Source organism: Oreochromis niloticus, linkage group LG17, assembly GCF_001858045.2.
Source record: "Oreochromis niloticus isolate F11D_XX linkage group LG17, O_niloticus_UMD_NMBU, whole genome shotgun sequence".
In the NCBI taxonomy this organism is placed as follows: Eukaryota; Metazoa; Chordata; class Actinopteri; order Cichliformes; family Cichlidae; genus Oreochromis; species Oreochromis niloticus.
The window spans coordinates 24,158,628-24,261,831 of record NC_031981.2 but is presented as its reverse complement, the minus strand read 5'-3'; the positions used below and the strand labels follow the sequence as shown (position 1 = coordinate 24,261,831).

The window sequence follows — 103,204 nt, the reverse complement described above, 5'->3', positions numbered from 1 at the left end:
TTAGGGTTCCCCTACCTGCTGAATTCCACTGTAGCCCTTGACTGTACTCATTTTACTGTTTAGGTGTGGATGCAAAGTTACCCTATACAATGTAGGCAACAGAAAATTGTTATTTTTTAAAATTCCCTTTCACTGCTTGTGTGCTACATAACAGACTCAAGCTGAGTACAGTCCTTAGAGTTAGAATTTAGATTCGAATAACATTTGTAGTATCATGTTCTATCCAATATTGTTTTATTATTATATTAATATAGCACAGTTACATTTTTACAAAAATGTTTAGTAGAATTGTCCTTTAAGAAGCTACTTTTTACTTTTTTTACTGTGAGTACATTTCAGAGCCTGCACTTTTCACTTTTTTTGAGCAAAGAAGTTGCTTCAGTATCTCAACTTTTTACTGGAATATATTTTTTAAACAGCTATCAGTACTTCTACTTAAAAAAAAGTCTGGGGCGGTCGTTCAAGAGTTGGCAGTTTGTCTTATAATCGGAAGGTTGCCGGTTCGAGCCCCGACTCGGAGAGTCTCGGTCATTGTGTCCTTGGGCAAGACACTTTACCCGCTGCCTACTGGTGGTGGTCAGAGGGCCCGCGCCAGCAGTTTTGCCTCTGTCAGTGCGCCCCAGGGCAGCTGTGGCTACAATGTAGCTTGCCATCACCAGTGTGTGAATGGGTGAATGACTGAACGTAGTGTAAAGTGTTTTGGGGTCCATAGGGACTAAGTAAAGCACTATACAAATACAGGCCATTTACCATTTTACCATTTTTGTTGCCACCTCTGTCATGTACAGAGTGAATTGACTACTGGCTACTTTGTTGTGCTTTCTTTAAGTAGTATTCAGGAATAATTCTCCAGACTTCTTGAAGGTTATTGAAAAGCTGATCTTTGGAGGCTTACCACCTTTTGTTCTGTGTACAGAGCTGTGGAAGGCCAGTCCACTAGTAATACTGTTCCCCTGTGTGATGTGTTTTACTGCATTAGCAGTGGGCTTGGGATCAGTGATTGGTAGATCAAAATCTCCCATTTTGGATTCATAATTCCATCAATTTTGACCAAATGCAGCCACAAATGATGACAAACCCACCTTGTTTTATACACTGCTCAAAAACATTCAAAGAACCCTTTGAAAAGACATCAGATATCAACAAGGAAAAATGAAAATAATATATACATATGCAGATATGAAAAATAAAAGAAATCAGAAAAGATGAGGAGGTAAAAAAAGATGTAGGTGAGGTCCACCTATGAAGCCATTCCTGATTCCTACTGCACCTGTTGTTAATATCATAAACATGTTGAAGCATGGGATCATGTAGCTTGTAGCGGTAGCAAGGACAGTGGCATCCGGGTGTATGGACCCCACATAGGCAGCATATAGCTAAAGACAGCAACAAGACTTACTAGCACTTTAAAAATGCTAGAGAAAGAAACCTTCAGCAGTTGTTATATCCATAGAGCTTATATCTAACGAGGAATTACCGTGTACATTTTTTATGGAATTACATGTATAATGTAATGTAATGAAGTGTATGGTACTTTTTCAAAACACATTTTCTCTAAATAACTGAAGCTTGTTTACTTGCTAATGCTAGCAGTGATTCCATATGAAGTGCAGGTTGTAACTGTTCTCAGAGAAGTAAAAGCTCCAACCGGGTGTTGGCTCTCTATGCAGTAGAGTATCATTTCCTGTTCTTGTTACAATGCACAGTGGTGGTTTTGTGTAGCTTATCTGTGTCGCCAATTTAATTAAAAACAGTGGCAGGATGTGATCTGTGCCTCTGCAGCAGGGCAGGGTTAGTTTTGGCCAGTAGATAAAATGTCCCAACGACTACAGAATTTAAACTCTCACTTGCACTGGAGTGTCACATGACCTAGAAATTTGAGAGATGTCCTGAACAACTTGCCTTTTTTTCATATTTACAGTTAGGCTAGCCTCTCCGAGTTTGCACCTTCTGATATCATCACCTTCTCCAGCACCTGGATAAGATGAGGATATCATCCAGATACACAAAACACCTTTCAGATCTTTCCATTAGCCTCTGGTAACATTACATGTACATTTTTCAGGTCAAATGGCATAACCATAAACTGGTAGAGACCCAAGGGGCAGATGAATGCAGTAACATCTTGTACTACGAAGTACATTTTCACCTGCCAATAGCCAGATATTCAGGTCCAGCAAAGAAAATACAGCAGTAGCAGCAGCCAGGTTATCCAGAATTTCTTGGATTGTGGGAATAGGGTAAGACTCTTACTGTGCTGTCATTCACTTTCCTGAAATCCAGCTTAGATGGGTTTATAATAATTGGTGCTGTTATCAATACAGGCCTACACTAAGCAACTGTGGCATTCTTTTTCACTGATAGAAGTTCAGGAGACAATCTAGCAGTTCACACTTTTTTTTTTTCTTTTTTTTTTTTTAAATCAGGCAGTTAAAGATTTGGGTTGCACAGCTGTGGATGTCTCTATGTCACGTAGTCTGCACACAGAGAAGTGAAGTACAGTTCATAATTCAAAGCATATGTTAGACACATGGAAACCAGAAATATTTGTGATTAGCCATTGATGGGGAGATGCCGTGGTTTAGACAAAGCACTCCCTGATTTTTTCTCTTCAGGGTCCTTCTGCATGGTAACAGTCTTTGACCTCCAGTCAGGGATCTTGTCCTGTGTGAGAAAACTCCCCCTACCTTACAGTTGTTACCAGGGATGTTTTATTTTCATGCTGATGTCAGCTTTAACCAACACAATAAAGTTTGTCTTTCTTGTTGACTAGAACATCGTGTTATACCCCCACACAAGGCCAAGGGAGCCTCCTATCTGAAACTGTGTTGTGCAAGCGTGTAGCAACTCTCCTGCCTCAGACGCTGCTGTCAAGCTCTGACCCGGACCGTCAAAACTGCCCAGGGGATCATTGGAACCAAACTCCCAATTCTCTACACAGTCTATGCTAGCCGTTTACAGAAGCGAGCTAGCTGCATCATCAAGAACCCAACCCATCCAGGTCACAGACTTTTTGTACTTCTCCCATCAGGGAAGAGATATTCCCTTTTTCGGTTACTGTTTGAGTACTTTTATGTAAAATTATAATCTGTTGTTATTGTTGTTGTTGACTGAATTAAATTTCAATTCAAATTCAAAATTCAAGATATAGGACAATCAGAACCTGCACAAACAGACTGAAGAACAGCTTTTTCCCCAGAGCTGTAGCCTTTGTCACCCCTCCCCCAACACACAATAGCTAACTCTCCCTCTCTCTCGTTACTCATTTATTTACTGGACATTAATGTTTGCACTAAATTACCACACTGTAAATACTGTTATATTATATTATACTGTTTGCGCTCAAACTACCATATTGTAAATATTATATATTTATTTTATTTTTTTTTATTTATTGTGCTAAGTGCCTTCTTTTTACTTTATATTTTATACTTATACTACGTTTACTATGGTTATTATGTTACTATGCTGCTTCTTGTTTTATTGCTGCCTGCCTCTCTGTGAGCTACCAAACACATTTCGTTGTATAACTACAATGACAATAAAGTTCTTATCTAAATGGAGCGATTCTTAAATATAACACTTTTCTACTCTGGGCACTCAAAGCACTTTATACAACTTGTCTCATTCGCCCATTCATACAAGAACTTTTTTCCTATGCTATTCTTATGCAAGTACTTTCTAGCGATCTCACACATATAGACGACCAACTTGGGTTTAGTATCTTGTCCAAGCATATTTGCCATACACACTGGAGCAGATGGGGACCAAACCGCCAACCTTCCAATTAGTAGGTGACCTGCTCTACCTCCTGAGCCACAGCCAATTACTCTAAACCAGGGGTGTCAAACATACGGCCCGCAGAACACATCCTGCCTGCAAGATTATTTCACATATCAATTACTATCTGGCCCATCAGTATGCGAGTATGGAGTAATTTGATCCATTTCTCCCCCAAAAATACCTGATATACTGCTTCGTCTGACCACAGTACACGTTTCCACTGTATGATGGTCCATCCCAGATGCCTCCAAGCCCAGAGAAGTCGACGGCGCTTCTGCACACTGTTATCATAGGGCTTCCTTTTGGCACGGGACAGTTTTAACTGGCATTTATGGATGCAACTACGCACATGAGAAAAGTTTGCTAAAGTAGACTTGAGCCCATGTGGTGATATCACTTATAGATGAATGACAATTCTTGACGCAGTGCTGCCTGAGGGATCGGAGATAACAGTTGGGCGCAAGCCTAAGCTGAACTTGTTCTTTACACACTGAAATTCCTCCAGATTCCTTGAATCTTTTAATTACGTTATGCACTGTTTAAGGTGAAATATCCAAATCTCTTCCTGAATATTGCTTTTACACATTTCAATAATTTTCCTCACGCATTTGTTGGCAAACTGGCGATCCTCGGCCCATCTTTGCTCCTAAAGGACTAGATGTTTCTTGAATGCTGCTTTTGTACCAAATCATAGTTACAATCACCTGTTACAAATCACATCATTATTTAACCAATTTACCTGATTACTAGAGCTAAATTGCTCCTATCCCAACCTTTTTTTGGAATGTGTTGCAGGTCTGAATGACAGGAAAGGATGTACAGTTACAAATGAAATGAAGTTGACCAGGCAAAACTTTTTTTTTTAATTTGTGTTTACCATACTGTTCCAACTTTTTCTGATATGTATTTGTATTTAGAGTTTTTTCTTTGCTGCATAATTCCATGCATCTTGCTTCACATCCATCTTCACTATGTATCTACTATGTAGAAAGCAGTAAAAATAAAGGTCAGCTGTTTAAGGTTTGTATAGTGGAATAGTTTGAACTATTGTAATGCAGTTTTCCTTTGCATAAATCTTCCTTTAGTCTTAATCAGAATAATGTGCACACTGCTCTACAATTCCTATCAGCCATTTCTTATATCAAAAGTATATTTATTTTTCCTTCAGCCTCCTCTCATTTATTTGAATTGCCACGCGGTTTTCAGAGAGAAATGCGTGAAGCCTGCTCTAACTGTTTTTGAGCCACTAATGTTGTGCTCTTGGCATAATGGTTGTTTTTACTGAAGTGAACTGGCTGAATCTTTGTATTTGAATTTAAGTGTATTATTAATGGTGACGTTGCAGTAACTTCCCCAAATGAGACGGTCTCATAGAATATAAAATAAAATACAACTTATTTTCTTATATTTTACTGCATTGATCCAGTGTAACCCAGTAACCTCCTGCCTGTTTAAGTAAAAAAAAAAAAAATTAGAAACACCAAGTTACCTTGGATCAGACTAAATTCTGGTTGGCAGTGCAATCAGAAGTCATATCATCAATAAACACTCATTAAAAAGCTCTGATCAGCCATGGCTAACAACAATGTCATCAAACAAAGTGTTTAACATGAACAAACAACTCTACGCACACAAGACTTGTGAAAGACACTGATATAAACCGCACTGATGACAGATAACAAAGGCCTAGAGGTTTAGATTAAAAAGTGATTTAATCTTTCTTTTAGACACAAACAATGTAAGGCTCAGAACCGATTTCACACTTTAATCAAAATATACAGATTTCATCAGATAGAAAACTGACAATCGCCCTTTAGACACTGAACTGTGGTATAAAACGTGTATGTACAGCTGAATGCCCCTCCCTCCTGTTACTGACTGACTGGTCCCATTCCCACCTCACCTGACCAGGTTTTGTGATGCATTCCAGTCACCTGTGGGATCTGTCCCAACGGAAAGGCTGCGGTTTCAGATTAAAGGGAACTGTGTCCTAATGTGTCTCCCAGCCTCCATGTAGTGATGAACAGCATGCAGCACGTCTATCAGTTTGACAGATGAAGGTCCCTGACACTGTGGTAACAGCAGCCAGGTTCAGGTCAGACTTGCACCTCACATAATCAGAAAGGTTTGTGTGAACTGCAATGAGCTGGTTTATCACAACCCTGAACTGCACATCACAGTCTGATAGTGGAAGAAAACGGACAGTTTAAGTTGATCAATCACCAATACAAACACCCTCTGTTCAGTGAACATGTGTCTTCATTATTTGAGTTGGTTTTTTAGGAGCTCAGACTTCTCTTGCTAATAATACGCACATGAGTATTTTAATGAGTAAGAATTAAAGCCATTTGAAAAGTTAAATGAAAGAAGATGGTAAAAAGTTTTTTTTTTTTAAGTACATGAGGGTTTGGTTGTTATCGCTGACATGTCTCAGAGTCATGTGCCTATCTGTTACATATAGCTGTGAATTTTAGAAACTGTCTCAAATTCCTCGCACAGCCATACAAACTCTGAAATCACAATGTGCAGGGACCTCGTAAGATTTACCTTTAGCCCCTTTTCCATTAGATCGACTTGCCAGGGTTTTCTATTAGGTGATAGTTCCTAATACCAGGTACTAAAATAGTACCTACTTGGCAGGGATTCCAAGGGATCCGAGCATGTACTAAATGTTATGTCAGACTGCATGCCACTGACTGGTGGGTCAGTGCCGTCATTTCATTTGATGAGTCATGAGACCGTCTCGTTCACAAAAATTTAAACGGCCACTTTTGAAACCCAGCAACGAGTGAAATAGCTACAAAAAAACCAATGTCGTGGTTCCGAGTCTGACAAAAGGCCACAGACTAAGCAGCAGGTATATCGTTGCCTCGACTGCCACCTTTGTTGCAGCGTTCGTGTCGCATACTAATTACGTCACAGGGCCTTGAGAGGGGTTGCTATAACAACAATGACGCATGTTAGGTGGTACTGGATTGTAATGGACAACCAGTCGATCCGAGTCGGGTTGTGGCGAGTCGGTAGGTAGGTACAAATGGAGAAGGGGTTTTTGTCATGTCCAAATTCAGGTGCAACATGGCTACAGTTTATTTGTTTGACTCTGAAATGACCCGCCCACCCGCACCTTTGGTCTGGGTATGTAGGGAGGGAGTAAACTGGGACACAATCACCATTTTCTCCTCACCTAGTGACAAAGTGAACACACAAACCCTCCAAGCTCTACTGAAGGCACCACAATGAACCTGTTTAAATGAACCATGGTCAGTGAAGAATCTTTGTCTTTTTGAAGTTCAGTTGAACATCTGAGCAGCTGGAATGAGAAAATAACAATATTCATATTAAGACAAACAGATCAAACCAGCATTTTGTGGTTTCGGAGGACTGTGGGCTTCCTCCCTACCAAACTGTCACATCAGTACACAGAGAAATTAATGCCTGATTACAACTCAGTGCTGCGTCCAAGGCACTCCAAACATCTGGTTTTGCAATTAAGAAATGAATAAAAACATTCCGCATTCTCACAGGAAAATAAGAAAGCTGAAACCAGCTTGCAGTCTTTCTGTAGTCCATAAAACCAGAAACCTGAGGCAGACATATTTGTTTGCATCCTGAAGGCCATTTTTGGTTTCAGCTGTAGTGGATCACAAACTTATAAATAAAACCATCCAGAGAGGCGACACACAAGACAACCTGACCAGATTCACCAACTAGACAAAACATTTGTCTGCACGCCGTGAAAGGCCGAGCTCACAGAGGCACCCAAAAAAACTAAAACAAAAACAGTTATATCAGGAATGATTAAAATATTGCTACAACATTTGATTAACACATGATTGCAAACACAGAAATAAAGAAGTCAAAAAGAAAAACAATGCATTTAGGACTAAAGACCCAACAAACCTGCTAAAAGACAATCAGTTCATGTTTCACACTACAGTAACACAGTGGTACAAAACACTAGAGACAGAAAACGCAGATATATCTGTAATACAGCTCATTAACAGTAAACCTTTTCAACTGTAAACCTCCTCTTTCTCTTAAACATGACATAGTCACGGTCATTCACACTCCAGGAATAAGGCACAGGGATCATGTGAAGGTCTAGCCAGGCTTCTCTTTACGGGGCCAGACTTGGACCTGCAGGCCTGAGCGGACATCTGACCTCTGATCGTTTACAAGCAGAGCTGGAACTTTTAAAGGGAGAGCTAAAAAAGGAACAGGGCCACCTGTAAAACTTGGGCTAATTTAAGATCAAAGTAAAAGTCTGAATCTGAAAAACGTAACATCTTTGGATAAGAAGGCTGACTTTAATCCCTCAGTGTGGGAACAAAGCCCAAAAGCAAGGTAAAAGGTAACAACTTTGCTGTCTGAATTCTGACTAACCGAAGAACTCCGGCTTTATCCCAGAAAGCCTGAACAGGTCAGAACTATAACTTTATTCTCTAGTTTATAAAATTTGAGAGAATAAAGTCAGATTTCTCCTTGAGAGACCTTAATTCTGTCAGAAGGCAAAGAACCGAAATACTTATTTAAAAAAAAAAAAAAAAAAAAAAAAAAAGCATAATGATGATAATAATAATAATAATAATAATAATAATAATAATAATAATAATAATTATAATAATAATTATAATAATTTAACATTAATCCAGACTTTACTGTGTTTTCTACAGACATGTGGTGGAATGATTGGAGTGTGGTAGATACTGTCGTGCTGACTCTGAGGATTCAGATGGTGGCTCAGATTGAGGATTTGGAGAAGGAGACTCGCAGGTGGTGGTTCTCTCCCAAATCATGGTTGTGGAATTCTATGAGGGACTCGATGGCCTCCTCCACAGAGCCCACCTGGATTAGAGCCATTTTATGGTCCTTCCTGTATGGGAAATGAACAAGAGCGTCCATTCAGACTGTTATAAGGCAAAGCAACAACAGGACATTCAGGGGAAGGATGAATAGTACCGCACACACTGAACAAGCTGCTTGGACACTCCAAGAGGAGCCTAAAAGACTGAAGGAGATTTTGGTCTTTGACTGCAAGGGGAGCACAAAGTCCACTACCAAACCCATTTACTGACTGGCCAGCAATTACAGGCCATTTAGGAAATAAATAGGAGCAAACATCAGCCGCCACAATGTGGTTTCACAACATGTTCCTGAAAACAAGGACTTATGCTAATATGCTAATCAAACAGATTAACATGACGAGACAGACAGAAGGGGATGCAGGGCTTTTTTAAATGGATGACACAAATCAATAGCCATAAGTTTAAGAAGCTGAGACAGTAAACGAGCGACTTACTGGAAGAATTTGAAGGCTTTGACCACGGCTCCTGAGCTGGCAAACAGCATCTTCAGATCATCTTCCACCACAGAAGGGCTACAAACACAAGCAAAGTAGATTTGAGGAATGCAGTTTTTTTTCCCCATTTTGGGGTCAGTGCACCCCTCAGTTCGGAGTAAGCTGAAGGACTTACGGAATGTTGGAAAGGTGTAAGGTGGCAGAAGGCGGGAAGATGTTGGAATAATTCTTGGAGCCGGGCTTCTTGAAGCGGTGCAAGGGGGAGTTGCTGTAGTCTTTGGTCAGGCCCTGGTCCTCGTGCCCTTCGCGAGGAAGCTGAACGCTCGTGTGTTTGGACAGAGTGATGCGCACAGGCTTCCCGTGCAGCCGCTGGCCATTCAGGTGGCTCATGGCTGTGCAAACACAAACACAGCCTTTTACAGCCTGAGTCGAGTTCTTCTGGTCTCCTTTTAGAGACACTGTTCCAATGCAGATTTTTAGCAAGCTCTTATAGAATATGAACGCTCCTCATCTCTTCCTTTTTGTTTTAGTCTGGAGTCAAGATGAACTGTGACTTTATAATGAAGCACATTTGCTTAACCTAATGCTCACGACACAACATTTCAGATGTTGAATAAACTTTACGTTTCAATTCAGGAATGTGTTTTGTTGCCAAGATGAGGTTGAGAGTCGTGAGCACAGACGTGATTTACAATCATCACCTTGTATCAGTACCAATTTATCAGACTGTCAGCAATAGCCAGTTCTTCTTTAATGTGTTAAAATTGGGCAGGTAAAAAGACCTTAGTGAATCAGGAGAGGGCCTAATTAATGGCTTAGAGTAATGTCTACAAAATACCAACAACCCACAAGGTGCTCCCAGTCAATGGTGCACCAGCAGAGGTATGAGGGGTATTAGTCTTGTAGACTCCAGACTAAGAACGTTTTTTATGGTAGATGAAGGACCACTGTGACAATCCGGGCTCATCACAGTGATTTCAACTCAGAAGATGCAGAAACAACATATTTTTAGACATTTCTGCAACACTCATGCAGCAGCACTTTAACTCTTTTAATACTTGGACTTTGAACACCTGAGAATCACACATGTGCAGAGTGTTACCTAGCTGAGCCTGTGTGCTGTCAGACATCTGAACCAGAGCGTTTTCTTTCTTGTTGAACAGAATCTTCACTCTCATGACATCTCCATAGACACCTTAAATAAAGAGGAACAGGTTATTTGGCACACAGGAAATAGGAAAGCAACCCTCCCCGCCACCAAGCCCTACAGGAAGATGTGTATTATATTGGACTGACTGGAGCCTGCCAGGTGACTGACCCTCTGTCTCAATGCTCAAATATGGCTTTTGCAAAATGTGTTTGAAGGGCTGCATACAAACCCCAGAAGTGAGGGGAGCAGCAGCAGCAAACATGACTAAAGGAACTTACAAATGTGTGAACTCAGCAGAAATTCCTGAATGGTTAAATACAGGAAAATTCAAGTGAGGAAATTAAGGGTCAGAGGGAAAAAACCCAAAACAAAACCAAAACAAACACAAACAAAAATGTGTAGGAGCTATGAATTATGGGACAAAAACTAAATAAATAAAATAATAAAACAAAAGCACTGATTGAGCACTGAGGACATGCAAAATGAAACCCCAGCATGCAAAATTAAAAAACAGACAATCAAATGACAAGACACAATAAATGCAGCTCCTCAGAGTGTTAGGCCCAAACTAAAAATTACATTTTTAAAGAATTAAAGCAAATATTTCCTTTCAAACTTTCTGACTCCAACTGGATGATAACTGTGTGCTCAGAGCACATGGACAAGTGCTGCCTTTCAAACTTTAAGAGCTGGACCCTGAACTTGAGAACCACAAGACACATTAGCAAAGTGTTTCCTGTTGTGTTGGAAATTCCCATTACTGCTAAAATGTCCTAGTCCTAGAAAACAGAAGAGTACCCTCAGCTGATGGCTGTCTCTTGGGCGATTTTCTTATGAAACTGTAAAAAATGTTGCAAATCTCAAAAATATGACAAGTTCTTTGCAGAGTGTTCTGGCTAAATACAAGAATTACTTATCTGCAGAGAGTAAAACTACAGCCTGTCCACACACCAGTTCACATAAAGCGCTTAAAAATGCAACATTAGTAATGTTCCAACTCTTATTACCGCAGACTTCTTTTCAGCGTTCAGTTCTGTCTTTCATTGGCTGCATATCTATTTCACTGCTTTTTTTTAAGCATTTCAGACCACAACTTAGTCACAAATCCCCAGGACTGAGCTGCCACACTGGACACTCATTTTTTGAACAGACTAGTATGTATATAGCTTGTATAGCTCCTTTCACACAAAGAAATAAAGTGCTTTGAGAGCTCAGATTGAGTTGGACCACTTGGTAAGTTATTGCTAGAAGTTGTAGACTACTGCCAGGTAAAGTCAGTTACAAAGAGGGTGCTGTACCAAAATAAAGTGTCTCATGATCTTCCACATTTGGTGGTCTATTTGCATCGATCCTGGTCTTCAGTTTACCCCAAAACATTTAAATGGGATTAAAGTTAAGGCTTTGTGTAGGCCAGTCAATAACTTTACTTTGGCTCTTCACCGAGAGTGACGCATGTTTTAGGTTGTTGTCATGTTGAAAGACAAATTAACAAAACAGATTCAGATTCTTTCAAAATCTTCAAATATCCTTCTTTATCGATGAGATTTTCAGTTCCAGACGTACTGAAGCGTCTCCACATCATAATACTCCCCCCACTGTTTCATCGTGGGGACAGTGTCCTTTAGGTTGTATACGTTCTTTTTCCAAACATAAGCAGTGTGTAGTCTCATCTCATCTGACCAAAGGATGCACTTCCTGAAAATTAGAAGAGGCTTTAAAAGCCTCTACTGCTATTCAGTTTCTACTTGGTAAGAAATGAAGGGTTCTGTACAAACATGACCTTGTTTTTGCAAGAAAACCACTGAGGAAAAGCTGCAAATATTGTGAAAATTTCAATTCAACACACAAAATCTGACAAGACCAGTACACACTATTTTTCATTAAACCAAAAATAATGAAAAAGAGGGAAAACAAACAAACAGAAACCAGAATTTAAAAAAAAAAATTAAATAAATCAGAACAACCATGTGGTACTGATAATTCAAAATAAGAAGCTAGTAATAACATACCGAAGAGAATAAAGAGGCAGTGGGGCGTAACTCTCTTTAAAGACAGCAGAGAAGGCAGCGGAGGGACAGGACAGGTAAAGGTGGGAGGGCAGGACAGGTGCAGGGTCCGAGGTGTTTCCATGGCAACAAATTAAAGGGGAAAAAAGACAGGTGCAGGGTCAATCAGAAGGTTAATTACCTTTGGAGGAGGGATCACATACAGATAATGTCAATATGAGAACAACATTTTTACATGAGTGCACAGGTGTGTGTGTGTGTGTGGGGTAGGGGAGGGGTCATGACAGACTTTAATATGAAAAAATTTCCCGAATCGAAGGCAAAACCCATCTGTGAGCAAAATATCAGTGTCAGAGGAAAAGAACAAACATGAAGTCAACCTGTTTAATGATGAGAATTCAGAAAGATTTCCCATCATCTACCAGACTGAGGTGCACCGCTCTGTTACTGGGGATTTCTGCTGCAATGGCAAATCTACAAATCTACAACATTGCTATGCTGTAAGCGCAGGGAGTATCTGACCTGCAGCTACCTGCAATGTCACTAAAGGTCAGGTCAGCACAGTGACTGGCCTATTCAGTACCATGGATTCATCCTTGCAGTACTTTGATGCACGTGACTGCTGCTACACATACTTAAGAATGTGACGACTGCTTTTAAATGGATATTAAAGACAGAGTGTCTGTATAGACAATGTTTAACCCCTTCCATTAGATTGGGAACATCCCTAACAGTGACACTCTGTTGGGGATGTTGGACTGTTAAGAACTTGCTTGACAATAGTCACATGTTTTCTATTTGGGCATATGAACCAGAGGGTGTGAGCTCCACATGCCCAAGATCCTAATCTGATCAAAGATGGACTGGAGTGGGAGGCAAACCCACCGTCAGCATCCTGATGAGCCAACACTGCAGACTGGTGCATGTACAGCACTAGGCAGGTAGGTTTAATGTTGTGGCTCAGCAATCCATCAGCTTCACACTGATCACAGTGGGAGTGCAGAGGCCTGTATGCTGCTCACAGCTGTGGACTATGTGGTCCACTTCCACTCACTGATTCAAACATGAAGAACTTTAAAACCCCAACAAGGTCCAGGTGGAACAGAGCACTGAAAACACATTACATCTCAATCCATGTCCAAAATACTGGATGTTCAGACCAACTGAAGCTTTAGAAAACAAAACCCTCTGAAAAACATGCAGGCTAGTCCAAAGCTGTAGCAAAACTGGTTACATCAGTGCAGGTTAGATACAATCAGATGCATGAATTAACAGCCTGTAGGGAGACAATCACTAACCTCAGGGTTGAGATTGCTGACCAGCAAGACAGAGTGCCCAGCAGGGATTGGAGGGAATCCCAATCTGGTGGCCCCAGGGAGGGACAGAGAGGCCAGGGCTCCGGGCAGAGCGGGGACCGCAAGGCCTGGATAGGGGGAGGACACTGGGAGGGTTGAGACAAGTAAACAAAAATCTGAAAACTGCCAGAGATGCATCACACAACACACATTCATAGACTAAGGCTTCAACACTTCTGGTATGTGGAGAACAAATGATAATTGCAGATGAACTGATATGGAAAATATTTGCATCCCTTAATTAAATCATGAGACTAAACTTCCTCAGGTGCAGAGGAAGGAGGGAATGCAACAGGTTTCCCATGCACACTGATCCTAAACCTAACCATTATTTCCACACTGACAGGGAGGATTCTATGCGTTCCCTAAGGATAAGCAACTGAAAACCATCTAAAGGCTTCATCACAATAACTCAGCTGCTGGGTCTGTCTGCAGTTGCAAAGGTCATTCTCGAAAAATAAGGTGATCACTTTTCAAAGTGTGTGTCATCTAACAGACATCCTTCTCTCTTAGCACTGACACTCACCAGCAGGCTGCAGGGTGAAGGCTGGTGGGAAAGCGTGGGTGGCTCCAGCGTATGGAGCAGCAGAGATGATGCCTGGAGCTGCAGACAAGGAACACCAGTTGGATTTCAACTCCGCGAGGTAGCGAGACTCCACCACAAATCAATCATACAATTTTTAACCAGGATATGTCCTTCAATGCACATATTAAACAAATATTTATGACTGCTTTTTTCCATTTGTGCAGTATCTCTAAAATTAGAAACATCCTGTCTCAGAGTGATGCTCTGAAATTAATGATGCATAATAATGCATAGTAACACATTTATTACGTCTCATTGTTATCAGGATATCCTAAAAACTCCCTGAAAAGCCTTCAGTTGATCCAAAATGCTGCAGCAAGAGAACTGACAGGGACTGTATTGGCCGCGCTTCATTGGCTCCCTGTTAAATCCAGAATTTAAAATCCTGCTCCTCACATACAAGGTCTTGAACAATCAGGCCCCATCTTATCTTAAAGACCTTATACTATGGTATCACTCCAGCGCTCAGCCTGCAGGTTTACTTGTGGTTCCTAGAGTATTTAAAAAGTAGAATGGGAGGCAGAGCCTTCAGTTTCCAATTTGGAGACAGACACCCTCTCTACTTTTAGGTTAGGCTTAACGCACTATATAAATAAAACTGAACTGAATTGATTTACTGGACTTTAAATCAATTTAGGTTATTACAGACAACTAGAATGATAATTTCAGCTCAGTAGTTTTATTCCTGCCATCTAGAGTAGCATTGCATGACTCACAGTTTGGTAATTGATCTTGTTTTGAGTTTCTGCTCATTTCACTGACTGAAACGAGCTTCGCACTGAGAGCATTCTGATGCCCTTTTGACTCACATGTCATGTCTGCAGTGTCTCTGTGTGTGTCAGAGAACAGGGGACACCCTCTCAAAACAACTTCCATACTAAATCAGTCCCTTTCTCAGTTCCACTGGTGTACTACTTTGTTCTCTTCTGCATCACAGTTTTTGAGCACAGCTGTAGTGATGTTACATCAGTATGGTGGGATCTTACTAAAGGCTGTAGCCATGGCCGTATGTTCCATGGTGGGCTGGCCGTCTCCAGTGGGAAGGTCTGGTCTGGTGAAGTCTCGGCTCTTCTCGTTGTTGTATTTGACGTTGAGACTGGTGAGTTTGGAGAAGCTGATCCTCAGAGTACAGCAGCCATTATAGATGTTCTGACCGTCCAGAGACTGAAACAGCGCAGCAGTAACACTCGTCACTGACCCATTTAGTAGAAGCGAGAAAAGCACTGGGAACCATCATGCTCACCAGTTTGGCCGCCTGGGCTGAGGCGCCGTCCGAATACTGCAGCAGAGCCTGGAACTGATTGTTCTTTGTGAAGATGATGATCCTTAGCACGGTGCCAAACTTTGAGAAGATCTGAGGACCAAACAGCAGCTTAGTTTAGTCACTAAATAAACCAAATCCAACAGGCACAACACAACGTCACGCTCAGCTCTTCCCCACAGATCAGCTGATCACCATACAGTCTACACACCAAACTGCCAAATCTCATTTATGTTGTTTTAGCCTGCCAAGAGTTGCTGCACATCTGCAAGCCTCTTGCTAACCAACCTGTACTGCAGGTCATCATTTATGCTGCATCTGGTTTAATCAGGTTCACGTGTGTTGCTGCTCTGTTTTGTGCTGAGTGTTGCTCGGATTATCTTCTCTTTTCCTGCTAAAGTAATTTGTTACTTAACTACTTCTTAGCAGAACTGACAGCATGTCATTAGTGCTAACACCTGATGCTGGAGTAAAACGGGTAGAGTGAAGCACAGAAAAGGTGCGTGTTTAACTGCTCTTTTATTATGGATGAACTTTAGAACGGTCGGTTCACAACAGTTATTCTCCATCTGTCATGGCTTTGACCAAAGCAGTGATCTACATGCATGCACGCACACTGCTGTGGTGCACTACGGATACCTGGCACAGGGCGTCCAGGGTAACGGGATAGATGAGGTTCTCCACCACCACCCTCAGTACTGTGCTCGGAGCCACCGCCGCCGTGTCCACGTGAGATGAACTCAGAGCCCGAAGAGCTGCCTGAGCCCTCTGAGAGAGAAGGGGGGGGCGGGTGTCAACAAGGTGTTAACAGAGGGAAGGAGCTGTTAAGGCGCTAACAGTAGTGTGTGTTACCTCCTGGTTTGGGGAGTTGTCAGTCTTGAGCTCCTTGTGGTTGGAAAACTGTACATAGACTGGATGGTGCCTGATGATCGGCACCATGGTGGAGTAATAACCCACCAGGTTCTGAGCTGCTTCCTCTGAGTTCATCTCTAAAAAGGCCTAAGAAGAGACAAGAGACACAGAACAGGTAAGAAGCAGCTGCTCATGATGCAGTTCCTCGGCGCACAGATCTGTCGACCCGAGAGTCTTAGTTTTGATCAGTGTCTCTTCGTACATGTAAAAATCACATCTCAATTTGAGACGTGACAGAGCTAAGTTATGGTATCTGGATCCTGTGAACTATGGATGGAAAAGAAAAACACTCTCACAGGACGTGTGTACAGTGTGTGTACCTGGTTCTTGGCTTTGAGCATCAGCAGGTTGGTGACGTCTCCAAAAGGCACGCCGAGGCTGATCACCTCCGCCTCTGTGATGTCGCTGGGAAGCTTGCGGATGTGGATGACCCTGGATGGCACGCTGGGGCCTCTTATGTCACCTTTGAACTTTTTGCTGTCGTTGCCATTGGCTACAGAGGAGAGGAAACAGTTTTTTATTGAATGAATCAAAGCAGAGGCAGGAGTCCTGGTGCTGAACACTCCCATCAGTTTGTGGTGTTTCAAACTGCTGATTCTTTCTCTGTCTTTATCATCCGCCTGTAAACCAGCAGGAAACCATTTCTGTCCAATATTTTTTACGTTTTTTTATTTTTTATTTTTAAATAGTATTTGTATGAGATTAATGGATATTTTGATCTGTTCTTTCAGAGTGCAGACAGTTTGTCTGAAAATCTGAATAATTATTTTCCTGATAGTTTTAAATACACATTTTCACTCCTGGACTCTAGAGGAGCTTTGTGTCATTCATAGTTAGGAATCTTAAGTCATCTTACACTATGAACCCCTTACTTCATCCCATGTCTGGAAAAAAAGTATAACTCAAAACTCAATAAGCTAATATTTTCCTTTAAAAGTGGTGCATTGACACAAACACCTTCGCGTGTGCAGAGTGGGTTCTGACCTGTGGTGCTCATGATATAAGGGTTGCTGGAGACGCTGGAGAAAAGTTCGTCAGATCCTCTCTGAAACAACAGAAGCACTTCAGTTTGACCTCTTCTCCTCAGTCAGCGTGCACCTCATTTATACATGACAGGAAAGAATTAGGATACCAAACAAGAAGTGATGCCTTTGCATTTTTGACAGGGACAGACGAGAGAAGAAGATTTCATGAAAAGCAGTGAATGAATCCGTCCCAAACATGTGAAAAGCTCTCGCCTGCATGAGATCCAGTTTTTGCTCTTCATTAGCCAAACTTTAGAACAGTTCTGTGATTAAACTGCAGTTCCACACAAGTGAGGTTGAATGGCTTTAATTATAAAGACATCTCACAATCAAACCAAAAAAATTAGAGGATTCAAACACACAGTATGTTTACAACTGTTGGGATTATCATACATCTCAAGTTAAACCAAGTGCTGCCTCTCTTAGATGTAATCCAAGCCTTCCTGGACAACAGCTGGTTAGCACGAGAGCACACAAACCGCAGCTGCTGCATTTAATTTATGCGCTTCCTCTTCCGTTTACTGGCTCTGCAAAACAGCCATGCACCGACTTTTGGGATAAACCTAGTATTCATATCATTATCAGTGCATTCATGTGCAAAAACCTAAATCTTCTGAGAGTCCCGGTACCAGGGCTTTATTTACAAATATCTCCTTGTTGATGATGACGATGATGATGAGGAGAAATACTTACAACAGTTGCAATAAAAATAATAAAATAAATGAAAATATACATAAAAATATTAAAAATATATAAAATAATAGTCGTTGTATTTAGCAGATGGCTACAGCGTATTATAGAAGGTAATGACATATTTGTTTTCCTCTTTGTAAAACTGCCTAAACACAAAACAACTTACACAGGAAGTAAAACTATTTGCTAACATGTGACCCAAGCTGGCTCAGTGAAGTCCACATCCAGGTTTGTTAAAACCTGCTTTCCTCTGCACAACCCTGAGCTATACCTGACATCATCCAGCCTGGGGCAGGTTCTGGGCTGCACTTCCACTGACTTCCTGTTTTAGGTTTAAACAATGTGATCAGACAGCTACTTCTTTATCCTTTGCTCCAACTCTACACCGTGACATTAAGCTCTGCTGACAGGCTCAGAGTCTGATCCAAAAGTCGTTTAGTCCCCCTGCTGTGTAACTGATTGATCGATTAACAGTTTGATTGTTTTTTTTCCAGGTCCCAGTGGGTACAACATTTACAGCAAAAGGCAAAGGGAAGAAAACTACACAACTTGTAGAAAATAAGCAGAGTTTGAGGGGTACACAGTAATGCTGCTGCCACTAGATGTCAATAAAGAAACAGTCTATAGTGACCGTGCCTTAGTCTTAGAAAGCAAAACAAGATGAATGGTAAACACACCTTTCTGCTGTAGGTCTTATTCACCCAGTCACACACAATCATACAGCACCATTAACTATGCCTAAGCACTTTCTAACACACAATAAAAGACATGCTAAGCTCAATCGTCGCCCTTTCTAACACACAATGCTGTCACGCTATTATCACTTGCTGCCTGGATGACTGTAACTCCCTATACTTTGGTATTGAACAGTCATCTTTTCACCACTTGAAGTTACTCCAGAATGCAGTAGCTCGGCCCTTAACAGGTGTTCAAATGCATGAACACATCACCCCGGTCCTGTCGTCCCTTCACTTGCTTCCTGTACGTTTTAGTATTGATTTTAAGGTTTTATTGCCTACTTTTAAAGCTTGGCACCTGGGTATCTGTTTGAGCTGCTTCACATTCACACCGCTGTAAGAGCTCTCAGGTCATCTAACCAGGTGCTCTTATGCAAACCTAAAACCAGATTAAAACAGAGGTGATGGAGCTTTTACAGCAATAGCACCAGACCTATAGAAACAACCTTCCTCTCCCTATCCACACAGTTCAGACAGTACACACATTTAAATCATCATCGTTGGCATTTGGCAGCAGTTCGACATCCCCATACACGATTGTATTTTATTTTCTGATTTTATTTTCATTTTTTGTTTTTATTTCTATTCTTTTTTTTTAAAAAATTTTTTTATTTCATCTTATCTATTTCATTTTATTTCAGGGGCAGCACAGTGGCACGGTGGTTAGCACTGTTGCCTCACAGCAAGAAGGTCCTATATACTTTTTAACGTACAGCACTTTGGTCAACTTTGTTGTTTAAAACATGTTATATAAATACAGTCACCTTGACTTGAACTTTGAGCCAGAAAAACCAACACTGAAAGCTGGTTACAACAACAACAACCACCACCACCGCCGCACTCACGGTGACAGATTTAACTGCTCACTGCCTGCAATTTAAAATTGACCACAGGGCTGGCTACAACCGTGACGTCACACTGCTCAGTTCTGAAACCTCCGAATTTCAATCTTTATTTGCTCGGATGAGTTCTTCACACTCTGGGCTCTCTCCTTACTTCAGCTACAGTTCCCACTGCTCTGTATAGTCAGCACCCTGCAGCCTCTAAATGTATCTAATCCACTAATCCACCATCAACGCTCAATATTCCATCTGTGACCTGTTCAGCCTGCAATAATTATTCTTTTATCCAACTACAGTCTGCTAGCCACTGTGCTATGATAACAGATGGCTAATGTCGCCATCATGTAATTGCTAACAGTAAACAGCTAATGTTACCATATGTGTCAGCCAGGTTAACATTTATGAAGACCGTTTAATACTCCAGTGTTACTGAAACAGGACCTTTACTGACCTCTGAACTTTCTCCTGAAGTCCTGTTCATTGTTATGAACGTTAACTACTCCAGCTGTTAGTGAGGACGAGCTGTGTCTGTCTCTGAAGTTGTGTTTCAACTGGAAGAGGTAAAGACAGCACGGCTGGTATAGATGTTGTTCCAAATCAGGACCTTAATTCAATATTAAATGTAAAGTAGTTTTTACGCAACACTTTAAATTCTTTAAAGAACCTTTAATTTGCACAAAGTGCATGTAGTTACAATAAACACATTAGCAGTTACAAGTTACCTTTATCACAAAACATCTGAAGCACTCCAACTCCTGGTTTCACAGATTTAGAGCTTTTCAGTTGCCTAAAGTTCTGTAAACTGTATTTTTGTGACTGCTTGTAACAGGCAGGTTTTTATTCAGCTGCCTTGAACACAGAAACCTGGAAAATAAGTTTTTCAGTGTTGTAAGAAATGCAGATGGGGTGTGGAACATGACCTGTGGGGATTTAACATGTACTTATTAAATGGACTGGTTCTTATATAGCGCTTTTCTAGCACTTTTCACAACTTGCCTCATTCACATCCATTTATACAAGCACTTTCTATCATTCACACACATTGACACCTAGCATGAGCAGTGTCGTAAGCAGATTTACTGCCCCCCAAAATAAGTTTCTGATATTGCCAGAATCTTTCCTCATACATGAGCCCAAGCAGGAGGTCACAAATTCTTCACAAATTTGTTGACAACTTCGTGATCAGATGAATAATAAAAAGCTGCAGAAACCTGAGCCCTGCTCTGTCTCCTGTGCCACCCCATCCAGCCCCTCTATCACCATCTCCATCTGTTGTCTGACAGATGCCGACTGCCAGCCTGACCCATAACTGAGGAGCAAAACAAAAGAGCTATAGCTGTGCACATCCACACAGACATCTGGTTTTGACAGACCGTTACAGTCAAACCACAACTCTGTTTATCCACATGTAATTACAGAGGACCTGCTGCTTCCTCTGGAGCCATACTGCAAATGGAATAAACTCAGGGAAAGCTCATCACTAATGTACAGAGCAGAGTTTGGATGATCATTATGTGCCCACCTGTAATCCATTTAGACTGAGGGGGAGTCGTTTTTGTCTTAGTTATGTGCCTGCCAGTGATTAACGCAATGACTGACTCACCCCAAAAACACTTCTAGAAGAGGAGGATGAAGTACAAGAGAAGAAAGAAGGTGACAAAGACAACGCAGACAAAAAAGACAAAGGGGATGATGACAACGCATTAAGACAACGTTAAAGCCATAGGTCTTCCTCTCATCCATCACTCAAATTCCGCTAATGCACATTACTCTACATTGAGTCATTAGGAAAAGTACATTTTTCTCCATGATGGAATGTGGTTAGAATGGCCCAAGAGTTGATGACAAAGTCATAGAAGATGACAAAAGTCATAGAAGCACTAGAAACTGCCTGTAACCAGGTAGGACAAATAGCTGACTCTCCCTCCAAGGCGTTCGTAAGGAAGTCGCTTGGCTTTAAAGGGTGTTCTTCTTCACAGTCGCCGAGTGCTCAAACATCCCAGAACACAGATAATCAGCCAAACGTCAGGAAGTATCCCACATCATACAGCATTCCAAAACAAGGATCCCAATGTAGTATTCCCCTCTGATTGTAGTGGACGTTCAACACAAACACAGCCAGTGTTGGCTTTGTGGTAACTGGCTTTACAAAACCTAAAACCCCAGCTGAGCCCCTTTTCCATTAGTACCTACTCGGATCGACTCGCTGTGGTTTTCAGGGTTTTTCATTAGGTCATAGTACCTGGTCCATGGTACTAAAATAGTACCTGCATTTTTCTCAGGGATGAAGAAAAATGCAGAACCCCATGTGATGAAAAGTCACAGCAGCAGGTACATTATCGCCTCCACATCCACCTTTGTTGTAGAATTCGTGTCGCAGACTAATGACATCACAGGAAACTCAGACATGCTGCTATAACAATGACCATGCACATTAGGTGGTACAAGACTGTAATGGGAAACCAGTCGATCCAAGTAGGCACTAATGGAAAAAGGGCTTTGGAGATAGAAGGTATCATCACAGTGGTTCTCAGCTTTCTTCATTAAGAAAGCTGAACCCATCTGCCATGTTTTCTCCTTCAGGCTCTGAGTGTTCATATAAAACGGGGTATTTCACATACCATGCAATTCTGCACAAAAAGAATGCAGCCATTAGAGCTCTGACTAGATGCATTTAAACATTACAGCTTGATGCCCCACAGCCTAATAAAGGAGACATGGTAATTGTCTGAAACAGATCACAATTAAAGAAATGTGATTGATTGACGATAAATACCACGATTAGGTTGCTTCGCTGCAATTCCAGCAGTATGAAGGTTTTTGCTAGATTCTGCTAGAATACGTGCAATACCAGCTCAGTATGGTTTTAAATGACTTGCCTGAAGCCAGAGAAAGAAACAGGAGAGCTGTAATCATCAAAGAACCTCCTTCCTTCTCAGATCTCCTCCTGCTCTTAGATCGCAGCTATTTGTTACCTTCATGTGATTTTGGCTTAGATTCTAGCTTGTATCGACAAACACACTGAACGTGACTGCCAAACAGTGACCTGAGGAATGTGAGTATTGGCTGCTGAGATGTGACACACATTCACAACGGTGATCATTACTTTTTCAGTAACAGAAACCTTAGTAAAGCACAACTAGAATCGCATAAACTCAAGCTACGACTTTATTTGGGTGGGATCGTGCAAACAGTGGTCCAAAGAAAAATCTGAATATATATAAAAAGTAATAGGACTGCAACGATTCATCAAGTAATTCTAATATAAAAAAAATTACAAATAAAAATTCAGCAAAATTCTTTGCTCTGTTGTCACCATGGAAACATGAACGCGAGCATTTCACCCATATTTGCGATTAAAAACAGACCTGCAATACAAACGTATTTAAGAACACCGTGTGAAAATAAAGTCTGATAACATTAAGCCTAAAGTTTTAAACACGCACACAGAAGAGCAAAGAGGCGGAGCCGTTACCGAGACAGGAGCTCAAGATGAGTGAAAGAAAATGCGTCCAAAAACAGCAGCGCTGTTCCTGTAACCACCATTAAAACCTTTACTGGGAAAAAGCTGGATCAACAAACTCCAAAAAACACTGTTTGTTTTACACAGAGTCAAATCGGCAGTATGCCTCCAGAAGTTGTACTAAAATATGCAGATCAACTGACGGCAGCCATTCTTTTATGATGTCAGAAACTCTTCCAAGAACACAGAGTAAAGGTTAATTTTTATGCCTTAAGATATATATGAAATCTACACCATTTTATTTGACTGTACTTGACATCATTTATATATGTTTTGCATTTTATGAAAATAGTTTCTTTAAAAATTTTAATTTTAATATGACATGTAAATACAATCAAGGCTTTTTTTAGTTGTTTTGTTAAATAGAGATGTTGGTTGCAGACTTTAAAACATTCCAGTTTCTAAAATGGAAACAAATTAACAGTTTTATTCTGAAAGACCTGTGGTATTTCTCTTCTGAATATTTATTATTGCTGATTAATAAGACAGAAGTATTTCTTACCCGGTTAATTGATGGAATAATCAGTAGATTACAGAATTATTAAAATAATAGATAGCTTCAGCCCTAAAACATAAAAAAATAAAATGTGTAAAATAGAAAATGAGCGCAATGTTTAATTAGCACCTTGATTAGTTTTGATTAGTACCTTAAATGGCCTGAATAAGAATAAGGATGCGTTTATGTATAAAGTAGTGTTGACGAGGGGAACTAGTGCCGATGCTGTCAGGGGGGCCTTTTCCATTAGTACCTATTCGGATCGGGTCGGCACGGGTCGACTTGATTTTTAGGGTGTTCCATTAGGTGGTAGTATCTGTATGAATCAATGAATTAAGCAAGTTGTATAAAGCCTTTCAGTGCTCAAGAGTAGAAAAGCGCTATATAAGAACCAGTCCATTTAATAAGTACATTTCCAGGTTTGCATGTTCAAGGCAGCTGAATAAAAACCTGCCTGTTATTATGCACAATAAGGATGAGTACTTCACATCTACTGCTTAAAAATAAATGTCTCTGATGCCGCTATAATATCATGTTCTATTATTCATTGTGCTCCTTTACAAATGAAAAGCAGCAGTCATGTACCTGAGGACTTGTTGTAATCTGACACACGGCTTCAATGCCAGAAAAGTCAGAGAGATCAAGCAGCATTCCAGTTTAATGACTGAATACAGACCTGCTGAACAGCAGGCAGTCACCGTTTAAGACATTTGTGCTTACAGTGTACTAGCCAATCCCTAAAGCCGAGGGAGGCACTTCCCTTTAGACCAACTTATTTTAAACCTAGACAATGTTAAGGTTTTAAGAAGCTAAAGGAAGATTCTTGTTAAAGAAATCTGTGAATTATGTTATAGTAAGTTATTGACACTGCTGGGTTATGAAGAATATGGGGAGTATTTTATTAACACCAATATTAATAGTGAAAATTATTACATAGAAAGAACTCTAGCATAGAAAAAGTGCTTGTATGGCTGACTGAGCCATGTTATGCAAGTGCTTTGAGTGCTCAAGTAGAAAAGCACTATATAAGAACCACTTACAATCACGTGCGGCCTATTGATACTACTCTCCAAACATTGGTAAGGACAAAATAATGGTTGTAGCCACTTTTCACACACTGGTAAGCTCATCTTAACACGAAAGCCAGCAGGTATGAGTTTGATATAGGCGTCTGCCAGCTAGCTACTAGAAAATCTGTCATTTGTGCAAACATTGGTAAGGACGACTGAAGGAAGAGCTTCAAACTGTTACTCCATTTTTAAATGATTCATCTAAGAAAACCACTCTTTTAGTTTGGTGTTTGCACTGAAGCTTCAAGGCTATGTTGATGATGCTGTTCCCTTCAAACAACGTCCAGTAATTTACAGATCAGCATTCGTGTTGCCTCATTTACACTTTCACACCATTTTAGTCAGTGAATTCGGCTGCATTTCAAATGTAGTACAGCAGGTCCGTCACAGCACTACTTCTGCTGCAGCACCACACTCCTACAGATTTTAACTGTGGACTTTTTGAGTCCTTGCACTGTGTCTGACCTCATCGGCTGAGAAGCAGAGCATAGAACGTGGACACAAAATCACCTGTGAGAAGCACCTCTGCCATCAAATTAAGAATGAAAAACATTCTGCTGTTTGTGTATTAGTGATTTGGTACTTTGACTATTTTAATATGGGTTCCTAGTTCTTAAATCCCTAATGCTGGAGGACGGCTCTGAGGAGATCTTTTAGCAGTTAGGAAATACAGGGAAATATTGGACATTTCAACATGACGCTTTATCATTGTCCATTTTTCCCATCAGACTGTACATAGGTTAAATCTGGGAGTGTAAAGTTCAAGAAGTTCCAACACATTTCTCACACATAACTGGACCACATGAGCTTTGCCCAGCTGTGAGAGTGTTCTGAGCACAGCTGGTTTAGTCAGTGCTTTTTAGCAACCAACAGCATCTCTGAGTGGACTCAGAGTAGACTTGATTAGGAGTTACAAAAACACTCCGCAGCCCATCTAGAAACTGAAAAGCACTCACTGCAGGAGAGTACTTTCAAAGAAGTGAAAGTTCTGATGTGATGGACTTTTCAACAGTCCACAGGAATGACAGCAAACATCCACAGGATCTTTGCTGAGGGGCTGATTTGTGCAACAGCAGTAGCATGGTGCTTAAGAGTGTATGCATGCATGTGCATGTTGCTGTTGAATAAACTGATTATCCACAGACCAGTTTTGGACTGTACCCGAGGTCAAATTACTGCTGGGCTTTGGGCATTCAACAGACAGACAAGGGAGCCACCTCCACAACGATTAAAGGAGAAAGCTCTGCACTGTTCCAGATGGCAGCATCTCCATCTATTCAGACACTCAGTGATGACACAGCAGCAAACAAAGCAAGAAACCAGACAGAGAGGAAGAGGAGGAGGAAGCAGAGGTGCCTACCTTGGTGCCAACTGTTATATCGTGGTGGACACTGCTGTGAAGAAAAGACAGCGTGTTAGAGGCAGCCAGGGAAAACTCAAACACAGAAAGAGTCTGACTGAGGTATCAAAAAAGAAAAAGAAGGGTGATGATGTTGAAGACTGTGCGGGAGCAGGTGGACAGAAGCCGAGAGAGGCCGAGCAGGCTGCAGCGATCGGCAAGGGACCGATAGCTCGGTGGGTTGGTTTGCCCTGCAGATGGGAAATCTCTATTCAGCACCTGCTTGCCTCAGTGAGCACCTCACCTTTTCCATAAAAACCTCACGGCAACCTCAAGTGTTTTTCACACAAGATCCAAACGGTGGTAAGAGAATGAGGCAGAGGCCATGTCTGAAGCAGACCTTTTCCACAAGCAGCACATGGATATTGGCTCCACGCAGCCTCCGACTGCTATAATAGTTTGGTGACGGTGGAGGTGCTGCCTATTGAGACGCAGCTTTTTGAAGCCAGTCAGAGCCACTTGCACCTCACTGAACTCTCAGGTCAGGGAACCCTGCACCCTCTTTTCCATCACCAACCTGTTTCCTTATGTCAGAGGTCACAGGAGCTGCCACTCAACCCAAAAGCTTGAGAAGTTCTGCTGTTTTTGAAACCAATTTTTGCAGTTGGTCGTTAGAACACCTGAAGCACTTAAGACCCGAAACTTGTGTTTATTGCTTATTCACTATCATCATTTCTCGTTCAGACCAAGTCATTGCAACAAAGTCACGCAGCTCCAGCAACCAACCAGTAAAGGCGGCTGCGAACACGGAGCAGCTGAAGCGTATTGCCAGTCACATGGGATATGGTCACTCAGTACAGGACATACAGGATGCTAATGTGCTCCACAGCTGCTTTATCAACTATGGATATGACTGAAATCCTAGACCAAGTTCAATTAAAACTAAATCAATAAAAAGCTGAGTGATGCTAAAGGATTCACAGTGAACAGATAAAGACATTTTTTCAGTGCCAAAGCAAACCATCAGCTCTTATCAGCAAATAATCAGATAACTAGGCTTTGATAAGCCGGGGATGTGTAGAGAACTGACAGAGAGCACACGCACACACACGCACACACACACACGCACACACACACACGATGCTCCTTCAGTAACAGGAGTGCTGGTATCTTTCTGCCCAACAAGACTAAGCTTTGACTTCAATTCTAGTTCCTGTCTGTCGGGAACATGGTGGCATCCCGACGTCTCTGTTACACAGTCTGCAGAGTCACAGTTATCAGAACAGCTGCTCGTAACAAAAAAAAAAACAAACTAAAAACGCACAGACATTTATCCCAAATCCGTGTGGAGACATCAGCATTGCACTACAATGCATCTGAATACACGGATATTGCCGTGAAAGTCAAGCAATGCCAACAAACTATTAGAGGGCTCTGGAAGGTCTTTAAAAAAATAAAATGTATTTTCTTTGCAAAGAAAATACATTTTATTTTTTATTCATATTTTATTACTATTTTTATTCATTGTTTTTACCTTTTATTTTTTCTCCATATTAATGTTTTGTCTGTTAGCCTCGTCTAACTTTTGCTGACTGGAATTTAAAAAAAAAAAAAGAAGAAGAAAAACAAACAAACAAACAAAAAAAAACAAGTAAACACCCAGGTGCCAACTCACATCCATAAAGGTGTGGTTTTCATAATAGGTGACTAACAATTATTCATTCGATTAATCGAATAAGAAATACTTTTGTCTTATTACTGAGCAATAATAAATATTCAAGAAAAACCCCACAGATCTTTCAAATGACCTGCTCATATGTTTTCATTTTAGAAACTCCAGTGTTTTAATGTCTAGCTGCAACCAACATCTATATTTAACAAAACAAAAAACCCTTGACTGTATTTACATGTCATATTCAAACATTTTTTTTAAAGAAATTGTTTTCATAAATGCAAAAATATATAAATGATGTCAAGTACAGTCAAATAAACTAAGCTTTATATATGCAATCTACACTAAGGCATAAAAATTAACCTTTACTTTGTGTTCTTGGAAGAGTTTCTGACATTAATAGGAGGCAAGTTTTTGGGCTGCTGAAAACGTCCGTTATGATGGTTTAGATGTGGATTAAAATAATAATATAAATAATAATAATAATAATAATAATAATATTTGATGTCCAACCTAACAACCCACAGGTCAGTGGCTCAGTTTTACTAGCCAATGTACATTTTTATTGGCTTGTGAAAAAGAATTTCTATATTTTAAAATATTAATGTATTAATATTAATGTAACTGAATTAATAAAATATTTTACACTATTTCACTTTTAATTTGAAAAATTTTACAAAATGTTACAAAATGTTACGAAGGCCTTGAAATAAATATGGTCTAGTACGCGGTCCCCAACCCCCGGGCCTCGGACCGGTACCGGTCTGTGAGTCGTTTGGTACCGGGCCGCGAGAGTTGAGGCTCAGGTGTGAAATGTATGGTTTTCAGGGTTTTTATCGGTTTTCAGCGTTATTCTGTTATCATTTTTATTGTCAACTCGGTTTTCCTGGGTCTTTTCACGTGTGTTATGAATAAATCTTTTTTTCGGTACCGGTACTAGTTTTATTTTGTTGTATTTATCCGCGACACCTTAAAGGCCGGTCCGTGAAAATATTGTCGGGCATAAACCTGTCCGTGGCGCAAAAAAGGTTGGGGACCGCTGGTCTAGTACACCCCATGTCCCCCTTTAGACTCACCCCTGTTTGCTGCTGGTATGGCTATATGTAAAACAGGACGGCTGGCAACAGCCTTCAGCAGGCTGTATCATTTAAACATGCATCAGACTGAATTAATAGTTCATCTGCATATTTTAATACAGCTTCTGAAGGCATACTGCAGATTTATCTCTGTGTAAAACAGTCTACATTGTAGTTTGTTGATCGGGTGCTTTGATGAAGTGCTCCTGCGAGCTTTTTCCCAGTAAAGGTTTTAATGGTGGTTACAGGAGCGCTGCTGTTTTGGACACTACAAATAAGTTTTTTTTACTCATCGTGAGCGCCCGTCTCGGTAACGGCTCCGGCTCTTGTGTGTGTCTGTTTCTGTTTAAAACTGGAGGCTTAATGTTGTCAGACTTTATTTTCACACGCTGCTGTTAAATACGTTTGTATTGCAGGTCTGTTTTTAATCGCAGATGGGGGTGAAACGCTCGCGTTCTTGTTTCCATGGTGACCACGGCACGCTACAGAGCCGTGCATTAATCGAAGCAAAGAATTTTTTTTAGAATTCTTCGAATTACTCGATAAATTATATTCCAATTCAAGAAATTATTTAGTGTAAAAATAAACATTTTTTTTTTTTAAAAACACTACTATAAAGCACACAGTGCACTGAACAGCAGTTTGACTTTCTCACACACAGGTACTATATCTACATCCTTTCTGCTGCCGCTTTGACTTATCAACATGGACTGCAGGCTATACTCCAAACAAGACTTGTTGGTGTTGTTCACCACCCTCCCCACAAACACACACACACACACACACACACACACTTCCATCCAGTATGCTCAAGTTCTTCACTTTCCCCTTACAGTATATGTTTGCCTGTAGACAGAGGTGAGTTTACGTAATTGTGGAACTGAATCATCGGGTGCAAGTCAAAGGAAACCTGTCCTTTTAACCCCACAGCTTTTTGGAGGAAATGTACAAACAATGGGTCAATCTCAAAAATAAAGGTTTGCTGAACAGACCTACCCAAAGACGCCTCGATATGAAAATGAATAAATGACACAAAGAGCTTGGAAAAAAACAAACCAAAAAAAAAAAAAAACGAGTTTTACACACTAAGGTATGGCCCAGAGCAAGTGAAAACCGGCTGGTCAGGCTGAGGCCCACACCACTGTGTTCACTGAAGAGCAGCTAAAAGAGGAGCCCTCAGGGCAGGGATGAGTCCTGACGAAGCACAAATATTCCATCAGGACCGTGAATGCTCCACAGCCCCCTGACTGAAGCTGAAATGACACGCATTATATTATGAGTCGACACAGCTACCAGTGTGATCAACGCTAATAACGCTGCTAATTTTCCCCGTCAGTCCACACAGTTTAACAGCAGCAGGCTTACAGGCCTCACATTCCCTCCCTCCACCAACAAAGCTGCTTTCTCCTATTCACCATCACTGCAACTGAACTCTATGTCAAAAACAGCCACTTTTAGGCCCTTTCCCTAATCCAGCAGACTATAGCAGGACACCATCTACACTTGAGCACACACTCAAAACAAAGTCACCCCCAGAAAACAACACACGCACACTCCTGATGGCGACTTCTATGAGTGTGTTACCGCTTTTAAAAATGCACTCCAGATGAAACATGACAATTAGGAGTTTCACTGCAGTCCTCTCTCTCTCTCTCTCTCTCACACACACACACACACACACACACACACACACACTTACTTTACAGTACAGTTTCCGCATTTAAAGGATCAGAGGGCCAGCTCCATATTTCGGGACACACGACACAAGTGAAGCTACTTTATTAATTTATGCTTTTATTCGTTTTTTAAATTTTAACTGTTTCACGTGAACGACTGCCTGGCAAAATAAACCAGAATGGGCGTGAGCCTCTAACCTCTGTGCTCTGGTTACTTCTCACCGCTTATGTATCCTATACATATCACCAACAACCTTCCAAAACGTCCCCGAGCAGAGCCTCAGCGGGTAACCGGCTCGCGCGTCAGTGCGGCCGTGATGTGGGACTTTGGAGAAGAGAGGTAGGTGCCGCCAGAGCACGGCCCACCGTGAGCTAACAGCACAGCTAACTGTGCTAGCCTCGCTTCCTGCTCCCAGCACAAAACCCACTTCGACGACTACTCCGCGACAGCAGGAGCGCTCCGTGCACACTACAGCACCTCCGACACACCCCGGTGCTCCCGGGTTTCCATGAAAGAGCAGAAATGACATTTAAGCGGAGTGTCACCGTGAGACTGTGGAATAACTCACCCGTCCATTGCACAACACGGAACTACAGAGCAACAGGTCCCAACAGCAGCCAGCAGGGACCCCGAGCACCGCCGCTTTAAACGGACAAGATGGCGTCCGTCGTGAGGACTCGCTAATTGGACAGCTCGCAAAACTGGTGGGCGTTCATGGGCAAAAACGTACGTTGATTGGCTGGTTGGACCCAAAATACAACAACAAAGAAGAGCTATTCCAGCAAAGATTTGTTATGAGTAAGATACACGCATTCACGGGAAAAAGCGGATACACATTTTACTCTGTGAAAGTGGGCGTTGTCCCGACAAAACAAACTGATTATATGTCTGAAAGGGCACCTCAACACTTTTATATTTGATTTTGAATCTGCAACATCAATGACAAAACATTTAAAAAAAATTGAGTGTACTGACCAGAAAACGGGGGGGGGGATTTAGAAGATTTAGCTTGTATGTGACAGTGAATTTTATTGTGTGGTGTAAATCACAGTTTATTCTGTGCATTCGACAATAAAACCTCTTATCTTTAAACCTGGGGAAAAGGGGGATGCTTTGTATAGTAGTAACCCTGTTTTTTCCGTGCAAGCAAGGCTAGCAGTGCTTGTCCTGTGAAATCTGAAAATACATCAATTACAAAGTACCAGAGTCCAAGATCAATGCGATTAAAAGAAAAAATAACAATGAAACACAGGGAGCACAAAGTCATGGAAATATATATTTTATTTTGATCCAGTTTGTCTTTTTAAATGGTGTGGAATAATGTGTTTCACTGTCCCCAAGACATGTTAACAAAGCCCAGAAGTGCAGGAACTTGGTGGAATCCAGCTTTAATCAACCTACAGTATTTCTGGGCTTCACACAGGAGCCCGTTGGACTGGTGTCATATAACAGGTTGATAAATAATTCCTCCATGTGCTGCTTTCCAGGAAACTACTTGTGTGCTTGAAAATGATACAGCTGAACACACAAATAATTCAACAGATTCTCATACATAGATCATGTGTCACCTGGCTGGCTCAGACTTTTCTCTTGTAGCCCATGCTTTTTGCTGGTCAAGGTAAACCTAAAGAGGTTGACATAAATTAAAAAAAAAAAAATTCTATAACTCATCTACACAAGACATTTTAAAGCGGGTGTAGGAGCCGTGGCACGTTGCCTTTCATTAACTGTAATCGCCACATTTCAACTATTTTTTTCAAAATAGAGTTACGACCTTAACCTCGAAATGTTCAATAATATTTTTTCCTTATGTGGCCCTAATACTCTTTCGTAGCAGAGGAATGTAAGACAGAAAAAAATACGTGTGTGAATGAAGGCGCAGAGGTAGTGAAGGTGAGTACCTCGCGCTGGCCATTTAAAGAAACAGCGCACAAGAGAGGTGAAAAAGAGACTGCAGGCAGGTGGAGTGGGTGGAGACGAGTGTCAGTGTTGATTTGTGACAGAGGGATAGCAGCAAGAAAGAAAAGGAAGGTTTACAAGATGGTAGTGAGACCTGCAATGATGTATCGTTTGGACATGGTGGCACTGACTCAAATACAGGAGGAAGAGCTGAAGACTTTCAGATCTTCATTACCAGTGAGCAGGATGGACAGAGTTAGAATTAGAAGAAGAAGAAGCGGCACGCCATTGGCCAGAGTGGCTACGGCGGAACTTGCTATTGGCTGATTCTGTTGCCCCGCCAGTCGAGTCGGGAAACAGCGCCATAATTAAACTGTAGCCGACCTGTGTTTTCTGCGGATTGTTTGCGGCCCGATTTACTAAGATAGTAACAGACAAGAAATTCGTTTCAGGAAGGTTGGAACTTTATTAATCTTTCAGAGACCTTCCCAAAGAGTCGAGTTTTGTTACGTTTAGGCAGGTAGCAAGGGCGTTAATATGTCCCGATCGCTAGGCTAACGCAAATACCCCAGCAGTCGGTAACAGCAGGCTCCATTTAGCGGTCACAGTCTCTTCTTTCAGCTACAACAGCGATGAACTACCCGCGAAGCCTCCAGGGTCTGCAGTGTGAAATGTTCCAGGAGACTGCGAGAGCACGGTGAGTTAATGTTAGCACACAGCTAGTCGTCATTAAGCTGCTCCGTTACAGGGCCCGTTCCTTTGACAGCAAGTAATAGTTTAATAACCCACCCCCCATCTCCCAAAAACTACAAGAGAAATGAAAGCTGTCGGTTCAGCAGTGGTCTGATCTGTTATCGGACGGATTATATCACAGGCTGTGAGCCTCGCGTGTTCCCCTTTATGACAGCAGCGAAGGAGGTGATCAGATTCTGAGCTGGAAGAAGGTTTTAACTTTCGTGTTGACTTCACTTGACTTGGCTTGATAACGACAACAAATAATATTCCTTCCAGGCCAAAACACTGCTGAAAACCCACGCTTACTATAGTCAGTCTGTAGTTTCCTCTGGACCTATTTTCCCCAAGCCTCAATCAGCATGGATGCCACTCTCCCATTCCCATTTGGGCAACTCTAGGAGTATGAATATTAAATAGAAAGCACTTAGGTAGAAAAATGGTGATTGAGGCAAGTTGTATAAGGCCCTTTGAGGGCTACTCAGAGTAGAAAAGCCCTATATAATTTACCATCAGATATCTCTTACCATCGGATATATAAACTGAACTGGTCTGTGAGTTTCTGTGAGCTATAGCTAGCCTAGATTTAACAGTGAATTGAATAAGCTCTTTAAAAACTTTATGTCAACATCAGTGAAGAAGACCAGAATATACTTTTACACTTGGACTCTGAATACAAAAAATAAAATTTCTTGTCAAGCTCGTATTTTAGTCATTCTTTAATGATTACATTTTTGTGACTTGATTAAAATGTGAATCATTTTATTATGAAATATAACAAGCTGTTTTTGGAGTGTCCCCATCTTTTCTCTTGTGCTGTACAGGAACTCAGTGAACCCTCGGACACCGCTGAGTTTCCCTAAATCCAGATCAGCTCTGTGGGACAGCAGCCCTGTGGGCGAGAAGCTCCGCCTTCACCTCAGCTCACACAGGTAACTGCTTCCTTGCTGACCAATAGAATTGGCTGTGCACTGTTGTAGTGAGAGCACACTGTAGCTGAGATCTTGACTCACTGCTTGTGGTCTGCTAACGTGTGCTAAAGTCTGCTGAAGGAAAAGACTGCATACTAAGTTATTAAGATGGTTATTAAGAATGGATACTTTTCACATTTGATATCAAAGAAGATAAGATGCTTTTTTTAAACCACGTAGAGCAATAAAAACATGACAGACTTCTACACTTTATATTTTAGTCACTGAATCAATAACAAATTTAACCTACTATAATCTTGTCATTTTTAGTCCAGTAAAACTAGACTAAAAGAATTTAGATGCCTAAGTACTGACTGAAAGTACAGGAGTAGTTGCTGTCAGAATGAACACCACCTGCTCTTGCTCTTTGTGGTTTGTGGACCTTAAAGCTTTGCTGAGTGACAACAGATGAGGTATGTGTCTCTGCAGGAAGCCTCGGTTGGTGCTATTAGAGAAAACTCTTCGTCTGGCGCATCGTCATGCCCGTCGCAGTAACAAGCCCCGCCTCCACTGTTTCTTATTGGGAACGGTTTCTGTCGATTCAGGTCAGAGGTTAACTTCAGCTCATCCTGAATGCTGATTCAGCTCTTTTATAAATGTGTCTGTGGCATGGAGCACCTCAGTCCAGCTGTCCGTCCTCTGTGTGTTGCTGTGGTTCAGATGAGGAGGGCATCACAATCACTCTAGATCGCTTCGACCCGGGTCGGGATCAGGCCGGAGCTTCGGGTCAGGTTCCCTCTGCTCCTCTGCCTGGAGACGTCCTGGTTCCCTGTTTATTCTCCTCTCAGACCGAGACTGTTGTCCAATCAGAGGCCGAGCTCCATCACTGCTTCAAGGTGAGTTTGTTACCCTTCAGCCCTTCCACTTCCTCTAGTGGCCACTTGAAACTGCCTAAAGATTACACAGACAAAACATTTCCCAGTGTAGCCTTTTCTAATCTGATATAATCTCAGCCTTCAGTGATAGATGCTGGCTCTCTTACAGCCACCGCACAGATGTTTTCCTGAGTTGCTGTTTAAGAGTTCACAAAGTGTTTCACATTTAAGTTGAAAAGAAGGGAGTTTTATCCGAAAAGGCAAACATGTTTCAAATGTCTCAGCTTTTATAGAGCTGCCTGCGTACTCCTCAGTGAGATTGTAGATGTTTTAGTACAGTTTTGGAGGGGTGATGCATTTAAATAAGGAATACAGGTTGTGTCGGGACAAACTAAGCAACTATGAACAGATTCATCCTGTCGAGTGTGTGAATAGCCTCGGACACTGTTTACTGATGCGTTACGGAGTCTATGATGCCACTGGGCTGATCTGGTTCTGTGTCGACCCACCAAGATGATTTAGGTGATTTTTCAGTGGAACACTTGCCGTGATTCAGACTGCACCAAACACAATCAGGGCAGGTTCTCTCACACTTCAGCTGTACTTTCCCTACCACCAACAGTCTGTCTCAACCTCTCCCTGAACTCTGCACCGTAATCCTGCCTTCACTCTTCTTTCCAAATGATTTCCAAAGTCATTCTACAGTCTACAGTCCTTCACTTGACGCTGCCTAGATATTTTCTCCTGTGACACCACCGTGCAGTCTCATGTCTTGTTCAGATACAGATTCTGCATAAGATGTAGTCCATCTGTGTGCACCTGCCTCTGCTCTTCCGCCCACATCAGCCCGGGTTCCTCTCTCATCTTGAAGTACATGTTCACTACACTTCCTTTTTTGGGGGTGAGCCAAAATTCACTCCTATCTCTTCTCTGCATTTCTCTCCTTATGCTGTGCACTCCTACCCAACACCTCATCACCGCTGTTCCTTCAACTACATGTCCACTAGAGTGTGCTCCTTCACAGCTTCCCCCTCTTTTTTCTTTGCTGTTGGCCAACAGCACCAGAGGCAGTTGTTGTTAACCAGACCTGACCAATCTAATGTGGAAATCTTACTGATGAGCCACACGTGTGATTTGGGAAACATTTTATCCACTAGGAGTACACTGGCCTTTGGCCCCTGTGGCTGTGTTGCAGCAAGTGCAGCACATGATCAACTCTTCTTACTACAATGATCTTAGCATATGCATGCTTAGACTGACACAGATGTGGTTTTAGGTGGAGCACAGCAGCTGCTGGTGTTCACTTCAGCTGTTCTTGTGATTTGGCTGAATCACAAGAACAGTTGCCTTAAGACACTTTATATTGTAAGGTAAAGACTCTACAATAATACAAAACTGTGTTTATTGTGTGTTGGTGTTTTAGGTGTTGCAGCAGTTTGTGAGCAGCCGACAGACTCTAGATCTGTCTCAGCTACTAAAGGTCAAAGGGCATGTGGCCTGCTGTGAGCAGATTGATGCTGCAACGTTTACCCTCAGCTGGTCAATCATCAGTCCGTCTGTCAGCGTGGAAGTGGAGCCGGTCAGAAGTGTCCCCATCATCCCGACTGCTCTGTTCAGGAGTCTGACCAACGTAAGCAGACCGCTGGGGCATGAAAGCAGCCGACAGAGAGGGTGAGAGAGCGAGAGTTCATCGCCACACGTCGCGGCCTCTAATCACGTTTGCTGACGTCTTAGTTCTCCTTTCAGGTTTCTGACCATGGACCAGACCAGGAAGTTGCTTCTGCTGCTTGAGTCTGATCCGAAAGCCTCCAGCCTGCCGCTGGTCGGACTGTAAGCTTCACCTTTCATCAAACAACCCTGGGGGGAAAAAAAAGTCCAAATTATCACCTGGTAGTTCTTTTGGGACGTGATTAGCAGTTTTACTTTTTAAAATTGTTCACATTTTAAGAAAATCTGATTTTAATTTTAGAATAATTAATGAGAGGCACTTGTATTTTTTGTGAAATGTTCTACTCCAAGTAGGAGTACCGAGAAAAAATGACATGAAAGATTTTTTTAGATGACTTCTAACAGTCCAGATGTGAGCCCAGATGTTGTTGCTTCTCTTAAGTGGGGGTATTTCTTTCTGCTTCCTGTCTCGCCACAGCTGGCTGAGTGGAGTCACACACATCTACAACCCTCAGGTGTGGGCCTGGTGTCTGAGATTCATGTTCAGCTCCACCCTCCAGGACAGGTGAGGTGACGGTGGAAGAAAGGAGTGGATTGGACCTGTGCGCATGTCTGATCGGCTGTGCTGTGTTTCAGAGTGCTGTCCGACGGTGGCTCCTTCCTCCTCGTTGTGTTCGGTTGCGCTCGCAGAGCTCCTCAGTTCTTCCGCTGTCGAGGCTCAGGACCACAGCTGGACTGCCAGCTGCTGACGGCTTCACACACAGCCACTCTCTACCAGGTAACACAGCACCTGTTTTAAACTATTGCTCCTCCTCCTCAGTCATTCACTCATGATCAACTGTGCTGTGTATGCTCAGCAGGCACTGCAGGTGGATGGAAAGACTCTGCAGGTGGAGCTGACTTCAGAGGATCACAGCAGAAAGTTGGAGGTCTTCAGAGAAGCTCAGATCTCCTTCAGCAGGCAGGCCAATGAACTAGTTAGAACTTGTCGGACAATTAGCAATGGTGACTAAAAAGTGTGTTAATGCTTGTGTGCTGATTGTTTGTGCCCTCAGAGCGCCTCCACCCGCCGCTGCCCTTTCTGTAACTGATCAGGACTCTGGAGTTGAGGATGATGATCTTTCTCCATGGCCGTCCCCGAGCCCTCATACCCCAGCTCACCAGGTCAGTCACAGAATGGGCTCGGGCCAATGCTGCCGTTAACACACTGCAGGGTGGTTTCTGGTGTGACAGATGTTTTGCTCAGATGTGGAACATGTTACGTGTGTGAGATGTGAGGTCTGACCGTTCTGCGGCGGTGCAGATTTAACATTAGGTTTCCCAGCCCTTAGGATATTTCAGGCTCAGGTGTTGGGAATATTTTACTTTTGTGCGTCACGACTCGCAAATCCAATGTTTCATGTTCATCTCCTTTTTCCCAGCCTTGTGTAAAGAAATCCACAACATATGATTTAAATGTGGATGTGTACTTTTTATACTTTTTTGGTCCCCACTCCTGCATGCTGACAAAAAAAACATTCGTCATCTTCTTTCGGTGACCTGAAAACACTTTTTGTTCTTCTCTCTCTCGCTGGCTTTCTCTCTGTGTCTGTCTTTCTCTGTCTGTGTGTTTGTGTGTGTGTGTGTGTGTGTGTGTGTGTGTGTTGGGTTGGGGTTAGTAAATGGTTAGTGCATATTGATGTTGCTGATGATGTAGTAGCAACTTTGTGTTGGGTGTGGTGTTTTGTTTTTTTTTGTTGTTTTTTTGTGTGTGTGTGGTTTTCGTTTTTTAATGTGGTGTTAAAAGTCAAAAGTGTGTGTGTGTGTCTGTCTCTCTCTCTCTCTCCGTCTCTCTGTGTCTCTCTCTCTGCAGTAATCTGTTGTTCCTTTCAGGCTCGGCGGGTGGAGCCATCTGTTCCTGAGCTCTCTCTGCTGATTGACTCCAGCTTCACCTGCACTCAGCCCAATCCTGCCTCTGCCTGCAAGCCTCTAGCTCATCCACGTGGAACCTCCTCTTCAGCTCCTAGAACTCCTCCTTATCTTCAAAGCACCCCCAACCCCAACTCCAACCCACAGCAGCCCTGCACCTGCTGCTCTAACCATCCCTACAACTGTACCGCCATTATTGCCTCCCCAGGTCTCCCTCCTGCTGCTTCACCCGTGTCCCATCATAATGATCCTTCTCCTTCTAGTCTCATCCCTGCTCCTCCTCCTCCTCCTAGCAACCATCCAACTCTTTCTGTACCTCCTGCCTCCACCAATCAGTCTGTTCCTCCATCATTCACTTGCCCTGCCCCCTCTCCATCCCATCAACATGTTTCGCCTCCACGCTCCTCCAGCCACCCACCTCCTCTCAACCCTGATGCCTCTACTCCCCTGTCCACCTACCACCACTCTCCTCCCTGCACACTTGTCCGCCCTCCTACTCCTTCCTTCCCCTGCAGACCCCCAGCCTCCTTCCCACATTCCCATGCAGCAGCAGACCCTGTGTCCTCGCCCTGGCTTTCCCAACCCTCCTGTATGAATCAGTGCTGTTATCAGGCTGGTAGAGTTGTACCACCAGACACCTACCAGCTCCTCCTCCATCAGGAGCACCAGCTGCGCCTGCTGCAGGCTCAGGTAACAGCTGTACTCTTTCCACACAACACAACCAGAATACATACGTCATGAACAAGAACAAGGACTTGTCATTGGCGCACAAGGAACCAGGAAGAGGCCTGAAACTGGAGCTGTGGCTGTATTTAAAGGCTTCTGTGGATAGTAGTGCTGGCTATTTTCAACAAGTACTGTTTAACGTGGTTGCATCCTTGCTGCAGTTAATATTTTCTGATAATCGGGCAGGTCCAGATGCTCCTGGAGGCTCAGAAGAAGCTTCAGTCCTCTAACCAGTCCCCAGGTGACATACACACGCCCACGAGTGTGGCCAGCATCGCCGTAGAGACAGGTGAGTGTTTACTGAGCACTCAAATCACCAGGAAGAGGTTTACAGCTCACAGCATCACCATTTTTCCCCATCACTCTTTTTCCAGGTGCTAGTCTGTTCTGGGGGAGTCCTGCACAGCCCACCTCACATCAGGAAGAGCAAGTGCACCCTCCCTCCTCTACTGGGCCCCCGTCTACACCCAAGCCTCCACCTTCATCTTCCTCTTCTAGCCCCTCAAACTCTTCATCATCACTCATCAGGCCTGCGGGTAGTGCTGACAGTGACAGAGGTCATTCAGCTCCCTGCACCCCACCTGGTGTGCACAGGTGAGAACAGGTGCCATTTAAAGAAACTAATTATTTTTAGCTCAAATTTCTCTGTACCTCAGAAGTACTGACATAACCTCGTGTAACTGAGATAAATCCACTCAGTTAATGGGTCTTAACTTCTGCTTTCATTGTTTTCTTTTTGTAAATTGATGGTTTGATTTGCAGTGACACTGAATAAGCCTGTGGTGCTGCTGAAGTTTAGCAAAAAGTTAAACCGCTGTTGTGGAGCTATCTCACCAACGCCTTTGCTCTTTTCAACATCAGCAGTCCAGTTCTGGGAGAAAGTCTCAGCATGTACAAGCCTACAGAGGAACAGGACACCTTCTACCACAACCTCATGGTGAGACAAAATAGTATCTGCAAACCTATTTGATGCCTGGTCTAATAAAACGTAACAGTTTGACTCTGCAGTCAGAATGATAGGAATGGACCCTTCCTTTCCAGAAAGCGCTGCATGAATCTCTTGGCACTGCCCACTGCTGGGGAAGTGTTGCCAGTCATTGATGTAGGACAGCGTTTTGGAGGATCTATTGTACAGAATTGCTTGATTTTTTTTTTTTTTTTTTTTTTTTTTCCCCCTCCTCCTCTTGATGAAAACATAATATGTCAAACATTAACAGAAAAAAAAAACACAAGGATCAGTCAAAGGAGCAATGACATCACTGTTCAGTAAAAGTAACCTAAAACAGGAAGACTGTGTATCGTTACATTTTAATTCCAAATTGAACTACTTATTTTTTCCTTTCCTTTTTTCCTTTCCATCGGTCAGCATGAATTAACACAGGGTTCATTTGTTCTCTGGGTACAAAGGACCGAACTGTGCGTGTCATATAAAGATTTACTTTTGCTCTATGTGTCTCAGACTCAACTCACCAGTCGTCTTCAGGAGTCACCTAGCAAACAGGAAGTGGAGGACGAATCCAGGAGGACGAGGAGTCTGTCAGCAGTTTCTGATTGTTCTCAGTCCTTCCAGTCCATGTCGTCCTCTTCATCCAGCAAGAAGCAGCAGCAGCAGAGTCCAGTAGAAGACCCGGTGGTCAGTGCTACACTGCGGCAGCTGCAGCAGCTCGGAGTCCACGTGGACGAAGAAGTTCTGACAGAGTCTGGCAAAAACCATCGGGAAGCTGTGGAAACTGCCAGGTACTGAAACGCCTCATACATGGATATCTGTGTGCCCCACGCTTAAACATGAAAGTAATACTCATCTAGAGCTGCAGGCTCCTACTGCAACCTGCTCAACTGTACTACAGACTGCCGCTTGAACTTAGGTACAGGTTCATGAATCCAGATTTCAGTGAAGTTTTCTCTGGTCCCCTCCCCAATCAGACCAGGAGTGACATGTTTAGCCGCACGTTCTCCTGAAATTGCTAACTCTCTGAGTGGTGTACGGAAAAAATGTCTGCAGGAAAAACCTGATCTTGTTCGTAGAGATGGCATTCATCCCACTTTGGATGAAGCTGCTCTCATTTCTAGAAATCTGGCCAAATTTATTAAACCCCCCTAAAATGTGACTATTGTTGGGACCAGGAAGCAGAGTTGCAGTCTTATACGCCTCTCTGCTGCTTCTTTCCTCCTGATTATTAAAAACAAATATATCACAAAGAACAATATGACGTCGTCAACTACAAAAAAGAGTAAAATGGTGAAATGTGGATTATTAAACATTAAGTCTCTCTTTTCCATGTTAGTAAATGACTATTGTGGGTGAGGGGTTTTTTTTTGTTTTTTTTTTTTAAATTAAATGTCCATGTAAATGTTGAAAATATCAACCTCAGCATGGCATTTATTCTATTATTAGACTCAGTTAGCTTCTCTCGAAATTTAAGTGATCCCACCACTTGAATCACGTGCTGCATCTTGTTCTGATGTATGGCTGAACATTTAACAGTATTCCTTGAAAGCACTGTTTTATTTTTCTTCTAAAGATTTTCTAGTCAAATTGAATTTTACAGTAATGCATTACAAAGCAGTGGGGAATAAAGTAAGTTGCACTAGATATCTTTCTGAAAGCCCTGTGTCATTTTAGGGATATGATTACTTTTTTACTGTTATGTTCTTAAACGCCATGTGCAGAACAGCTACCTAAACTCTACTCCCACAGAGGTTGATTGGCTTTTTTACAGTGTTACATTCATCACTGCATACAACTCTGGACACAATGTGTACTCTGAAATTGAAGGCAACAAATCAGAGATGCCTGACTCCCCTGTGTAACTCTCAAATGCACAGCCTAAATCGGATAAGACACAAGCTATCGAGGAATTTGTATCTCACTAAGGTAGATGAAGGGTCTGCTTTATCTTAACTATGTTGCTACACTTTATCCTGTCAGTGTTGGAATGTAATGCATCTGTGCAACAAGTTCATAGCCGATGTTATGACTGTTTTTCTCTGTGTGTACTGTCAGCACTCTGGCGAGCATCAACCCGGCAGCAGTACTTTCTAGACTGAGTGTGTCTGAGCCGACAGCCAGCACTCTGTGTCCAGGAGGCAGCGTGGATCTGAGCCTGGAGGCCAACGCCATTGCCCTGCACTACTTGAGTGACTCTCAGCTCAGCAGGCTGTCCTTGGGAGGCCACATTCCTCATTCTAGTCTCACTCCCTCCTCCACCAGTGATTCTCTGCCATCACCTAGTAACATGTCTCTGGCCACCAGAAAGTACATGAGAAAGTATGGGTTGATCGAGGAAGAGGATGGTGAAGATGAGGTGGAGCAAAAGGAGGTGGGAGTTCAGGAGACATCAGATCGTGAGCCCTTGACAGAAGCTGTGAATGCCAGGTTCCTCCCACAGAGTCAGCTGATCCAGGATCTGCGCCCCAAAATGCAGCTATTAGCCAACCACACTGAACCACACACCAGTGACAGAAAGAACCATTCCAACAGGCAGCCATCTTTTGTCAGGGCAAACCTCCGTCAGACAGAGGGCTCACTGGGAAACATCCTGGACCTGAGCCGCCTGAGACAGCTGCCCAAACTCTTCTGATGCCCACATCACCAGTAAAGCAACCCCATATTGAACTGTAATATGCACTAAGCTTTTATAAATAGTTAACGCCTGGTGTGTCCTAGGTACTCTCAGCTGGTCTGATAGACGTCCTGGTTTTCATGGACACTGGCTGTCACTGGAAATTTGCCGTCTTTAGTCCTGGCAATTCTCTGGGATGCAGAAAAATGCTGGAGGCTAAACTATTTAAGACAGCTGCCAAAACCCTTATGACACCGTGTATACCAGACTAAACAAACCTCTCAAACTTTATATTGAATTTGCTTTGCTCAAGGAGCTTAGGACTGTTGCTAATACGATTTGTTTTTTGTTTTTTACTGGAAACCTGGTTTCTTTTTAAAAACCATTAAAGTTTGAATGGTGTGCTCGGTGTGTTAATGAACTAATAGTCTACTAAGTTGATCAGATTTGTGTGTTTGATGGACTTTTTGTGTCATATTTTCCTGTTCTGTAAAATGTCTCATGAACAATTTGTTTTAGTATTTATGAATCCACAAATAAAGTTTTCCCAGGAAATTCTATTAAAACTGCAGCTGATGGTGTTGCTTATTTCAGACGTCATCTGGAAATGTACTCTGTTAGTAGTTAGTATTGCCAGTATTAGTAGTATTGCCACACCCACCAGAGTTTCCAAACCAGAACTCTGTTGTTTTTTTAAACTAACCACCACCTAGTAAACATTAGCTATGGCATTACTCCACATAAATAGTAGTCAGCATGTTCATTACTTGATATGGAGTTTTCTAACTCCTAGCTTCATCTTTTACAAAGTTCCTAATTACTGTAATGCATTTAGTTCAACCTGCTGCCTTTAGTTACAGTCTTGTGACTTAGTGCTGCCCCTTGAAGCTTTGCAGTCTCTCTGATCGTGTCCTGGCGACTGTTGGCTGTCATCTCCCGGCTTGCTGCCAACCCCTCTTCTGTCTCACCTCTGCGGTATCCTGTGCAGCAGGTTCATTTGGTTTCTCCAGACTAATCAGGATCCCCTTTTTAAGTCCTCTGCTGCCTTGCTTGCACCGCTGTACATTACCAGCCCGCTGTTGTACACATGTTGTTTGGCAGGAGGCGGTCTTTGGAATTGGATTTCCCTCCCCCACAACGTTGCCAGAGCTTCTGTGGGCTAATCATGTTCAAAATGTGTCCTCCAGTCACCACGGAGTATCCCCTCCTTTTTCCATGCAGTGTGGAGCATCAGTTCTTTGGTTTGAAATTCCTGGAAGCATACAAACCATTGACTGAGGCTACACTACTCTGGCCTGAGAGCTCTGTGGCATTGTATTTTGAGTTTCACTTCATCTTGGGGCACCAACTCCTTTTAATAAAGTTGTCTATATTGTGCTGGATGTTGTTTCCTTCCAAACCTTCTTGTATGCCCTCCAGGTTAGTTAGCTTAATTTGTAGGCTTCATTGTTTTTAACTTTAATTCTGAGCATTTTGTGGCTTATGGAAAACTGTAAATAATGACTGAAAGGCAACAATGAATATATTTATTACTGCTTATCGTAGTAGTGGTAGTAAATTTAAAGGCTTGTGTATAGATTCCTAAGGCAGCCAGGCTGCTGATTTCTTTGCCAAGTTCAAACAAATCCAGGTATGCAAATATTGATAAATAACAGATTTTTCCATGAAATGTTTGTATGCATGATTTATGCAGACATTTGTGCCTATGCACTGTTCGTAAATGACACCCACTACAGGAAATGAGGGCCAATGTTTTTACAAGTAATCCTTGAAGCTCAGAGGACATCTCTAACATGGCCTTTTCATAGTACACAGCCCTGACCTTGAACACTGACTGTCCAACCACCTGCTGTTGAAATCTGTTTTCACATACAGACAGTCAGAAGTAATCTGGTTTGGGGCCATGGTTTAACTCACCAGGGTGAGCAGTTGGCCCATTTGCTGTCGAAGTGGCCCGGGTTTAAATCTGCCCTGTGTTGCCTCTTGTTGTGTTGTCCCCCTGCTCTCTCTCACACAGCTTTCCTGTATAGGTAAAGACTAAAAGAGTCCCGAAGTATTTGGAGAGAAGGGTGTTTAAAGATGGTTTATCAGACAGAGGATGAACTGAGGTACTTCACCAAGTCAGACCTGTTTTAATTCAAATGTAACATTTTCCGAGAATTGTTTCTTAAAATCTTTCATAAAATCTAATATTTAACCTCCTAAGACCCGAACTCTTCCACGGCATGCATATTTAATTTCTCTTTGATATTTGGGCATATTGGGGCCCGATAAATGTAAAAACAAAGAATTAACAGATTTTTTTTTTTTTTTACCTTATTTTTGTTTTTATGAAAAATCAGAGACACATATGAGGATATTCCTCTAAAATTTTGATAGAACAGTAGCAGTATAATGTCCTCGTAAATGGATATCAGGCCCTTGAAGAGCAAAATTGAGTATTTTGGTCTAAATAACCCAAAATGTGATGTCCACATGTGTGGACGGCAGGTCCTAGGAGGTTAAATATATGATTTGTGATCATAAGAAGACATTTTGTTCCAGTAGTGGTAAAGAATTTGTTTTTCTGAGGATGTTTTGTTGTGGGTTGACTGGTCCAGTCGTCAGTGTGTGGGCGAATGAGTCTTTCTGTTGATGGCTGAACTAACAGTGGATCAATGTCTCAAAGGTTGATTTGTTGTTTGTGTGCTCTGCAGGACACTGACCTGAGTTCAGCTCAAACTGCACATATCTGCCTGTGTGAACGCTCACAGCTCTACCTGCTCAAGTAAGACCCAATGCTTGACTTTATTCTTTTTCTGCTATAACAGTAAAATGTGCATATGGTAGACTAGACTAGAATATTGTGTTTGTGATGCCATACAGCAAACATGCTTTAGTGAAGGAAATGTCTTATTTTAAAAATGTTGATGATCTGGTGCTTGATGGGGAAAATATTTCTGGTTGTTTTGAACTTTACATGCTTGTGACTTGAATCTGATTACGTTTATGTTAGCTTTGTATTCAGCATTGATGTTTAAAGAGTATATTGTATTTTTGTTGATCCTGGCTGCTGTTTTTAGCAAAGTTAATGCTCGACATGTGTAAGAATATGTTCCCGGTGTTCTGTGTTATATGAAGTTCACTGGCCTTGGGATTATTTTAGTTCGCTCTTAGATTGCTTTTTGTCTCTGTGGTAGCTCTGTGCTAGCAGTGTTTGGAAAGTTTGGCTAAAAGAGCTGATGGTAGATAGAAGATCCAGCTTTGTATAAATGAGCAGTTGAAGATGACAGAGATGGAAGGAGCTGTATTCTATTTGTGTTGTTGTTATTCCAATAGTGTATGTTCATTCTATAAAAGACATACAAAATAATAGATCAATGGATAAGTTGGTATACACATCCATATATGTACATACAGTACATCAAAAAACTATATTCCAATCACAGAGTCCAAAACTACACTTCAGTTCAATTTTGTTTATATAGCACCAAATCACAACAATAGTTGTCTCAAGGCGCTTTCTCTTGTAAGGTGAAGACCCTACAAGAATACAGAAAAAAAAGAGAAAATCCAACAATTAAATGATCCCATATTAACAACCACTTGGTGACACTGGGAAGGAAAAACTCCCTTTTAACAGGAAGAAATCTCTGCCAGGACCAGGCTCAGAGAGGGGCGACAGGACAAAGGCATGCTGTGGAAAAGAGCCAGAGATGAATAATAATTAATGACTAAAAGCAGAGTTGTGTATAAACACATAGTGAGTGAAGAAGAAACACTCCCCCAGCAACCTAGGCATATTGCAGCCTAACTATGGGAGGATTCGGGGTCACCTGATTGAGCCCTAGCTATATGCTTTATCAAAAAAGGAACATTTTAACCCAATCTTAAAAGTAGAGAGGCTGTCTGTTTCCTGAATCCAAACTGGGAGCTGGTTTTAGAGAAGAGAGGGCTAAAAGCTGAAGGCTCTTCCTCCCATTCTACTTTTAAATCCCATAGGAACCACAAGTAACCCTGCAGTCTGAGAGTGAAATGCTCTATTGGGGTTATATGTAATATGAGGTCTTTTAGAAAAGATGGGACTGATTATTTAAGACCTTGTAAGGATAAGGCTTTTAAATTTGATTTTGGATTTAACAGGGAGCCAACAAGAGAGCGTAATATGCTCTCTCTTTGTAGTCCCTGTCAGGACTCTTGCTGTAACATTTTGGATCAACTGAAGGCTTTTCACAGAGTTTTTAGGACATCCTGATAATAATGACAAATGTCCAGCCTAGAAGGATTAAATGCACAAACTAATTTTTCAGCATCACTCTGAGACAGGATATTCTTAATTTTAAAGATATTGTGCAAATGGAAGAAAACGGTCCTACATATTTGTTTAATATGTGCATTGAAGGACATGTCTTGGTCAAAAACAACTCCAAGGTTCCACAGAGTGTTACTGGAGTCCAAGATAATGCCATCCAAAGTAAGTATCTGGTTAGACACTGGTTAGACGTTTAGGGGTTTTGTCTGAATTTAGAAGCAGGAAATTAGAGTTCATCCAGGTGTTTATGTCTTTAGGATATTCCTGCAATTGAACTAATTGGTGTGTGTTATCTGGGTTCATGGATAGATACAGTTGTTTGTCATCTGCATAGCAGTGAAAATGCTATGCTATGCTATGCCTTTAATGATACTGCCTAAGGGAAGCATGTTTAATGTGTACAGAATTGGTCCTAGCACTGAACCCTGTGGAACTCCATAATTAACCTTGGTGTGTGAATAAGACTCTTCATGAACAAATTGAGTCTATTAGATAGATATGGTACAAACCACTGCAACACAGTACCTGTAATACCTTCAGCATGCTCTAATCTCTGTGATAAAATATTATGGTCAACAGTATTGAACGCTGCACTGAGGTCTAGCAGGACCAGCGCAGAGGTGGGTCCACTGTCAGAGGCCATAGGAAGATCATCTGCAACCTTCCCGAACGCTGTTTTGAAACCTGACTGAAACTCTTCAAATAAAACATTCCTATGCGTATGATCAGTTAGCTGTTTTACAACTACTCTTTCAAGAGAGTTATCCAGTGTTGATTTCATTCTGACTTAAGTGTTTATGAAAAATGCACTCAATTGTATGTAGTATTAAAAAGGTCTTATGCTTGAAATTGACAGACTTCAATTAAAAACTTAGAAAACTGAAGTCAAATGGACTGAGCTGCAATATTATAAGCTCACTTCTTGCTCGTCCTTTTTCCAGGATGAGGTTTGCCGATTGCCTGTTGGTTCTGGTGTTCCTGCCATTCCTCTCTGTTGCCATCGCTATAGACATCTGCTCTGCCAAACCCAAGGACCTCTCTCTGGAGCCATACTGTGTCTATCGCAGCCCTGAACCTGAGCTCTCTGAGGGCCCAGCGCTGGAGCCTGAGGCAGTCCCTAATTTCACCAATCCCCGAGTATGGGAACTGTCAAAGGCCAATGGACGCTTTGCTCTGTCACTGTACAAACAGCTGGCTCTTGGCAGGAGCCCCGAGTCTAACATCTTCATGTCCCCCATCAGCATCTCCACCGCATTCGCCATGACCAAACTCGGAGCTTGCAATGAAACGCTGAAGCAGATCATGAAGGTGAAATGCTGCATCATTGTGATTCTTTAGTTGTAGATGAAGACAACCGCACCCCACCCCAAAGCTTTTGTCAATATGTTCCCATGTGCTTTTTTAACAGACCAAGGGATTTTCAATATAGCATTTTGAATCATAAATCTGTTTGCACACAATAATAAGATAATTTCAGAAAAAAACAAAATTTACCAGTATTGGTAGGTCTTAACATCCAGCTTTATGTGAATTAAAATGATCAGCGTGCTAAAACAGAGCCTTTCCCTATTTTCTAATATGAAGCATTTCAAAGATAAATCAAAATATAACTTTAATTTAACACCACCTGCAAAGTGAAACAATAGTGGGAGTGTTATGCTGTGGGGATGCTTCTCTGTGTCTTGAACTGGGAATCTCATCAAGAATTATGAAGAAAGGATATATGAGATTTTGAAAGAAAACATCAAAGAATCTGCATCAAAACTGGGTCTCAGTCATTGCGTTGCCTTCCAACACAACAACAACCCAAAACATACGTCGCTTCTGGTGAAGAACTACCTCCAATGCTATTAACTGGCCTGCACAAAGCTGTGACTTGATTCTGATTGAAAATCTCTGGGGTGAACTGAAGACCAAGGTCAGTGCAAGAAGATTATCAAATATGGAGGAGCTGGAGATTTGCCGAAGAACAATGGGCTGGGATTGGTAAGAAGATGTGTGTGAGACTTGCTTAAAAGTACAACAAAAACTGCAGGCTGTTATCCAGCAAAAAAAGATACACGTTGACTTTTGCAATAATAAACTTTTGTTTTCTTTGAAATAATTATGTTATTGTGTGCAAATAGAAATAATTGATGCTTTCTGAAGGAAACTAGTATGTTGGAAATGCTATCATCTGCTCTGTTAAAAGGACACTTTTTTAAAAAAAATTATATTTTTGTAGGGTGACTAATAATTCTGTCTTCATCTGTTTTAGAATTGAAAGTTAGTCCGTCCATTTTTACATAGGACTGAAGATAAGAACACAAAACGCTAAACAGCTTGAAGAAGAAATATGTTTCACACAATATATGTGTTGACGAGTCAAAACAGCAGACACATCATGAGTGAAATCTTTGCAGCAGATAGACTCACACATTCAGTGAGCCACTATATTTGCCTGAATTCAGTCTTAGATTAGAAACTAAAATCTTACCAGTGATAGCAGTTTCTGTTTGGAGTGGCTCAGGTGGGTTGTCTACCAATCGGAACGTCGGTGAATCAGTCCTTTATTCTACAGTCGTATGTGTTGAAGTGTCCTTGGGCAAGATACCCCTCAGTTCCCCTATTCATTGGAGTGTGTCTCTGAATTTTAGATAAAAGTGCTTAGGTATAGATAAAAGCACTGCATGAATGTGTGTATGTGATTGAGACTTGTATAAGAATATTCTTTGAGGGGTCACAATTGAGTAGAAAGGAGCAATATAAGTACCAGTCCATTTACCACTGGCACCACATACCCATGCCATTATGGGACAGTCTGCTTCAGATCACGAGCTGTTTCTCTCCTTCTTTATTATGTTTTCTTTCCATCATTCTGATACAAGTTCATCCTGGTTTCTTCTGTCTGCCTTTATGGGAGAGGACCGTCCTCAATCGCACTCTTCACTCACACATGAACAAGACCCCAGGATCCTTAATCACATACTAGAGAGTATGAAAAGTATGGAGATAGCATGCGTGAGTGTAGGAAATGGTCAGGGGTGGAATCGAACCCTTGACTCTTGGGTTTTTTGGTCTTCTAGGCCTTTTGGTGTTACTGACCTGGCCAGAGCATTCCTTTTTAAGCACATGACTGTTTATTTGGCAACCTGTAGAGCTTTGGCTAGCTTTCAGATATCTTTCATATTGAAAGTTTCAATTTAAAACTATGAAATGGAAGTTTAGCACTGGGTATCAACTCCAGATTTTAAAAATCTGCCTAGTTTTGTCATGAAATACCAGGGGAAGAGGTCCTGCTGGGCCATGAAAATGCTTTACATTTAAACTGTCCAATAACTTTTGAGCCTGTAAAAATTGGGGCGGTATGCATAAAAATGGCTGTAATTCCCAAACAGTTAATTCAATGCTTTTGTTGACCTCCTTGAATTAAAGCTGAAAGTCTGCACTACAATCATATCTTGATTGTTTATTTAAAAGGGTTGTACATGGCCTGGTAGACCGAAGCTGAAGCACCTCACGCAGGAGATGCATCCTACTCAGATACCCAAACTACCTCACCTAGCTCCTTTTGATGTGGGAGAATAGGAGCTGTACTCTGAGTCCCTCCAAACTTTCTGAACTACTCACGCTATCTGTAAGAGAAAGGCCAGCCAATCTTCAGAGAAAACTCATTTTGGCAGTTTGTATCCATGATCTTATTCTTTCAGTCACTATCCAGAGCTCATTACCATAGAAGAGGATGGGACGTAAATCGCTTTTACACTCACACACCACAACATACCTGTACAGCTTCAGCATCAGTGACGAAGCAGCCACAAACCATCCCCAATCTCCCGCTCCCCTCTCCACTCACTTGGGAACAAGACCCGAAAGATACTTGCTTAGATACTTGAGGTGGCAATTTGTCCCTGATCTGGAGTGAGAGCTTCACCCTTTTCCAGCTGAGAATCGTGCCCTAAGACATGGGAGGTGTAATATATCTACATCAATCACAAAACACAGAGACCATATTCTGAGACCGCCAAAGCCTTTCACCATTTGGTAATACTTGGAAATTCTGTCCATAAAAAAATGAACAGGAGTTGTGACAAAGACAAAGCTAGAAAAAGTCCAACACCCATCAGGAACAAGATCAGCTTATTGACAGCAATGAGGACCTTCTGTGGCACCTCCCACAGGATCCCATGAGACACAGTCGAAGGTCTCCTCCGACTCCACAAAGCACATGAAAATGGGTTTTCCAGGCATTTTCGAATATTCTTAAAAGGATAACAAGCTGCTCCAGCATCTCAAGACTGTGAGAAAAACTTTCAGTTAAGTTAATAAACCTGCAACTGTGACTTCACCCCCAGTAATCACACTCATCCTCAGCCTCTGCTTATCCTAGTGAAGATGTTGTCCAGTGACATTGAGGAGATCCTGAAAGGTGTGAAACATACACCACTGGGATTCATTATCTGCAGCCTCCTTGGAATAGTGTTGTTCTTCAAGAAGTGGGAATTGAAGATCTCATGAACGAGGGCTTCTGATGTTCCCAGTGCACACTCACATACATTCATACAATTACTTTTTTCTATACCTAAGCACTTTTAACCCAACGTTCGCACACTTACACTCCGATGGATGCATTGGGGGCCACTCGAGGTTCAGTATCATGCCCAAGGATATTTTGGCATGCAGGTTGGAGGAGCCAGGGATCGAATCACTTTCTTGTTAGTAGATAACTCCTTCTACCTCCAGAGCCACAGCTATGCCAATTTTGTAGCTCAAAATAAACTTTTTATTTTCTGCAGGTATTCGAGTTTGATACCATCAAAGAAAAGACATCGGATCAGGTCCATTTCTTCTTTGCCAAACTCAACTGCCGTCTATACAGAAAGAAGGATGAAACCACTGAACTAATATCTGCCAACCGACTGTTTGGGGACAAATCATTAACCTTCAACGAGACATACCAGAACATTAGTGAGACAGTGTATGGAGCCAAACTGCTGCCTCTCAACTTCAAGGTAATAATGAAAAGAACTCAATTTGAGACAACTTTTATTTACTGCACCTTTAAATAGTTAACATTAAAATCCCATTTTCCCTAAATCTCTAGGGAGGCTGAGATTGCAAATTTAGCATTATTTACAAAATGACATTGATCTGTCTTACACCAGTTATACTAATAACCTTGTGTCTGTGGTGTAGGAGAACCCAGAGAGAGCCCGGGTCACCATCAATAACTGGATTTCCAACAAGACAGAGAACCGAATCCAGGACACACTACCAGAAGGGTCACTGGATCGCACCACAGTCCTGGTGCTTGTGAACACCATCTACTTTAAGGTACTTGAATACCAAAAACTGCAGCTCACACTAAATTATTTTTGTCTGCATGCTCCATACATCATTATTGCAGGGTTTTTACCTGTAAAGTGCCTTGAGGCAGCTGTCATTGTGATTTGGTGCTATATGAATGCTGCAATTTGATCAAAATGTAAAAAGTTCTTCCTTGTTTTTACACTTTCTAATATCCTTATAGAAAGTAACCAGAAGGGAATATTTATACGTTAGTCAGGACCATCATCTCAAAACATGGAATTCTAATGGAAATATCGCTGCATTTCCTAAAATCCGTATTACATTTTTATCTCACTCTAAAACACCTTACCCTTTGAAACTTTGTATTTTAAGATTAAGATTTGAGATTGAAATAAGATTTTTAAAGACATAAAATAACTGAGGAATTTAATCTCTGGGCAGCACATTGGTGCAGTGCGTGGATTAGTGGTTGATGGGCGCGTTATAGCTTCCACTTATGTCTCAGTGAGTAAATTTCATGTAGTGAGGATAAGGCACGCTCCAGTCCAGTCTATGAAACAGCTTTTTGTTTTTGGACGTTTACTTTATTTGTTTTAGTGAAGTTACGAAGCCTTTTAAGTGGTTTTATTTTTACTTTTTGAACCCTCCTGATGTTTTCAGTACAGCCACATACATTTTCAGCTACAGGCACAGAATGCAAAATTGTTTGGGGGTGATGGTATGGAGGGAAACACACAGCATAATTGCTTTCTCTAAACTCTGAGTATCAGTATCAGGGGATATACATTCATTAAACATGCTACGTTACTAAAACAAAAGCAATTGTTTTTTGCTAATGGGGTCAGGTGGGAACGTCAGAATTGTTAGACTTGGAGTGAGCCAACAGGGAGCTTATATTATATAAAAGTAAAAAGTAAAAGTAAAATTTTATTTGTATAGCACCTTTCAAGATAAAAATCACAAAGTGCTTCACAGAAGCTAAAACATAAAAATAAAAATCAACCAAAAGCAAGTTTAAAAAGATGAGTTTTTAGCTGTTTTTTAAAGCGACCACTGAGTCCACAGATCTCAGGCTCAAAGGGAGAGAGTTCCACAGTCTGGGGGCCACAGTTACAAAAGCTCTGTCGCCTTTTGTTTTCAGCCTCGTGTGTTGGACAACCAGCAAGCCCTGGTCACATGACCTCAGGGACCTGCTGGGAATGTATGGATGTAAAAGTTCACTGATATATGTTGGTGCTTGTCCATGCAGAGCCCTGAAAGTCAAGGTCAAAACCTTAAACTGGATTCTGAATTTAATGAGGAGCCAGTGCAGCTGAATCAGCAGGGGTGTGACATGGGAATACTTGGAGGACTTGGTCAGAAGCTTTGCAGGAGCGTTCTGAACAACTTGCAGATGCTCCAAAGAGGCTTTACATAAACACGTAAACAAAGAATTACAATAATCCAGACGAGATGAAACAAATGCATGAATGACAATTTCTAATTCGGAGCGCGATACAATGGGACTCAGTTTAGCAATGTTTCTCAAGTGATAAAAACAGGAGCGGACCAGAGATTTAACATGAGCGTTCAAAGTCAGAGCTGAGTCAATAGTAACACCAAGGTTCCTGATAGAAGGTTTGGCAAATGTAGCAAGTGGACCCAAGTTTTCCATAACACTAGGTACAAATTTTTTAGGAGCACAAACAAGGACTTCAGTCTTCTCCTCATTTAGTTGAAGAAAGTTTCCAGCCATCCAACCTCTAATGGAGTCTATGCACCTATGCAAAATCTGTAGCTTGGAAACATCTTGGGGCTTAAAGGAGATATATAAGATAAGAAACTGAGCACACTTTCTGCTTCTTAGGGTCAGTGGAAGAACAAGTTTGATAAAGACCAGGTGTTCGTCACAGACTTCCATGTCAGTGCGAGTCACACCTGCTCCGTCAACATGATGTACCAGCAGACCAAGTTCAGGTACAAGTATTTCCCTGATGACCATGTGCAGCTGCTGGAGATGCCATATCGTGGAGACGACATCACCATGGTGATCATCCTGCCAAGCAGAGACACAGCACTCAGTCAGGTAACCCTGACCAGCAGGTTCATCCTTCTGTGTTTTCAGCTCATCTTGTCTAGTGTTTATAATTATGTTTCAGTTAATGACTTAGAAAAATACAACCATAACATTTTCTGTCCCTTCCACACAACATGGAAAAGAACGGTTTAAAAATGATAATTATAAATTAATGTTAAATCCATTTAGTGCTATCAGACCTACACTGATCCTGCTTATTATTGTTTTTAATGACACTTTTGGGCTCTTTTGCCTTTATTGAATAGTACAGTGAAGACACACAGGGAAGCAGGGAGAAAGAAAGTGGGACACAATTAGTAGCCTCAGGTCAGAATTGAACTAGTGCCCCTGTTACTCCTACTAGTTATTTTACACTTAAATTGGCCATACCAGACTAATTAATAAGGAATCATTATTACATTAAGCAGAAATGCAGAATGTAAGTAACAAATAAAAACTTTTGGTCTTTTGTCCTGCTACTTTTTCTTTATTTTTGAGCTGCAGAAAAAATGCCTTTTTAAAGATATGTAGTAATTTAAGAGTCAAATGTTGACTGGTGCATATTACATTGCTGTTGTACTTCACCTCTGTGCTATGTGTACTTGTTTGTTGAGGTGGAGGAGAGTCTGGACCTGGCAAAACTGAATAGCTGGTTGGATCAGATGAGTGAAACAACCGTCTCTGTTGAGGTCCCTCGCTTTAAGGTGGAGCACAGCTTCAGCTTGAAGGAGAAGCTTAAGGAAATGGGATTGACTGACCTGTTCAGCTCTGACAAGGCCAGCCTGCCAGGTACTTAAACCTGAACTTTAGATCTCAGTCCAAAGTCCACATCAACTGGATTAAAAGTGAATTTGAGTATTATTTTTGATTATACCATTACATAATCAAATATAATTATATAAAAGTTATTCAATTGTATTTGGTCAGTCTGGTCAAACACGATACATTTTGTCCAAACATTTAATAGTCTGAACGTTTTGGGGATTTATAATTAATGAAAGGAAGTTACAATCACAGCATTGTAAGATGCAACCTTATGTACATCTTTCACCATCTTACAATGCTGTGATTGCAGCCTTTCCCCAACTCTCTGTGAGTGGTACTCATGGTCATTGATCAGTCATCACTCATTTGATCAATGAGCTCTGATCAGTGGTTGTTGATCAATGGTCATGAGAATTTGCATATTAATGATAAAGGAATTGACCTCACAGCACATTGTTCTTTCAGTGGTGCTAGTTTCAGTCATTATGCAAATGTACTGTTTATAAGGTTGGGGAAACCTGCAGTCAGCTGAGACCGAAGAAGTCACTTGGATGAGTGACGAAACGTTTCTCTCACTGAAAACGCTTCGTCCAGATGAACAGAATCAACTTTTGGGGATTTACTTACCTGGATGATTGAGCATGAATCAGGACGAAAGGAAGTTTTGATTTATTTACTTATTTACCACATGACACTTTGGAGAGAGTAACTGTCCAAAGACCAAATTATATTATTTTCTAAAGATTCATGTCATTTAAATCAAGTTTTGATGCAAACATAAATGGAGGACACCTGCAGCATGGTGTTTTTTGATGGCTTCTATTAAGTGGAATTTATATTTTATTCTGAATATAGAAGGGAAGCAGAAAAAGTCAACTTGACCTGTTGTTGGTTTTGATTTCGGCAGTTATAATGAACAGTTAAGAAAAACCACACAATTCCTTCTGTTTGTGTTTCAGGGATGCTGGAGGATAGCAACTTTGGCCTCTACATCTCAGATGCCTTCCATAAAGCTTTCCTGGAGGTCAGTCAAATACTATCCACATCACTTAGAGTATGTTTTACATTATACAGGTCCTTAAGTGTGGGTCAGGACCATTGACTGTATTTGAATGATCAGCGTAGCTTCCAGGTCTGGAAAGCAAAGCTAATGCAGAAGTATAAAAACAAGTTGTTGTCCTATGAGCTTGCAGGTTTTCTTGGTTATTTCAGTCCTGAGATGGTAAAAAAACATGACAAACTGGTGGGTGATGGCTACATACATCTGTACAAACACCCTATGATCAGGACTACGGGGTGAGGGGATGCTTCTGTAATGAATGACCACATTTGAGTTGTAGTGTTTCCATTTTAAATGGTTTTTGAACAATTTGTCTTTGGAAAAAATGTTTTTCCCATAAATGTTATTTTGGGCCTTTTTTTATATATCATTTCGTTTGGTATTAAAACATAAGCATCTAAATCCATATTGGTATCCTGACAGTTGATATAAATTCAGAGAGATGCATTTATACGAGTTCCGCTCTCAGACACAGGTCTTAATTTTAGTTAATAAGCAACTGTGTGTGCTGGTTTGCAGGTGAATGAGGAGGGCAGTGAGGCGGCAGCAGCCACCGCTGTGGTGGCCGTCGGACGCTCCTTCAATCCGTACAGGGAGGTTTTTACAGCTGACCGGCCGTTCCTGGTGCTCATCAGAGAGTCCATCATCAACACGCTGCTATTCACCGGCCGTGTGGCTGATCCCTGCAACCAATAAAAACCTACACATGAAGCGATCACTGCTTTATTAAAAGCCGCAAATCATAAAAATATAGTAATAAATATTTCAAAATGTAAATATACTGCATAACAATTCAGCACTGTGCTGTATGATGTGGAACTAATGCAAACTTCATTTTACAACATTATACACTACACACACACTCAAGAGTGGGGTTTTTGATTTTTAACCAAAGTTTTAGACGTTTGTTTTGTACTTCAACTCCATTTCATTTAAATCCATCCATCCATCTTCTGATTATCCGGGGCCAGGTCGCGGGGGCAGCAGCCTAAGCAGAGAAGCCCAGACCTCCCTCTCATCAGCCACTTCCTCCAGCTTGTCCGGGGGAACACCAAGGCGTTCCCAGGCCAGCCGAGATGTACGAGCCGCTGGTGTATGGTGCCTTGGTGCTTCTCCCTCATTTCCCAACAAGACGTCACAGCAGTTAGATTTATCCAAGCTTGGGACCGGCGCCGGGAATCCACTAGCTGATCACCCCTGAGGATGGGTTGGTGTCTCGTCTTCCCGGTCTCAAATCAGCGATCAGGGTGACTTAGAAAAGATGCAGCTTTCAAAAGTGTTTCCACAGTAATTGATTTAAGTAAATAAATGCAAAACAAATGAAATAACAGTGTTGCTGAATATCGCCGCCTTGAGATACTCACCGTGGCTTCAGTTGAAAAAGAAAAGGAACTGAACTTGAAAAGAGACCACATGGAGGGCAAGGAGCATCTGCCCTGTCAGCCCGAACCGGGGTTACTGAAAACCATCCAGATTCTCCACAAGGACCGGAAAAAAAAAAAACCATCCACACCTGACAAAGTGCCAAGAAACGCGAGGATTTACATCCAATAACTTAAGATATTAAAGAGCAGAAAATCTTAACGCATTAAAATACTTTAATTCTGAGCGTTTTGGATGAAGGTGTTCGGAACACTGCAATAACAACAAACTTTTTTTATTTTTATACAATTTTTTTTTTATTTTTAGTAGTAGTAGGAGTAGTTGCAGCATTCAGTTTGAGGCACTTCTAAACATGTTCATGGAAAACAGGTGAGAGAGTAGTGCTCCAGATGTGTGTGTCACGTTCATACGCGCACGTTTGTGAATGCTGTTGGAGACAGAGGCGAGTCGGTGGCATTTGTCACTTAAAGTGCTTTATTTCCTTTGAAGGAGATGCAACCTGTGAGTGATCTAGTGGTCATAGTGAAAGTAAGCATCTTCACATTTATCTAAACTAACTGACCTTTGGCCTCACATCCCCCCACCCTCCCACACCCTCCACCAACATGATTTAGCAATAGACATGCAACATAAAAGATGTTCACATAAAACCTTTTAGGTTCATCTACTACAGAACTTAAGTACTTCCTCTTCAAGAAAAAAAAAAAAAGTACAGTATTAAAAGTTAATTTACTATCTAAAATTTGTTTACTTTGACTTATTTTCTGCATTGATATATTAGGATATACTCTGAGGAATCAACATTAAAGAGTTATTACGTGAATATAGTTAAATGATCTGATTTATGGTTAGGCATGTTGTGGTCAACGTTACTGGATATTCATGTGCTAAACACTTGATTTATCCAGGTAGGAAAAAGAAAATTTAGACTGCACCTATTACAAGATAATTGAACTAAGGTTTAGCATTCTGAATAAAGCAAATGAGCTGGAACCTTGACTGGATCAAAGACGTGAGGATCATGAGGAGGTTCCGCTGTTTTTCACAGTTTGAGGATGAAAGTGGATCAGAACATGAGAAATCATCGAGGAGGAAAAGTCTGATTTGGGCCGTCTGTGTTTAAAGCAAACGCGGCTGAAGTAACGGTGAACACTGCGATGAGCCTTAACATTTACTCATGTCTGACTCATTGCTGCATCGCTCGTGTTGTTGAGCATAATGACAGAGATTGTTATGTCTGTGACTCCAAGGGACTGGACAAACAGCAGATACAGGCAAGTTTACTTCAGAAATTAACGAGTGAACAACATTTAAGAACGCTAGGCGAGGCCATTTCACTGCACAGACGATGGTTCAATTGAGCACCTTCCCTCTTACAGTTCAGTGTTCACTACACTTCACAACCCATTTTGGGTGAATTGAGACACATTTGCTTGCTTTTACCAAGTTTTTCTTAATATTTTTGCGTATAACTATACAAGTCTGATGTGCAACAGAATGATAATTTGAATATAGACTGAAATCTGTCATTTCCACTGGACAGATTCATGAAGATTGGGTTGCTGTTGGTGCCTTATAGGCAAACTGTCAATGCTGCATGTTTGAGCAGAGAAAGACTTGATTGAGCAGTTCTCTTATGACCAAGTTTGAAATGCAGTTGTTTCTGAATGCAGCTCTAAGCCAACTTTTCCTCCTGTAGATTTCTCAAGTAGGACCACACTGAACCAGAAGGGAGCAGCTTGTTACCAACAATAACTTGAAATGATGTATTGCTCAGTGAAAACATGAAGTCTTCCCTGCTTTCCTACAACTCAGAGCAAAGAGGAGGAAGCAGAAACAGAATATGAAACAGAGAAAAGAAGGCCGATCTGTTTGTTCCTGGATCTATGGTGGTCGGAAACCCCAAGTTAATGTCTTTACGCTGGAACAGGTCAACATGTGCAACTCGAATCTTTTGTTCTTTGTCAGAAATGTCTCTTTGAAGTGCTTCTCATGATCACTGCTCTAAAAAGTTTTCTATACATTGGATAATTCCTGATAAATGTAAAACACAAAGTGAACCAAAATGAACCGGATTTCTTATGAAACATGAAGAAACGCTCAGGTCTTAAATCATCTACATGATGTCGGTAATTGAATCAATAGAGGGGCTGAATCCTGACCTGTGCAGAAAATATTATTGAAGCTGAAACAGTGTTTTGGGCTATGCTTTCTGGTACTGGACTTTATATGTGATAAAACAAGTATATGCATCTGGGATTTTACAAAAATGGTGGCACACACATTTCTTTTAATTTTTTTTTTTTGGGGGGGGGGGGGGGGGGGGGGTTCTCAGGAATAAAAGGCATTTTTGTTGGTCAATGGCCAGAAACAGCAATACAATGCTGAAACAGTCTATACTACACAACTACATGCAGACCAATCTAGTTGTTACCCCCAAAAAGGCCCACTCTGAGGCAGGAAAGCCCTGTACCTGTGGATTTTTAGTTCACGTTTAAATACAAGAAGAAGTAGCAGGTAACTGCCAACGTCTTCTTTTTAGCCTTATATCAACAAAACTAAAGAGTTCCACACTGAAAAGTCCTCAACTGCTATATTAGTTATGGATTACTGTAGGGTCTACCTTACAATATAAAGATTATTTTGCTAACATAACATGTTAAGACTACAATACAATGGATACATTTGACCTGAAAAAATGATGCAGGAAGTAACACGAATACACAAATGTACTGTAAAGTCACACGTTAGCTCCTGCTAGATGCGGGTTCAGGCAAATGACTCGAGCTGCTCTTTGTCATGTCACATACCTCCCAGCACGTTGCTCTGTTTAATCTGTATAATCACGGCTGGTTTTAAATAGTTTTTAATCAGCTCCTGATTTGAATGTGCTCGAGCCATGATGAAATACTAAATACCTTCCAGAAGTAATGTCCATTTAGGTGATTTTGTTCAAAGAATTTAATTATTAATTAGCAGCTAAAATCATTTGATTGTCACTTTATGGAACATGAAATATTTTTTAAATGTGCTTTTCCCCGTTATTCTGTAGGGTCTTTAACTTACAATACACAGCACCTTGGGGGTGACTGTTGAATGGAACTTAATTGAATAATGTTTGCTTAATTTTACACAATATTTCCTGCATGAGTCATTGTATTCAGCCCCTTTTGGTTGCTTCTAAAAGTCGCGATTTCTTTCAAAACACCTGCTCAAAGTCACGTTCCAGCCCAACACAGCAGACAAAACTTAAACATCTGTTAGAGGCAAGATCACCACATACTTATACACCGACCCAGACTGTGGCAGACATCCACACATTCTGTGGAAAGAGGTCTTGAGGTCACCATGCTCATTTCTGTTTCATATTTCCCAGTCTTGGTTTTGCCGACCTCTACGGCGACTCGTGAGGATGCCTTCCCTGCTGCTTTTTTTTGTTTACAGGTAAGTTTTATTTCTGCAGCGTGCATACTGCACTGAGGTTTAGCTGTTAGCATACTGCTACGTGGGAAAGGTAAACATCCAATTCTTTGAATAAAAGAAAAGAGTTTGTATACCTGATATCCTGGTTAGCCTGAAGTGTGAGCCTAGCGGCAGTGGCTGCAGTGGCATCTGGGACAAAATCTCCAATCACTCGATTGAGGACAGAGCCGCTGGCTTCACTTGCATAAAAAAATTGACCATCCACTGAGAATCTGTTTCACAGCTCTGTAGAAGAAAACAGTAACAGCCCATCTGTGTGCTACCTGCCTACTCCTAGCTTGTTTACATTAATCATATTTAAAAAACAAAACAAAAACATCTTAGTAGTTTAAATACATTTGTCTTATAATGTGTGTAGATTTGTTATTGTTCTCTTGTTACAAAAACTTTGTGACCTTCTCGTTCTCCCTCATTGATAAGAGGTTTAGTTGTTTTGGCGTTTTGAGGGGCCCACGCGGCCACGCCATCTTTCCTTTGGTTGCCAGATAGTCCGACCTGCTCCCGCCCTCCGACAGGTCAACTCTGATCACAGGAGGCTTCTGAAGTTCAGCTCCAAGGCCTGGCCACTACATCCATCTGGTCTATCAGGGTTTGGCTTGTCAATATCCAATCAACGTTCATCCAGATCAGAACCATCTATTGTCAGTGACGCATTACCTCTACTGCACTCTACACACAAAAACGAAGCCAAGGTTAAGTAACATGTGTCCTGTTCATGTACTCAAATGTATATATTTTGTGGTCTACCTTTTTATGCAAAGACTCCATTTATCCTCAACAGTGTCACCGTTTCATGTCTATGACATCAGGAGTGAAGGTGAACTCCTCTGTGGCAGCGCTGTGGTGCTCAACAAGTTATAGGATTTTTGAACTTTCCCAAAACTAATATTTTTAATAGGTTAAATAAGGCAAGCATATTAATGTATTATTTTACGATCTTTACTATCCGGTAAAAAAAAAATATTGACCCTTGGAATACAGTTACACACTCACGGATAAGTAAAAATTGACAACCTAATGAGGTAATATTTATACTGGGACTAAGCAGTAACCTCAAAGCCAAAAACTACAGTTCATCAAGTAGCCACAGAGGTGTCCAACTCCAGGCCTCATGGGCCGGTGTCCTGCAGGTTTTAGATCTCACCCTGGGTCAACACACCTGATTTAAATGATTAGTTCATTACCAGGCCTCTGGAGAACTTCAAGACATGTTGAGGAGGTCATTTAGCCGTTTAAATCTGCTGTGTTGGCTCAAGGACACATCTAAAACCTGCAGGACATCAGCTCTTAAGACCCGGAGTTTCCCACCCCTGCTCTAAGGCGAAGTATTCCCCAAAGAGACCAGAAGAGATCATTTCCCTTTTCCTGACACTTTATGGTGAGAGGTTTTTTTTTTAATAATAATGCATTTGTTTAGCTATGTCAGTGGGGTCTGGCCCCCTTATATATAAGACTTTCTACCCATTTATATTGTTTTTTTAATCTACGAGTCATATTTTTAGTTTTGTTGCACAACAGCAGTTGGAGCCACGTCGTCTCGTCTCTCTGTACACTGTGTTCACAGTAGCGATGACAATAAATTTTGATTCGACTTTGATCGGTGTGCTGACTATAATTGGAGTCACTTCAGCAGACCTTTCTACTGTGTCGGTGTCTTGAATACCTGTGCTTCACCTGTGCTTCACTCTTAGTTTCAGTCTGATTTTTTTCCCGCAGGCTTGTTGGTAAGTGCAGTAGATTAAATGCGTCACTAACTGTCACACAAGATACTGATCGGGTCGTCCCAATATCTTGTTCTCCTCAAACAACAAGCTGTCTTCCATCACACCCGTTGTCAGAGCAAGAAAGTGTCCAAGAAAACCGAAGAAAAACAATAAATACATGTTTGTTTATAAAAATATCTGAGAAAAGTGACTGAGATCTCTGTGGGAGTGGAGCAGAGCGCTTCCTGGTGGTGCTGTGCTGCAGCTGTATTGCGTAGTGATGAGAGGTAATTGAGCTGTGTAGCTTATCTGAGGCTGGACAATGTCCAGTTTTCCTGCTGTGAGTTTGTTGGTGGTCAAGTGTGATCTAAAACCTGCTGTAGAAACTGAGTTCAACTGCCACAATAAAAACACTATTGTAAGGAAGTTCTATTCATTTCATGCCAAATTCATTAACCCAGTGTGACCGGAGTCCCCACAGACATTTTTCCATCCATTTTGCCTGCATGAAGCGTGAGAATCCCTCTCAATATCTGTCCTACGACACATCCCGTGCACATCCAGAGAAGCGGAAAGCTGATGATTTGATTCTCAGGGATATACTTGTGCATACATACAAACTTGTGACTTTATCACAGGATCACATGAAAGCACGTAATAGTTTTCATGTGACGCAAATAAGTCACATGACCTATGTTGCATTCTCTGTTGAAGGCAATGGGATATACTAGTGCATCTCAAAAATTTACAGTGAAAAAGTGATTATTTTGGCAATTTCATTCACAATGGTAATTTTCATATATTCTATATTAATTACACACAAAGTCAATATTTTCAAGCATTTTTGAAGATCGCTTATAGCTCAAGAAAATTAGAAATGGAGTATTTCAAACTGTCCGAGATACTGCACTGAGGTCTTTATCGTTTTAGGACATTTCTATTCAAACCACAGTATCTGTCTCAGACTCGTACACAATCACAGTCATGGGGAAGACTGCTGACCTGACGGCTCTCCACATGACGATCATTAACATCCACCACAAGGAAGGTAAGCCACAGACGGTCACTGCTGAAAAGGCCGGCTGAGTGGAGAGTTTTTATATGTCAAAGGATAAACTTCCAGGAAGACGGCTGCATTAACAGACTGCATGTTTCTATCTAGTGATGCCGGTGCAAATTTCCTTTGCCAACATGACTGACCTGACTACAGCTCCAAAACTACTACCAAATGGTTACCAACAATGCTATTACTCCACTTAATTGGCAAGCCGAGTCACCTGACCTAAACCCCACAGAGACTATGGAGTATTTTCGAGGAAGATGTGAAAACCTGATCCAAAAATCCACACGAAGTTGGCATCAGAGCAGCTTCAATAGCATCTTAGCAGAGCCACACTTTTTCTCCATATTCTATTTTTGTGAGATGCACTAATAGTTAAAAACTTTGTGAACAGCAGTTCACAACCCCAACAAAGAAAAATTTAGTTCACAGTGACGAAAGCAAATCTTCTCTCTTTTAAAATGCAGGTTTTTGGGTTTTTGACTATTCTTGATCAAAAATAATAACATTAAACATTTGCAGATTTTTATCGGCCAAGTGTATATTCATCTACACCTGCGATTCTTCCACTGGGCACACACAGGTGGCCATGACTCAAGAGGTAGAGCAGGTCACCCTCTAACTGGAAGGTCGGTGGTTCGATCCATGGCTGCTCTAATCTCCAATCCAAATATCCTTGGGCAAGATATTAACCCCAAGTTGCTCAAATGTGTGTGACTGTTAGACAGAAAGCACACAGCAAAGTGTTTGTGTGAATTCATGAATGAGGGAAGTTGCATAAAGCGCTTTGAGTGCTCAGAGTAGAAAAGCGCTACATAAGAACCAGTCCACTTACATCGTCCTTCTACTGTCTCCCAATATATTTTACAATTTTTGATGGATGATCATATTTGTGAAACAGAGGATTGTGACTGCAGTTTTTTGTGCTGTACAGTGAGGTATGTACGTAGTGTCAAAGTGTGTAGTGTAATACCTTTATCTATCCTGAATCGTGCCAAATGCAGGAAAATGGGGAAAGATCAGAAACTCCAATCACACTGGGATGCACCTTCAGCTAAATAGTTTTAAGTTTCTCATTGAACCTTTTTGTGCAACTATACCTTTTAACGCCATTATGGCACTTATAGAACGCATAAGATTATTATTATTACTACTACTATTATTATTATTATCATCATCATCCAACGGCTCCAGATTGTCTCAAGGCAAATATGAAGGATTTGAATTGTTTAACTGGCACTGAGTAGTTTGGCAAAGTCTCCACCAGACATGCTGTTGTGATGCTGCATTGTGGACCAGTAATACCTGTAAATATAAAAGTAGAAATCTGTAACATAAACTAGGCGGAGGCAAACGAGAACCACTGAATTTTGTGGCATGAGGTTGTTGGAGTGTGTGGAATTTCTTCATTTTAGCTTAATCTGTTCGGTTTAGTAGGTGAAGGTAGATGCGGTTTAAAGCGGATAAATCTCATTTCAGACTCTGAGGGGTCCTTTGACTTCAGCGGGTTTAACATCCTGTTAGCTTTGGTTACAACAGGATCATGCTGCCCCACTCACCCCCCCACCCCATGTTCCTTCCTTCACTGGGGTCAGTCTGGTCCTGTTGTAGAAACAGAGGCTTGGGGACCCTCTCCATATTGCCCTCCAGCACTATTACCTCCTCCACCTTCAGATTCCTCCTGACTGGGGGAGGCCTCATCACTGGGACCACCCCTGGATGTAACTGAAGCGGTGGTGGTCTCAGGGGAGGCGCTGTGGGCTTCCTGGGGTGCACAGCCTGGGTGGTTCTTGCGGAAATGCTGGTTGAGGATGGCCTGGAAGGGGAAGCTCTTCCCACAAACGTGGCAGTGGAAAGGTTTGTTGCCGGTGTGCTTGCGGATATGGTACTCCAGCTGGTCTTTACGGGTGTACTTCTTCCCACAGATGCGGCAGACAAATGGTGTTATACCCATATGTAGGCGCATGTGACGGTCTAGGCTCCCTTTCTGGTTGAAGGATTTGCAGCAGTAGATGCAGGTGAGGCGTGGATTGTAGCGGAACCAGCGATCTCCTACCTGCTCCCTCAAGTAGTCCTCATAACCGCCCATATCAAACGTTGTATGCTCCTCTCCCTGATGGGTAGAATGAAACGCAAAATTAAGCGTTAATATAGTGGACGCCATGACAGAATGAATCAAAAAACACTTTAGATCATCATACTGTCCTCCTTCATCACACTTTTTAAATGTATTATTGTAGTGTCTTTATGTTACAATATAAAGCACCTTGAAACAACTGTTGTTATGATTTGGTGCTATAGAAATAAAACTGAATTGAAAATCCAAACTGTAATAGATTCCCCGGGACATCCATCATCTCATCAAGATAAAGACCAGATGTTGTTAGCAGTGCGTATGAGCACAAAGAGGCCATACGCACTACTAACCCACATTATGACGCAAGCCTGTGATGATATTTTTTATCTTTCATTTTTAGTGAGTCCAGCCCTCAAAGGGTTGATCAGTTTTTCCATTCACACTGACAGTTGTATCATTTATGATAACGTGTATCAGTAAAGACTTTCAGCTTAATTTAATTCAAGTTTAGCACACAAAGATCCAATATGTAATTTAAATCCTTATTTTTTTGTATTACTGCACAATAAGGAGATTTTTAAAAGTCCTTTAAAAGGTTAGAATGGTTATTCAGCAGGACCAATCAAAAGTTTAAGACCACTTGAAAAATGGCCACAAAAAAAACATATTTTGCACGGTTAGAACTCAACAAGGTTCCAAGTAGAACTTCAACATGCAACAAGAAGAAATGGGAGAGTGACAAGGCGTTTTTGATGGTTTCCAATATTACTGGCATGACAAGCAGATCCCACCTCAGATGTTTTCTATGTGCGACAGTGGAGGGGGCGCCATAATGGTCTGGGGTTCTTTTTCCTTCAATGGACCAATGCAGCTTCAGGAGGTGCAGGGGCATCAAACGGCCGCTGGCTATGTCCAGATGTTGCAGAGAGCATCCCTCACAACTGAGGGCCCTCGTCTGTGTGGTAACGATGGGTTTTTCAACAGGACAACGCTACAGTACACAATGCCCGCAGGACAAGGGACTTCTTCCACGAGAATAACACCACTCTTTTGGACCATCCTGCATGTTCCCCTGATCAAAATCCAACTGAGAACCTTTGGAGATGGATGGCAAGGGAAGTTTACAAAAATGGACAACAGTTCCATATAGCAGATGCCCTTCTTGTGGCCGTCTTCACCACTTGGAGAAATCTTCCCACTCACCTCATGGAAACGTTTGCATCAAGCATGCCGCAACAAATTTTTGAAGTGCTCAACAATAACGGGGAGCTACTCATTACTGAGTTCATGTTTGGAATGCTGATTTCTGTTTAAGGTGGGGGGTTACGGGTTTTTTGCAGTCTTAAACTTTTGATCAGCTGTAAAACAGCTTAGTAAAAACTAAGAGTTTTCAATAAATTGTATGCTCAAAAACAATGTTTTGTCTCTCTCCCACTTCTTCTAGTTGCATGTTTAAGCTCTACTTGGAACCTTGTTAAGATTTGACCAAAATATGACTTTTTGCCATTTTTCAACTGGTCTTAAACTTTTGATCGGGACTGTACAAAATGATCACGCAGTACTTTAATTTTTGTTGTTATGGGATCCAGAAAAAAAACAGTGCTTTTCTTTTAGGTTGTTGAATATCTACAGGAAGAGTCTAGTGATCCTTTATCATAACTAGGCTGGTAATCACTAAATAGACTCTGTATCTACTTAAGAACCACTTTGTACGCCAGTAACAATAAGCCACTGGGCTTTCAGTTTCTTTGTAAATTATTACATATTACTATATAAACTTAGTGAAGCTGTATTTACTAATAAAATAACACATACCAACAGGATGCATATAACATATTTACTATTCATTTAATATATCTAAATTTCTTTACTGTGTTTCTCTGTCATTTATGTCCACCCTAGAAGAGTCCACATTGCTCTCACTTTCAGTGTGTACACCTCACTTCCTCATTTTACCATGAGTGTAACAAAACATTCCCAATAAGGCGTCAAACCTAATATAAGAGAGCAAGAAAATGTGAAAGAGAGTGACAGGGACAAATGTGACAGATCTCCATATTGCTGACTCTTTCCTGGTAACTTCCTCCATGTTTCGCATCCATGTTAGTGGATAAGAAACATGGTGTTTTTATAATTTCAGCTGTCTGTAATTAAAAAAAGGTTGGTCTCTACTGGCTTACTAACTATGACAGTTTGTGTTTGTACCTGTGAGCTTGGCTGTCGCAACTCATCTGCCCTGCTAGGAGACTCGCTCTTTGCTCTCTGACGTTCTGTGAGGACGACCACGCTGCCAGTGGGACTAAACCTGACATCAAAAATCAGTTAATTTAAATGGAAAGGAAGGAAAAAAACAAACACAAATCATCATCATCATCATCAGGTGTCTACAGACCAGTCAGTGAACTGTGGAGGAGTATCTTAGCTATGACTCACCTGTCTGTCTCACTGAAGCTGGAGGATGGCTGGATACTACGGGTCCCCAGCGCTCCTACCGGTCCAGTCACCAGTGTACTGCGTCCTGATGTGTCAATCATCACCGTGGCCCCCTCTTCCATTGGCCCTCCCTCCTCCTGGTGCTCTTCTGTTCCAATCCATTCCTCCATCCTCTCTGTTTTTATCCTGATCCCATCCATGCTGCCCTCCTCAGCGCTGCCGGTCCGTTCCGGTTCACTGCTGGTCTCCACATACCACTGACCAGCTCGGTTGATACGTAGTATCGGTTCTTTGCCTGCTCTTCCACTGGTGGTCCCTGGCCCTTCTAGCCCACTGTGCTCCACCGCTGGAGCTGGGCTAAGTGGCTCTTCTGCTGGACTGACTGCTTCACACGGCTCTGCACCTCCCCGTGGGCCAACCAGCCGCAGACCACTGTGACTCCCTCCTCGCACCACGGCCTCCAATGTCCTACTATTCCTGGAGCCCCGTGCCACCTCGTCATCCCTGGACTCTTCGTCCAGGTCAGCCAGACTGATCTTTAGGTGGATACCCTCAAGAATTTGGGTGCAGCGGTCAATAATATGCTGCATCTGCAGGAAGCTGGCAGCTGTCAGGTAGCTGATGATGTCTGCAAGCTGCAAGCAGAGACGGCCCGTGTAGCAAAAGGACAGCAGTTGCTCGAACACTGATGGATTACGGATCACTGTCAGTGACACAGTGCTCATCTGACTCAGAGACATGTGGTCCCGAAAGTATGGCGAGCTGGCAGCTAGTACGACCTTGTGTGCACGAAAGCTTTGGCCCTGAACATTGACCACGATGTCACAGAGACGGCCTTGAACACGCAGCTGGTTCAGGTGAGAAAGAACAGAGTTACTGAAGTCTGGGATGTCCAGCTGTATGCTGCCGGTACGCTCCATGCTGCAGCCTGCAGGGACACTGAAAACACAGCAACACATCAGTGGTGACCCACACCAGGACCTTTTTCCTTAAAAATGGCAAGTGATTCCAGATTAATAATATGGGATCTGCTTGTCATGCCAGTAACGCTGGAAACCATCAGGACCATCAAGGATAGTCTGTTTTATTAATCTGATTCCAGATTAATAAAACAGGGTGTTTTTTTCATCAATCTTCAATGAAACAGTGACATTACTGATTGGGGTTGTTGTGACTAATGCTACTTTATCATGGAACGCCAATCCGGAAAAAGCAAAAACAAGTTACCGCCATATGGAATTTGCAGTGCATAATTAAGTTCAAGTTCTTCCACTGTTATCTTTTTCAGTGTCATGTGCAAATGTAGTGCAAAGAAGATAAGTAAACTCTGCCCCTACAGAGTCGATTATCTTGTTAATAGTGTTACACCCTTGCTGCATATAACTCAACATACTGTAGCTCCTCTGAAAAGAAAGCCTCAAATCAGAAGTACTTAACTCCCTGGTGTAACTCTCAAAGGCACACCTTAAAGTCAATAGCCCATAAGCTGGAGAGGAAATGGCGGAAATTTAGAAGATCAATATTTAGCCTGGAAAAAAAGTTTGTAGTTCTATAAAAAAAAGCCCCCCTGTAAAGCTAGAACATCTTACTATTTATCACTGATTGACGAAAAGATGAACAGCCCAAGATTTCTCTTCAGCACTGTAGCCAGGCTGCAAAGCGCCAGAGCTCTGCTGAGCCAAGAATCGCTTTAACCTTAACTTGTAATGACTTCGTGAATTTCTTGACCAATACAATTTTTACCATTATAAAATAATAATAACCATGTCATAAATGTATTACTATTTACAGCTACTTTAATTGATATTCAATTAGACTTTTTTCTCTCCAATTAAATTTTCTGAGTTAACTTCAACAATCACTTCCTCCAAAGTGTCGATCACGCCCCAATCTAATAAGACTGCTCGAATAAGTTCTTCCATTAATGAATGCTTTGATAATGTCTCTGTGGAAACTCTGGGTTAACTTATCGAATTGATAACCAGCTAGGGTAAGTGAATCCAGAAAATGGAAATATACCCTGCATATGTTAAACTCACTTTGTAGTAGAGCGCACAGACCTCATCATAACTGCCCAGTGAATACTTCGAAGTAGGGACTTGCGCGACAAGTCAATTAGCCGACTAATTGTTGATGCCTTCTCACTAGTCTATACAGACTAGTCATTTAATCCAATTGTTAAAATTTTAATTGCCCAATGAAGGTAAATTATTGTGTCCTAAATGTTTGCACCTATCTGCCACCAGTTGGCGCATCGTTGTGGAGAAACGCCATAAATCTGTTCATCTTGGTCTCATCTTTTGTTAATGATAGTAGATACAAGTGGCGGACAAGGGCTTTCTCCGAAAGGTAGATGGGCTTTCCCTTAGCGATAGAGTGAGGAGTTCAGTCATTCAGGAGAGGTTCAGAGTAGAACCCCTTGTCTGTCTCGGGTATAACGTGTAATGTTGATAATGCACCATTCGCACATTTAAGGCATGATTCATTATTGAAGAATATAAATGTCATAAGAGTTTGACATTTTCAATTAAACAGTTCTCAAATCTACCTTAATACATGGGTATTTCTTAGTTTTAGACTAGTGGGTTAGTCTAATTTTCTTCTACCGTTAGTGGACTAATAAATCAGTCACCAGGAACATCCCTACTTGAAGTCTTTCTACTTCCCGAGAACCATCAACTCTCAGAAGCTAAACCTCAGCTCCTCCTTCCTCTACCCATCCCTCGTGTTGTTCTTCTTGAATTTGGTCTCCAGCTTCCTCCTGTATGAGCCCTTGCATATCCTCAGCTTCACCCTTAGGTCGTACGGCACTCTAATCAGCTCTTTTGTTGCTGGACCTTTTTGTCTCGTTGTTCTTTCAGGTTACTACTGATCGAAGGCTTACTGTTCACAAAGCATACAGTGCTGGCTGGTATGATGGTGTGTTCAGAAAATTTGACATATTCTATTCTTTAGCCAGTCAAACTCTTAAAACCCATCCTGCTATGCCTCCACAGCCTCATCCATCCACCTTCTGACAACTCCCATAGACACAGGTTTAATTTAAAAACAGGAACATACTATGGTGTCAGTAGGACTAGATTACAGTCATCAGGTACTGCATCTATTAACAGCATTCTGCTTCATATTTGCTATTCCCAAAGATTTCTATTTCACGATTCTCTGAGTGCCAAGTCTCTGACCAGTCTTCCTCCAGTTCCTCCAGCAAGTCTATTCGATGACTATTCCTATTCATCAGATGATTTTCAATCTTTATGAGGATGAAGACATGCTGATTTGACAAAACTCTGATTTTATTCATGTCAGAAAGCTAAATTCTATCGAGATGCACTTATTTAAAACCTGATGTGAAGGTGTGTAAGAAAGACAAACTATTGTTTCTAGAAGTTTCTGTAAAAACTAAATGTCCCTGCTGGAATTACAGCCAATAGAGCTAAGGCTAGAAAAGTCATCATCTACATTTGTAGGCCAATACTTTCCAATTACTAAGATTAATTTTGCTCTCATCTGGTGATAAACTAAGGTGATTTCCATGTCTCCTGTACAATAGGCGATGGAGGAGTGTCAGACCTGAACACACTAACATTCAATGTTTCAGAGCCTAATGTGCAGCTGTCACCAAGAACACATGGCAAGTTTTAGATGATTATAAGTTCACAAAATTAACAGTCCTCCTAAATATTTCTCTCTTATTTGCAGCACCAGTGTTGCAGTTCATTGTTATATATTTTAATATATTTCTTGTAACCTTTATCACCTGTCAAAAGATACGTTTTCTTTTCCCTGTTTCCTGTGAGCACGCACAGAGCCTGGACCTGAAGGCCCCGGATAGCAAAGGATGCTGATAACCATTATCGCTGGCTGGGCTTTTAGGTTATGTCAGTCGAGCTAATGCAGAGAAAGAAAGAAAGCTTGGCTGTGTTAAACTGCCCCGTAGCACTCAGTTAACTATCAAGTTATCCCATAAAGTTTTCCCATGAAATGTTAGTTATACTTTACACATATTACACTAATCAACAATTACTATTCACTAAATAACTGCAGTTTTTCTCTGTTTACTGTCACATTCAATGATGCTGTGTTTTGTAGGTATGAAGGGTCATAGACAAACATGCTCATGGGTACAGACACATGAAAGGCCTACCTCTACCACACAGGGGGACCCAGATCCTTGGTGGTTGCTTTGCATTTTTGTGTAGTGTTGTGTCTGCATGGTTGTTATTGCATGTCTGTGTGGTTTTAAGTTTGGCTTTGAGTTTCATCATCTGTCTGTTTTTTCACCTCTCTGGAGTTGTTTTGCAGTCATTCTTCATATTTCTTTTCTTTTTGTTTTTTTTAGAAATGGAAAAGTAGTTTTGTTTGTACAGGATGTTCAGTTTGGTGTGACCCTTCTGTTCAGCACTTTCTGTGATCAGGAGCACTTCCTATTAGAAGTCTATTTACGCCACCTCCACAATAGAAACTCAAGTACTCTGTCTGCTGCCAGGCTTTGCCTAAAGCAGCCTCACACGCTTTTAATTTGTATGAATCTGTACAGTGTGTTGACACTCATTGCGCTGGCTCATTGCAATGTGCAAGGAGAATTTAGTCCAGGCACCAAAATCACACAAAGTGTGCTTCAGTCAGGGTCATGTTGCACCACAGTCCCCCCCCAACCTGCCTGTACAAAAGGCTGACAGACACCGAGGACTCCATCAGACCTCAAGTTACATCAAGACCTGATTCAAACTGATGGATTAACCGATCAAAATGGGGGAAATGAAATGACAGGTCACAGGGTAGATCACCTGTACTCTGATCAGGTCCAGCCTGCTCACAGGAACACTACTAAACCGATGCGAGTCGGTGTGTCTCGGGGGGCAGGTGAACCTCCAGGTGTGCAGCCGGATTCTCACCTGAGGGGGAGGGAGCAGTGAAAAATGCTCTGGTCTGCTTTCGGGTTGCCGATGCTTCAGTTCTGCAGCTTGCTGAGCATCATTAACAGGGCGGGAGATGACAGCAGCTCGGCTCGGCTCGGCTCGGCCTGACAGGCTGCAGCTCCACCCGCGGCTCCTCCAGGCTCCGAGGCTCCAGCGGCGGTCGCGAGCTATTCAAGACCCCGGAACGACAGCTGAGCGCGGGCTCCGGTCCGTCAGCAGGCGCTCTGCTGCCATTCCACTGTACCTGCGAGCTGGTTCAGGATCGGCTCAGTGGCGGCGGACAGCCCAGACTTCACAGCCTCCTTTTCACGGCAGAAGGGCCGAGACTGCAGGAAGGAAGGAAAGGGGGAAGAAAAAGCGCGCGGCGCGATGGGAAATGTAGTCCTAACAGGGCAGAGCGCAGTTTTCAGTACCGCCTTAAACACTACGGTTCCCTGCATGCATTCGCCCAGAGACCTTCTGCTGGTATTTGGAGTTTGACTCCAGCAGATCTAAAGTAAAACAACCGGACATGTTCACAGCTGGATTCAGAAAAGCGGCTTCATGTTGGTTTCTGCTTTCATAAGATATACAACGTCATAAACCCCGGCATGTGATAAAAAGCCTTTTAGGTATTCAAAGTTCTACGTTTGTACATTTCAACAACTTTTTCAGACGTGGGAAGTCAAATGTACAACTTATAAACACCAGATCATTATAATGAAAATGCATTATGGCAAGGTATGAAGACTTGAAAGTTATTTTTACATTTTTGTTGACACCCGTAGTGAATCTACAATAATATAATAATAATAAATAATATAATATTCATCCCTGCGTGCAGGAATTTTAGGAGAACAAAAAGCACAGATAATGGGCAAAAGATTTAAGAAAAGCAAACCTACAGAAATTAGTTTTTAGCAGTCTTTTGAAACGAACCACAGATTTAGCACACCTGATGGCTGCTGAAGGCTGTTTTGACGTTTGGCCATTACAAAGTGAAAGCGCGATCTCCTGTGGTTTCAAAATAAGAGTGTGGAGCAGTTAAGTGGGGCACAAGGGGCAGCGGTGCCCTGGGTAAAGCCGAGTATCAATGATACAAAAATAACTGATTTCTGAGAGGTAAAAAAAGGAATTTACTGGACAAGGACCTGAAGCTAAGAAGGGAAATAACTGCTGAACTGTCAGGCTTTGGCGGTTTCACAGGGCACATAAAATACATGAATAATTCTGCAATTAGAAATTTGATTAAAAAAATAAGACTATTAATTTTTGTGCCCATAATTACAGTGATAGGTAAAACTGCAGTATCAGTAAAATATGAGGTTGGTGAGTTATCATAACCAGATCACTTTATCTTAAATTTTGATCTTGGCTTAATAATTGAGAAAATGGGCAATGAGAATGACTGAGCATAAGGAATGGGAGGAGCTGGTGACAGTGTTGTGAACATAGGAGAGCAATGCAGAGTACTCAGTTAGTGAGACCTGTAAGTGGAACTGGTAGATAAAACAGAACTCACCCCTATCTGGAAAAGAGGAAAATGTGGGATCTAAACAGTCAGTCGGATGTTGCAGACTCGACAGTCTGGCTGTACAACCAGGCTGAGCACCTGACAAAAGTGCTTGAGGACTTCAACACCCCTCTACTCCCCCCTGCCCTGGCAGTGACACTCCACCGGATGGGGGAAGAGGACGACCCCTAGGCATTCCAATCCAGTTGAAGAATGGGCCCTGAGGTTGCTGCCATTATTAATAGGGGAGGACCTCAGCCGCCCTGCAGCAGCAACCATGTCATTCAGTTCATTTCAATTAAATTTTATGTATATAGCGCCAAATCACAACAACAATTGCCTTGAGGTTCTTTATATTGTAAGGTAAAGACCCTGCAATAATACAAAGAGAACAGAGAAAACCCCAACAATCATATGACCCCCTATGAGCAAGAGCTTTGGTGACAGTGTAAAGGAAAAACTCCCTTTTAACAGGAAGAAACCTCGAGCAGAACCAGGCTCAAGGAGGGGTGACCATCTGCCATGACAGGTTGGAGTGAGGGGAGAAAGACATATAATGATAACAAATAGTTAAATGCACTCACATAGTGAGTGTAAAAGGTGATGGCCCTGATGTCTGGCGAACAATGTTGGACAGGCTGGGCCTCTCCATGGAGGACCATCGCTGCCTCTGTAGGGAGGGGCAGATGGGACCAGAGGACTGACCCTTCTTCTATGGCTTGCACCCTGGCCCTCAGGAAGAGAAGGCCGACTGCTGAGCATCCGTATTGCGGGCTGCAGCCACCAGCATCAATCATCCACCTAAACATGAGATTCAATATGTTCTGGACCTGAGAGCAAAGCTGCACACATTGAGCAGATTATATCAGGAGGAAATTTGCCCAAGGCTTAGGAATGTCAGCGGCACCTGTGCAATAGAGGGACTAGTTAGATAGATAGATATAATTTATTTCGAACATGCAAATATAATTGAAATAACAACAGAAAAAAATCAAAAAACAAAACTTAAAAATCATCAAGTTTTCATGTATATATCTATGTCTACAGAATGTGTGTGCTCGAAAAGGCTCAGGCAATTTTCACTGAGAGACATAGTACTTGTATTACTTCCTTCTTCTAGCTCAAAGTTAATCGCCAAGTGGCAAGGACACTTCGTGGTCATGCAGTGAGTGGGTGACGTTGACGATGGTATTTTTGGACGGGGGAGAGGTCACACAGATATTTCACCTCAACCTGACAAAAGCATGGAGAGAGGCTGAAAGCCAGAGGTGGAAAATTCCACTATTCTCACCTCCCTCCATTGTGATAACCATCTCACACAGGTCCACAGAGCCAATGTTGCTGCATTGCAACAGCATTTTGTGGATGTGTTCTCCCCCCTGCCTGGCTGGGGCTACCATAGCAGTATAGTATTGCAACATGGTATTTGGGTCTTCTAACTAAAATAGGAACATAAATCGTGCCATCATTGCCAGACCTGGCCCACATCTGGTTAACATACACCCAGCCATGACACCAGTCAGTCAGAAGTGCCAGCTTGTTGCCGGATCTGGGCCAGACCTGTTTTCTATGGGCCTGGGTCACATAAACCAAACCACAATCAGGCCAGATGTGGCATGCCATCACATAAACAGAGCCATCTACGCCAGGCCTGGCCCATATCTGATGACATAGCAGTTACCATGCCAGAAGTCAGCCAGCAGTGCCGGCTTGACACCAGATCTGGGCCAGACCTGTCTGCTATGTGGGTTATGGTTTGTAGCAGTTTCTGACACTTCAGTTCGTCTTCTCTGGAGCCAGCCACTTTCCAGTGCCTCTTGGACTGGGTGCTGGGTCTGCATGCTCCATATGCTGATGGCTATCTGGATGACATGATCATCCATAGGTAACAACTCTTCTGTGGCAGGTGTAGTTTGTGCCTCAGCTGCAGGTGATTGGTGGAGCAATGATTCAGGGTGTGGTGTCAGGGGAGGCTGACCTACAAAGCTGACCATCATCTGATCATGCTTCCCTTTTGAGTAGGACTCTAGAGCCTAGTGGGAGAGCAGTGTAGTGTGTGCTGGGCTGAAATAGCAAGGTTGAAAGCTGCATGAGCAGACTGTGTTGTAAAATGCCTGGCAATAAACACTTACAGCGCTGTGTGTTGGGTCCTTCTTATCAGACTTTCAAATCCAAACATACAAACAAATGAAACCATAGATGATAGGGTGTATCTTTATAATCAGGATAAGATGGGAAAACCAGATGAAGGCTTTGTGTTCTTATGCAAGAGATGAATGTGATCTACATTGTGTCTAGAGAGGAGAATGCTGTGACAGGGTATCAGCGTTTGACCTGGAGAGAAGGCGCCTCTGCTTATTCGCCTTCATGTAGGGGTGGTTGGCCCCTTGAGTGCTTTCAGCCCCCAACGTACATCCAGTACCCACCATGTAGTTCATGTATTTGGACATAAAAAAATTTGTTTTGTCTTTTTGTTCTTCTGCTTCTTCTTCTTTTTGTGGTAATAAAGGCAGATTCAACTGAATATAAGAAGCAACATATTTTTCTCTGACAACAGATCAATTCATTCAAAGTCATCTGACCTTGCTAAGATTCAAAATTACTGTCAGAAGTGATAAATGATATAACAGATAACAGAAATACCCCCTCTTCCCCTTTTAATCATCTTAAAGCATCCAGTCAATTAAACTTTCTGACTTTGACCTGGTGAGTTAGATAGCGCAAGGGTTTGATACTCACCCACTAAACACTGGATGTTGGATAGACGTGCAGATATTGTCTATATTGGGTCAGTCAGTCCTTGACCAATTCTGGACATGACTAACTATCAGCAAAATGACACACAACTTATGATTCTGTGTTTAACAATTACAGCACACGTAATACCATTTCTCTCATTCAGAATCGTGTATAATGACGGCCCGCAGACACATTCTTATCTTTTCACATTCCTGCAGCCACACACAGACACTAATCTGCCACGGTCTATGAATCAGGTCTACACAAACAAAATCAAGACATTAGAACAGACATTTCCATCACTTAAACTTCATTTCTCATTCATAATATTAATTCAAACTGTACTTTGATTATATCTTTTATTAAGAATAGAAATGATTTACTATTAGCAAAAGCACATTTAGATCAACTCTGTTTAGCACTCCGTATCGCTTTAAACATAAAAGGCTGGATGTTAAGTCTTTTTACCTTTTCTCAGATGTAATGAGAGGTAACCCACATAGCAGGCAGGTCTGGCCTGATCTGGTGTCAAGCTGGCACTGCTGGCTGACTTCTGGCCTGGTAAGTAGTATGTCATCCAGATATGGGCCAGGCCTGCCATAGATGGCTCTGTTTATGTGATGGCATGCCACATCTGGCCCGATTGTGGTTTGGTTTATGTGGCCCAGGCTCATGGAAAACAGGTCTGGCCCAGATCCGGCATCATACTGGCACTTCTGACTGACTGGTGTCATGGCTGGGTGTATGTCAACCACATGTGGGCCAGGTCTGGCAATGATGGCATTTATGTTTCTAATTTCCTATTTTAGTTAGAAACCCAAATACCATGTGAGTGATTTTGTAATGAGGGTTACACTCAATGAATTACTTCCACTTGGATGTAGAAAAGATGAATGAAGTCACAATTTAAAATGAAAGGTTTTTCAGATAGCGGTAATTTTTAATCAGTGTTAGTGTTATAAGTCTTAAATCAGCCTACATCTGCTTTAAATAGTTTTAGACTAATTCTTGAAAGAATTAATGGCAGCTTATCACTGAAATAGGTCTGGTTTCAGACCATACTCAGACCATACTGTGTTACCACATTTAAAGGCAGATTTTTAGAAAACCCTTTTGTAATCTTAGCACAGTTAAAAAGTGTTTTTTCTGCTTAAGATATATTAACATGTTTTAGTTTCTGGACCATTAACCTTTTTAGGTTCAATAATAATGTCAAATTTCTATAGATGTGTTAACATGATGATGAAATGTGATGGTTTGTGGTTCCATGGTGGAGGTAAAACTTATTTTTTAGAGACTAGCAAAGCACTTCATAAATACCATTCCAGCCCATATTATAGCCTAATCTTAGATGTTTGTGAAACCTTTTTTGGCCCATTCCTGGGTGACTGAGATGATAAATGCTTTGTAATGTTCTGTGTCATGATTGCTTTGATGAATGAAAAATAACATTAAGTATTGACCTAACAGACTTCAGATTAGTCTGGATTAGATGCAGGGCATCAGCTGACCATCGACTGGGCCTCCAATCAGAGGAAAAGGTTTTAGTTATATTTATCTCTCCCTGTAGGCTCACAGAGACAACCCCCTTCTTAGAAGTCAGGGATCGGCAGCTGGGATAGTCAGTGAATCTCATTAACAATGACACTCTGAAGCAAAAGACAAGCTGAGAACCAGACTATACATCAAGTGTAATTGATTTATCTGTCTCTCTACCTCCCTTTCTCTCTGTCTCTCTAGACAGAGAGAAAGGGATCGAAAATCTATCAATCCATCTTTTATATGTATATATATAGATAGATAGATAGATAGATAGATAGATAGATAGATAGATAGATAGATAGATAGATAGATAGATAGATGTGTAAGTTAATTGTAAAGAGTTAATTGTAAAAAAATAAATAAATAAATAATAAAATAAAAAGAAATCTTTTGACACAATGGCTAATCTGTTTGGAGGCTAAGTCTATGGTTTGCTCTGCTGACACTTACTGCTACTGTGTTACTGACACTGTTTTACGCTTCATTGGTCCCCTAGACTTCTCAGGCAAGAGGACTGTAACAATCATGGATAAAACAACAATCCAAAGTTTAATTATAAATGGTTTACATGACTAAAACTACTGCTTGGACAAAGGGTTATAACTGTTTGCTAAAATAAGGATAGCTGTTAACTGGTAAAAACTAATTAACAACCTCAAATTAATGGCTCAAGAAAAGTGGAAATTGCCTCTTACAAATAATTGACACATGATAAAAAGGAAACTGATAAATTAGGAATACCTTTTTCACTCTAAAATGAATGATTCAAAAAAGAGAGAGTAGTGGCTACATTGACAATACGTGAAATACGTAGTTTAAAGTATAGTACAGCTGTTACAGAAACAATAACTATCACTCAACATCTGGTTAAAATTTCAATCACTTTCGTGTAAATAATTCTTCCTTCTCCTTTCTTTCATTGTTCTCATCACATAAAAGGTCTTGAATAATCAGGCCCCATCTTATCTGAAAGACCTCATAGCACCATATCACCCCAATTAACCCTCAGACTGCTGGCTTCCTTGTGGTTCCCAGGATATTTAAAAGTAGAATGGTCCCTGCTGCTGGGGGGCTTCCCTTGTTGCAGTGAGCCTTCCTTCTTCTCTCACCTCTTTTCACTCACTGCATTTAATTATTAGTTATTGATAATCTCTGGCTTTCTTCTACGTCATATTTCTGTCCTGTCTTCCTCCCCTAACCCCTAATCTTTGTATTGTCTGTATATAAATTTCTTTTGGAAATTGTAACATCAGTTTGCAGCCTTTCAGATGTTATTTGTTAAGAACAAAAACAGCGTGTTTCTATTTCTGTCTTTATTAATTGCTAAAAACAAAACCAAAAAAACCATCAACTCAACATTTGGGAGTTAAAGAATGCACAGGTCAGCTTGGACTGTGTCAATGTTCTTGATAAACAAAATTAAATTAATTAATTAATTGATCTGCTCCTGATAAAGGATGAGAGACGTTGAAAGGGACCGTTGATCTTGGTAACAGAGAACGACTGGCATGAAAGCCCATCCCTGTCAATAACTAAACACAATCATTATGATAAAAATGGCACATTTCCCTGTAAGCATTTCAGCAGCAAATTTAAAAGAAAAATCCTACAATTGCAAAATAGTCTCATCACAGGGACCAGTTTGCATCCTACTCATAGCTTTCAATAAGCTTATATGTTCTTTTGAGGATAGTTTACAGGAAATGTGGAAATTACATTTTTTCCTTTCGGCTTTAAAATAATTAAAATACACTGACATCACTACTAATAACAATGGGAACACAGACGGAAAGCAGAAAATACATTCTGACCCAAAGTTTTCTACAACTTTTGCACAGTTAATTCTTGTCACATCAAAAATATTCACGAATTCAGAGTTCAGTTTCTTCTTTGCCAAAAAAAAATAATCGATTTTTATCTAATTGAGTTTTTTTTATAGATAGTGTTTATTGAAGGGTTTTAGATGAGGCTAGTATTTTTTAATATAACTTTTGATATCAATATTTTGTCAAATATTTTATATTCCAAATTTTTTGTTTGTTTTATACTACAATAAACTCAATAGTCTAAATAACAATATTGGTGATGGTTTAAAGAATTATTTTTTATGATGACCAAGACAAAACTCTAAGTTTCACATTTCTGTGCTTTGTGTTTATTAATTATTATTATTGTTATTATTGATTTAACAAATTTGGACTTTTTAAGACTTCTGACTTCTTTATTTGATTATTTGTTTATTTAGTTATTTACCATTCAAGCCATTTTTTGGTAAGGCTCTATTGTGGTTTTAAGACCATTTCATTTCTATAACAATTAAACAAAATTCTAAAAAATAGAAACAAAATTCTGACAGAATCGCATCATTTTGGGAAAAGTAAATTTGACAAGATCAAAAATGATCAAAATGTTTTTTAAAAAAGTAAATAAAGTCAAAGAGTTGACAAATCAATTATATTTGACCCTTTATCTGAACATTTCCACCTTATTGAGGTTTTTAAAATTTAATTTAAAATACATGGAAGGCAAGTTACTTATGATTAACAGGAAAATACAATTACAGTTTAACTGAAAATTGGGGTTAAAAATAGTTTGTTTAAATAACAAACTGATTTTATTTATAATAATGACTTGTGTGACTTTTTTAATAGGTAAGTAATGTTTGCCTCAATATTATTTTCCTTTTTGAGCCAGAATGGACTTCATATGTGGAACAATAATAAAGCATTGGTAAAAGATTTATTCATGATGATTAAAGAAAAATGAACTGTTGTTTAAACCAGCTGAGCTCTGCATTCATAAGTGCGTCCTGTATGGGAAGGTAAAAGGGGATAGAGGACAGTTTTCTTTAATTCATTTTCATTTTTTAAACATCTGATATTAAGTGCTACATGTTCTAGTTGTTCTTAGAGGGTGAGTATAAAGTCTGATTCCTCTATGTGGATCACTTTCTATGTATGTCGTAAGTGTTATTCAGTAAAATTAACCTTGATGCATCAAAACACATCAATAAGTCACTATTTTATCATGCTTTGACTGTCTGGTAAAGTGTATTTTGCAGAGAAATGCTGTGTATCAGCAAGTTTGGGTAACTGTATAAAATCTGAAGAAGCACTTTATGTTCTGACCAGGTCTTCAATGACGCAGGACCACAATGATCTACATTAAGCAGATGAGATGAAACACAATCCATCCCAGCATACAGGAGTTACAGCCACTGACTCCAGTAGGTGCTGTCACATGACGGTTTTGAACTACAAACAGTGTCTGGACTTCTTTTACTTTCCAATCAGTTTGAAAGTCTGTGAGTCCTGGTCAGCTGGAGGTTTCGTGACTTGGCTACATGGCAGAGTTCACATGTATTTTGTGTACAAACACGTACTCCTCATCTGACCCTGTACATCTGCTTGTTTGTCCTGCATGTTTAAGATGATGAGGTGACATTCCCCGAGGACACTACGGTTGTCTCCCTCGGCGAGTATTCCACTTCCTCCTTGTTGGGATGAGAGGAGTTATCAGACTTGCTGCGGCTAAACTCCGCTCCCATTATTGGTCCTGTGAGCTTGGTGCGTGGTCGAATGAAGGCGGTACAGCACAGCAGTGTCTTTAGGAATGCACGCCGCATCTCGTTGCTGGTCAGCGTGTAGATGAGTGGGTTCATGGCAGAGTTTAGGACTGCAAGTGCCAGGAACCACTCTGCCTTGTAGAGGATTGGGCAGCTTAGCGTCTCACAGGCCACATCTAGCAGCAAGAGGATAAAGAGTGGTGCCCAGCAGGCAATGAAGCAGCTGAGAACAATGATGACTGTCTTCAGGAGTGCCATTGACTTCTCTGAACTCTTACTGTTTGCACTGGCATTGCTGCGACCATTGGACACTTTGCGGAAGACCAGTTTGCGGCTACGAGTGCGCACCAAAGCATAGATCCTGGCATAGAGCACCACAATGGCCATAAGAATGATACTGAAGACAGTGGTGCAGAACAGGATGTAGGCTTTGTGGTAGAGTGGTAGCACAGTGGAGCACTGCGTCATGCTCTGGATGCAGTTCCAGCCCATCACCGGCAGACCGCCTAGAACGGCTGCGATCATCCACACGGTGCTGATGAGTAGAAAGACGCGGAAGGTGTTCCCATTGTTGTGCAGCTTCATCTTCAGCATGGTGAGGTGGCGCTCAATGGCAATGGCAAGTAGGCTGAAGACAGAGGCTGCCAGTGCCACAAACATGCTGCCTTCCCTGAAGAACCACTGGGTGGGTGTCAACTTGTAGGTATTGGCACCCGACAGTAGGATGTTGGCAGTGTAGACGACACCGGCCAGAAGATCAGACAGTGCCAGGTTCCCAATGAAGTAATACATGGGCTTGTGGAACTTCTTGGTCCTCCAGATTGTAGTCAGGACCAGGATGTTCTCTAGGATGATGAAGCAGCACACAATGATGAAGATCACAGAGTCAGCCTTCAGGCCTGAGTCCTGCTCCGTCTTCCGGAACTTGCCGGTGTAATTGTAGTGTTTGGCAATCAGATCAGAGTAGCTGGGCTCAGCCATGGCCTCCATCTGCAGCAGTAGTCCAGCAGGGGGCACCGCGTCCTCAGACTTCAGTCCTTCATGTTTGGTAGTAACTGTGAAGAACAGCAGAGAGAGTCCAGCTGAATGGTGACATGGCCCTACAGAGAGAAACAAAAAAACATTAATAACTGGTCTCACATCAGCATATTAGACAACAAATAGTCTTAAATCAGAGTCTACACTACAGAAATATTCTTCTACAGAACTCTTCTCATGCACTTTGATTATAAACTGTTCACTAAGAGCCAGAATAAACAAAAAATGTCACTTCAGTCTGTGATGAAACAATGATCCAGCAAAACAGAGACTAATCTTTAGTAAGCAACTTAAATTCAAGTCATTTAAACTCTTAAGTCCATACAAATACTTGACTAAAAGCATCCTTTAGAATCACAAGCTAATGAAACCTCAGATGATATACAAAGCTTGCTTCATCAACCTAGCTGCTCCTAATCAGCTGGTTTGAGAGCAAAGATCAGAAAAAAACTAAACTACTTTTAATCTATTTTGTAAGAAAATCTTTCATTTTAGAGTTAAAAAAATGCACAGGTATTAAAAATTTAAAAAAGAATGAACAGCAAATCTCAAGTCTTTCTTCAGTCTGATGTGTTAAGAGAAAGATAGAAGATTTAGAATGCCTAAAATACAGTACAACACAACATTACAATATATTTTGTTATATTTACCTTTTAATCATTAAATGAAAAAGAAATGTTGAATTATGCAGCTTTATATAAACTTGAGTCTGGGATTTGATTTTAATTCAACCAAAAATATATGGAACACCAAAAAAAAGCGAAAAAACAAACAAATAAACAAACAAAAAACAGCAGCGTATCACAACATATGACAATATATATATTATAGGTCACATGTTTAATTATTAGCATTATAACTTTTAGCATTTTGGTGATTTGAACGCTCTAAATGCACTGAGGCATGATGATATGTTTTTTTGTTCAGAGTCATAAACCAACTGAGGATTTTTACATTCGTCCAGATTTGTGCTTAGACGGATCATTTATTTACAAACTGAACTCATAGCTTTAACAAAGGAAATTAAACATTTTGGTGTCTAGTAGCTTAAAAGCGAACAAACATCCTTTAAAAAAAAACCTTTAAAGCCCAGAAATTGGTTTTGGTTGAGAAACTCGTCTCTCAGATGTGTTTTATCAGTTTTAAAGAGATGCTCGTCTTAAGAGAAATGCTCGCATTTCTAACGGTCGCGCCTTACAAGACTACTTATAGAAAAGGTTTCAACTTATTAATGAAATATTTTCTCGGTGATCCCCTGTCCGGTGAAATCGGTTGGTTAGTCCTTGTTCATATTATAAAGTATTTAAGTTACTGCACGACTGCCTTTTGAGGATTTTCATAAAAACTGTCTGCGATTTTTTTTTTTTTAATCTCTAAAATTCCATTTATTTGATCAAACTGACCTGAGTTCAGATGAACGCGGAGTTCTGCTCTTCACACCAAATGAACGCAAAACGACTTCACGACGATCCACTTCGGTTTAATTTCAGCTAAATCAGCTAAACAAAGTTTCTATTCGAGCTTGAAGACAAGGCTGATAACACAGACACGTTCCCCTTTTTTTTTTCTTTTACATCTTCCGTCAGAGTCCCAAGGAAAACAGCCCGCATCAGCGTGAAAGACACCAGAGACGCACAAACACAATGAAACACACACACACACTCAATCCGAAACACACACTGAAGATGAGGATGGTATGATGAAGATACTTCCCTCCTTCGGATCCTCGCTTCTTTTTTTGTCTTTTTTCTGCCTTCTTATTATCGTTAATCACACAAATAAATGAATAAAACTCTTATAAAGATTATTATTAACTGAGACCTGAGAGTAAATAACATTAGAGTGAACACAAAACAAACATAAAATTGACCTGAGATGTCATCCAAGTAAACAAAGTTTACATAAAAGAGTAAAATTAATTAGATGCAGAAACTACATTCTAAAAGACATAATAGCATTTCAGTTATCATATACAGTATATCATTTAGTTTCTTTGGGAATCAACCATATGCACTCCCTACACCATATCCCCCCTCAATCCAGACTTGGTTTGCCCCATAATGAGTCTGTAGCCTCTGTGACCTACATCATATCTTTCATGTCATGTCATGGTGTGTGTGTGTGTGTGTGTGTGTGTGTGTGTAGGGGGGATGCATACACTTTCATATTATATTAATTATGTTTCCTGCATTTAACAGTGAAGACACTTTTTTCTTACACTTGACAGAGTAACTGGATGGGGGTGTAAGATATCTTATCGAGGGCTTATTTTGATATTGTGCTTGTATTGTGTCATAGTTTTCAAATTTTTATGCAGCAGATACTGTATATGACACACTGACACACTTAACTGAGTGAGTAGATTTTATATCTGTCTAACCAATTGTATTAAACATTTTGTTGTTTGATATTTCCTGAGACATTATGTATATCTTTTCTTCTGTCTGTTGCTGGGTTTGTGGAAAGATCATTCTTCATCATCCTAATATGTTTTCCTTTTATTTCAAAAATTCTTAGAGCAGTTGTCAAGCAGTTATATGAAGAATTGAAGAGTTTTAGTCAGCATTTAAAGTGAATCATTGCACATAATACAGAACTATAATAGTCCAGTGCATGAACTAGTTTTTTAGCATCACTCTGACAAGATGTTTCTAGTTTTAGAGACTTGTTTAATATGATCACCAAACACATCCTGGGGAGATGGGTAATGCCATCTAACGTAACCATCTGGTTAGACACTATATTTTTAAATTTTTTTTGTTCCGAGTACAACAATCTCAGTCTGGGTTAGGAGTAAGGGTAAGACAGCTGGGTCTTGATGGCTTTTTGCATTTTTTTTCCTCTTATCTTTCTCCATTCAGCCATACGATCCTTATACAACTGTTGTAAGAGCTTGGTCCGGACTCATTCCTGGTCAGTGTTGGACTCTGCCAGACTTGCCCTTTGTCATTGATTCTGTTCAGTATTTTAATGGACATAATTTCTAGGTGTAGCCAGCTGGCAGAAGTGTCATTGTCCTGGGTTCATGATCCATATGTTCTCATGTGGCATTTAGTTTCAGTTTAGTTTCTAGTTCTTAGGCTCTTGTTCATTTTAGTCTGTTCCCGTTTGTGCCTCCCTGTGTAGTCTGTCATGTCTATCATGTGTGCCAAGTTCTGTCTCCATGCTTATTCATCTGTTTCCTAGTTGTGTCTCTCCTGTGTCTTACTGTGTGTTTCATGTTTCCTGTTTTATTTTGATAATCTCCTGTCCTGTGTGCATTATGTTCAGTTTTGTTTCCCTTTCTTGTTAGTCTGATTGATTCCAGCTGTGTTTCCCTCCTGTTTCCCATCCCTTCGTTATCCTGGGTGTATTTAGTCCTCTGTCTTCCTCTGCTTGATGTCGTGTTGTCTCATGTTGTTTTGTGTTTCCTTGTGCCCCTCGGTTTCCTTGTTATTTCTAGTCTGTTCTAAGTTTCTAGTTTCAGGTTGTGTTTTTTTGTATCTAGTGTTTCAGGTTTTGCACAGCCAACGAAGCTGCCTCCTTCAGTTTACCCGCCTTGTGTTTGAGCCCTGGATTTGAGTCCAACTCCTGCCACTGCCTGCGTCACAGCAAACCTGGACAGGAAGGCTTCCACTTGGGTGGTCTCAGAAATTTGTCTCTGCCTTTCGCAGATGATGTGGTTCTGTTGGCTTCATTGGGTGGTGTGCTCCAGCTTGCGACGGAGCAGTTCACAGCCAAGTTTGAAGCGGCTGGAATGAGAATCAGCACCTCCAAATATCCGGTCCTCAGTTGGAAAAGGGTGGAATCCCCATTCTGGGTCAGGGATGAGTTACTGCCCCAAGTGGAGAAGTATTTTGGTGTCTTGTTCACGAGTGAGGGGAGAAGGGAACAAGAGATCAACAGATGGATTGGTGCTGCAGTGATGTTGATGCTGTACGGGTCCGTTGTGGTGAAGAGAGAGCCCCTTGAGACAGTTCCTACCCTCACCTATGGTCACGAGCTTTGAGTAGTGACCGAAAGAATGATATTGCAGTTACAAGCAGCGGAAATGAGCTGAAGGGTGGCTGGCTTGTCCCTTAGAGAGAGGGTGAGGAATTTGGCCATCTGGGAGGGGCTCAGAGTGGAGCCGCTGCTCCTCCACATCGAAAGGAGCCAGTTGAGGTGGTTCGGGCATCTGACAAGGATGCCTCCTGGCCATCTCCTGGGTGAGCAGTTCTGGGCATGTCCCAGAACAGCTCACCCAGGAGGAGAAGGAGGAGGCCCCGGGGCAGGCCAAGGTCATGCTGGAGAGATTATATTTCTCAGCTGGCCTAGGAACACCTTGGTGTTTCCCTGGATAAGCTGGAGGTGGCCGAGAGAGAGAAGTCTGGGCTTCTCTGCTTAGGCTGCTGCTCCCTGGCCCTGGATAAGCAGGATGGATGGATGGATGGTTGGATGGATGGATGGTCTGTCTTTTTCCAGTCTCCAATCAGTCACACCAAATGACTTCCTGTTCCTGATCCTGGTTCTATTGGAGGTTTTTTTCTTTTTAAAAGGGAGTTTTTCCTTCTCACTGTGACTAAGTACTTGGTCATAGAGGGGTTATCTGATTACTCATGTTTTCCCGGCAATTTTCTTGGGACTACAGGACACGATGACATCAAAAGCCTTACCCCTCTTAAGAATAGTGAAGATTTTATCTTTTTTACCAAGAAAAACACTGACAATAGCTCTGAGAGGCGCCATCATTGGGATCATTTCTGTGGGATGCCTGCGTGATGACCTTACTTCCTGTCCAGGTACTGCCATTGTTTCAGATCTGCAGGTCAACTGGTCATACAGAAACTGCTGATAAACTGCTGCCTGCAAGTGCAATAAGAGTGAGGTCAAAATCCCCTCTGAGATAAATTTTGATTTTTTTGCTAATGTCTTAATAAAAAACTGGGAATGCTAAGAGTGTATCAGAGACACACTGAAGGATACACTATATACTGAGATTCAAATTACTATAAATACAAAGTAAGATATACTTACAGGTTACATACAGATATCATAATAAGTAAAAATAGACATGTAATAATAGGATAATACTACTGAGGCTCTAGAGGATCTGTATTGGCACCAAGGTTATGCCAGTATAGCTTACTAAACTGGGGGCATTATAAGAATATTGAGATAATGACAAATTATATAAAATGCATGAAACCTTGGGACCCTACAGTAGGTCTATCTAGTGGCTCTGTTATGCTGAATGACGCATTTTGCTAGCATGCTTTGGTTCCAGGTGCCCCCTTAAAGGGACAGCAATGGTACTGTGTTAACTCCAGGTAGACGGCAGACTATCTGTCTCCCTGCAGAGAACATCTCTTTTCAGACAGTGTCTAAAATATGTGGTACAGACAGTCTGTGCTCTTGTTTGCGTTGTTATTGGAACGTCAGTCAGCTGTGGGGAAACATAAAGTACTTATGAAGAGCTGAAATGAAACCGAGTGTTAAAAACAATGACCACTGCAGAGATTATCTGTGCTTTTCATGCCATATTTTATTTTTGATATTATTTCCTGGTGAACTGCACTGTTGCGTCCCTTCAATGTGCTGGTCCACTGGTTAAACAGTTGACCAATGCACAGCGTCTTACACATTAAGCAATTTGCAGTTAGGATGTTGGAGTACTGCATGGGAGCAGCGTGGCTGAAAACCCTCTCCATAGATTAACTCACAAAATCCTGATAGCATACATTTTGTACTAGAATGAAGGAGCACAGCATGTTGAAACAGAATTTAGACTTTATCATATCATAAAGAATTTCTATCTTGAGGCAGTGTGTAGTGTACTTTTCACTGAACTGAAAATGATGTGAATGAAATGGTGTTGCCTTCACAGGTACCAGATCTCGACCCAACTTAGCACTTTTGTAAGATGCTTGATTGATGTCCTAGAAAACTGAATACATGTAAAGGATGAGCTTCTGAGAATTTACAGTAAATCCAGCTCTCTGGCTTTAAAATCAGATTGGACTCCTTTCTAATAACTGTTTATTACAAATTAAATACCAGTATGGCTTCAGTGCATTTCTTGTTTGTTGCCATCATCAAGTAGATTAATAAAACCTTATTTATTGAAAAGCTGGGACAATGTGTAAAATGTATAAAAAAATACAGAATTCAATCATTTGGAAATAATTTAAAGCCTTCATTTCATTTAATACGAAATAGTCCAAAAACATCAAATTGAATGTTGAACCTAAGAAATCATACTACATATCTCATGAAAAGAGGAATGTTACTGGATATATGTTTTTGGACCATACTGGGGCTGTATTGGTGTATATGGTAAATGCTGCTGCCGGATGTATGTCCAAGGTTAGATTTTATTTTGCTGAAGACGAAGCTGACATTAACAGAAAGTGTTCAAGGGGGAGAAAAGGGGAGGACAGAATAGGAGGTAATGGGGGTTGTGGGTAACAAAGGCCTCTTTCCTCAAAGCTGCTAACTGTATTCAGGCTCTGCATAGCTGAGCATCACCATGACGACAGTGAGAGGGAAACGGGTACTGAGAAGGAGCACTCTGAAACTGTGGAAGAGAAATCACCAACAAGCCCTCAGACAAAAAAAAAAATACAGTTAAAGTCCAAACGAAATAAATTAATTTCAAATGTAGTGGATCAAAGGGGCTGAACCTGACTGTGAACCTGTGATTATGTCTAAAATAAAGCTGAATGCTTTGACCTGATGATATCATAGAGATATAAGAACATGAAATTTGAGATTTTACAGCAAATCTTGATCCTTTTGTTGGATATGGACTTTTTTAAAACCGGATTTTAAATTTTTGATGAGTAATGAAAAACAGAGTGGTCTTAGTTCCAGTCCAGTGTGCTGGCCCTGTTAGTGCTCTAACATTCTGCTCCAGTGAAATTTTAACTGGTCTTCATCTACAGCCTGTAATTATGGTTTTGACAGACTGACCTTCTGGTGTGTGTGTGTGTGTGTGTGTGTGTGTGTGTGTGTGTGTGTGTGTGTGTGTGTGTGTGTGTGTGTGTGTGTGTGTGTGTGTGTGTGTTTAACAGAGAGCATTAGCCAGCTTCTTTCTCTCTGACGGAGAGACCACACTAACTTTTGTAAGGACAATTATTAGAGTTGGATTGAAAAACTGAGCTAACATTAGGTTAGCCAATTTGGTATTTGGTATCTGTGAGTGGGCTTAGTTCTGAAACATTAACAGCAAAATACTGCTCCTGATTTTGGTTGTAGTCTTGGGCCCCTTTAGGTCCCTTTAACACCTTGTTCTACTGGTTCTCATGTTTGCATTTTTCTCTATTTTCTCTGTTGTGTAAGCCCTGCACCTTGTCCTTTTTGGCATTGAGTCCCGCTGTTTCTTCAGTACTGCTGGTCCATCTTTTCTTTTCTTTTCTTTTCTTGGCTATGGTCCGACATGATCTTATTCTTCCTGTTGGTATTTAAGGAATTAGTAGTCAGTAGTCAGTGTTGCATTTTCTGTAGGTTCTCAGTCCTCCAGATCATAGTAGTCTAAAAGCTCTTTTCCACTTGTGCCTACTTGGCTGGACTTGGTTTTTTGGGGAAGTGTGTATGTTGTTTAGCTTGCTGAACTCTGTAGTTTTCTCTCGTCCCCCCCCCCCCCCCCCCAAAAAAAAAAACCAGGAGTGACATGGTTAGCTGCATGTTCACCTTAAATTGCTGGCTGTTTGAGTGGTGTCCAAAAAAGACTTTGGATAGAGCAGCTCTCAGATTGAGATTGAAGTCAGAATTCTGAGGAAAAAGAATTCTCAGAAAAAAGTGAGAATTCCGAGATTAAAGTGAGAATTCCAAGAAAAAAGTCAGAATTCTCACTTTAATCTCAGAATTCTGAGAAAAAATATCTGAATTCTGACTTTAATCTGAGAATTCTAAAACAAAAGTCAGATTTCTGAGGAAAAAGAATTCTGAGAAAAAAGTGAGAATTCCGAGATTAAAGTCAGAATTCCGAGAAAAAAGTCAGAATTCTGACTTTAATCTCAGAATTCTCTGAAAAAAAGTCAGAATTCTCTTGACTCAATTCTCAGACTCTTTGGAGCAACAAATTGTAAATTTCTTCAGTGGCAAGGGAATTACTATTAATAGTAAAGATATTGAGGCTTGCCATTCTCTGCCTCGAAAAAATAATAATGGAAAACCATCTATAATCATATGCTTTGTGAATAGAAAATCAATGGATTTGGGGCTAAAACCCTTACGGACAGACCCTGGGACTTGGAAAACGATATAGATCCTGAAAATAATTTCCATACCCATAAACATGATCAAATGAGCAGTTTAATCAAAATATAATAATAATCTAGCACAGTTTTCTAAGAAATTCACTGTCAGGGGGTGAGGGGGGGTTGACTTGTATACTGACAATAATTACAAAAGTAGAATCATCAGTGAACTTTCACTAGCACAGGATAATATAATGGAGTGCATAACAATTAAAACAGAAGCTGAAAAGTCAAAGAACCTGCAAATCAGCTGCATTTATAGGACCCCTAGATCATGTCTAAAATGTTCACAGAGGAAATGCTGAAGATGTATAATCCTGTTAACAACAAGAAAATGACATTTATTTGTGGTGATTTCAATATAGATTTGTTTAATCTAACTGCAAAAAAAAAAGAAAACATGGCTAACAAGGGGAATAATGAACGCATATAAGAAAAAGAATGTTGTATAATTTTTTTTAAGAACAGAACACAGAATAAGAATAAATGGATAAGAATTATAAGATCAGCAAAAGAAATTATTACAATAAACTTTTAGACGAAAATAAAAATAATATAAAAAACATATGGACAGTACTAAATAATATTGTAAATTAAGGAACTAAAGGATTGGAATATGCAAATAATTTCCAAATGTGTCTACTATGACAAAACTGTGACAACAATGATACCTGACCTGAACATGATAGTGAGCAGGAGCATGATAGAAACTGTGAGGAAAAACCAATACTTGAAACATGAACGTGCCCTGAACACAGTCATGTGAAAAACGTTAGAAACACTGACATGACATGAGGAGAGTACAACAGATGACCTAAGGATGACTAAATGGAAACACGCAGATTAAATACACACAAGGAGTGATCAGGAGAAGTGGAAACACATGAGGGAACAGCTGACTAGAATGAACATAATGACGCCACAGTGAAAGTGAAACTAAAACAATAAACATGGAACACCAAGACCCCTTCAAAGTAAAACAGGAACCATATTAAGACACAGACATGACATGAGCTACACAACATGAAACACAAGACAGCCAACAACGTGGACTTAACATGGTGGACTGACGAGGAGCATGAACACTGTAGAAACATACAGAGGGGAAAAGGGAAACTGAAAATCAGGCAAGGACATAATTAAGCACCTGAAGGGTGAGGGACACTTAACACAGGGGTGAAAACACAAGGGGGACCTAATCAGCAAAAGAACTAACATGGAAACCTAGAAGGAGCTTTGACAACTAAATGACAGTGAAACATAAACAATGAATATCAAAATACCAGAAAACTCAAAAAACTGGGTCACAAGACCGAGGACTGTGACAGAAATTGTAAAAACTGTACACCCTCCTAAAACTAAAAATATTAATGTAGCAAACTCAGTGTTTATGATGGGAGAAGATGAAGAGGAAAATATTGATGTAGTCACATCTTTCAACTCCAAGAAACTACCTACTGTGACGACATTGATATGGATTTAATTTAAAATATCATTGGATGTATTGTGAAACCATTTACCTACATTTGTAATTTGTTATTACAAAATGACATAACGCTGGAGACAAACATCTCCTCACAAACTATCTGCCCATCTCTTTGCTTTATCACAATAAATAATGTACTATATGGACAGCAGTATGGATTTAGGCCCAAAAAGCACCACACATGGATGTCAGACTTTTTTTAGATTTAAAAAAAGCATTAAATACAATCAAGCACAAACTTTTACTTAACAAACTATGCACATATGGGGTCAGAGGGGTGGCGTTATCACGGGTTAACAGTTACCTTAAAAACCAGAAACAATTTATCAAAATAAATCCATAAAGTCAAAATTGAAACCTGTTGTGTGTGGGGTTCCCCAAGGATCAGTTTTGGGGCCACTACTTTTCATATTGTACATTAATGACATACGGTATGTGCAATTTCAAAGTCTTTGAAAATAATATTATTTGCAGACGATACGAACTTACTGTGCTGTGGAAGTAACTTGGAACAACTTCTGAATGAACCAGAAAATGAATTAAATAATCTAAAGACCTGGTTTGACTATAGTAAATTACCGTTGAACCTGAGTAAAGCACAATTCATAATATTTGGGAATCGCATATATTCTACTAATAGTAAACTCAAAATAAATAACAATGAATTAGACAGAGTATCTAAAATAAAATTCCTTGCTGTGATAAGCACATTACTTATATTAAAGGCAAAATATCAAAGTCTCTCGTAATTCTCTACAAGTTTAAGGATCTTAGAAATCAAACATCGTTATATTCTCTGTATTGTTCTATTATACTCCCTTACATGATATATTTTGTGGAAGTGTGGGGAAACATGTAGACACACCCATCCATTATACATTCTGCAAAAAAGAGCAATAAGGATCATAAATAAAACCACTTCAAGAGAATCCACTTTTTATTAAATTTATCCATCCATCCATTCATCCATCTTCTTCCACTTATCCAGGGCCGTGTCACTGGGACAGCAGCCTAAGCAGAGAAGGCCAGACCTCCCTCTCCTCGGCCACCTCCTCCAGCTTGTCAGGGGGAACACCAAGGCGTTCCCAGGCAAGCTGAGAGATATAATCTCTCTAGCATGTCCTCGCTCTGCCCTGGGGCCTCCTCCCAGTGGGACATGCCCGGAACACCTCAACTAGGAGGTCCCCAAGAGGCATCCTTATCAGATGCCCGAACCACCTCAGCTGGTTCCTTTCGATGTGGAGGAGCAGCGGCTCTACTCTGAGCCCCTCCCGGATGGCGGAACTTTTCACCCTATCTCTAAGGGAGAGATAAGCCATCCTTCTGAGGAAGCTCATTTCTGCCGCTTGTATCCGCGATCTCGTTCTTTCGGTCACTACCCACAGCTCGTGACCATAGGTGAGGATAGAGACGTAGCTTGACCGGTAAATTGAGAGCTTCGCTTTTACACTCAGATCTCTCTTCACCATGACGGACCAGTACAGCATCCGCATCACTGCAGCCGCAGCACCAATCTGTCTGTCGATCTGAGGCTCCCTTCTCCCATCACTAGTGAACAAGACCCCAAGATACTTAAACTCCTCCACTTGGGGCAGGAAGTTGTCCCTGACCCTGGGTGGGCACTCCATCCTTTTCCAGCTGAGGACCATGGCCTCAGATTTGGAGTTGCTGATTCTCATTCCCACTGCTTCACACTCGACTGCGAACCGTTCCAGTGCGAGCTGGAGGCCATCACCCGATGAATCTAACATAACCACATCATCTGCGAAAAGCAGAGATGAGATTCTGAGACCACCCAAGTGACAGCCTTCCGCCACATGGCCATGCCTAGAAATTCTGTCCATAAAGATTACGATCAGAATCTGTGACAAAGGGCAGGTCTGGTGGAGTCTATCACCCACTGGAAATGAGTCCGACTTCTTGCCAGCTATGCGGACCAATCTCCTGCAACGGTTGTATAAGGATCGAATGGCCTGTAGCAATGGGCTAGACACCCCATACTCCTTAAGCACCTCCCACAGGACACTCCAAGGGACACGGTCGAATGCCTTCTCCAAGTCCACAAAACATACGTAGACTCGTTGGGCAAACTGCCATGCATCCTCAAGTATCATTAAGAGGATAAAGACCTGGCCCAGTGTTTCACAACCAGGATGAAAACCACATTGTTCCTCCTGTATCCGAGGTTCAAATAACAGATGGACCCTCCTTTCCAGCACCCTGGTATAGACTTTCCCAGGGAGGCTGAGGAGTTAATATTCTTAAATTTAAGGATTTGGTTGACCTCAGAACTGCACAATGTACAAAGCAGCAAATAAATCTTTGCCCCACAAGACACAGGCATTCTCACACTCAAACTCACACTCTCTCTCTCTCTGTGTCTCTCACACACACTATAGGAAGATTGTTGATTTATACATCTGTGTATTTTCTCATTTTTTGTGTTCCAGGTGCAGTTTGTTTGTTTTGTTTTGTTTTTTGCGTTTTTTTGTCTCTTACAGATGCAGCATTTCTACCTACCTCCCCTTCTTTTTCTCTTGCCTGTCTTGCCTTGAACATCGTCATACCGTACCACATATAATGTAATATCTGAAATAACACAAAAGAAAGAAATAAATCAACAGATAAAAGATTCACATATACAAGATGAGCCTGTAGAAATTTTTCTTGCAAAGCACAATGTGTTCGGCACCACCTTGCATTCAGATCACAATTCTGATTGCAAAAGTTGCCAGACAGGACAAGATTACAAAAAAAGAGAAAGGTTTAGAAAAAGGTTTTCTTTAAAACTATTGCAAAGTGCTTGCTCATAGAGTGTTGTATAATTGTTGCTGTTCTCTCAGACTCCCATGCCCTTCAACACGAAGTAAAATCTATGTGGTTGATCTGTGTGATCGTTTCAAAAGAATCTTGTGTTCACAACAAACACCACAGAGGAAACGCTCCAAAACCATCTGCCATTCGGGATCTTTTGATCCTATCACTGGTTTCTAATGCTGACAATAAACACTATGAGTTTGCTTCCGTACACACTAATGTCCTGCTGTAAAACCATGTCCTGCTTTTTATAATAAAGAAATTCGTTTGATTTTGTCCCCCAGTATTGACCAGAAGCCCTCTTTGTTTCAGTCCATGAATTTGACATTCACTTATTTTGAATGTAAAATTGTTGAATTCAGTGTCAATTGTTTGTTTTTGCACTTCATCAAACTTCATCTGCAGTTTGAATCTCTGAGTGGAGCTTCTGCAAAGTGCACCTTCGTTTGTCTTCTGCGCTCAGCAGCACATTTTATGCTTTGTATCCTTTTTGGCCGCAGTTACAGCAGGTTAACAGAACTTCAGAGTTATCTTTGTTCCTCCTTACAGGGACGTTCGCATCCATCACATTACCGCAGGTGGAACTGCTGTTGAATTTTTTCTGTATTCTAATAACTCCTTAACTCTTGAAGAGTTTAAATCAAAGCTGTCTTCTTATCACTTTGTGTTAAGTGTATTGCCAGCAGTTTAAACGATTTGGGCAAACCTTTCAGGATCATCAGAGGCTAATCACTCATATCTTCCCTTTACTTGCTTAATGCTCTCTCAGTATCTCAACTTCCCCCGCTTCTCTCATAATGAGGGAAAGACTCTTGTTATTCAAAAACTGTATCAGTTCAGCATAGGCGTCTTCATTTTTCTCTGCATTTTCATCTCTTTCTCCATCATTGGCGTCTCTCAGTATGGCATCCTTCAAACCTAGTAAACGCACGTGACCTAGAAACTTCGTCTCCCATAGCTCATCTCTGTCGAAGCATATCTGCCTCCAAGCTCCCTCCTGGGCTCATAGCCTGTTGGAGCAGTCATATTAAGGATGGGATAAAGGTCTGCTAAACTCATTTCACAGAGGAATGATAATGCATGGACATCATTGTTGCCAGAACAAAAAAGGCACCACTTTATTTTTTGACACACTTCACGATTACTTACTGGCCATCTTCCTGCATCTCTCTTGCATTGTGGGCTCCCTTACCTGGGAAGTAGAGTCGCTTGTCAGAAACGCTCACCATCACTCTAGTTCAACCTTTATTGTGGTGCATATCCCTGGTCAAAGATGTTCGAGAGTATGTTTCCGTATGTACTGTTTGTGCTCGAAACAAATCACTTGGTTCACCTCCAGCTGGTCTACTACATACTCTTCCGACCTCGGGGCGACCTTGGTCCCACATCCCAAAGGATTTTGTCACTGGCCTGCCTCCCTCAGAGGGGAAAACTTTTCAAAAGCTGTGCATTTTGTTGCCCTCTCCAACCTCCCTTCCTTTCACTTTACAAGGCTGGAAGGAGTTCTGTTCCATCTGGAGAGGGCGAATTAGGACCTGGAGGAAGTCCATCAATGTGTTGCATCTAAACTAAAAGTTTTCATGGATTGAGTATGCCTATAATTCATTGACATCTTCTGCAACTCATCTGTCTGCCGTTGTCGCAGGATCTGGAGGGTCAGCCAGGCAGCCCTTTTACGGACGAAGGAGCAAAATAAGCACCTCACTGACCTTTGTTGTACCTCTGTGCCCTGCTATTACCCTGGCCAGAAGGTCTGGCTGTCCACAAAGCGCATTCCTCTCAAGTCAGAACCTAAAAAACTCAACCCCAGCTATATCAGTCTTTTTGAATTCGAGTCTCTAGTCCATCCCCTTTCTGTCCAGTTAAAATTGCCCTGTAACATGAAGCTCTACAACATGTTTCATGTCTCCCAAGTCAAATCTACTTTCTCCAGTCCTCTGTGCCCACCTTTCTTTAAAATGGCAAATGGTAAACGGCCTGTATTTGTATAGCGCTTTACTTAGTCCCTAAGGACTCCCAAAGCGCTTTACACTACATTCAGTCCTTCACCCATTGGTTATGGCAAGCTACATTGTAGCCACACACACGCTGCCCTGGGGCGCACTGACAGAGGGGAGGCTGCCGGACACTGGCGCCTCTGACCACCACCAGTAGTAGGCAATGGGTGAAGTGTCTTGCCCAACGACACAACGACCGAGACTGTCGGAGCCGGGGCTCGAACCGGCGACCTTCCGGTTACAAGACGAACTGCCAACTCTTGAGCCACGATCGCCCCTTTACAATGTGCGTCCTAGGAACCAGGAAGTCCATGAAGTGGGAGTTCCCATGAAGAACTTCTGGCTGTTTTGCAGTATGGCTTAAAGCTAAAGCAACAACACCAGAAGGCCTTTATGCATTTCAGATTACATTTTTCTGTTTAACTTGTAGCAACCTACCCGCTTCTGTGATGTGAAAAACTGTTATATTTTCACTGTAATGCGGAGACACTCACTCCATCATGTTCTGAATCGTTGTATTGTAGGTGAGCCCTTTATATTCGTTTTAGACCCCACCCTAAATATCCAGCCAGCATAAGCAACATTAGCATCCACTATTCCTTAGTCTTTGTACTGCAACCCTATTTTGCATCTCATAGTTTGGCTTGCCCACTCTGTTATGGAAAGGACTGGGGCTGTTGTCTTCAGAGAGAGGAGGTGAAGCTGAGATGTCCCAGTGCAGAGCGGTACAGGAGCAACTTTGTGATGTAGGTGGTGCATGGGGGAGGGAGGGTGAGGCCTCTGCAGCACCCAGGGGTCCGCTTAGTATTCAGCAAAACACTCATTAGACATGCAAAGCTGCAGAGTTGGCGCTTGAAGCCTGAATGAGTTGCCTTTGTCCTGTAATTGGAGATGGTTCTGTGGGAGCCACAAAGAGAGCAGGGCCTCCTCACCCTCCTCACCCGCTCCACTTTTCTCTGATCCATCCTGTCCTTCCTCCTCACTTTGTTGTGTAACTTGTGGCACAAAGATTCAGTTTCCAGGAAATGATCCAAGTAAAATCTCAAAAGTAGAGAAGCAACCAAGCATCACAGGTCAAGTCTGTGATATTTAAAGTAACTCCGACGTTCTCACCTGTTAACCTGCAGATGGCAGACACCACATCTTTTTAACAGCACAAATGAGCATTCATTTTGAATAAAATTCATTCATTCTGATATTAATTCCTATGCAATGTACACGTATGGACAAATGTTGCTAAGTGGAAGTGAGATTTGAATTGTTATATTTGATAAGATCACCTTTATCTGAGGATCAAAGCATGAAACTGAAAATATTTGACATATTAATTTCATTAAAAATGTGTCAAATTCTTGAAAACAGTGTGGTTATATATTTAAACTCTGAACTTCCTAATTCGAAGTTCATGGTTTTTGCTGACAGCAGCATAGTAAAAAACAGCAACAAGAGGCTTCAGAGCATATAAGTCCACTCTGCTTCATGGATTATTTTTGTGGGTACAAAACCAGAATAAAACACACATCAGAAAGTTTTTGCTGGGCCACAAGCCAATCTACTCCTAGTGCCAAAAAGATCTTCACTAAATCAAACATGTAAATCATCAAGATTTCCATACTGAACTGGTCGGGGCCGAGGTTAACCGGTCAACATGGTTCCAGTGGAAAGTGTGCTACTGCTGGGCAAAGACAAAAGTTTGGAGGCACTGAGAGAGAAGTAAAGGCAGTGTGTGTAGTGTGGAGGTGGAGTAGTGTAGGGACTTTGAGTGTAGAAACTATGACTGGTAAAGAGAGAAAGCTGGTTGATGGAGAGAAAGAAAGCAGGAATATTGTATGTGCAAGAGACCACATGTAATAAAAGCAAGGCCAGGAGTATTGAATGTTGATTCAAATTATTCTATCATGGTGTAGATAGGAAAAAAATAGAGTAGGGGTGATCTTTAAGAAGAGGATGTGAACAGTAGTGTGGAGGTAAAGCAAGTGTCAGACAGGATCATGAGTTTGAAGCTGAAAATTGAATATGTGATGAAATGTTGTCAGTGTGTATGCCCCACAGGTTGGATATCCATCAGAGAGAGAGGAATTCTGGGGAAACTCGAACCAAGCTCTCACTACAGTAGTACAGAGACTTGATACTGGGCCCAGTACCCCAGGTTAGTTTCTAGTTTACCTTTATTTGCACCTGGCCAGATTTTGATTGCACATCCAGTCTCATTGCAGCTACACTATTGTTTTTTCCAGTCTTCTTCTTATGTGCTATTGCATCTGCTTTATCAATCACTAGCATTAGATCAAAACTACAACACTATACAAACACTATACAAATTTATTATCCATCCAAAAACATGGAAAAGCCATAAGCTTTATGTATAGTAATATGTTCCCATCCCATTTTATGCAGACATTGACATCCATACATTTCTTCCAAACAGCATTCACAAACGGCATGCTTTCAAAATTCCAACAAGTAGTCAGTGGCTAGTGTATTTGGTGATCTGAGTATCTGCTAATGCTTTTGTTCTTTTGGGTGAATGGATGAAAAAGGTTGCAAAAACACTTTCAAATCAGTTTCTTGCAGAACACCCATGCTACAGGATTAGTTTTAACTGGGGTGTATATAGCAATGTACAGGGTGGGCCATTTATATGGATACACCGTAATAAAATGGGAATGGTTGGTGATATTAAAGTCCTGTTTGTGGCACATTAGAATATGTGAGGGGGCAAACTCCTCAAGATGGATGGTGACCATGGTGGCCATTTAGAAGTCGGCCATCTTGGGTACAACTTTTGTTTTTTCAATAGGAAGAGGGCCATGTGACACATCAAACTTATTGGTAATGTCACAAGAAAAACAATGGTGTACTTGGTTTCAACGTAACTTTATTCTTTCATGAGTTATTTACAAGTTTCTGACCACTTATAAAATGTGTTCAATGTGCTGCCCATTGTGTTGGATTGTCAATGCAACCCTCTTCGCCCACTCTTCACACACTGATGGCAACACCGCAGGAGAAATGCCAGCACAGGCATCCAGTATCTGTAGTTTCAGGTGCTGCACATCTCGTATCTTCACACCATAGACAATTGCCTTCAGATGACCCCAAAGATAAATGTCTAAGGGGGTCAGATCGGGAGACCTTGGGGGCCATTCAACTGGCCCACGACGACCAATCCACTTTCCAGGAAACCGTTCATCTAGGAATGCTCGGACCTGGCACCCATAATGTGGTGGTGCACCATCTTGCTGGAAAAACTCATATCCAGTGGTCTTGAGGTTTCCATTGAAGAAGAATGGACCCACTATCGTTGTACCCCATATACCACACCAAACCATCACTTTTGTTGTTCCAACAGTCTTGGAGGAATCCATCCAATGTGGGTTAGTGTCAGACCAATAGAGGTGGTTTTGTTTGTTAACTTCACCATTCACATAAAAGTTTGCCTCATCACTGAACAAAATCTTCTGCGTGAACTGAGGGTCCTGTTCCAATTTTTGTTTTGCCCATTCTGCAAATTCTGTGCGCCGATCTGGGTCATCCTCGTTGAGATGCTGCAGTAGCTGGAGTTTGTAGGGGTCCCATTTGTGAATAGCTAATATGCGCCGAAGGGATATTCGACTAATGCCACTCTCCAGTGACATGCGGCAAGTGCTACGCTGTGGGCTCTTGCTGAATGAAGCTAGGACAGCCACTGATGTTTCTTCATTAGTGACAGTTTTCTTGCGTCCACATTTTGGCAAATCCAACACTGAACCAGTTTCACGAAACTTAGCATGCAGTTTGCTAACTGTAGCATGGGAGATGGGTGGTCTCGTAGGGTGTCTTGCATTGAAATCTGCTGCAATGACCCGGTTACTGCGTTCATCAGATATCAACACAATTTCGATCCGCTCCTCACGTGTTAACCTCTTCAACATGTTCAAGAAGGTCTTCAGTTTGACTCCACCCTCTGGAAAAAGGCCTTTCTGTGTGCAGTTTGCGTGGGTTCTCTCCAGCTACTCTGATTTGAGGGTTATGAGTTGCTTCCACCTTGCAGTGAACCTTCTGTATTTACTTTCATGCAGTCTTCTCTTTATGGTAGATTTGGATATCGATACACATACTCCCTGGGGAGTGTTGTTCACTTGGATGGCTGTTGTGAAGAGGTTTCTCTTCATCATGAAAAGGATTCTGCGATCATCCACCTTTGTTGTTTTCCATGGTCGTCCAGGTCTTTTTGTGTTACTGAGCTCACCAGTGCTTTCTTTGTTACCCAGGATGTACCAAACTGTAGTTTTTTGCCACTCGTAATATTGTAGCAATTTCTCAGATGGCTTGTTTCACCTGCAATGAGAGCTCATTTGACTGCATGTTGTCTGTTCAGAGCAAAATCTTCCAAATGCAAGCACCACACCTCAAATCAACTCCAAACCTTTTATCTGTTTAATTGATAATGACATAATAAAGGAACTGTTCACACCTGCCCATGAAATTGTCTTTGAATCAATTGTCCAGTTACTTTTGGACCCTTTAAAAAGAGACATGGTAATAACAAAGGTAATAACAAAGTTAAAATGGCTAAAAAGCAAGGCCCACTTTGCTTGCAGCTGGCCCTGCCCAGTCTGCAAGCAAAGTGCTCTGTTAGGATGATAACGTACCATGAGATCTTTGATGGTTGATTTGATGGTGCCCATTCAAGATTTTATTTGTGCAGAAAAGCACTTTAAATTTAATTCTGGATTTAACAAGGAGCCAATAAAAAGATGTCATTATGGGGGATATGTGTCTTTTTCTAGTCACAGTTAGGTTTGCGGGTTCCCTTCCTTCACCTTAGTCTTAATAACTTTGTTTTGAATCTTCATCTTCATAATAACGGTACATGTTCAGTTTATTCTGTTTGCCTCAGGAGTCTGCACTTGTGGTTCTTGACACAGTGAAATGATTTAAGGTATGATTGACCTTCACCAAACATTAAACAGCTTTAATCCTGCCCTAAGTCTTTATCTGTTTGATCCTGTTTCTGTCAAACA

The 103,204-nt window shown here is 41.3% G+C and overlaps 5 protein-coding genes and 2 long non-coding RNA genes across 9 annotated transcripts; 3 read left to right on the top strand and 4 right to left on the bottom strand.

Annotated features, from left to right (window-relative positions):
* Positions 1 to 5,476: 5,476 nt before the first annotated feature.
* LOC100710677 (polypyrimidine tract-binding protein 1) lies at positions 5,477 to 31,267 on the bottom strand. Its single transcript, XM_013273549.3, has 15 exons — positions 31,071 to 31,267; positions 26,099 to 26,132; positions 17,337 to 17,397; positions 16,673 to 16,845; positions 16,293 to 16,439; positions 16,080 to 16,208; positions 15,423 to 15,533; positions 15,166 to 15,343; positions 14,120 to 14,197; positions 13,537 to 13,679; positions 12,242 to 12,275; positions 10,185 to 10,277; positions 9,258 to 9,474; positions 9,083 to 9,160; positions 5,477 to 8,656 (listed from the first exon to the last, which is right to left on the bottom strand). The coding sequence occupies exons 1-15, from the start codon at positions 31,076 to 31,078 to the stop codon at positions 8,524 to 8,526; spliced, it is 1,617 nt and encodes a 538-aa protein (XP_013129003.1). The 5' UTR covers positions 31,079 to 31,267; the 3' UTR covers positions 5,477 to 8,523.
* Positions 31,268 to 31,487: 220 nt separating this feature from the next.
* Positions 31,488 to 43,355, top strand: stil (STIL centriolar assembly protein). 3 transcript variants are annotated; one of them, XM_003448839.5, is made up of 16 exons: positions 31,488 to 33,098; positions 33,958 to 34,065; positions 34,534 to 34,649; positions 34,765 to 34,940; positions 36,343 to 36,590; positions 36,666 to 36,749; positions 37,066 to 37,152; positions 37,224 to 37,365; positions 37,448 to 37,548; positions 37,643 to 37,751; positions 38,460 to 39,185; positions 39,408 to 39,510; positions 39,596 to 39,815; positions 40,083 to 40,158; positions 40,681 to 40,958; positions 42,226 to 43,355. In XM_003448839.5, the coding sequence occupies exons 1-16, from the start codon at positions 33,034 to 33,036 to the stop codon at positions 42,800 to 42,802; spliced, it is 3,216 nt and encodes a 1,071-aa protein (XP_003448887.1). In that variant the 5' UTR covers positions 31,488 to 33,033; the 3' UTR covers positions 42,803 to 43,355. The 3 variants fall into 3 exon arrangements, with proteins under 3 accessions (XP_003448887.1, XP_005475710.1, XP_005475709.1); XM_005475653.4 differs by having other exon boundaries at positions 37,445 to 37,548; positions 40,086 to 40,158; XM_005475652.4 differs by having other exon boundaries at positions 37,445 to 37,548.
* Positions 36,477 to 40,826, bottom strand: LOC112842653 (uncharacterized). Its single transcript, XR_003214541.1, has 2 exons — positions 40,692 to 40,826; positions 36,477 to 36,776 (listed from the first exon to the last, which is right to left on the bottom strand). It is a non-coding gene; the product is annotated as an uncharacterized LOC112842653 (long non-coding RNA).
* Positions 43,356 to 45,404: 2,049 nt separating the features above from the next.
* On the top strand, positions 45,405 to 57,041 carry serpinc1 (serpin peptidase inhibitor, clade C (antithrombin), member 1). The gene is made up of 8 exons (XM_003448777.5): positions 45,405 to 45,551; positions 48,017 to 48,383; positions 51,851 to 52,066; positions 52,251 to 52,388; positions 54,211 to 54,429; positions 55,035 to 55,209; positions 56,145 to 56,209; positions 56,765 to 57,041. The coding sequence occupies exons 1-8, from the start codon at positions 45,442 to 45,444 to the stop codon at positions 56,939 to 56,941; spliced, it is 1,467 nt and encodes a 488-aa protein (XP_003448825.2). The 5' UTR covers positions 45,405 to 45,441; the 3' UTR covers positions 56,942 to 57,041.
* Positions 45,558 to 47,982, top strand: LOC112842652 (uncharacterized). The gene is made up of 2 exons (XR_003214540.1): positions 45,558 to 47,237; positions 47,655 to 47,982. It is a non-coding gene; the product is annotated as an uncharacterized LOC112842652 (long non-coding RNA).
* A 303-nt stretch (positions 57,042 to 57,344) lies between the features above and the next one.
* Positions 57,345 to 73,666, bottom strand: zbtb37 (zinc finger and BTB domain containing 37). The gene is made up of 4 exons (XM_003448776.5): positions 73,280 to 73,666; positions 68,385 to 69,323; positions 68,157 to 68,256; positions 57,345 to 65,987 (listed from the first exon to the last, which is right to left on the bottom strand). Exons 2-4 carry the CDS (start codon positions 69,302 to 69,304, stop codon positions 65,466 to 65,468), a joined length of 1,542 nt encoding a protein of 513 aa, XP_003448824.1. The 5' UTR covers positions 69,305 to 69,323; positions 73,280 to 73,666; the 3' UTR covers positions 57,345 to 65,465.
* A 5,936-nt stretch (positions 73,667 to 79,602) lies between these two features.
* On the bottom strand, positions 79,603 to 85,355 carry s1pr1 (sphingosine-1-phosphate receptor 1). Its single transcript, XM_005475654.4, has 2 exons — positions 85,083 to 85,355; positions 79,603 to 83,741 (listed from the first exon to the last, which is right to left on the bottom strand). The coding sequence occupies exon 2, from the start codon at positions 83,629 to 83,631 to the stop codon at positions 82,501 to 82,503; it is 1,131 nt and encodes a 376-aa protein (XP_005475711.1). The 5' UTR covers positions 83,632 to 83,741; positions 85,083 to 85,355; the 3' UTR covers positions 79,603 to 82,500.
* Between the last annotated feature and the right edge of the window lie 17,849 nt (positions 85,356 to 103,204).

Excerpts from the sequence above, each read along its gene's own strand:
- LOC100710677 (XM_013273549.3), bottom strand. Across the intron at positions 16,846-17,336 it reads TTATATCATGAGCACCACAG|CCAATGGCAACGACAGCAAA; the intron begins GTCAGAACCCAC and ends TCTCCTCTGTAG. Across the intron at positions 14,198-15,165 it reads GGCCATGGCTACAGCCTTTA|CTCCAGGCATCATCTCTGCT; the intron begins GTAAGATCCCAC and ends CCTTGTCTGCAG.
- stil (XM_005475652.4), top strand. The coding sequence starts at position 33,034 with ATGAACTACCCGCGAAGCCTCCAGGGTCTGCAGTGTGAAATGTTCCAG. Across the intron at positions 34,941-36,342 it reads AGCTCCATCACTGCTTCAAG|GTGTTGCAGCAGTTTGTGAG; the intron begins GTGAGTTTGTTA and ends TTGGTGTTTTAG. Across the intron at positions 40,159-40,680 it reads CCTTCTACCACAACCTCATG|ACTCAACTCACCAGTCGTCT; the intron begins GTGAGACAAAAT and ends TATGTGTCTCAG.
- serpinc1 (XM_003448777.5), top strand. The coding sequence starts at position 45,442 with ATGTCTCAAAGGTTGATTTGTTGTTTGTGTGCTCTGCAGGACACTGAC. Across the intron at positions 45,552-48,016 it reads TCACAGCTCTACCTGCTCAA|GATGAGGTTTGCCGATTGCC; the intron begins GTAAGACCCAAT and ends TCCTTTTTCCAG. Across the intron at positions 52,067-52,250 it reads TGCTGCCTCTCAACTTCAAG|GAGAACCCAGAGAGAGCCCG; the intron begins GTAATAATGAAA and ends TCTGTGGTGTAG.
- zbtb37 (XM_003448776.5), bottom strand. The coding sequence starts at position 69,304 with ATGGAGCGTACCGGCAGCATACAGCTGGACATCCCAGACTTCAGTAAC. Across the intron at positions 68,257-68,384 it reads AGCTTCAGTGAGACAGACAG|GTTTAGTCCCACTGGCAGCG; the intron begins GTGAGTCATAGC and ends TTTTGATGTCAG. Across the intron at positions 65,988-68,156 it reads TGCGACAGCCAAGCTCACAG|GGAGAGGAGCATACAACGTT; the intron begins GTACAAACACAA and ends TCTACCCATCAG.
- s1pr1 (XM_005475654.4), bottom strand. The coding sequence starts at position 83,631 with ATGGAGGCCATGGCTGAGCCCAGCTACTCTGATCTGATTGCCAAACAC.